Raw genomic sequence first — 144,179 nt, forward strand, 5'->3', positions numbered from 1 at the left:
CAGATGTATGTGGCAGGTCAATTAGAATTGCTTGCTAACAATAACACAAATACTTCCTCTTTGAGTGTGCTATAGTAATGAATATTTTCCCCCTTTTATCTCACAATACGAGTGATGAACAGGATGATTCTAATTAAACCAATGCCAAACATTCCATTCCCCAATCTTCATCTTTTTACGTTCCTTCACTGACTACTATTCCACACCTCCAAAAAATTTGCCTCATAAATCAGACTGCTACCTTCTTTCTCCCACACTTCACAGGCTGAGTATGGAAATATTACGTACACATAGTCCAACACAGTGTCTTGCAACAGAATGTAGTTAGCTGTCAAGATGCTCATGCAGGCTGTGTAAACTCTATGATTGTGACAGCTGGACCTCCCCTATCCACCCAAACACGTTCAGAGCTATGCAAAATGTGAGCAGTGGGCTGCCACAGCCCAGCACTGCCCAACATTCGACTACTGCTACTAATGTCATGTTGGAACAGAGTTTATATATAGAAAATTGTATTTGATGCTTTTCTTTTAGTTGTTTTCTGCATCACATATCACTGAAAAAAATGAAGTAAAATGCCCAACTCCATTTTTTGTTGTGAACAAATATTATGCTAGTCCATACTGAATGTGGTTCACAGAAGTAATGCTATCTACACAGACGTAAACCTAAAAAAAACCAACTCACATCAAAACGTGCCTGGGTTTGCCAAGTAACGTTACAAGACAAAGTCATCCATTTAATCACAGACAGTAGTAAGATCACCAGTTCAGTAAAAAAGGAAGACAAAGATCAGCTGTTAAGAAATTAAGATTACAAAACAAACAATAAAGGTCAAACATTTATAAACTTCTAGAGCAACAGCTACTCTACCTATCTTGAACATGCACTTGCAGTGACTGTCAATAACCTGTATACACAAAGCAGCATAAACACATCACTTCCCTTTATCCCATTCCTAACAGGAAAATTCTCTAAAATATTAGACTAGTCTTGTCTTACTCAAGTTTTCTGTCTCATCTTGGCTAACTGAGACTTGAAAATACATGATAATCTTGATTTTCCATTTTCCTCTTCTGCTTTGCTGTGAAGAAAACAATAAAAACTTAAGCTGAGGAATGAGAAGATTTACTGTGTCCCTGAAAGTTGTACATCTGAGTTTGTAGTACTGGACACAGACAAGCTGAGGAAAAAGAGACTTTAACATACTTAAACTAGCTGTTTTGTAAGCTGTCCTTACAGTGAATATGCATTTACCTACACTGTATAAATTTCTTCAAGGCCTAGATCACACTGATGCTCATCACCAGTAGTCAGTGGAGAGGATTTTACACTGCTATTTATCTCATTTACACACACATTCTTCTGAAGGGATGACCTCTTCTCCATCTCTGCTTGTCAGCATAAAATTGATGAAATCCTGAGACATTAGTTACAGGCAACCGAGACAGAGCATCTTCCATATACAGCACAGTTATTCTTTATCAGTTAATTTTGGTGAATTCCTGTTTTTATGTCCTTTGCATAATAAAAAGGTCACGTATCTTTTGGTATTTATGTTCACGTGCTGGGTGATATATAGTCAAGACTAGAGAATACACACCTATAAGGCATATACCACACACACTGCTAAAGAAGCAATGCAAGCACTAAGTTCCCTTCCACTGCAAAATCCTGGAGTCTTCCAGAGATGCGACCTACCACTCCACCACTCACCCTGGCAAGCATAAACACCCATCATCTCCAGATTAGCTAGTTAGTGGCAAATAAACATTCAAGACTCGTTACAAAGATTGTCACCCTGAAAGTGAAACAGATCAATATTCCACACAAAACAGCCTTTACTCAAAGTCCTGGAGTCTCAAGAGGGACAGAGATTAAAACACTATGCTTCAGCCAGCAATGCCGCAGTGAAAGGCATCAAGAATGGTATGTCTGGAGAAGGTGAGAGCTGACCTACTGAGGACAAGAGGACAGAGTTCAGATCTTACCAGAGAAACAGGGTCACTGGGGATACAAAAAAGATTACAACCAAGGCTTTAACTGATGTGATAAAGATGGGGTAGGAAAACCTTCTAGATCTAGAATAACCTAGGATGACAGCTAAGCAATGATTCAAAGGAGATACTTGCAGCATGGTACCCTGAAAATCTATTGTATTTTGTCAGTTATCCTTAGCAAAATACTTTATGTTGTTGATTAGCTGACCCTGCTTAGGTGTAGGAATGTTTACATGTAAAATGGAGTACAAATAGGAGGAAAAATGTCCCCACCATGTGGGTAACTGGAAAAGCCATGCAGCACTGGAGAAAGTCATCTGTAGGTATTGACCTGTAAGACATTCCTTGCCAACTTATCTGCTACTTGCCCTCAGCAGCGAAAGTCCAAAACTCCTGGAAGGCAACCACCAACATCACCACCACGTGGCAATGAAGAGAAATGAACTGCTTAAAGTCATTATGTAGCTTAAAGGCTATACTCACTGTGTGGTCCCAAGTTGGTCATCTTTTAAGTCCATGCTGCCACCTGCTTAAATGGATAGCTCAATCAAGAAACATAATGTGGTGCTTCATCAGCAGCCCAAACAGATCCTACAGCAGAGCAGCTATGTCTGAGAGCGTTCCAGTAAAACATATCTAATTAAAGATGACATTCACCCAAAGGCCCAGGGAAATGCTAAAGGCATGCTTCCAGGATCACAGTAAGCCAATCTGTATGCAAGCTTCCCTCACCACATAGGGGCCATCCTTTCCCACCACTTCTCTGCACTAACATTTGCACATGTGCCTGAAAAATAGCTGTGCTTTCAGCTGGACTAGTTTTCACTCAGATTACCTCCTTGATCTGCCTAGCCGTGCTGCTGCTGCATAAATGCTAGTTGACAGAACAGGGGACAGGGTAGGGGCAGCAAAAAGATGCCTGTGAAGAGCACGATTGCTTCTTAATGGCAATGACACTTTAGACCCTAACTGCAAAACGCTCTTCAGGACATTCAAAAACCCTTTCTGGAGAAATATCTTTCGGTCACAAGGATAACTAAACCTTTTACCCCCACTCATCAGACAAGCCATGAAAGAGACCCAATGAGACTGCGAGATGGATAAAAAGGACCTAGACTCCTCTTTTCTAGCTGCCCGACACAGAGAAAGAGTATCATGGTTTAACCCCAGCCAGCCAGCAACTAAGCACCGCGCAGCCACTTGCTCACTTCCCCCACACCCCATGGGATGGGGGAGAGAATCACAAAAAAAAAAGTAAACCTCATGATTGAGATAAGAACAGTTTAATAGGACAGAAAGGAAGACAATAATAATGATTATAACAATAATGAAATGACAATACTAATAAAGGATTGGAATACACAAAACAAGTGATGTACAATGCAATTGCTCACCGCTCACCGACCGATGCTTACTTAGCTCCTGAGCAGCAATCCGTCGCCCCCCAGCCAACTCCCCCCAGTTTATATACTGGGCACGATGTCACATGGTATGGAATACCCCTTTGGCCAGTTTGGGTCAGCTGTCCTGGCTGCGTCCCCCCCCAACTTCTTGTGCCCCTCCAGCCTTCCTGCTGCCTTGACATGAGAAGCAGAAAAATCCTTGACTTAGTATAAACACTACTTAGCAACAACTGAAAACATTGGCATTATCAACATTATTGTCATACTAAACCTAAAATGTAACACTGTACCAGCTACTAGGAAGAAAATTAACTCTATCCCAGCCAAAACCAGGACAAGGAGCAAACTGGCAAGACATACACATCTGACATGCTACACCTTTTCCCCCCGCTCCCCTCCCTGGTTGGGTTAATGGGAATTAATTTCACAACCTTTCTATATTTGAAGAACACCTCTGTAGAAAAGGATGGTTTTGGAGCAAGACATTTAAAATGGCATTGGTCTACCAGGCAGCAAAGTGAAAAACCTCCTCATATTCTCCCTCTTTAGCATGAAGAACTTGTTCCTACCAGTAAACAAGATCAGTTGTTGGTAGGGTAAAATTGTCAGATAACAGCAACAGCACCCACACCCACCTGCTCTTAAGATTTGAAGTGAAGGTTAATTGTACCACATGTATTCCCGTGCTTACGGCAAGACTACAGACACTTTCAGTTTCTTGTCTCCAGGACTGAAAAGTACCACTTCTCACTGCTGAGCCTCCTCTGCATGGAGATACTGAATCCCATTCAAGAAGCAGCCTTTGGATGCTCTACAACGCCACCAACAGTTTGACACATTGAAAACAAAGACTGGAATTTCTGGTACTCATTTCAGATTTAGCTGCTCATAACGGAGGTGAAGCAAAGTGTCCTTAACTGCTCCTGCCACTCTAGGCCTGTCTTGGATAAGCACCAGGGAGCACAAGTGCTTTGTAAAAATGGGGAGCTGAGAATGCCACTGAGAGATCTGGGGGGGGAAGAACTATCCCCCAAACTAGCAAAATCTTCCCTAAAGCAGCTAATTTTTTCTTTGGTAGGTCTAAATCTGGAGGCAGGCCCTCATACAACTCCAGCCTCTTGGTATAAAATGATTGATTTTTCCAGTTCTGGTATTGGAGGTACTTCTTGTGACCCTTTCTTGTTTGGGGCCTGACTCTGACTCAATTCATTATGCTGAAAGAGTTGTTCAGTCTGTATCCTCTCCAAGGCAATATAAACAACAGATATACTGGCCATATTTGGGGGCAGGAAACCCCAGCTCTAAAGACAAAACTTGTCATATGGACACGCTGTTGATGCAATAAGCAAAACAAAAGTAGACTCCAAGAAATAAAAGCAAGTCCAAGACAAATCTGAAACTAGAAACTAACTCCAAGATCTAGGGAAATTGCTTCAAGCTAAGCCACTAACTTGAGAGGAACTACAAGTATATGGTGTAGCCCATGCTTTTTTACCTCTGTACATGTATGTTTGAAAAGGAGTAGCGAGAAGCACACCTTGAATGAATGACAACCACCGAGTCAAAATATTATCTGTCTCACTATTATATGGTGTCTATACAGATCATTCAGGAGAATCATGCTATTTTGACAGGTCACCCATAAAATTATGTGATTTATACCCAATGTATCTTTATTTTAGCAATGAACCTTTGTAGCAGTTCAGACTATCTGAAACATCCGAATTCGGTACAATCCAGAGGACCAAGCTTGGGAACTTCAGTGGAGGGCAGTGGGTGTCACTGGGAAAACAAGGCTGAAAACATAGATTGGATGCTCAAGACAGTTCCACCTTCACATGCAACAGATGTCATCCACTCTACCTCCTCAGCATAAGTTCCTGTCATTGACTGTAAGCTTGTCTGCACAGTGACATCTCTGCCCCAATGCTACCTTAAAATTGTCATTCAGGTTTCATCTCTAGTAGAAGCTGTTGCTCCTTTCACTCTGAGCTCCAGACCTTTTACACTCCTGATTTATAGCCGGGATTGAACATACCATTTTCTCAATATTTCATTGACACAAAGGTAGCTATTGACCCCATTTCCCACACGCTCCCATATACAGCGCATCAAGCTGCACAAGCAAGCATGGTACTGAGCCCCACTGCAAGCCTGCTCCTGACTCTCAGGGGCCAATGCGTCAGTCTCTGTCTGACAGCCCTGACAGAGGCCAGCACCCAGAGCTCTGTGGTAGCAGCCCACAGGACCACCCCCCCCTCCATGCCTCCCTCCTCGCTAGTGACCTAACGATATAAAACTCGGTGCTTTTCCCATCAGCTGGCACCCCTCAGATGAAAGAGCTTCATACTCCCCCTCCCTCCCCTGAAAATACTCCCAAAAAATCCAGCAGGCAGGTGACATGTACGTATCTACCTGGTTATGAGATTTCTACCAGGAGAGCCGATAATGCTTTAAAATTCAGACACCATCCCTCCAGGACTTTTTTTCAGCAGTTATTTTTATTAAAAAAAATTAATGAGAACTGAAGTACCATTCAGGCTTCTAGAGAGGTTTTGTTAGGGCAGAATCGAAATTAACGTGTTAGATAAACATGTTGAAACAGTCATGTAAGCTTATAGGAAACAACACACATCTCCCCACCCCGAGGTCATTATTCTTTCTGCAGAAACCAGGTTGGTACAGCAACAGAAAACATCCCAGCCACAGACATTCACCCAGAAGGCAACCCACTAAAGTCAGCCAACATCAAGCTAGATTTCAGGAGACGTGGATTCCAGGTAAATGAAGTGGAGATTTAAGAGTCTTTTTCTGTAGAGTGGGAAGATTTAGCTGCATTAGGTGGGATGTAAAACACAACTAGGAAGAACTAAGGGTCAGAGAAATTGCAACAAAATGGCATTAGTATTTTTGAACTGCAGAGCAAGCAGGTTCAACCAGTTCTAGGTATTGCTAACTATTTCTGAAAGGCTCACTTCTTCCAAGCTTATGAGAAACAACCCTCTAGGTTTAAAGAATTTAAAGTCAGTAGTCCACACTGGGTCAGTCCCAAATCTTCAATGCAGTATTTTTAGTCCAGGGATATATTAACAGCTTATGAGATGGTTAGAAATAATAGGCAAAAGTCTTATGCTTCTGAAAGCAGTAATGTGACACTGTGGAGAAAGCCTTAGATAAGGACTCCTGTACCCTGGGTTCTATTCCTGGCCCTGTTAATAGCCTATAAATGCTCCTGGGCAAGTCCTTTCAGCCCTTTTTGCTTCACTTTCATCTGTAAGGAGAAGAAGAGACATGTGGCTCCTTTGCAAAGCCACTTGAAGCAATTAAAAAGCATGATAAAAACTGACTTGTATTTCTTGTTCAAATCCACAAGCTGTAGCTAAAGGCGCTGCAGTGAGCTTTGTGTACCAAACTGCAATAGTGCTCTCAAAATATTTCCTGTTCTCTCACAAATATTACAAAGCAAAAGCTAGTGAGAATACCGTGCATTTTCCACTTAATTGCAAGCCAGGAATTCAGTGTTTTTTCTTCAATTTGCAGCTTCTGAACAATTTTTAAACAGAGCTTTAGGCCATCATATACAAGTTGAAGGCTGTTCTTACTTATCTTTTGTGAACCCCTTAGAAGTAATCCACAGATCACCATTCACTGAAATCTACTATCCTAGGCTTGTTTTGATCAACTGTTAAAGCAATACTCACATCCTCAGGGCAAGTGAGGACTGTAGCGACTTACATGAATTTGTCCCACATTCAAAGCATTTCTAACAGTCTCTGAAGCAAGGTTTTTCAGGTTGCTAGTAGATGTGTACATTAAAGGGAATAAAATAGTGGTGATTCCTGCAGATCACCCTGGGCTGAATCAGCCTTGCTGACTTAACCAGTTTACACTGCCCCACACCCATTTCCCAATCCTGCTTATTCTGTGGCCCCACCATCTCTAGTCTCTCATCTATCCTCTACTGAGATTCTAGAAAAGAAATACTTAACTGTTCTATTATCTTGGTCAGATCTTCAAGTTGTTTTAACTGCCATGTTCACTTTTGAGCAAGTCAGCTGAATCAAAGTTGCTCTTCTGTCTCTGCACATCATCCTAACAAATAGGAAGCCCTTTATCAGTATTTCCTTCACTACAACTTGCACTACTTCTTTCTATTAAGCTGCCTCATTAGCTACAAAGCTCTAACTATTCTATGTTAACACATAATAAACAAGTTACTGTTATTATTACTAAGCACTCTGTGGCATGCCTTCCTCCATACAGGAAGGAAGGTGATCTCTTCAAAGCAGCAACCAACTCTTCATGTACATACAGAGAACCAAATATCATTAATGTTTAAATACATATACATTGGAAATTCAGTGCAGCTCAGACGATAGTCTCATATGATGAGCTAGCACTTGACAACTCTGCCCAAATTACTTATGCTGTAAACCGTCCAAGTAAACTCTTCACCCCGGTCCTATGCCTTTCTCTTCATAGTGTGAAGTTGTTCGTGGGTCACCAAAAGGTGATTTGTGGCCAACATAACCAGTCTAGCAAGCATTTATATCATAGACAATTATGAAAAAAATCACAGTATAGTTTAGTTCCACTTTTCATTCCCTCTCTTCCCAATTTAAATAAAGAAAGAGCTGCCTTGACAGAGGCAAAATTATCTTGCCAGTATAAATTGCACCCACATTCAGGAATGGTTTATTAGCACATCACACAGGATGGCTTAAAGCACCTCCACAGCGGTCAATACAATGAAGCCTTAATATTACTTTGGACTTTCAATGGCATTTTCATCTTTTATTGGCACAGAAGAGTGTTTTTTCTCTCAGAGGCTATACAGCAACAATGGAGACACAGGATGGCCAAGTATAACATTTCAAAGATTGACCTACAAAACCGAAGTTATCATGACCAAGTCCCAGTTGTCACCAATCAGACGCGATAGATTTAATTTTGTTATGAGAAGAGATACAGAGCTCTAGTCAAAACTGTTTTGATGAGTTCTCAGGTTTTCTAATGTCTGGTCTTCTAAAGCACAGCCTAGAGTATCAGACAGGAGCACTGTTAACTATTTCTCTACTCCATGCCTTGTAGGCTACCAATTAATGCTTACAAGTATCACTTTTTGCACCAGTAATTTATTTAGTAACTTCATCAAGTTTCTCTTACTCAGTACATGAGGTTCTCATTCTATCAACTCAGAGCATTTTTCATGAGCTTCTGCGTAACCTTCTATAGGCTGCTCTCAGTGCATTTTGGTTAAGTCAGTGAGACCACATATTGGAACTGCTTATACACAGACTCACATTCTTCCTATTTACACTAAGTTTTGCCAGACTCCCACCATCACATCCCTAACACAAGTTACCACCTTAAGAAGCCAATTACAAAAAGTGGGTTTTAAGCCAAGAGATCATTTGTTTTCAATCTAATTCAAGACTTTTTAAGAAAGTCTAAAGCCTGCTCTGATTCAAGTTTTTGATAAAGTTTTATTCTAATATCAGAAGCTTTAGATTCTTATATGCTTTAGGTGAAAACTAGTTTGTCGTCCATCTTGGCCCTTGAACAGGTTTTCAAAGATTTAGAGTACTAGAAGTTTGGAGTACACCAATATTGAGCCATTTCAGGTAACCCTGCAACACTAAAAATTCACTGGCTAGGTCTTGGTGAAGAGAGCACAACTAGAACAGTTGAACAGAAATGCAGTTAAACTACTACAATACTGCATTTTAAAGATTATAGGTTTTTAATGACGTGAAAATCTTTAATCATGTCACAGCAAGCTCGGCACAGTTCTTGGGTACAGCCATTCTTCCCATTCAAAAGTTAAAGCACATTTTCACAATGCTGCCATCAGAAGAAAAAATATTTTTTATGAAACGTACATGTAATTGTGTAGCTCTACTGAATGTTTAGTACACTAGCCTGGTAATAGTTATGACAGAAACATTTATTCTCTTTCCCTATTAAGTTCTTTCCACAAGAGCTTAACTTTATTATTTCTTCCCCTACTACTAGGGAAGGTGGCAAGAATTACTTTTTTCAGGCACGGAAAACAATCCTTCACTGCTTCTCCAGTCATTCCTCAAGGCAACAAAATGCTAAGTCTAAGAAATGCTCCTTAACAGCTACGGCAAGATTTCTGGTCTGATACGAACTTAAAAGTACAATTTTCACTTTACTTTAGAAGCACAAGTATAAATATTTTTAAAGCTTTTTTTTTTAAAGCTGTCATTTCCTAAAGTTACTTTATACCTTCATTTGTCAGCTTTGAACAAGCTCCTGCCTAATGAGGTTTTAATTACAACCATTTATTTACATTTTATACCAGATAACACACTTTTGTTTTTCAGGCACTGACAAGGGCCCTGGTTCCGCAGACTCCAAGTGCTTAGTTTAAGTAGGACTACACACAAACCCACCTTTGCAGCATTAGAAGCAGACTCCTGAGCGACCCTGCAAAGAGAAGATATCTTCCTTACTGCTTGGATTTTGCCATCCATTTTATTAAATGATTTCTGAAAAGAAAAAAAAAAAAGCACAACTAATTTCTTTTTTTTTTCTCCTCTCAGGCCACGGGCTGAGCACCAACATGACCAATATGATAAAGCAGGAGAAGCCTCACACGCTGTCTAAACTGCCAGCCCAAGATAAACAGCATACTGTTGTATTAGCAGAAGGCAATGCAAACGCGGGTGTCCACGCTGACCAAGGAACAGATCTATTCCCCCCCCGTGAAAAAGATGTTAACAACCAGTCAGGAAAGAAGCAAGCCGGTCCGTGGAAACCGAAACCAGACGGCACCCCCAGCCCAAGCCGCACCGCGGCTGAGCCCACACCCAAGGCAGGGTTACCAAGACACACAGCACACACAACAAGGCACACTCGGCGGCAGCCTCCCTCCCTCCCCTGTCACCCACGGCCTCAGCGGAGGGCGCTCCGGCCCCTCCGCACTCCCCCTCCCGCTGCCTCACCCGCGGGCAGGCTCCGCGGAGGGCCCGGCGGCCACCCGTGGGTGCGGGCCGGCCGGTGACAAGACACCCGGGGCTGCCCTCACGGCACGGGCTGCCCTCACAGCACGGCCCGCTCTCCCACCGGCCCGCCCGCCCACTCTACCCTGGCCCACCGGCCTTCAGGCGGATCCGGTAGGACGGAACGGGCCGGTCGGCGCAGACGCGGGCCTGCCAGGCCCCGCGCCTGCGGCCGGCTCCCGCACCCTCTACCTCAGGAAGACGGCGATGGCGGCGGCCGCCATTACCGCGCGGCCCGGCCCCCGCGCGGCCACCACACCCCCCCCGCGCGCGGGGCCCGGCCCCGACCCTTATATCCTGCTCCGCCACCCCACCCCACCCCGCGCCGCGCCGCTCGCTCGCCCGCCCCTCCCCACCCCGCTCCCCATAGAAGCGGCGCGGGGATTGGCCGCGCCGCCGCCGGCCGGCTGTGTGGGAAGCGTTGATTGGCCGGAGCGCGGCCGCCAGCGACTGCCTCCCCGCGAGTGTGTCTCTGGCAGTGTCAATGGCTCCTCCTGCCACGGAGCAGCGACGGGCTTGAGACGGGCAGGACCGCGGGGCTCCTTTAAGAGAGGGATTTTCGGGGGGGGCCGGGGAGGGGGGCCGCGGCGCGAACGTCCCCCACAGCCAGCGCTCGGGAAGAGCCTAGCGGCCGGCGGCTCCTCTGCCTCTCGAGCTGAGCCGGCGAGGAGGCGGCAGCGGCGGCGGGACCCCCGCCTGGAGAACTCCCCCCCCCCTCCCCTCTCCTTCCCTGCTGCCCGCTGCTGCGAGGCGGCCGCCCCGGGGCTCCCTCCTTTCCCCCCCCCTCCCCAACGAGGCACCGGTTGCCGGAGGATTCCCCCCCTCCCCTCCCGCCACCCACACGAGTCGGCAAATGAACTCGGTCCGAGCCGCCAACAGGAGACCCAGGCGAGTGTCCAGGCCGCGCCCGGTGCAGCAGCAGCAGGAGAGGAACAACGCCGCCGCCGCCGCCGCCGGGGATCGGGGTAAGCCAGGCGCCGCCGCGCCGAGCTTGGGGGGGGGGGAGTGTGTGTGTGTGGGGGGGGGGGGGGGACCGGCCTTGCGTGGGGTTCGCCGGCGGCGCCGGGCCCCGCCGCGCCCGGCCGGGCACCGGCAGGAAAAGCCCAGGCTGCTTCACCCTTGGCTCCCGCTCAGGCCGCGCTTTGTTTGGCTTGGGCTCTGCCCCGACTCGGGGCCGCTGGGCCCTGCCGCCGAGCGGGAGGGAGGCGGGGGCTCGGCCCCTTCCCCGGCCGCTCTCCCACGCCCGCTGGGGAGGGGGGGGGGGAGCCGATCGCCGCCGGCCCTAAGGGACGGAACGCGGCGAAGCCCCCCCGCCCCGTCCCCGGGGGCTGCGGGAAGGCGAGCCGGCGGAGCCGGTGCCTCCCCCCCCGGGGGAGCGGCGGGCTGGGCCCCCCGGGCCGGCGGAGGGGAGAGGTGACGCGGGTGGGGGGGGGAAGCGGCGCCCGGGGTGGGGAGGCGGGGGGCTGCGGGGCCGGGGGTGGGGGGGAGAGGCGGCAGGGGGGGGCTCTGGTGCCGGGCAACTTGCGCCGACACCTTCCCCGCCGCCGTCGGCGAAATGGTGTCGGGGAGGGGGGGGGCGGCGGCCCGGGTCTCGGCGGCGAGAGCCTCCGCGGCCCGCCGCGCCGCGCAATGTTTGCTGCGCAGTTCGGAGCCCGGGCTTCGGTTACAGCGCCCGGCGGGGGGGCGCGGGCCGCGGCCGATCGGCCATTTATTTACCTCAGCCACACCGCCCCCCCACCCCCCCCAGCCGCCGCGGCAGCCGTCGGCCCCGAACCGGCCGGAACGGAACGGGGGGCTCCGGCCAGCCCCCCCCCCACCTCAGCGCCTCAGCCCTGCCCGGCGGGTCCGCCCGCGCCGGTGGGGCCGGGGCCTAGCGTAAAAATGTTGACAATTTGGAGCTAATGGGGGAAAAGCACCATTGTCTGAGGGGGGATGAGGAAGCGGCGAGGTGGGATTCCTCCCCTTAATGGAGCCCGGAGCGGGGTGGCCAGTGCCGGGGTGCGGGGGCGAGGGGGGGTGGCGGTCCCTCAGCCCTGGCACTGTCGCCCCAGGGATGGCTCTTGGGGGTGCGAGTGTGCGTGTGCTCCGTATGTGCAGGGCTGGTGGTGGTGGTTTTTTTTTTTTTTTTTTTTTTTTTGAAGGCGAGATGGGGGTGGGATTGGAGGAGACATTTTGCATGTCTTATCTGGTGGATTGGATTTTAATTTTTTATGCATTGGCTGTCACAACTCTGGCATGATAAAGGAGGCTGATCGGTGGTGCAGTTTTAGATGTACAAATGTCTTTTTAAAAATAAAAAAAAAGCCTTCATTGTCATCTGAATGTCTTTTGTTTGAGTATCTAGGATATCACATCGAGAACGAGGTATTTTAACTACGGAGATGCATCGTGATAAATACTTTAGTGCGTTTTGTGCAATCAAAACGTTTTAAGCAAATGAAGTAAAGAAAATTTAATCTGAGGAAGTATTTTTAATTCTCCATTCCTCCCCCCTCCCCTCCCTCCCCTTCCTTCCCCCGCCCCCCCTCGCACACATTGGTCAGAGCAAAGAATGTTACCCAGACCAGATTGCTGTGTATATAACCAGAGGATGTGATGTCTTATGCCCAATTATGGGTCTTGTGTAAACCTTCCAAAATCTTCAGTAATTATATAATTAAAATGACTTCTCTGGTATACTGACATTTAAAGAAAAAAAAAAAACAACGCAAAACCCAAACCCAAAAAATAACGAGAACTTCCTCCTTTCAATGACATGCACTGAGGATTTTCATCATCGATGTTCCATATACAGAATATAGAATTTTTTCAACCCCACGGTTTACTTTTTCTTTTAAACAGATGAAAATGCAACTTCTAAAAGGCATCCGGAAAGGTGTGCTTATGGATTAAACGCTGTGATTATTCAGTTTTACATTGGACTGCCAGTCTCAAACTGTTCATATGTTATTAATTTGCTAAAGATACAGGCAGAAACTTTTTCTGTTAAAATATGAGGCTGCAATTTATTTGTATTACTCTGATGTTTTGTGGAACTCTACATTCACCTAATTTTGGTGGGGTTTTTTTACATTGTTCGTTGCCGTTTTCCACTCTGTGATGATAAAATTGTAATAAAATCAAGTTCCACAGTTTGCCGAAATTACTGTTCCATATGGATCACTGCTAGCTTTTTCCTTGCGTTTTTGAAGGTCAGTTGCGCTAGGTCTGACTTGCCCAAAAATGTATCAGCAGCATTAGGGTCTTTTGTTGTTAGTGTTATATCTACATTTGGGGTGTCTCTAGTGCAGTTCCTGTTCCTGTCTCAGAACTTGCAAGGTCTGATCCACTATCTCTGGAAGCTAATGCCAGTTTTACCTGTGACTTTGATCGCTTTGTGCAGAGCTGTTACTTTAAAGGATGATGAATAATGCTACTAAATTATAAGCCAATGTACTAGGGTTAGACCATACCGCACACAGCAGTGGTGACTTTTTTCACCTTTATTCCCAAGCAATGTAGGTCATCTTAAAAAAGGCTGTACAAAAGAAGCAGTGTAAGTTATTAGGAAAGGGTTTCTGTTAAACTCAGATTTAAATTCGTTTAAAAAAATTGGTAGTAGATAACGTGAGTGCAGCTGTGATTAAATGAAAATTATTATTTGTTATTATTAATTTCCTCCTTCATATTACAGCACAGTACTTAATACTACAAATATCATGGAACAGAGTTGATAACGTAGCACAGTTAATCTTTGGAACTTCTTGTTGCTTCATATCATTAAAGTAGATTGCTTAGTAAAACGTGTTTCAGGTCTTGAGCTTTATTTATTATTTAATGCTGCGTAAGTAGGCAGTGTTTTGCAACTGTGTAACAGCTGTTACATTTTCACCACTGAGTAAAAATCAAGTTATGACTCCTGTTATTAATAAATAGATCACTAGGAAAAAAATGGTTTTATAAAAACCCTCCATCAAAGGTTCCTTGTAAGGGTTTAAAAATCATACAAAGCTGTGTTTTATACTGTGAAGCAATTCTTGGTTTAATGTATTTTATAGATGTAGTATGAATAGATCTAATGAATGCATAATCATGCTATCTTTATTATACATTGATAAACAGTGTTTGTGTACCTGTATTGTGATTAGTGGGGAAGGGAGATCATAAATGGTTGCAGATAAAAAATTTTTCTCCCCAAACTCACTGTGTTGTACAGCCAAGATAAGATGTCATCAGGATATACTTCCCAAGATGTTTTCCCTTATGTTCTGCTGTTCACACCTCCCTCCATCTAAATTAGCCACTCTGGCTACACTATGCTACTTCTGTTTTACCTTCTCCCTCCTGATCTCTCCCCAGTCACCAGTGGGGTTGCCAGTGGCTTATTCTGTGGGTTTGGAATTCTGCATGATAGATACAGAATAGATGGGCCCTTTCATTTTCTTTAGGACAATGGTCTACCCCAAAGGAAATCTGGACTGGGTGATGTCTATGTTTAAATATTCCTGTGTTCGCTTATAGTGCTTTTTTTGTTCGTTTTTTTTTTTCCCCCCCCCTTCAGGGTATAGGTTTGGCTACAGTTTTAGGAAGAAGGCAAGGTTAGACACTTATTTTTATAAAAATAAAAAAATCTTCTCCAGTATGCAGCTAAAACTGTCAAGCTCAGAGCTATCACGTGAATATTTTTTTTTCTTGTTTCTGTTCTTCTCAAAATAATAACTATATTAGTCCATGTGTGCTTCATTATAACGTCAGCACAATACTGGATATGGTACTAATGAGGTTCTGAGCTTTATGTCCAGTATGAAGTGCTTTTAGGATTGGATCCTGTATACTGTTAAGGACCAAATGTGTAGCACCATGGCAGCTGCGTCTGCCACAATCCTGCGCGTTCCTTTTACGTGGTAGCGGTGTCCATGTGACAAGGCAGTGAGCTGGCTCTGGAGCTGCCTGCGCCAAACGCTAACTGCCTTTTTTTTTTTTTTTTTTTTTTCCCCAGGTTGATTTTTGGCACAAGTGCTGGTACAAGGGAAGGGATAGCACTGAATGCCTGTGGGTGTGGTGGGACTGTGGCAGCTCCGATTTAGATTGGGTTAAGCTGGATCAATACTTCTGGAGTTGGGGCATGTTTAATACATACAGCCTGTAAACCTACCTTGCAAGTTTGCTGCTCTCCCTCCCACCAGTCTATTTTCCAAAGAAAACAAGACTTATACACCCGTACAGTCTGTCTGTCTGTCACTCTGCAACTTCTGAACTCGTTAGCTCATTTCATCCAGATTTGTCAATGGGGTGTGAAGTTCTTAAGTTTTGTGGAAATTATTGGCTGGGCAGAGGAAGAAGACAATGAGGGAAAAACATTTATAACTTACCCTCTCTACCCTTGCCGAGAAGCAGCAACCAGCTGGCCTGTCAGCACACAAGGTAATTGAATTACTCATTTGTCTGTACAGGGGACATGAGGGCTTGAAGTACTACTGGGAGAAAGAGTAGGTTAGGCTGTGTAAGACACAAACATGTAGAAACTAAGCTCCAGTAGGTTTCTTGCTCACAAAGCTTGAATTTTGTAATGTTGAGATAAATATCTCAGGAAAGTTAAGGAGTCTTTATCTGGCCCTATTTCAAGTGCATGTGTGTAAGCATGCGCGTGATTTTTTTTTTTTACTTTTTTTTTAATATAATATATGCACCAAAAGGCTTATGTTGGTGTGTGCTGGGTTGTAACAGTAACTGAATTAAATGACTCTTATTCTGAAGCAAATGCCCAGACTTGCATCAAAATAACTAAATTGGTTTCAGTTTTTGTAGGATCATCCCTTATGGCAAGAAGTCAAGAAGTCAGGCATCAGTTGCTCCAGGTGGAGAGAAATCTAATTCGGGCTTTTCCATATTCCTTAGAAGAGAGTCCTAGGCCAGGAAAAGATACATTTGTATGTGGATATGTAATCCTTGTTTCTGCAATGAAAAGTTTCCAAGGTCTGCCTTACAGATAAAAGTTTAGAATCTATGAACTTGGTAATTCAAGTACAGCTTCTGTTTCCCAAAGCCTGATTCTGCACCATGCGTACAAAGGAGTGTCTGGGTACCTCTGTTGTCCTTTATGTAGGACAAGTGCCTAAATTTATGCTAAAGCTTTCTATCTGATTTGGAGAGATCAAAATCAAGTGCAGTTGTTCTTGGTATACACAGTAATGTTCGTTGCCCAGAGCTTTGGTATATTTTGGTCATTCATAATGCTATTAATATCTGTTATAGTTTCCCAGAAATACCAAATCTTTTTCTATTTAGTTTCTGTCTTGCCTAAACCATTGAGCTCAAAGTTTTTGTAAAGAAGTAATGAAATCTCCTACGTCAGTCTGGTTGATATGTTTCTGCTTTGGGGGAAGGTTATGGCCTGTGCCCGACTCCTGCTCTGGTGCTTCCTGGGAGAATCACAGTTATGGAGTAGACCAAAGCTGTCCAACGTGTGTCAGGCTTTTACTGCAGGTGTGCAGGGCATTAAGCATAATAAACATTATGTGGACTGAACATGGAGGATTTAACGTATATGCATACAACTGGAGCACTGTGAGTGCTTTGTCAGCCCAGCAGCTGCCTGGGAATGTCAGGCTTGCAGCTTGCTCTACATCGGCAGTTTCCTCACCAGCGTGGTAAATCTGGTGTGCCTAGCAAGTGCTGAATTTGCAGTGCCTGTGCAGACTGTCTGCTGTGCGTGTGTGTTTATTCGGCACGTTAAGCACACTTTGCACATGCACAGTGGTATCATTGGGGAGGCCAGGTGGCAGCCAGAGGGGGCTGCCACTGCAGGGAAGACAACTTGTTTGACCCCCCCGCCCCCCTCCGGTCTAGGGTCACTTCTGTAAAGGGAGTGAGTATGCACCAGGTGTATTGTAACGTGGGTCACCTGTGGCAGTGCTGAAACTTCCCCTTACAGCTCGTGGCTGTAAACTGTTTGGTCTGCTAGGAAGAGGAGGTAGGGTGCTTCTCTAAAATTTCCACATTAAATTAGATTAAATATATTTAGCCTTATATATTATAACAGATGGTGTGGGAAAAGTAAATCAGAACTGTGTAATGTGTGGACAATAAAAGCAAAGAGAGGAAAACATGACTGAACTAACAGGAATTGAGAAAATTAAAGGTTTGTTCAGTTGACTTTGTCATTACCTAATCCTCTCATGTTTTCTGGTTGTTAAGTACTTCTGTTTGTTTCTTGCTTATGTGGTGTTTCTCTGTTCAGCACTTGAATAGGGGGGGAAGCGTACTTGGTGATTTTTGTTATTGTTCGTGGTACTAAAATGTAGTATCTGAATATAGCCTAGGATTTTAGTCTGAGTTCTTCAGTTCTTGATGAAATGGCAGGGGGGAAGAAAGCAAACTAAAACATACAGTGCAATTACAGAACACCTATCAAAATTCTGCTTTTTATAATATAATGCTACTTTAAAAAAAGACTTCTAAATTCTTGTAAAAGAGGGAGAGCAAGTTCTAGATGTAGAGTCTTAAGTGAAGAAGACAGTTTAGAGGAATCTCCTATCATTTAAAGTGTACTTCCTCCTAGAAAGTTTAGTGAACTTTTTTTGAGGTGATTAAAATCTCTGAATCTGGAATACTTCTTAAAAGTTAACTTGCATAGTGGTTATTGTGGTTTTTCTCAATAACTAAGTTTTGCTGGTTATACTGCTGCCTGTTCTTAAAATGTTGTTGTTCGTCCATACATAGAAGCTGGGAGGACACAGACAAGCAACAAATGAACACTTGTAAAACATACAGTTCTTCTAGCAGGCTTCTAGGAACTACTTTTTATGCTCTTCTCTGAGATACTTCCTGTAGTTGCGTTTTGACAAGATAATTAACTATTCAGGGTGTTTTGGGGGCAGGAGATAAGAACACAGGGCTAGAAGCAGGAATAACGGGATGACCCCTTCTCCTCTAGCAACCAGGCTCTAAAATTAGTTATCTGCTGGTTTAGCTCTTTGAACTAACTGCAGAGTTTGGTGAGTGTGTAAGAGAAGCGGTCCTCAGGTTTGTGGTTGGGAGTGGGAGGAATGAAGTGGGACTGCCCCTCGTCCTCACGGCTAACCCTCCGATCAGTTTAGCTGTCGTGTGAGACCAGAGCCTTGCACAGTGACTGGCGATGGTCCTGTCCATTTGAGAGGAGCTGTCAAAATGCTGCTGTGGCTCTGTTCTACCATACGTGCTACGATACACACAATGAGATCTACTGTTCGTTGTAATGGAAACCTGCAGTTTTCACTCCATTGCCAGGTTTGTCGGGTCCCTCCTGATGTCTTAAATGTGAGAGTTCAGGCACTGCTTTGTTCTAGGAGGTTGAACTGCTGCATAGTTGTTTTCTGCTCAGAAGCATTGGTGCTGAGGCTCCTAGGTTTGTTTCTGATAAACAGCTGTATTTTCTTGATTCTACTTAGTTTATTCAGCAAAAGTATATAGCAATATCATTCCAATACATACCATATATTACTGGTATTCCAATATTGAAATAATAGTGATGTTTATCTTCTTGGGCAACTGGTTCTGTGTTCCAAAAAAATTGATTCAGCTATATAGCTCTACCATGTGAGTGCCAGTCTAGTGTTGATACAGTATATAGAGAGTTTTTCCTCAGTTTTTCTGTCCTGCTTGATTTGGTAGGTGTTTAGATTAGGGTTAGTTGTTTGGTGATGGTTTTTGCAATTATGAGTGAAAACTGATTTAAAAAATGAACTAAACCTCTTAGCAGACATTGCTCTTGGCTTGGGAAAGTACTGGGGGTGAACAGTAAGAGTACACATGGGTTATTCCAGCTGTAGGCCACTGGAAGGGTAGTCCTTCGTATGTTTCAGAGAACTCTTCAGTTCCTAGCTCCTGAACACAGCATAGAGAAACAAGCAGTCCTGAGAATGAGGTTGGGAAGCAAAAGCTTGGGGTTTGTGCTACTGTGAATTGCCATTACAAGGCAAAATTAACAACTATACTTGGAATTATTACACTTGTTTTAAATAACCACTGTCCAGACCAGCAGAAGAGCTGAATTTGCAGTCTCATGGTCATCATGCTGTGTGCATGCTTTTATACCAAAGGGCTGGTTAGCATGAATAGGTCATGTTACAGTAACTATTTCCTTTTGGTAATCCCAGTTTGTAGTGTTTGGAAACAGCCTGTTTGCCTTAAGGGCTCTGATTTGTGGGTTCTCTTCTGTTGCTTGTTTTCAGCTTGCACATCTAGAAGCAAAGGTTCAAGGGTTTAGCCTCTTGCTTTCTGAATAGGGGTGAGTTGTAGCTCTATAGCCAGTCTGAATTTCAAGCTATCTTTGTATTTGGGCAGGTTATTGTGGGATGACAGGTTACCATATGTCAGCTGATCTGTGGTATCTGATTCACAGTAATTGTTCATGTGTATGCTCTTAGCCTGTGGCAAATGGAAGGTAATTTGAGTTAGCTTGACCCTCTTTCATTACACTCTTTCAAGGCACTCCCTTCTCCACGTGGATTGTTAGACCTGCTGGAGTGCCTTGGCTAAAACAATAATGCAGTTTCTGTCCCCAAGCTAATTTGGGTGTATCTATACAACAGTAAGATGAGGACTTCACCACAGTTTCCTGTATTGCTGTTTTGAGACCATACCTTGCTGAAGGAGTGAATACTACAAAGATGCTACCCTGAAAATCAGTCAGATGCTGTAATTACCAGGTGCGTTTTTCTTTAGCAAAACTTATGAAAGCTTTATTAGTGCATTTTAAAACACCACAAATAAGTCATTTATTTTGCAGTATCTTGGTATACTTACTTCTTGTTTTTGAAGAAGTAGGTTTTACTTCGAGTTCTTTCAGAAGGTGCTTGGTAATTGAAATAATTCTAACACTGCAGTAATGGTTTTGGATGTTCTGATTCCAAAGCCCACTGAAATCCTGGCTAGCTGAAAGGTTCCCATTGACCACAAATGGTGCTTGAATTTGATCTGAAACGACATGAAAGGTAAAACAACTGATTTTCTTTTTAGTGCTTAGTTTTTAGTTGAAATTTGATTTTGCAACAGTAAATACATAGCTATCCAATCTGGTTCATCAATAATTATTAAAAATCTAAAATACTACTTAAATGCATGTGGCAAAATACTTTTCAGTAGTCAGATCTTGCCATCCTGTCTTGCTGCCTTACTGAATTTCTAAGGCTCCCAAAGAGAAACTCGGAACTGCCTCTTGAATCTAACTCATTTCCCCCCTTTCCTGCAGATAAATCTGGTTAGTTAATTAGTGCACTACTGCTCCTATGTGTATATGACAAATAAATAAAGCTTCCTCCCAATTTTTCATTCTTATTTGGCCAATGAGAGGGGTTTTTTTAGGAGGTATTTGGTAAAATTTACAGTTCCCAAGCTGCTTGTACTTGGGAAAGTGGGTGGAAAAGTGTGACTTTTTTACTTTACTTGGAATTCAGTCTCCTTAAGACATAGGTCTTGGTGCAGACTTGCTGTAGTCCTCTGATAAATAAATAGTTGTGAAAGTTTGTCAGCATACCTTTAGAGAAGACTTTACCGTGCAGAAACACAGGAAAACTTCCCATTGTAATCATTTTTCTAAGAGCTGAGGACAAAATGGATGCTTTTTGGCTAAATAAGCCTTTCCTGGCTGTTGGGAAAGCAAGAGACCAGAAAGATGACCCAAATACTGTTGGGTCATTAATTTAAATTGTGTGTAGTAGCTGTTCAAATTAATGTTTGCTATTTCCTTAAGTTGTTGCTGTCTTGAAGGAGGAAGGATGGCAACTTTGTTTAGATGGTTGTTATGTTAGTCTTCGGCAAGATGTCACACTTCACCTTTCTCTGAAGATGGTAGGATCTGTGACCATCTTTTTTTGGAAGAAAGGTTCTGCCCCTTCACCTTCTTCAACAGTCATTGAAGACCAGTTACTCAAAATAAACTAGAGTTTACTCTGGAATTTCACTTGCTCTGTTTTGACCTGTATTGACTGCAACTGCCCAAGTCGAGATCATGCACAGGGACAGGAGGTAGCTGAGCATCCCATCATTTATGACCTTGGAAGTTGCAAGACTGAAGGTCTAGGGTGGTTGCAGTATATGAAAATGAGTAGCGGGTTTTCCATCGCAGAAGAACCATTTTATTCAGATCCATTTGGAGCTTCCTCTCTGGCTCCATTTTTAACTATCTGCAAAGCTACCTCGTAATTGAGCCTCTAAGGCATATGCTTCAGATCTTTGTTGGGAGAACCTCCTTCAACACAAGTTGTGCAGTTGTCTGTCTAGCCAAGCCTCAGTGGAAAGGCAGGAGATAAATGCTTTGGGCTACTGTTGCTGTCTGGATGATTAGAAGAAGAATGTGTGTGATTGTGATAATGGGTGGTATCTGAATGACTTCAGGTGGCCTTTGATAATGAGTTTAGACCCTTTTGTATCTTGCCAAATTTCTCAGCTGCAGCTGCTCATTGATCAGCAGCTTGTGATCAATAATCTGCTGATACACTTGACAGTATCAGTATGGATGCTTGCCATTGTCAAGTTTTATCATAATGTAAAAGGTTTAAGTAACTGAAAAAGGCGTACCTGAGTAGGTTCAGTGGGTATCTAATGAAGCTCTGTTCTGAAGATAAAGTTGTCATAGTACATGTGATGTGATGCTGGCTTTCCCATTTTGTCTAAGTAACATTTGAACGTCTGAGCTTGTTAATGTTAAAAAGTGTTAACAGGAAACAATGCTTTCTGAGAGCTCTGTCTCATCTACATCTATTTTTTTAAATGCCAAAAAAGAAGGGGAGGTGAAATTATTCTGATTTTCAGTTATAGACAAAATAATATGTAATTTTAAAGTAAAATATGTTGGTCATGCTAATGTTGAAATAAGCACTTTATCTTTTAGGGGCTGCTTGCATTAGTATAGCTGTTAGCTATAGTTGCCATAATTGGGCTGAAAATAAAAAGTGAGGATAAGGGAAGTGTTAACTTATTTGTAAAAATGTGGATAATGTGGCGAAAAAGAAGAATGGAAAACTAATTTTAAACAAAATTTTAATTGAAATTTTCAATATTGATACTATGTGGTAGTCCAGTTTAAGATCAGTTTTCACATTTACTTCATGAATTTTTCAGCCTATGTTTTTCTGGATAACTTTTTCAAGAAACTGAAGATCTGAGCGTGCAGTCTGCTGTGGGTTGCTCTTATGCTGATTAATACAGTGGAAGTTAAAAATAGGTAGTGTATGGAAAAATCATGATTTTTAACTTCTCTATTTGAAAGGCCTACCAAGCAATACCTGCCATCTACTGGTGCTCTAAGTGGATTCATTATCAAGTTCTTGGGTAAATCCCAGCAGACTGACTGCATAGTTTGTTTCATTTATTTCACTTGTCTTAATGACAAAGAGTGCTATGAGCTGCCAGTGTATTTTTTGTGTGTGTGTGTAAGATTTCTAGATGTTATACAATCATGTGAAAACAAGAACTGTAGCTGAAACACTGAGCATGCTGAAATCCTAGTGAGTTGGGCACAGTGATTTTCTGACTAAATATACTTTGGGTGCCACACCAACGTTTCTTCCTTAACAGCAAGGTCGGACCTCCAGCATTCCTCTGGACTACCACTGTTGGCAAACAGGTAGAGTCTGTTGAGTAGTACTGTAATGGCTAGGGAAGGCAAAAATTTTCAACTGTTTCTGTCACTTGAGTGGTGGAAATAATTACCACTTTCACAATGAGTAAGTTTAATGAGCAAGTTTTAAATAGTAAGAAAAACTGAAGAAGTGGGCTGTTTTAGTATCTTTGTGTTGTTTTGATGCCGATCTAGTCACTAAAATTGTGTGTATATGCTGTGTGTTAAACATTCGCTATGATTTTTCTCAATATTTACGTGTAGGGTCCTGTTGGCAGAAAGGTGATATTTTTCAGTAATATAAATACTGTGTGCGCATTATGGTGGCTGGGGGAACTGCTTGAGCCTGGTTAAGGTTTCTTTTGTAAGATTTCTGGGATATATATTTTGTATTTCCCACAAATTCTTTAGTACTGCAGAAGTGGCCAAATGTATTACAGAAAATGAATTTTAATTCCTCTAGTTTGTGAAATTAAAATATGGTTTGAGAAAGGGGCAAAGAGGTATAGATCAGAATAGCAAGGTTTGAGAACTTGGTATCCACAAATCCTGCTTGTGTTGGTTTTGTAGATTAGTTTAAAAAAAAATAAAAATCAACCTGCTCCTTTTTTATTAATACAGATAAGGGCCTCTTTCCCCCCCTCCGCCCCCGATATTTTTCATGTATGTGGAGACAAAATTCTTAAGTGTCCCTTTCTCCAAACTTAGCTGGCAAAGTCTCCCCACCTTTTATTTTAGCAGATAAAATTTCTGCTAGTGAGAGTCTCTGTAAAAGTTTAAATGATCTTGGGGGTTTAAATTAAATAAGAAACCACTTCTTCAGTGACTTTTTTTTAAGAATAGACTCATACATATGTGTGCATATTTAACTTTTTTTCTTTAAAGTGAGAGGAGTAATTCAGTGGTTCTTTGTTTCCTCCTTCAGTATTTCTAGTAACAGTAACATAGTGGGTGGAGTGACGCTAAGGAGCAGTTTCTAGTCCAGAAGGTTACTGACTTACTGATCTCTTCACAAAAATCCTTATTTTTGTATATGCTAAGAGTTTACTTGGGAAAGAGCTGTTCAAGCATGCAGTGATATAAAAAGATACTAATCAGTGCACTCAACTTCAATCCTTCCCTTCTGCCTGAAGGTCTTGCGTCAGGGTTGCGCTAAACGTGGGGAAATGTCTCTTAATCCCACTATTTCTTGCAGTGATTCTAGCAATGGCCTAGTTTCAGGTACTGGTAAAGGATCCCCTTTATTTTACTAATTTGGATATTTGTCTTGCAGTACTCTTGTCATGTAGGCTTTCAGTCATGTCTGTAGCTATCCTCATAGCACAGCTGGGATGTAGTGAAGTACCATTGTTCTGACTTCAGCAGTGGGAAATGAAAGCGTAAAGAAATGACGTAACTTGCCCAAAGTCACCAGGGAAGTTTGTAGGCATGGTTTCACCATTGGTTTAAGCAGTGGAATTGCAGGTGGCCACCAAAAGGGATTTTCTTGGTGGTGCTTTACTTCTTCCTTCTGTTGGTTTTAGTGACAGTGCACCTGTACAGTCACTGGCCATTGTGTGAGGTAGCTGGTGGAAAAAGGTCTGTACTCTCCTTTCTGGCAGTATTACACTCTTAAATTGGTTTAACTTTATCATGGAACCACATCTGTGGCAAAGCATAGAATTGAACATGATGCTCTTGGGTTCCTGTGGTTGGTAGTCTAGTTTTAAACTATACAGTCTCTCTTGGTACAATACCTGTCATCTTTCTGGACTTACTTTAGTGCTCAGCTTGTCCCAGGATAAAAACTGGATGGTTGAACTGGGAGTTGTTGCTCTCGGTTGTCATTTGTCCGGTGCTCCCAGCTGGTCCCTGTTCAAGGCAAGGATCACCGAATGGCTCAAAATATGGTTGCGATGGTGCTTTAATCTTTCAGGGCAACATACTAAGGTAAACGAGAATTGCAGTTGGCTGGCTTAATTATGCTAGGCTGAAAACTGGAGCCGCTTTTGAATTGCCACGTGAGCTGTACAGCCATCTGTCATTGGGGCAACAACTTGTATTCTAAGGGGCAGCTGGCAGGGTTGAGACTTGCTTCAGCTGGCAATTTTTTTTTTTTAATTTGCCACTGTGTGTCTGTCAGAACCCTTATTTGTGGATAAGGAAGAGAGTAGGGGTTGCCTTAATTGTTTGTGCAATTAACTTAAAAAATCCCAAGAGGAACAGTGGGCATTTCTGTGAGAATAAATTATGTTCGTATAACTTGCGTTCTGTGTCCTTATAGACTATTTCTTGCGGGTTTGAGATATAACAATAATGTGACAGTTGTGAAGCCATAGGTGTACCTGTGGGTGCACTGAACCGTACATACAGCACAAGAAAATCATACATTCTTACTAAAATGCAATGTTATATTGTGAAAGCACAAATACTGAAGGAATTATGCTGAGAGACAACCTACAGAAAGGATTGTGTGGAAGATTCAAACATTTAGATTTTGCACTAGTTCTCCAGAAACTTTATCTTACAGGCTCCTGAGTAAGGATGTGGGAACTCTTAATGGTATTGATCATATGGACACATTGCTGTGAACAGATAGAGAAAAAAAACCTAATAACATCATTTTATCTGAGGAAGGCTACATGGGTTTATGAAAGGTAATTGTTGGGAAAACAAGTAGTTGGAGAAAACACTGCAGTTGGCAGTCAAACAATATATGGCTTTTAATTTGAAATGCTTTGAGTATTTTTATCGGAAGAGGGGGTGCTGTTCCCTCTCTTTTTGTTTGGTTGGTTGGCTTTTTGGGGTTTGTTTCTTCAAAACCAGGAATGAGTTGATAGCTTACTCATTTGGGGAAGTCTCAGGGAGCCCAGGATAGCATTTTACATTGGCTCTTGCATAAGTCTTAACTACTATTACTTGTTCATCTGGGGGTAGAGGGTAGGAAACAGTATAACTTTAGTAATGGATTCTTAGTCCTCAGTCATAATCTGGACTGGTGCAGATGATACTCTGCTCTAATTTAAACCAGCTGCTGGCTGCTCTAAAAGGACCTGTATAAAGATGACGATAGCTGGCATGTATGTGCTCTGTCCACTTCTCCCCACTTTTCTAGCACATCCAGTAGACCAGAGACCATTAAAGGGAGTATGTGCAACATGCATTTATTGACTTTGTGCTGGTAAGGGACACTGGTTTGGTCCCAGAATCTGTCTCAGTGTTGATTGTCCCTTTCCAATGTCCAGAAAGAATTGGCCAGGCCCCCAGGCTGTTAAGGTTGGAGTCTTATGAACATGCAGTAGGACATGTCTGAAGTATCTCCTTGTTGCTACATGTAGCTCAGAGAACAGTCTGGAATTAAAATTTTCTGTAGAGCTGTCCTACTAAATTATGTCACTGGTTAGATGAAAGTAAATTTTTGATGGGAAACTTTTTTTCTTTCCGATGTGGTGGAAGCATTTGTCTTTAATAATTGCTTCAGATTTCCAGGAAATTTTATTTAGTTCTCTGTACTTCTCAATCTGAAAAATATAGTTGATTTAAAAAAAAAATAAATAATGACTTGGAATAAAAAGTTACAATTTTAAGTACCAGAAAGGGCACTGACAAACTATTGAACTTATTTCTGATAAAGGATTTGCCTGATATCATCTGAATTTTGAGATGTTCAAGTCCATGACTTAGTTGCCTTGATTTTGGTCTTTACTTTGGCACCATGCTTCCTAATAGATACATTAGAGACAGCTTTATGTTGGCAACCATGCTGTCTTGTCTGAGACTGTCCCATTGTGGGGGGGAGAGACTGTGGAGTCCTGGTATTATTTATTTTTTTTAATGGTTTTTAACTTTGGTTTTAATACACATTGGTCTTCTGTCTCCAGTGTCATTTGTGGTGATGAGTTGGGAGAATGTGGTGGTGGTATGACTTTCTCCTCCTCTTCTTTTTTTCTCAAGTCTCTTTGGAAATCCAGAACTCTTCTGTATTTACAGTGAGCAACTAGTTCACAGTGAGGTTTGGCTTTATAGAAGAAGAAAATTCATTTTGAACTTTGGTTTACTCAAGATGTCTGCAGCTCTGTATTTGTCCACTAAGGGCACCAAACCGGATCTTTTTTGGTCTTGGGAGTTTTCCCTCTGTGTGATGTTCTTCCATTCCCAACACTGTCATAGCTGAAGGTTTGCGGATCTTCGGGCACAATCCATTACTTTTCATTAAAGGAAAGCTTCTGTCCTTTCCCATGTGTTTTCTGAAGAACACAAAAGATATTTTAATAAGGCTTTTTTCTTTTGCCTAAAAATCTAAGCTGAAGTAGCCAAACTGGATTTTGTCTTTTGAAATGCATGTGACTACTTTTATTTTACTTCTTGAGTTTCAGGGCACTAGCTCTCAAGTGTGAAACATGGTTAACAAATTTTTCAAAACCTGTTACGTTATCTCAGAGCTCTTCACTTTCCAGGAATGCTGACATTTTCTGACTAATAGATGGCACCATGTATAGCGTAAATGGTTCTTACCCTTGGAATGTAGAAGAGTGTTGCAGTGAAAGATGGTTTTACTCTTTTACCTAACTGCTGCTCTTAAAGTCTTGTTAGCATAATACTGTTTTGTGTATGCTTAATTATATGTATTCAACAGTTTACTGCCTGGCAGTAAATCTAGTCTGAGTTCCAAATATGACTTTTACTCTCCCAGTCTAGGTTGTTATAAATGTTTAATGTTTAATTTTTTTCATTCTGGTAACTGCATTTGACTAGTGCACTTGATCCAGAAAGTATTTAATATGTTATTGCTGTACACTTTGCTTATTACCAGATGGGAGCCCCAATATATGTGACTTGCTTCTCTATATGTTTAATTAAGTAAAAGGAGCTGTCAGCCTCTTGCCTGTATGCCAGGCCTAGAGCTGCTTGCGGACTGTTTCTCATACATGGTGCCTACATATGTACTTTTTCTTATTGAATAGTATGGGCTGCTGTATTGCCCACTTCTCAGTTAAGATACCGGTATGACATACAGCTGTTAGCTAGCATGAGCAGAACTCTTCTCTGAGGTTAGGAGGGTTGGTGTGGGGATGAAGGTATGAATAGTAGTTTCTTCAGCTGAAACTACAGGAGAAGTTACTAGAAAATAGGAATTTATAAGTTTGTCTTGAGTAATTCTTCTTCCACCTCCCATTCAGGAGAATTGGAGGGAGTACTGAACAAAGAAAAGTGACTATTTTTTTTTCTTCCTTACAGAACTTTATTTTTAATTGCAATAGGTGTAGAGGCCCAACGTAATTCTTTATTATAACTTAAACTCCAAATGGTTACTGTTAGGTTTTCTTTCTTTTCCATTTCCAACTTATGTCTGTTATTAGTCTTGCACAAGAATTTAGGTCTCACTTCCTCCTCTGTAGGAGAAGAAATGCCATAGCACTTGTATTGATGCTGGATTCCCTTGACTGTGTTGGGTTGCTTACTTGGTTGGTGTCCCTCCTGTTTCATATTTCCCCCCATGCTATTGTATTTGGTTTTGTTGTCTTTATTGTTATAGCTCTCTTATTTTTAATGTACCATATGTGTACACTCAGATGATAAAAAGTAGGTGGATGAGGATATTTGGAAACTCAAAACTTTGAATGGTGCATGCAAGCGAGGCAGGTGATTTTTTTGCTGAAAAAAGACTTATGGTATCTATTTCCAGTTGTGTCTACAGAGACAAGTCAGTGACTGCAAGGAGGGAGAGGTGTATAATTTTGCAGTTAAGTTTTGTAGGAGTAGAGGAGAACTAAGTACAGGTAGGTGTCCTGACTCAGGGCAGTTGTCTTGTCCTGCAGCCTCTTTTAGTCCTTAAAACTAAACGACCAAATGTAGGAATCTCAGCTTCACTTGGAGAAGTCTGGTTTGTGGTCAAAAAGTAGAGGTAACTCAGTGGTTGGGTGCATCCTAGTGGGGGACAGAGATGCAAACAAAATTGATGAAAAGGCAGAGAAGATCTTAGCAGTGTTTTATATTGTTGTTACTGATACGTGGGTGAAGGCTAAATGTATCAAGCTTCCATGAGAAGGAATTGAACGGAGAGAATCTTAGAAATGGGTGGATGTATTCTGGAGTGTGTTTTCTTCACTTGTTTTTATAATCATTTAGTCAATGTTTAAAGAGGTAGCATATACTGGAGAATTGTGCTGTGAAGGCTTCATCTCTTATTCATGCTTTATGCCTTAAACTTCCTGAAATATTTGGGAACCAGCCACAGCCACTGTGGCTGGTCACTTTGTGTACGGATTCATAGGTTTGGAATCCGCCTTTGCTGCTTTCTGTGGCTTTTTCTGCAACTGAAATTTGTAGTGCAAAACACTGAAATCTCAAATTTTACAAAAGCTTTGCATTACCTTATCTTATCTATATTAATAAATTTGTACTGGTACATTATTTAAAGATCAGATGGAAAAAATATTTCAGATTTCTGAAACAAAAGACAGGTTGCTTCTCCCAGCTTTCTGTTAGGGTATGTGAGCAAAAGTAAGCAAAAGATGAAGAGGTGAGATGGTGGTGGAATTCTTTGTTTTTCATGTTGCAAAAAAAGAAGAGCCTTCTGGTAAGGGATTTATGGTTCTCAGTAAATTAATACTAGCCTTCCCTCCTTAACAGAGGTAGAAAGTTCTTAGAAGAAATACTTGTTCTTACCAATATACTAGTTTTTGAAGTCGGGAACAAAAATCCAGTAATCAGCTAAGCCCCAGAAAGCTAACACAAGTGGTATATTTATAGCATCTAGATATAGGATGGATATTGATACATGTAGAGGTAAAAGAGCAAAGGTTGCTGTAGAAAACTTATGGATTATCTTCAGAATGGTGAGACATGATGCATGCTAAAAGTTAATATTTTAAAGAATTATTCTTAAAATCTGTATTCTGTGTAAAGTAGTCGTAGATACGAGGTGTGAACAAATTACTTCAATAAATATACTGGTATTTTTAATATAAAGTGTTAATTTGTTCAGTCTATAGAATATGAACAGTTTGGTTTTTAAATTGGCCATAGTTTGAGAATAAGCATTTCAAGAATTCAATCTGACAGATGTTTAGAATACATCTTAAGACAATTCTTGTGGCTGTGTTGAGCATGAATGTAACAAAGATGGCTAATATTCCATGTGGTTAACCAAGGTACAGGGGGAAACGCAGCAAAGCTCAATGCACTTGTAAAATATCCTTGATACATATTAGAGCACTTAGAATATCTCAGTTTTGCCAGTGGTAAAGCAAACAATGAACAGAGAGCTAAGGATGCTGTTCTGGATGGAGCATAATTAATAGTTGACAAGTATTGTATATTTTAGTTCAGTGGAGTAAAACATCCACTTGTTCAGTAGGCTGGATTTAACTGTATTCATGACCCGTGGCATACTTTGAGTGCACAAATTATATTTTACTTGCTAAAAATGTTTTGAATGTTCATGATTTAAGAACAATTCATGAAGGATTTTCTTTTGAGTATTTAGTGATACTGAATCAGCTTGCGGGTATGCTTGTACTTCAGATATAACAGACTGGATGAATGTAGTTGTGTAATGGGTGCTTTTTATGCTTCCAAAAGGACAGTGTCCTATACATTCTGCATGCATAGGACTTGAAACTTACTGTGATCCATTGTACTGAGGTTGCGCTCTATAGTCTCACTATCCTATGATAGGCGTTGGTCTGCCAAGAAGGTGGATGTGGCATATGGAGTGGCTGTGTAGAAGATAATACCATCAGTCTGTAGATGCTTTGCATGCAAGGTTTTCTTCTAGAAGTCTTAGACACTCTAGAGAAGCTCTCTTTGAGGTAAAGATGTTAGGTGGTCAATACAAACCTGTTGTCTCTAGAAAAGATGGTTAATACTGGATTGGGGCTGAATTGTTGGCATTGACCAGTGTTCCCTGAAGCACTGCAGTTCTCCAGGTTCCAATTATGCAGGAAAGGTGAAAGGACAGGAGCAGAATGAAGCAGGCTCTGACTCTTCTCAGTATTTAAGATTCTGTTTTATTATCTAGTGTCAAGGTGAAAGGACAGGAGCAGAATGAAGCAGGCTTGACTCCTCTCAGTATTTAAGATTCTTTCTTTTTTATTATCTAGTATCTGTATGCACACATGCGTAGCTCTTATTTTGTGACAGAGGTCTTGAACTCTCCTCCACCAAAGACAGAATCTCCTGTAAATCCTTTGAGAATCTGAGATACAAAGTGGAATGTTTTTTCTCTGGAAATGTTTCTGGAAATATTTTTTTAAACTTTGAAAACATATCTGAGAGGTGTCTGTTAATGGAAATAAATCTCTATGGTGATGTCTCAGTTTTGTTTACTTGTTCATTTCTGGTTATAACTGGACACTTCCAACTACCATAATGCTTTCCCATAGTACCACTGCAGATAGTGCAGTGCATCTGTCTGCTACTAGTGTCCACTGTGCCTATCAACTGGAAATAAAGATTAATTCCATCGTAGTTCAGGCTCTGGCCTGTTTCTCTTCTTGTGCCAGTATCAGAAATCCACACAGCACTGACATGAAATAATTCACTGACTGTTAAGTATTACACTTAAAAGATAGCAGCCTGATTTCATGTCAGGCTTCATAGTTTTTCAATCATGGTTTGACTGATGCACGAAAATTTCTTTGTGCTCCTTACTTGTTAGTCATCAATGGTGGCGTATGCTATGACATCTAGGGGAAGAAAAAGTCAGTCAGTTACTGTACAATGACAGGGTTCTTCAAGGTGTAATCTGTATTTCAAGGTAGCCTGCCTTCTAGCCTTGCTGGCTGGAAACCTCAGGTTTCACAGGGTTTGAATAATGCCCACTTGTCCAGCCCTTACTTGGGAGCATAGAGAAGCCACGGGCTGTATGTTTTCTTCACAAGTTTAACTGCTACCCAAAGACCTGTTGTGGGTGGTAGGTTTCTGAAACATATGCATGCTTGTATGGCATCAGGATGCTTTTGTTATCTTTGGGGTGAAGGTGGCCATTCTATGAAAATTTCAATTGCACAGTAATGTGCATGACTGTATAGTTTGCAAGTTCAGTAAAGAAAAATGCAGGATAAATGTGGTTAATGAAATTAAGGACTTTTGGTACTGAATATTTCTCCTAAACATTAGCACAAGGTAAAGTAATTCAGATCAAACATTGGAAACTGTAGTTCACTAGATACTCCTTTATTGTCACCAGTCAGTGACATTTAAATTCAAAGGAATTCATAGAAAATACTTATTCTACCCCTGCTGTATAGCAGTGATGACTGAAAGAAGCAGCAGCTGAAAGCGTATAAGCAGCAATGTCTTTTAAACCCTCCCCGCCTACTTTTAGAAGACATTAATCATTTATGTGCTCATGAATTGGGTAGAGTATCTTGAGATGGCAGCAGCCAGTTCTGAATTGGCTCCATCAGTTTCAAGCAAGTCTTTGAGGGCAGAGCTCTTAAACGATGTGGCCATCATCCCAGATGATCAAGTAGAAGAGGTGGCCATAAGCAAGCCCCAGGGACAGAGAGATCTGAACATTGTTCACATAACCCCAAAACACTGCACAGTCAATATGGAAGTATAAACCTGTGTGAAAACAAACTTAACGTGATTACTTTTCGTGTCTTACTTTCTCCTGTTCTAGTCTTGCTTGCAGCCATGTTCACAAGCTCTTCAGAGTAAGTTTGGGTTTTTCCCCCCTGCTTTAAGTGTTTGAAGTGACTAACTTGGCTGTGTCTCCAGGTGCTACTGTAAATTAATAACAGTGGAACAACTGAGTAGTTTACAGGTGTGTCAGATTGGTAAGTTCAGAACAGGTGAAACTGTGACAGGATGACTTGATGAAGGAAACTGAAACTAAGATGATGATTACAAAGACTGACAGAAAATAGGGCCAGGAAAATAAATTCAATTTGCTGATGTTATATAACCATCTTAGTGCAGCCTGTAGATTCATTAGTTTGAGAACATACTTTGTAAGGGAGAGTGATTGCGTATGGCTTCACATTTAGCAAATTGACTGTAATTTAGAGTGAAGGTGTGGGAGGTTGAATATATTATTACTTTGGTTTTCTAGCTGGTGTGATCTTGTCTAGCAGGTGAGTTTTTCAGTGTGTTCAGCCAACATGTGTTCTAGCATACTTCAATTTACAGTTGTGAAGATCCTTGAAACCATGAATTGGCACAGCAGCACTTCTTGAATTTATTTTTTTTTAACACTGAGAGCCTAAAACAATAATATGGAAAAAGAATGAATCACCTCTTTTTGTACCAGGAGGATATTTACAGATTTGTACAAAGATGGTGTACACTAGTGGTGTTAAGTATTTCATTCTAGATGAAGGATACAAGGGGGAGAAAAAGACACTACTTTGAAGATCACCCTTAAGTAGGTGGTACTTGTAAGTCAAGTATGTCATCCATCCTGGTGCAAGTTTCCCACCTCAGTGCTTAATTTTGAAAACTTAATTCTCTTAAGGAGGATCTGTTGGATGTCTTGGACTTTGTCTCTCTTTCTTTCTCAACTCTAGCGGTGTGGGATACATCTTTTCCTATACCTCTGTAATCAAAGCTTTTATTTTTGTTATAATCAAGTTTGAGCAGTGTAAATGAGATCACCTGGTCAGGCAGCAGTTTGTTTATTTCTGCATGGCACTCTTCATGCTCACCTTCCAGGGTAAACAGAAATATCTCCTTACCTTTTGGAAAGTCTTTAGTGTGGAAAGATGAGGGAAGCAGCTTGAGGCCTCCTGTTTAAAACTTCTGCAGATCACCTTTGAGATTGACCTCTTCTATTATTTTTTTTTCTGTAGATGCACTTAAAGAAATTGAAAGTGATGTTTTGATCAGTTACTCATCAGCATTCAGTTTTGTACAAAGGTTGCTATTACTCTAAAATAGCTATTTGTTACAAATACCTAATCAGTTGCTAGCCCTTTAGCTGTTCCTTATAAAGGTAGCCTGTTTGGAAAGGCTTGGTGATGGTTCACTTGCCTGGTCAAGTGTGTAGAAGTACCCTATGATGTTTTACAATGTAACTCCTGGTCAAAATGCTTGGTAATGCTGTTTTTTCCCCTCAAACCTCTGGACTAGGAAGATGATGAAATGAAACAGAGTCTAACAGTTGGGAAGGAATGAGGTAATGTATGTGTTATGGAAATCTAAGAGAAGAAGGGAGTTTCTCTAACTGCAGAACGCTTTAACAACTTACATTTTAGTACTTTTAATCAGATCTTTAAAAGGCTATGCTGAGATGTTTTGTTTTAACCTAAAATATTCTTTTTATGCCTTCATAATAGGTTTCTTGTTGACAAAATGTATTTTGATGCAGATTCTTTGATTGCTTAACATAGTGTTAACATAAGTGTTAACACTTGCCAGTGTAGAAAATATCCATGTTTACGTAGCAGTGTAAGCTATGTAAAACTGTGTAGTTTTACGTATGTATGGTTGAAAATACTATGGTCTGTCTTCCTATTCTAATGTCATGATGTCTGGGATTTTTGGATGTGTGGAGTACTCAGAAGAGTGAAAATAAGCTCAGGTTTTTCCGATGCTAACGTACTAAAAATTTATGTTTTATAACAAAGCATTCCTTGGGTAAAAGCAGTTGGGTTGGAGCTTTGGTGTCGTAGTGAGGCCATGTAATAGGAAATCTAGAGGGTAAATACTTAAAGTCTTGACATGTTCAGCAGGAGTGGGAGAGCTGTTACCTGCCTGATGAGAATGCCGGAGTGAAGCAATAAATGAATTGTTCTCTGTTGGCACCTTCTGCCTTTGCTGACTATGTGAGGAGTCTGGGCTCCTAACTTAGGTCATCCTTCAAAAAAGGATGGAACAGCCTTTTGAGCTGATCTTTTGCTTATTATGTTGTTTTAGCTAAAATAAACCATATTAGCAAAGCCATGGCTGCCTTGGAAAAGGCTCACAGAATTTGGGGACTCTGCAAACTCTCCAGGCAACCTGTGCCAGTGCTCAGTCACCCCCACAGTGAAGAAAAAAAGAAAAAAAAAGTCTCCTTATGTTCAGATGGATTTTTTTTTTATAATGTCCCTCCAGTGCTTAAATGCTTTCTCACCTTATTTGTGTAGAGCTGTAAGCTAAGTGAACTTTCACAGTTCTTTGGGCCAAAGAAGTCTTTGTTTTTATTTTAAGTAATATTTGAGCAGTTTGTCCTCCAGAAGAGATAATTATCTATAAGATTATTTGTCATACAGAACTTATTTGAAGGTTTGTTAGCCATCTGTCTTGTTTGTAATATGATGTTCCTTCTTAATGTTAATACTCTTTATTCCTGCAGCCTTTTAAGGATATAGTCAGATGACCTAAAAACCACAATAAATTAATACTATGAAGTGGCAGACCTCCCCAACCGAGGTATTGCGACTGACCTAGTCTGTTGATGTACTAAGTAAAATTAGTTTGGCTGGATGAGAGGTGTTTATCTTTTCTGGTGGATCAGTGTGTTTGGAACTGTTCCAGGGCTGCACACCTGTGACTCCTCTCTTACTACCTATTTTTGTATATATATCAAAATTGTCTGCAGAAGAATGCCTCAACAGCTATTCATATGCAAACAGCTGCATTTCTATTCTGTATGTATTTGTTTTGCTTTTCATCAACTCTAAGAAGTACTAAAAGGGACCAGATCAAACTGCATAGGCTTGTTGAGAGTATGGGGATAGAGGGGGAGTCAGCACTAGTCATGGGATGGAGGGGAACTTCCCTATGGGGCAGCTGCCATGGGAAATCTTGTAGGAAGTGTGGTGGGTCAGGACTTCAAAATGGTTATGGAATAAATGACAAAGAGCCATTCTATCTGGTCTTAAAATGGGTGAGTATCCAGAACTACAGAAACTAAACAAAATGGGAGTTTAGGTGTGTGAGAAGGAGGACCTGTTTAAGAAAAGGAGAAGTTCCAGATTCCTGCTGTAGGTGTACAGAAAGACTGGACATAAAAGGCAGCGGAGGGAAGAAAAACAACCCTGCTGAGAACTTTCAGCACTTCTGGATATTTTAAACAATATGAAAAAATAGTAGTTCATCTCTGTTTTGTGCCTTATGCTTGCTCTCAGGTAACCAAGCTTACACTGCCTGCTTGAACTTTATTGTCTCTTAATGTTGTTAAGAGTAAACTTGAAATGCAAAGAGGAAGCATCTTTATTTGGAAAAAAAAAAAATCTAAGACTTTTTTTTTTAGATAATGTTTCTGTATTTAGTGTAACAGAGCTTTAGCCAAATTGGGACCATGAGAAAAACTGTTGAGAGATGCTGAGAAAAGAAGCTAGTTGGGTGGTTTGGTTTTTTTTTTCTTTTCTTTTTTTTTTTTTTTCTTTTTTGGGGTTTTTTTTATGAAATTGTCAGTAGTTGAAAATAGTTCATCAAGATACAGGGCATCATCTGCAGAGTTTTAAACTTGAGAGCATTCACTGCAAACACATCTCAATTTGGAAACTCTTAAATTAAGCTGTCATTACATTTTACTTCACAATTTCTCAGGAAAAAAAAAGTATCTGCAATTAGTGTAATTAGTTGCCAAAAGACATAATTAACAGCCAAATACACTGATTTTTGCCCTCTACCCTCTTCCTCCCCCCCACCTTAGCAGTTGCAGCTGCTGGTGTTTTAGTCTCTCAAGTTTTACTGAAAACTGAGTTCCTGTATCAAAATTGGTTGTATTATGTATAAAGAAATGTATTTTTTTCTGATATTCAAATACACTTAAATATATACATAACCCATGTGTGAAGACCTACTCATGACGTGAGATGACGGTGTTAATAGAAAATACTAATGGAAATTTAATAGCTACTTAGAAAAAGCTTTTAGAAGTTCATTGATGCAGCATTTCATGCATGACACTGCTTTTCATGGTAAAAATACATGATCAGTCTGCATCTGACAGGATGTTTCCATTGCAGTTGAAAATGGGGGAAAGTTAAAACTAGGTGAGCGTTGTAGACTGGTTGGTTATGAAGTGCTGTGGAATGTGTTGGGTAAACTAATGTGTATAGATAGAATTTACACAGTGTTTAGGTTTAAAAAAAGAAGTATGTGTCTTTAAAAATAAACATGGTTTTAAAAAAGTTCTGTTCAGGAGAGAAAACAAACAACAAAGGTAGAAACTTGAATCAATGTATCAAAACTATGCCATTTGGTTTTCTAATAAAAATCAGGATGTAAATTTTTTTTTTCCCCCCTCCAGATGTCCAAGAGCAGTAACTGCTGGATTGGGGTGCTTAGGAGATCCTTACTCTACAGGGCAAGGAAGAACAGAGTGTCCTCCTTGTGCTGCAATTTCCTTGAACATATAATACAAAACAGTGTTTCCAGCTTTCCTGATGTTTGTTTTGCAACACATTTTGGCAATGGAAAACAGTCAGTCATGTTCTTCCAATTTGTATTTATATAATGTATTAATATTGTAAAACTTTGTAGAAAACCTATTCAGTCTTATCTCCCAGAGCAGAAGGTTTGAATGTGGATAGTTGTTCTTTGTATAGGGTTTACTTTCCTTTCAGGGCAGCTTGGGTTTAGGTAGGCTGTTGGCCCTTAGTACTATGGTATATGGGGTCGATAGCAGTTTTTTATTTTTACTGTAGCTCTTAACAAATTTTAGATTTGAATCAGAAGTTGCCTACTGCACTGGTGTTTTATAGTTGGATGAAGTTTTCTTAACCCATCTTAATAACATATATGCTGGCAAATAACTAATGAGTAACAAAGCATTTTCTTCCTGCACCCTGATGATGCTTGGTTTTACTATAGTTCCATACTCGGTTTTCTCACAGTCATTTCCCTGAAGCTAAACTGAGCCGTGCTTTCCTGCTCTTGTCAGGCACTTTTGAGTTTGTAATTCCAGTAATAGAATAATAGGAACAGTCCTTTAGAAAAGTTTTCAGAATAAGTAATGATCAGGTAAGTCTGACTTGGTGCATGCAAACCTTGCCACAGTTAGTCTTGTAAAATTCAGCCTTATTACAAAGTGCATTAGATACAACATACTTTTGGCTCATCCAAGGATAATAAATGCTTGCTCTCTTTTTTGTATGTGCTTGTTTCTGGCATAATTATCATTGAATAGCCTTGTTGAGAGGTTCAAAACAACTATGTACTGTAATAGGGGGTCTGTCTTTTTTGGTGAATAAAACAACGATTTGGAGGGATGTAATTTTTTTTTTTTTCCTCCCCAGTCTGTAGTGTATTTAAGTTTTCAGTATACTGTTGCGAGTCATATTGTTCATATGGTGGCATTTCATGAGGTTTTTTGGGTTTGGGGTTTTGTTTGTTTGTTTACATTTCGGCTGTAACATTTGAAATACTTGTGTAAGTGTTGGTTCTAATACTTGGGCAGGAGGAGAAAGTAGCATGTATGTTTAATATCATTGTAACAGTAAGTTAGGGGAAAGAGCCAAAATAGGTAGTTGAATTCATATTTTACCTTTTGCAGTTCACACAGTTATCTTTTTCTAGTGACATGCAAGGATATCCAAAATTGTGAGTATTATTAGCTCAAGGTGTTTTTTTCCTCCCAGCTGCCTGTCAAAAGTTACAAGGTCCAGGTTTTTGCCTCTGGACCGTTTGGTGTTCCTCTGCTTCTTTATGGACTGATGGCTGGTGTAAATTGCCACCGCAGCTGAACATGGCTTGGAAACTTTGCTTGGTATTGTGTTTGCCTATCTATACCAGTAGGGATTTTTGCAGAAAACTAAGCTTCGTAATCTGTTGGCTTGTATTGTTTCTGAAGGCTGTGTCAAAGTGTTATCTGGGATCTATAAAAACTCAAGAATCAAACTAGGATTTTCGTGGTGACCCTCTGTTTTCCTAGTTACATTAAATCATAAAGTGCTTAAGTTGATGGTTCCTGGTTCTTGATTATTATTTTTTTTCTTCCTCTGATGTAACATAATAGTAAGATACAGAAAGGGAAGAATGACAGCCAAGCCCAGCAAGCTTTAAAGTACTATTAAAGTACTATTAATGTACTACTTCCTCCTCTTGCTTCTTTCTTGGAGGAAATAATACTCGCTGTACCCCCCTCACCACCCAGCACAGAGAAAGGACTGTCTGGCCTTTCATCTTGGTTGCCTTTTTTTGCTTAGTTTTTTTGCCACTGCAAGACAGATCCATGACTGCCTTTCCTTGTTGTGATAGGCATTTCAGAAACTCTTTCTAATTCTGAAGAACCGTAGGAAATCCTAGTTTAGTATATCAAAACTGCTCCCTGACATAACTAGGTTCCAGCTGGGCCAATGTATTGATAGATGTCAGTCACTTCTGATGTAGAGTCCATGTAAGGCAGATGGCTTTGCATGGCAAGTATCTCCAAATCTGCTACTACTCTTACTACTAGCAGGAGATACCTTTTTTTTTTTTTTTTTTTTTTGCCTGTCTTAGCCACATCTGCAGAGCACTGTTGTTATGGCAGAGAAATCTGTGGGAGGCTTTCATTTCCTGAAAATTTGGTGAAGTGATTGTGCCCCGAGATTGTTTTATGGGACTTATGCTTGAATAGTTGCGATAGTGTTTAGTCATAATGAGACTTGTAGCATGTGGATTGTTTTATTACACATAAACTTTCCTGTCCTTTCAAGGGGAGCTATGTTTCTCTGAGCAAGGTTTTTCTTAGCTTCCCATGCATCACAGAAAATCTCTGCACATGGATCAGTTATGGGCCATAGAAAATACAAAGTGTAAACTGTAGATGCATTTAGTGAAACCTCTGCATTCTCACTGACTTTACTCATTCCTATACTGTGGGTTTCCCCCCACTTTTTTTTCGAAGATACCTGAAACTCAAAGGGAGAAAAAAATTAATAGTGTCATGCTCATTCTTTAGTTCCAGCACTGCTAAAGGCAGTTACTCATGCAGGATGAGATTAGGCTGGAAATAATTGCCACCAGAAGTTAATAAAACCAGGAATTTACAAACTTCTGATTCATTCTGTTTGGAGTTTATGGGTATCAAGAATATCCTGACTTACTCCAATTAGAGAACGTAAGGTTGCTGCTTCATAGCTCAGCTGCTCTGAGCTTATTAGAAATAATCTATCCTCACAAATATATTGTACTTATTTTACATATGCTAGCTATGACATGTTTCTCAAAAAAAAATTATCTAGCCTGAGCTAGGCTGTCAGACAAGATGTAAATACTAGTTTGCCTTAATGGCCATTCCATAAAACTAATTTCCTTAATTGTCCCAGCTGACCCCAGCCAGAGTCTGCCCTCTTCCCAATACATAAATTTTGGAGCCTGGTTTTCATCCTATCAATGTCCAGCCATTTTACTAACAGCAAAGTTGAGGGAAGCGAGTTCTCTGTGTGTGGTGTTTGTTGTTTTTTGTTTTTTGTTGTTTATTTTTTTTTTGAAGTGCCAGTGACTACTTAGTTCAACTATTCCTCTGTGCCACCAAAGTACACGTGTTCTGGTCACTTTGGTGTTGCTATTGGAGAATATTCATTTCTTCCTGTCTAAGATACCGTCTCCTGGTAAGGTGGGATTTTTGTAGGGAGGAAGAGGAAGAAGGGGTTTGTGTGTGTTTGGGGTTTTTTTTGTTTGGTGATATTTCCCATCACAGTAGCTCCAAGGGTGTGGTCACAAAGTTGCATTCTTGCCTCTGTTCAGGCACCTTGAAGTACTGCCTGATGTTGAAGTATGGTGGTTGATCAGACATATCTTTCTGGTCAATTGTGTTGCAGAATAAAATGGGAGTACTTGAATGTCTTTTAGTGTGTTTTTATTGTTGTCACTGGCTATGCTTTTCTAATGAGATGAAAGTGGCTGTATTTCAGCCAAAGAGGGGGATGACCTTCGAGACTGGTAACTTGACTGCTCTAACAAATGAAGTGGTATGACCACGTAGAAATTTTAATTAAATTGGTCCTAGTTGGAAACTTGAGTCAGTAGTCGGAATAGACAGAAGGAAAAAATAAGCTTGTAGTAATAAAGTCTATTTTCCTTAGTATCACTCAGAAATGTAATGAGGAAAGGCTCTTAAGGACTACATAAGAAAGGCTCTTAAACACTGTATATTCCTGAAGCTTTAAAATCTACTTGGTCAGCATTTTCACTGTAGCATCAAGGAACCATGCAGCAAGGCTACAGCTTTGAAAGTATTGCTTTATTAATGAGGAATGCACCCAAAAAGGGATCCTTGTCCCTTCTCAATGAAAGCTTGTCAGAGCAGGAGTCAAGCTGCCTATTAAGCAGGAAGGGAAGTTGTCTTAATAAAATACTTGCAAAGCAGCCACCTGGAGATTTGTTTATTAGTTTGCTAAATGTTATAGACGATGCTGTAATATGGTTATCAGTGTGGGAAAACAGGATAATTTAAAGAAAAATACCAAAGGAAAAATCTTATCTCTTTATTCTGGTTTGTTGGTACTATTGTTTGAAACATGCTAGTGCTGATTATTAGAGCTGCTTGTTCTAAGAAAAAGATTTTTTTTTCTTCCCTCTCTAAAATGAGTTATCTAACAAGTAGCCCAAGAATGCAGGTACTTGCACAATTATTCTGTATGTCTAATAAAAATGTCCATGTTAATGTAAAAATTTATTTATTAAAGAAATTCAGTCTTTAACCTGGAGTTAAATACCTCTTTTGGGGGTGTGGTGCTTGTGGAAAGAAACTAGAATTTTTCATCAAATCCTAGTTAGCACATTCTGCTCCTGGCTTTTTGAAAGGAAAATATTCTTCATAGCACCTGGAGGGGTTTTTAAACTAGTGTTCACACATGGGTTTTATGCTAGATGGTTTTAGACTACAAACTCCCTGGTGAATGAGGTTCAGAGATGTGAGTAACTGTTTATGATGGTTGATAATTTTTAACAAAATATAGTTGGGGACAAGTTTTGGGCTTGCAGCCAGTTTATCTTTCTCAGTTGTCTCCTTTCACTTTGTCTGCTTTGTGTGAGCTCTAAGAACTTATGTTTTTGCCTTGTGTATATAAGCTGTATTTTAATATGCAGCATTTTGAGGGTGCTAGTTACCTAACAGACCTCTGAGGGAGTGTTTTCTCTCCTGTCTGATTTGAGCGACCTATGTCAGGACTGCTGTATTGGGCCACACAATGCGTCGAGGAGAAAAGATCAGATTCTTAGATAAAAGTTAATTTCCATTAGATCTTAAGAATAACACCAGAAATAATGTGAGTGTTAAGAAACTCTCTATGTAGATAGAAGTAGGTAGTTACTTTTTCCTTGTAGAAGATACATTTAAATGTGTTATAAAACTAATGTGAGCTTTTGAGCAAATATGGGTAGAGTTGAGTCTGATCTATTCTTACTCTTTTTAGGCCATCATGACTGCACGACCTATTTCCAAAGAGTAATAAGCTGTCTCATTTGAGTATCGATGTTTAAAAGCTTAAAATGTAAAGTCCAAAAAGGTGCGGTTTGATTCCTGGGGTTGGGGGTGGTGTGATGCATGTTTTTATTTTGCTCTATACAAGTACCAAGACTTCTAGCTTAAAGCATAATTATTTTTTTTCCCTCCCCTCTCTCAATTTAAGAAATAATTTCTGTACAGGAAAAATTCTAGGTATTGCACATACTTTTTGTTTATCAAATAAACTGTTACAAATTACAATAAGCTTGTGTATTGTTACATAATGTGTCTTTTGTTTAGTATCAGTAAGAAATTGTATGTATATTTAAAATATTCTAGTAGTCAGTAATGGTTATTGTGTCTAGTTGTTGGTTCCCAGAAGGCAGAATCTCTTTATTCCGCATGGTGTTCAGTAAGTCTGATCTTTCTGTGGCCTTTAAGAAAGCATACATTTTTAATGTTAGGTCTGTCCCTTTTCCAAAACGAAAGCCTGCTACTCTGAGTGGAGATCTGTCTCAGAATCTTTTTTGTGCTGGGTCTCTTCCAGTTCCAAACAGCCTTGACTCTTGTCAGAGATTAATCCTTCTTGTTGACCTGTGCCATCGGAACCTTACAAAAATACCACCTTTTAGATTTTATCTTTATGTGAGTCAAGCTGCTTTGGATATTGTTTGGAAAATACTGCAGGGTTTCTTTCCATAATGATAATTAAAATATATTACAGTATTTATTAAAGTCTCTTTTGTGTTAGTGGATGAATTTGCAGCTAATTCCTACTTTAGTATCAATGTTTTTTTAACATTAAACATAAAATGAAGGGAGTTGCTGTATACATCCTCCTGTTTCTTTTGTGGGTTGTTCTTTGTTTTTTTGAAGTCCACTTTGGGGAAGTGGAACTTGACAGTGAAAGACCACCAAAATGCTCTTGCCTTTAGGACATGTTGGATCTGGGCTCAGTGTACTTTGCAGTTCATCTTAGTTTTTGAGTTGTTTTTTTCTTTGTTTTTTTTATGGGTGTTCTTTTTTGTTTGGTTTGGGGGGGGGTGTTTTTTGGTTTGGTTTGGTTTTTTTGTGGTGGTATTCCTAGCTAGTGGCTTTCTCTTCAGAGAGATATTCAGATAGCTCTCAAAAGAAAATGGTCTCCATTTCAAAAGCAACTGGCCAGCCATAATTTAAACTAATCCTTAAATGCTGCCTTGAATCAATGGAAAAGCTTCTACTGGTGTGAGAAAATTTTGCTCTGAGATAGAGTAGAATGTACCAGTTCTGTACTCGGTATCTTTCAGGTTTTAGTACTGTATCTGCTTTTAAGTGTCAGCCACTTGTTAGGAATGTTTGCAAGGACATAGGATGAGTGTCAGTCACACTGTTGATACATACATTTATTTAACAGCTAATTCCCAGAGATTTTGCTGCTTAAAGAAGAATGGTGGATGGGTGTGTTCTCCTTGGTTTTTGGGTTGACAATTTGTTACGGAGATGTTCATGTTTTTGCAGGTATTTTATGTGCAAATACAGAACTCCTGTCTTATATTTCTGTTCTGTAAGTTATTTTGTCTCTGTTGCTATCTCTTTTGCGTGTACTTTTATACTCCCTTGAACTTGTGTCGTCTTTTCTTCTCTGTTGCAATTTTAGCCTAATCCAGCAGTGAGGTAGTTGGAGCTGTCATCTCACAGGTTGGTAGTACGCATTACCCACATTTTGCTAAATATATGGCAAGATTCACTCTGCCCAAAGCAACTGAGCTGTATCAGTTCACGTTTTAGTTGCCTTTCTCAGATTTTCTTCTAATTATGAAGATGGACAGCATTGGGATTTTTTTGTCTTAATAGTTCATTATTTCATTCCAAAATTGCACCAGTTTTACATAAGACACTGTACGATGAATTCTTGTTACTGTTAAAATTTGCTTGATAGGCAAGATTGAATCATCACTTCATTCAAATAGGTTCAATATGGGTTAACTTTATTTTTCAGAAGTGTTCTTCTAGGACCTACTCCCAATTTGATATGGATTTCTGTTTAAAACTAATTGGTTACGTTTTTCTCACCATTTTCTTCCCCCACTCTGCAGGAACAATTTAAATGCTGTGTCTGTTGGGGAATACCTGCCACCCCCAGCATTTTGCCCCTCTTGACTACAAATCTGTTTTGTTCCCCCCCGCCCTGTTTTGGGAAGATACGGAAAAACAGCACAAAGAAGTGAATTTGCAGTGTTAAAACTAAATGATTAAACCCTACATATTGGTGCGTGAGCTTTCTCCCTTGAACCGCCCTCTTTTTTCTTTTTTTCTGATAAGAGTGTATTTGGGGGGGTTTAAATAATTTTTTTTTTAAAGCTTTTATCAGCCTTACTGTCTTCATGACACTTGTTAATATTTAAGATGACTCTTGGAAATATTATCTGACCACGTGTAAGGTAGAAGTAAAACCACATGCACATGTTTTTGTAAAGACGATGGCGTGGATATGATGAACTTTCTCAATAAGTGATCTGTATATTTTTATTTTTTTAAAAATTGTTTTGACAATGTTTTTTACAATGTCCTAATGAAACAAAAGTTAATTATGTACTCTTTAACGTACACACTTAAAAGTATACACCTCCATAGCATTTGTGGAAATGCAAGACAGTCTCGACTGATTATAGCAGTTGACAGAGTGGCAGATTAATTTTATTTTTCTTTCCCACTGGAAAGTATTTGTGCTTGCACTGGTCTTTTGTGGGTGTTAAAGCTTGTAGTGTTATGGTTCAGGTTTCATGAGCTCTTTTGAACTATCAGATAAGATACTTCTTAATTTAAATTCAGGTTTTGACTTGTCAGTGTCACTAAATTTTTAATTTTCAATAAACATGATTTTGTTTGAAATTATTTTCTTTTATATACAATATAATTGGTGCAAAATATTCAGGTAAATATTTATTTGAGAGCAGACTCAGCTTAATTTAACCTCATAAAAACTGCAAATGTATTGACTTGCTTAAAACTGTGACAGCATCTGGCAGTCATTTCAGCAGGTGTTTGTACTGAGGGTATTAATATTACACACTCCCCCAAATTTGTTTATTGACTTTTATACTTCAACCATCAACAAAGGTGATTATAGTGCCTTTTATTTACATTATTAGATGCAGTAGCTAATACTATTACGCTTTAAAATAGGGTTTTTCAAAATATTTTGGAGGCACTGAGGTTCTGTATTTTAAAATTGATTTTTCTGCTTTAAAGCAGGCATATGTCTGTTATGTGAGTGTGTTTCTTAGAGAAGGACTTTCAAAATACAGCTCTTGGAGTTCTCTAGTCTGCATTATGAGCGTTGTCATGTTGCTTGCTCAGGGAAGGGTAATGTGCAGTCTTCAGGAAATACTACTTTCTGAGAAGAATTAATCTGAAAGCTAGCACTGTAGCTGGTTTAGTCTGTTCAGAGCTTACCGTGGAGCATTTGGAAGGCTAAAAACAAGCACCGAGGCTACTTCTGTAACAGAACACTTAAGACTTTCAGGTTTCCTGATAGTGTTTCACTTGACGGTAACTACACAGGCTGCATTTTGAGAAGTATTATCAGTTGTTATTGTTCCTGAAATGTTAGAAATCTATGCAGAAGCTGGTCAGCCCCTCAGAAGTGTGACAAAAACTGCTGGCGAGAAAGAAGTCATCTAGCTCACCTGACTCTCGTTATCCTTCTATAGCCAGCAAATTACCTGCACGCAATTAGCAGGTTCACTGCAGGGCCAGGCCGGAGGCTCTCGGTCCCTGAAGCGTTCCTCCCCGTGAGCAGCTCTCGCAATACGTCCGTCGCCGGTGCTGTCACAATAGGTTCCATGTGTGCTGCCGGGTGGACTGGTGCCTCCAGGCCGGCGGTGCTCAGCAGTGACGGGCACCTTGGCGTGCGTGTGCCCTGGGCACCCCTCTGCTTCCCGCGGGTTCGTGCTTTCCCCTGGTGCCCTTCTCTCATCTTCCTTGCCGCTCGGATGGAAAAAAGGAAGGTTTTAATTCCTCCGATAACCTGCTGTGAATCTGAGTGAATGTGTGCATATCCCTTAATGTCATCTGTGCTAGGAAAGCGATCTTTGAGCAGGACTCCTGCCATCCTCCTAAATCCACTGCAAGAAAATGAATACATTTCTTTTCTGCTTAGCCAGTCCTTCAGTGTTTCAGCCAAACTGACCTTTACTTCCATTTTTCCCCACAGGCTTCTGCCTTCCCTTTCCAGCAGTAATATGTTTTGTCCTTAGTGGCCTCCACGGGTTTACTTCTAAGGACCTGATTGGGGTTTGTCTCTGCCCTTTTCGTCACCTACAGAGAGATCAAAATTCTGTGCTTTGATTTTTATTTTTATTTTTTCCCCCATTTTCTTTGCTTATTATGCTTTTGCTGTGTTTCATGTGGCAATTTTGTGCTATTGTACTGACCAACCAGAACAGGGGGAAAAATTTAGCCATTCTGACAGTCATTTTGTGTCTTCAGTGCAAAACAGGGGAACAGGCTTAAGGCAAGACACTCAAAATCCCTGAGTAGCATGCTTCTGGGGGATATTAGCAACAGATATTATGATTACTGTATCAGATCTTAAATAGAATCAAGGGGTGCAAAGTAGATGGGTGCTGCAGTGTTTGAGCACGTTTGGGTGTCTTCACTATGAGAGAGCCCGGCCGCTGGTGGTGGCTGCCCAAATCCTCCTGGCAGGGCCCGCTTCAGACCCACAGCTCCTCTTCTGCTCTGGGGTGCCAGGGAAGGCTGGGAACTCTCCTGTAGCAGCTTCTCTCTTTCGCTCGCTGATATCTTGTTAAATTGGTAGGGTATTTTTGATCAGAGAGGAAAAGAAACGGGTAAAATCAGGTGACTGAGTTGTGAGTAGGCAATGGGTCCGCTCTGGGGTCAGTAACCTGCCGCAGGTGCGCGATGCTAACACTGGGCCGGACGCTCCTTCCCAGGAAAATGCACTGCAGTTCATCTCTCAGTGTCCTTAAGTTTTTTGCATAATGCATAAATACTTAGCCTTTGCAGGTAGAGAAGTGCTCAGATGCTAGTGAGGTGTGTCATGTGAGTAGCAGACAAGGAGAGTGAGCTAGCTTCTAGCTGAGTTATGGAGGTTACCCTGTTGTTTTTGAAAGTGGTAGGGTTTTGGTAGAAGTTCGCTTCTGTCCTTAAAAACCTGTGCTGTTGCTGCAAAAGGGGTGGTGGTTCTTCCCAGTCGTGTGGTCTTGTCCCGTCTTTGGGGCTGGGCTGAGCTGGAGCAGCTTCTGGGCTGGCCTAAGGCTCATCCTGGAGGTGCTTCTTGCAGGGTTAGTTTTCAGGTGGGTTAATGAGCCGATGACACTCTCTTAGACTGCCCTGAGCTGACTGTGTGAAGTTGCACACGTACCACCAGCTAACTTCATCTTTTTACCAGCTTCTGTCCTCTATTTAGATGTCCTGGCAGTGCTGTGATCTGTTTATGATACGTGGCAAGGTTTGCAGTTTATAAATAATCTGCTACGGTAGAGGAAAAATCAGGACCAGAAAAGAGCAGGAGGACACTGAAATAGCTTTTTCTTCAGAATTTTATTGGTTAGCTGTCGCTGATGTAGCATCTTGGGCTATGATGGCATGCATAATCCTATATAAATTCAATGTTTTGTAATTTATGTCAAACCTTCCCCCCCAAAGCAAGTAACCCGTAGGAAAATCATGAGATTAAGATCTTGAAATATAAGGCAATTTTTAGAACTTTTAAAATTGGTTTTCTTTGTGTTTTAAACAGACTGGTTTAATATTTGAGGGGCGCGGGGGTGTTTATGGTGGGAGGGGGGGTTGACATCAGTCTCTCTTCACCCTAACGTATTCAGGAAAACTGCTTACTCTACAGTCTTGCTTTTCTGGCTATCACTTTTACATCATGTTTTACCCAGTTTAAAACAAAAAAGCAGTTAAAATGAAAAGGAAGTCCAAAATTCTTTTCTCACAGTTAAGCATCTGCAGAAAGTATACCTTTTACTTATGTGGAGCTGGGCTTTAATTTATTTTCTAGACAGTTTTTGTTCTGGCCTTTTTAAAATTCTTGTAACTTTATTAAATGATGCTACTTGTAGGGCATGCAGTGATAAGTAATTATTCCTTGCTTCTTTCGAGTATGTTCCATAAATATACGAACATGGAAAACTGAAACTAATGAATCAAAAACTTTAAAAATTGTACTCATGGCACTTTCTGCACTCTTTTTTAAAGGGCAGGGAGAAAATATACACTTACTTTTTAAAGTATAATTTAGGCAAACAGAATGTATGTATTTAAAACTACCTCCATTTTATAGAAAGATTTCTATGCTGGCCTGGGCTATTCCTGAAACATTTGGGGAAAATTCTGCCTTGAGTTTTGTACTAAATGCCATGTTTACTAAAGGATTTCTTGATAACATCTGGTTAATAATTGAAACTCCAATGTTCCTCATTATGCTGATAGTGTTAGGTGAAAAATTTGAGGTAATGAGGTGATGGAATTAGCACAGTGAATTATATGCTTGAAGAGAAAGCAAAAAACTAGGCTTTTTTTTTTTTGTGGTGGGTTTTGGGGGGTTTTGTTTTTGTTTTTTTTAAGCAGCTTTTGGTATAGCTGCTGTGTACATATGGAGAACATAAGTTAATTCTTTGTACTTTCTCATGTAATTTTATGTATGCTGCGTATATTCTGATTTTTTTCACTAAAAATTCTGTGTGCTCTAGCATTTCCTCCCCACCTTCCTGACTGGATGTATTTGAAAACTGCTGTAGTGTTTTTCTGGTATAAAACAAAACTACAATTCTAATTAGCAAATTTTCTTCTTTTCTTGACAGATGATGATGTACCTGCAGATATGGTTGCAGAAGAATCAGGTCCTGGTGCACAAAATAGTCCATACCAACTTCGCAGAAAAACTCTTCTACCTAAAAGAACAGCTTGCCCTACAAAGAGCAGTATGGAGGTAACTTCTGTTTGTTTTTAATTCTAAAGTAAATCTTACTGTTTCGAGAATAGGAAGCTAATTAGTACTTTTCATAAGTTACCTAATGACTGAACTAATTCTTGTTTATTTCATTAAAGGGTGCCTCCACTTCAGCTACTGAAAACTTTGGTCACCGAGCTAAACGTGCTAGAGTATCTGGAAAATCCCAGGATTTATCAGGTAATAACTTTTTGTACAAAAAAGGGGGTGGGGGAGAAGGGGTGGAGACATTTTGACTTCACACCCACACGCACACCCACACACACGCACACCCACACCACCACCACCTCTAAACTTACTTTTCCTGTCTGTTCTCCAACTAAGAAACTGCAGTGAAAAAACAGCTACAAACTTGTTCTGAACTTCAAATTTGGAAGCATGATTTTAATCTGATTTTCAGAATCTGGTCCTTCAGTCTGCCTGCTTCACTGCAGGCATGTTGGTTTGGGGTTTTTTTGTTTTGGTTTGTTTTTTATTCTCTTCAAAGTGCTGTGTAGCTGTATCCAAGCTACTGTTAGAAGCAGTAGTGCTGCAATGGTGCAGCACTCTGACTAGGTTTATTTACCATTTCTCATATTGATGTATTGTTCCAGTATATTATTTAAAGGTAGTTTGGGTATGTCATTATAGCATTTCATTGTGGAGAGAGGGAGAGAGTTTGCATGTGTTTATAAATAAAAATACACATATACCTACATACATATATGTACAGTATATGTACATATATTTCACATACTTATACAATATATGTACATTGTATAATAAACACATACATGTGAATGTAATAAATTGTGTGTGTATGTGTGTGTATTTTTTATTTGTTTGCACACACATATGTAGGCACATATATCCTACTTGTTCTTTTTTCTACGTCATTTTTCAGTCTCTCTCCTTCTACCCCTTTTTGTCTCCTGACACACTCTTTAGTTCCAGGAGATCTGCTGTCACTTTTCCCTGGAAAATCAACATCAGTGCTTGCCAACTCCCATTGATGTGGTTTCTGTTGCTTTTCTTGTTGTTTTTTTGTTTTGTTTTTGTTTTTGTTTTTTTTGTCCATGTCTCCCTTAACACTGTGAATTAAAACTGAGCAGCTGGCACAAGGCTTTGGTCCATTTTCATTGCTTCTGTTGAAGTCTGCTCTTTCTGGCTTCTCACCTTCTCCATGGTGTAGATTTTATCTTTCTCTGTCTCTTTCTGCCTCTGTATTATTGCTGCCACCCCTCCTCCCCCCTTAACTTTTAATTTCAGTAGCTGGTTAAGAATCATTTAACCTCAAGATTTATATCCTTGAAATAGCCAGAACCAACTGAACATCAACCTGTGTTATTCTACTTCAGTTTCATTTCCTGATTTGGTATCTGAAGCCTTGTACAAAGTCATCTTGTCATAGACTTGGTTTCTCTTGCCAGTTCTTAGTTTTTCCTCAAGCTCATTGACTTCTGATGTGTTCTTCATTATGCTTTTACTCATCTTCTTGCTTTAGTGAAGGTATGTAACTTTATTTGAGTCCTGTGGTACAAATTACAGCATGAATGACACTAATTTCCAAAGGAATTCTCCACACTTTTGCTGCACATTCCTTTTGTTACATTCTTGAGCTCATGTGGGGAAAGTACCAGGGTTGTGGAGGCTTCTCCAACATGGAATTACCAGAAGAATTGTAAACAATGATTTTTATAATTGTACTTTTAAGATTGTATTCAGACCAGTTACAATCTAACAAAGGAGTGTCCTTCTCAACCCGTTTTCTATTAATCTCTTTCCTAGTATGGATGATGGTTACTTTTTTATATTTTCCCCATTGAGTTTTTGAGATATTCCTCTAAATTTGTACAAGTATTGATTGCAGTGAGAATTGCTCCCCTTCCCCCCCCATTTTTTTGCTATCATAGGTAATGATAGCTGTTGTGACTGAGTTGTAAGCATGAGACTCTCTGGATTGCCATCAGTGGAGACTGTATATTGTCATCTGGAACATATAGCTGTTTATTTTAGAACTGTAGATGAACGCGTGGGACTAGAAATATAGGAAGATGTCTTGGTGGAGAACCATTCCTTCTTGTATGGACTCTGAGCTGAGGAAAATTTGGCAGAGATGAAAAGAGAAATGCCAGTCAATTAGAGCTTCCAACTGGAGTGGAGCCAGCAGTTGGAAAAACAGAAGACTATTCCTTATTTTAATACTAATTTCAGAATTAGTGCTGCTGAAAGACACTTGCTATTTCAAATTGTAAGGAGAGAAAAAAAAAAAGTCAGTCTCAGATACTGTCAAGAAGAACACATTAGAATTTTGAAATATTGACATGGGGGTTGTTTATTATTTGCAACCCTGTCCTCCAGTGGTCTCTGCAGCTGACAATGAGTTCTTCAATCCTGAGACAGAAAGATTAATGAATATACAAGAATCTTGAAGAGAAAGCAACACATTATAGAAAATATGTAAATAATTTTTCACTTAAACTCTTTAAGTAGAATACAAAAAATGAAGAAACCAAAAATTTAGATAAGAAAAAGGTATGGTGGAGCTGTGCTTCTTACATCACAAATGACTGGTGAACCTACAAATTCAGCATTTGTTTGACATCTGTAGAAAGCACTTACAGCTTTTAGATCTCATTGATCCAAATATTTGTATCATATGTGAATATAATATTTCTTGATTTACAGAAAGATTTAAATTCAGTGTATTCTGACTGTTTCTTTCTGTTACCTCAACTGTAAATGTATGCCTCTGCTTACTGGGATATTTCACAGTCTTCAGTATCACTTGTCTTGTCGTGTCATTTAAATCCAGGGTTTTAATCATTTGCCATACTCTTCCTTTCTGTTTATTACTGCGTAGGTTTTCTCCTCTCTTGCTTTAAGAGCATTTGCATATCCATTTTATACTGGGCAGTTCTTGCTGACTTTTAACCATCTTTGGAAGACTTCAATTCACAGACTAGTAATCTCTTTCTTTTCACTGAACTACAGAGTTGTAGTAGATATTGAGACTCTGGGTTACTGGAGCACTCATTGATTGTTCCATGCATTAGGTACACGTATAGCTCATAGTTTGCAGAACTTACTGCCTTTTAAAATGTATTTTTTATTTTTCCTATTTATTTATAAGAAATTTTTCCAAGAACACTGCATGCTGTGTTTTCTGCCATATTTCTTCTTAGCAAGAAAATATTTTTACTAAATGCCTCATTTTGGAATAAAAGCTATTTGTCTCCATCTTCTCCGCTAAAATGGACAAAGAAGGTATCCATACAAGACACACAATTTACAATTCAGGATTCATGGGATGGCATTCTTTGTCTTTGTACAAAGAAGGTAATTCACTTTCAGGCAGCTTTCCCTGTCTTTTGTCTTGGTATTACTGTACTAGTTTCTATCTACTAAATGATCAGAACTGAAACTGAAATAGCTTCATGCATATCCTGTGGAAACAGAATGACATAACCAGCTGTGTTTCTAATTTTCAGTTGTCTAATGTCTTATCACTTTATTAACACTTTATTAAAATCGTAAATAGTTCAACTGTCAACTTATGTTAGGGCAAAGATGAAGATTGGTGATGACCTCTTGTACTTTGTTTTTATTTTTCTTCTTGTGTACTTTTAACACTTATTTGGAAAACTATCTTTTTCTAAAATTTATTTTAAGAGTATGCATTTCGTACTTAACCTTCACTTTGTCAATAGGCATAAAACTGTCAGGAGTAGCAGCACATGAATGTTTCTGATTGGGTGGCCAGACAAATTTTTAAACTGTATTGGCTTATTTTTGTAAACTGGGAGGAAGAACATGTTGAATGCATCCTTGCTTTGACAGATTACTAAAAGATCCCCAAAATGTGAAGCATGAATTTATAAAACATAAGCATGGAGTTGTCTTTTGGACCCTGAGGATATTTAAGTCTTCACATCAAGAAGTAAATTAGCTTTTTTCAAATTGTACTGGAGAATTTCACCTAGTAATCAGTATATTAGTGATTTGAGTGAAGAAATCTTAGATCAACCCCTTCTTCTTAATTGAGCAGAAGGGCAATTTAAACTAAATCTCTCACTTTTACAGGATTTTGGATAAAGGTGGGTAAAATCATCATCTTCATTTTGCAGTCAGTGCCTAAGTTTCCAAGTAAATAAAACTTGAGAAATTGAGGGGGGGAGGGGGGTATTGTGGCTTTTTTATTGTTTGTTTGTTTGTTTTTATTGCAAGAAGCTTTTTTGACACTTTCAAAGTTGGTCCCTGCCCCTTGCAGTAAGGAAATGCATCTGGATTTCAATTTTCATTTTGAGATAGGGCCTAGGGAGGAAAATGGGAGTGTGAGCTGTTGAGCAATGGAGGGCACTACACTAGTGAACTTCCCTGTTTAGTAAAGAATTAATCAAGGTCCTAACATACATAAACTTAAAGGAAGAAAAAATTCTGCATGTTGTTTAGGGAAGTAACTGATTGTCTTGGGAAGAAGATTAAATTGTATGCCTTAGGGATTTGTGTGTTAAAAGGAGAACACAGGTCGTGGAAGGCATGTGAGGATTTACTGCCTTGCATTCACAACATTGCATTTCAGCTTGTAAGACAGCAGAAGACTCTATCTCCACATCTAACTGGAAACCTACCAGAAAAAGATGAATTCAGAAACAATGTCCTGTGATGCATTTCAAGGGTGATTAGGACCGTACAATGAATTGCTGCTGCCTGTTTGACACAGGAAAGAACCTTTATATCTCCAGTGGAAAAAGACCTCTTTAAAAACTAGCAGTGATTGTGCATGTAATGTTTTTTGGTGGTGCCCAACCTTATGGACTGCTGGTACGTGCTTCCCAGACTTTGGGCTCCTCAAGTGCCTCTTGAGCATAAGTCCTTTCCAGACTACTTGCTTTTTATTAGTTTTGCTAACTTACTGGCTTCAGCCTGGCTCTTAAGTTGGGGTTTTTTGTTTGTTTGTGGTTGGTTTTTTTGTTTTGTTTTTTTGAATAAAAAGAACTTTTTAATCTGGCATTAATAATACTGATGCTGAAGGGAACAGTCTTGGCCAGTTTCTGGACATGCATTCCTGTCTCCTTCCTTGTGGCCATGCTAGCACTTCTGTAGCTTGCAATGAACTATAACAAGGAGCTGATCCATAAAAAAATTAGTTTGGAGGAGGATGTGTAAAGGTGAGGAAAAAAATTCTGGTTTATTCTGTCCATGATCTGTAGTACCAACCTAAAGGATACTTTGGGAGCAAATAGCTATGGGCATGTGGAATGGTGAGACTTATCCCTTTTGTACAGCATAGATTTTTGTTGGATTAAAGTGGCATGTACCTATAGCTGATGACTGTATGCTGTGTTACTGTTGAGAGCAGCCATCAGTCGATTGGATAAGTGCCCTCGTAGCATCTTAGAGGAAATCGGTATTTGTGAATCACCAAGGTGACATTAATACAATGGTGCAACAAGGAACAGGTTCAGGGAAAGTCACTGCAAAGTCAGTAATAGTTCATAATTTCTACTAACTGGTCTGACCACAGATGTAAGCACGACACCTTGGAAAAACAGTTTTAATCAGTTCTCTCATAGTACACAAGTTCTGGTGATGTGGTCTGTAGACGACAGTTTAGCTTCTTTGTAAAAGGCACAGTTCTGGTCCTTGCAGTTCATGTCTTCTCTCTCTTCTAGCTGGAAATAATGTAATTATTTGTGCTGCTTTACCCAGGGAAGTCTTGGGGCTTATCTTTCTTTCTTTCTTTTTTTCTTTTTTTGTGTGTGTGTGTAATTTCACATGGAAACCATTTTTCAGAATGTTATTCCATCAAATTTAGCAGGTTGCGTTTCTGAGGGTCACTGTAGCGGTCTTCCTGTAGTAGCCAGAATCACGATCCTATTGCTCCCTAGGTTCAGATGCTCTAGAAAAAAATGAATAATGCAAGGGGCATTACATGGATGTAATTGCATTATGAATGTAGCAGGAGCTTTTAATGCCTTGCATACAAATCCTCTTGGAAGCTGCTGTGTACGGTTCTGCCTGAGAAGGGATCCTAAAGACAATAACCGAACAAGTGACCTGTGCAAACAGAACGCCCCTGCTATGAGGATACCTGCCACAGAAGGGTCTTGTGAGAAAGCAAACTACAGATGGGGCTTTCCTACATGAACTGTCGTATGTAGAGTGCACGCCTGCCCAAGAGCAGGGGTTTTAATGAAGTGCATTCACGTCTCCACAGAGATACAGGAATGCCACTTTCGCAAACCTCTGAAGAAATACAACATCTGGCAAGGGTAACACTTCTTCTGGCTTAGATTTTTCATTTTAAAAGAAAAAGCATATATGGGAGTAAGTGGAAGGAGGAGACTTTGGAATTATTGGTGGCTACTGGTTTCCTGCATCCCAGACGTTCTTTTTCCTAGTGTGATTGTTGTGGGAGAACATGGAAGTTTTACTAGTAGTTTTTCCAGACAGTGACTAATTCTGAGTAAATTCTTCTGTGTTTGAAAACATTTGCAGAGATTTTGACTTTGGGACCAGATTATTATTATTATATAGATAATGTGGGTTAATTGAACCTCAATGAAGCTAATAGCAGTGAGGAGCCAGTATATCTGGAACGTGCACAGTAGCCTACTTAATGCCTGCAATTGTATGCAGATTGATTCCTCCAATAGAAGAGGTGAACTAAAAAGTTTTGAAAGAGGTCTTGAAGTCTATAACTTCTACCTGATTCCAGAGTCAATCATTTACCTCTTTTTTTTGCCTTTAGATTTAGATGAAATGAACTTAAAACCCCAACCCAAAAAAACCCAAACTAATTTGAGATCATTGGCATTTTAAATGGGAATCTTTCAAATGGCAAATTGGTGATCTATTTTGGTCAGAATTTGGGCTGGTTAAATATGTCAATAATCTTATATAGATTACTGTTTAATAGCAGCACCTGCAGAACAGTATCTTCAGGAGAAGTTGCCAGATGAAGTGGTTCTAAAGATCTTCTCCTACCTGCTGGAGCAGGATCTCTGTAGAGCAGCTTGTGTGTGTAAACGCTTCAGTGAGCTGGCTAATGATCCAATTTTGTGGTAAGTGAAAAGCTATTCCTCATTATCTTGAGAAATATTAGATGTGCTGCACGAGATGCCAGTACAATAGAAAAATTGAAATGTTTGTTGCAATTAGTTGAATTAAAATGAATTTTATTTTAATATGTCTGGTTTACTTAAGCATTATTTGTTACTTATGAATATCTGATTATATGTGTTAAGCAGTAAAACTTGATTCGCTAGTAGTGTAGATACTAGTTAAATAATGGCTGTTTTAAAAAATCAGTGACATATTCCTTCAGTAGCCACTCCTTTCCTTCTTCCCCTCTTTAACCTTTTACAGGCTTCTGTGGGGATTGTGTTACTTGGCACAAAAGAAACAACACATTTCTTAATGTTAGATGCAAGTTTTGTCTAGTGTTACTCCAGGTTTTTTGGTTTTATTTCATTTGGTTTGATTTCTGTTCAGTGGTTGGATACTCAGGCTGTTTTTCCCTGTATGAATCCACCCTGCCCCTGGGTTATTGAGAGCTTGAATAAATGGGATCTAAATTTTTAATTGTTTTGTAAGGAAAAAAATTATATATGTTTCTTAATCTTTACATTAAAAAAACAGCTTAAGACTAAAAGAAAAATAATAAAGTTTGAGTGTAACATCACAAAAATGCTCTTCTTCCCTTCCTCCCCCACTTCTGTGCTAAAGACTGTTTTGGGGATGTCTTGTCAGATGAATTACAACTTCTGAGATTCAGTGTCATCCTGTAAGTCTGGGCTTAATATCAGCAGGCTCAGACGCTGCAATTATTTGTATTCTGGCACTAATCAAAAGAATCCAATTGTTGTGTGCTATTTTCTTCGTCTTAAGCCATTGTAATCTGTCTACTGATGAACTCTTTTTGAAATACAGTGCATCATTTGTTCTCTGTGAATGCATTTTTTTCAACTTTTTTTTTTTTTTTTGGCAAGGTGAGGAAGAGGTGGTGGCACACTTCATCTGAAGTTCCTGTTATTCTTGTGCTACTAGCTTTCATAAGTGTTAAAGCAATGGTGTAGTTAATATACAATTAGACTCTGATTCCACAAACAGTGTAACTAACTGCCTAAATTTCTTCATGGAAATTACATGTTGAGAACTGTTTCACTTGGATCATGAAATGCATGTCAAAATTCTTCTTAGAAAAACACAGAAGTCAGTCCAACAGAAAAATTGTTTTGGAAGTCTTTTAAAGGAGTTGATACTGATCTTGGTCAAATTCACTGTCACAGACTGGCAAATGCTGTTGGAAGAAAAACAGGTTTTAACATTTGGTGTGTTACATTAAAATGGAAGAGTAATCAGAAATACATTAATTTCCTTTTCTGCTTGACAATTCGCTCAGGAAAAGATTGTATATGGAAGTATTTGAGTACACTCGTCCAATGATGCATCCTGAACCTGGTAAATTTTATCAGATTAATCCAGAAGAATATGAACATCCAAATCCCTGGAAAGAAAGCTTTCAGCAACTGGTAACAGTAGTATTCATTTATATTCCAATTTAAAGATGGTTTATAAAAGTAAAAACCCCAACTTCTGAAATGTGGCTGACAATAGTAATTATTTTGGTTTTAGACTTTAAATGAGATGATGGGACTGAGCAGGTGGGGAGAGATCCTTGTATTGCATTATGCAGTAGGGGGATATCTGAAGTTATTTCCTCTTTTGAGGCACACTTTAGGGAGACACATCATGATAAAGTGGAGCGCTTGAGCATCCAGCTTTTCTATCTTGGGTTTTCCTCATGTTTTGTATCACTGAAATTCCGTGCAAGAGATTCTCATGGTCTGTGGCTTGCAATAAACTTCAAGTGTATTGTTGTCATATTAAACCAGCGTGCATGCTGGTTATCAGATTCACATGCATCTTTCTCTAGTAAACCAAACAGTATATTGATAATATCACTTGGGCTTTAATAGTGATTTACAGCTGACATGACTGGAGCTAAACAAGTTAACCTTTAAGCCATGTGATTGAACCTCTAATCCAAAGTGTCAAAGGTATTGTAAGAATGGCTGGGCATGATATTTGAAAAACATAAGTAAGGGAAATAAGTATCAAGGTGAGTGTATTATACAATGCTATGTGTAATTGGTGAATGAAACTCTGAAGCTTGTTGAGGACAAATACTTCACTGGGCTTCTTTTGTTCAGTACTCAATCAAAAGTGAAGGTATAGGATTCTTTTTTCCTCACCATATAAATGCAGTTTGTTTTGTGGCAAGCTGCTAGAAAGATCAAAAGATGGAAATAAGAACATCTGTTGTGGAGTGGATAAGGTACACAAAGATTTTTCAGTCACTTTAGAGGCTTTTGGCTGTGTAAGTAGGTTAGCTTCTTGGCTTAGTTGGTCACTTTCTTAGGCTCAGACTTTTTTGGGGTTGCCATTTCAAACTGGGTGCCTGTTATGGGAGGTCAGAATATGATCCTTAGTTCCCAGAACAAACTGATATCAGTAAATGGCTCGTTAATTAGGGGATTAGTAGATCTCTTGTCTGTGCATTCATATCCACCTATCTGCAAGCTTATTATAAGCTATTTTCCTTGTTTTAGTACAAAGGAGCACATGTAAAGCCGGGTTTTGCTGAACACTTCTACAGTAATCCTGCAAGATACAAGGGAAGAGAAAATATGTTGGTATGTTTCTAAAGCAGTTTTTAAGAATATTTATATATCTTTGCATGGATATTTCTCTCTAAACTTGTCCCTTTTCTTCTAGTATTATGATACCATTGAGGATGCTCTTGGTGGAGTTCAAGAAGCTCATTTTGATGGACTTATATTTGTTCACTCTGGTATATATACTGATGAATGGATATATATAGAATCTCCAATCACCATGATCGGTGCAGGTATTTAAACTGAGAGCATCTTTGTCTCAAAGTATGACTTGTGTTAATTACCACCTTAATTACAAAGATATTCTGGTGTATTAAATATCCACTATAAATGCCTGTCTTTCTTCATCAGCCCAGTAAATAAGTATTTTCTGTACAAGTGTCACTAACTAAAAAGTAGCTGATGCTTCAGACTGAAGTACCGTTGTCTGCTTGTTAGTTCTTGGAATAACTTATCTTTTTATTTCATTAGGATTAAAAAATTGAATTTTTCAGAAAGTATACTCAGTTATATTACTGTAGTTGAAATTTTCAGGTGGTTCTTATGAAATTTGTTTATATATAACTTATCTCCAGAGTAGAATCCAGCAGTGGGAGCAAGCCCAAATTAGTATCTGTCCCATTTTCTTCAGCATTGTAATTCCATCTCAAGGAAGGAAATGAGAGCATTCAAACAGAAAGATTCTGAGACTGGAGGTTCTTTCTCTGTTCGTCTCCCAACTGTACCTCTAAAAGAGAACTTCTATGGAGAAGGATATAAGACTTTCAGAATAGGATAGGTTTAGGTAGTTAATATAATACACCTAGCTGCAAAGTGTGGTGCTTGTGGAGCTATTTGCTTTTCCTGTCCCTACTGTGAGCGTGCTAATCCCCAGCAACATGATAGCGTAGTAAGAATTCAGACTGTCTTAATGGCTGGTAGAGATCTTGGTTAAGAGGTCTTGGGCCTCTTGCTCCTGTGGTGACACAGAAGTGAATTGCCTGCTTCTAAGATTCCATCTGTCTGGGTTGTTGTTTTTCTTGGTTGGTTGGGTTTTTTGGGGTAGTCTTTTGGGGGTGTGTGGGGGATTCTGGGGGTGGTGTCTGTTTGGGGGTTTTTGTTTGTTGCTATGGTGTTTATTGTTGTTGTATGGTTTTGTTTTGGGGGGTAGGGGGTGGGTGGTTGTTGTTTGGGTTTTGTTTGTTTTGAAAAGTCCCCTCTTTTCAGGGGGGGGGTTCTGCATACCAACCTTTTTGTTCTAGAGTGAGCCTATTCTGGCACTTCTTGCCTGAGTTTTGCAGCCCTGGCAGTGAGAACAGTTTCGAACAATGCAGTTAGATTGTTCCAGTGTTAGTCTTAAAACTTGTCCCTGCAGATCTGTGAGATGCAGCTGTGTTAGTATGTTAGTTTGTCAGTTCCTGAGTACACTTCTGAAGCTAATGTCCTGAACATCCCCTCTTACAGTGCTTTGGTTTGTGTTGTGGAGAGGTTTTGGAGTGCAAACTAGATTCCTTTTGGATGAGACTAATCTAAGAGACATGTTCCTGGAATACTGTTATTGCACTCTAGTAGTCAGTGTACATTCAGTCAGAGGGACCACGCTAGGACTAGTCCAAAGTCACAGTCTCTTCTGCACTCCCTGTCCTGCAACGCATGTGGTGTGGATGTCTGATCCTCAGCACTATTTCACTCTAGTGCCACTCTTATGCTGCAGTGCTTGTTAATGCAGACGTGGCCTTAGACAAATAACAAAATACCCCCGGCTTCTGTTTCAGATATGGGATGACAGTAATAAATGCCAGTACAAATAGGGCAAGTCATATTCGTGAAGTGTTTAAAATCCAGAAGAAACTGGATCAGCACTGTCCTAAGATATGAAATTTCTCAATTACTTCATGAAACTTGAAACGACATCTTTGATATCTGGTTAAACTTCTGCATGTTCTCTGGCTCCTTTTAAGTTTTGAAAGGCCCTCTGCGTTCCCTTCCACTGGAATGAACCCAAGTTATTCAGAAAAACAGTTATCTTAACTACAGTTCTTTAAAAGCAAGGGATCTGCATTGTGTATTTTTGTAACAGAATAGCTGTCTTGGGGAACAAAACCTCCAAGAGGAATCCAGAAATGCTAGATGTATTTATATTTCAGTTTCTGGCACTGCTGACTCTTCACTTCCTCAGACTTTCTCCACTGAATGGTGAGTGACATTGTAGAGGGAGTCAGTTTTCATTTGTCTGGAAAAGAAAACAAATTAAAGTGAACCACTAAGCCTTGGAGAACTACCTCTTCTCTGTTCAGTCTGGCATGCTTTTCAGAATGGTAGGATTAAGGCAGCACCAAATCTCTCCGCAGTTCTACTCAAATTTCTTTAATGGTTTCTTCTGCTGACTTCTGAAGAAGCACAACATTATTAGAAAGGCAGTTTTACATACCTCGAGCTTTCAAGAAGCTTCTGCTTTCTCATATAAGCAAAATGTTCTTACAGAATAATGCCTGGTATTCTAGATTTGTTGTTCTGTTTAATTTTGGGGTTATTTATTTCCTTAAATCTAGGGAAAGGAGTTGGGTTCAGAAGGAAGCTTTCGGAGGTATTACTAGTACTGTGGATTATCTGAACTGTCAAGTAAGAAGTAAGAGTAGAGGTCCTGTAAGGAGATTGATGCATCTGGTTCAGTGGACAGAAATACCTATGAATTTCTTAAAAGAATTCTATTTTCCAAGGGTTGGGGAGGAGGTGTCAGATGACTGCAGGAATGCAAGCCTTCCGTGGAGTGCTCATCTTACTCAAGACACAAAGTTTCTCATCTTAATAGCTGAGTTTCAGCAGTTGTACAGACATGTGTCCTGACCTGAGAATCTTCACTGAATATGTGTGTTTTCTGTATTTTAGGAGATACAGCTTTTGTTTTTTCCCTTTATTTTCCATTTGACTTAAATAATGTGCAAGAAAGTGAAAAAAGGATTATCAAAGGATTTTTCCAATCAAGAAGAAAATTAGTAAAAACAATAAGTAGAAAAATCTAAAATGGTTAAGACTGTCATAATAAGGTATTTTTTTTACTTTTGAGTGCAAGAGAACCTTCACATGCCTGAATTCTTCTTTAAATACCTGTTCTGCATCTTTGAATTGAAAATTATATTTTAGACTAGTTTAGAGCTGTTTTCTTTGCTGTAGATTTTACAGACTGCAAGATCTAAAAGGACCTCTGCATTTTTTGCCTGATACAGTTGAACAGGGTCACAGTTATTTCCTGCAGGATCTAGTTATTTTTCTAATAATGCACTGAAAAGTGAAATTGTTTTATTCCTTTTGAAGAATAAAAGAGTTCTGAGGCAACATTCAGTTAATTTTTAATTCTTTAGGCAGTCCCTTATCGTAGGCTTTCTGTTAAATTATTTCTCAATGGTTTCATCTTGGTCCTTACACTGAGTGTGAATTCTGATCCCCTGGAACATGACTCCCTTAGACTTCAGCAAATAGACTTCTTGGGAGTTAGGTTTTGCTTGATTATGAAATTAGTGGCCCTTTTCTTTCTTTTCCCTTTCTTATACTGGTTCCCCTCTTCTAAAGTGGTCTAAGCCAAAAGCTGCAATGTAGATATTTCTCTGAATAATTCTTTTGCAAAAATTCAGTAGAATGTTGCAGAGAATTTCTTTGATGCATTTAGAATTAAGCCAGTGCTTGAGCAAGTCCCCTTCCCTCTTCAGCCTTTTCCTGGGGGGGATCTAAATGCAGTGGTCTTACTAATTGGCATGTTCCATAATGGGCGTTCTGGGACCTCTGAAACTCAGAGACCTGTAAAGTAACTCGTGCTAAGAGGAAGGACTTGTCTGTAGAGAACATCATCCAGGTGCATGGCAAACGCCTCCAAGCACAGTTCCACAAATCTGTCGGCTTTGTTTGACAGTGTTTAAGAGCATCCAATGTAAAGTGCCATTTTTCCTTGCCCCCCTAAGAGGGAACACAATTCTGTTAATAATTTATGGCTCTCTTATTTTCTTTTAAGGGCTCCATTTATTTTCTGGCTTTGGTTCACCTGCAATACTTTTTCAGATGCTGCCATTCTTTCTCAGATGCTGAAGTATACTGATGTGTATATGCCAGTGCATTTGCACCATGGTGAACGTATAGAAATGTTACCAGGCCACAGAAAGATATTTTGTATGACAACACAAATCCTCATCAAAGCCTCTCTTACTTGTTATCTAGTACTAAGTGGATAATGGTATGAAGAAAAGCTAGACTACCTTAAAATATTTGCACCTCTGCAGTAATGAAAGCAGAGATCTAGCTTTTAGATAGTGAGAACAAGCTGGATAATGATGTAAATGTTGCTTCATTCTGCCTGGCACCTTTCTGCCTGAGTGATAAAGAACAAGACATACCACTTGTCTGTACTAGTGTCAACAGACAACAGAAAAAGATCCGCTCGTGAGAAATCCTGGGCGTAGGCTCTTCAATAAAATACAGAATTTAGGGCAAATATCTGGTCGCCTTTGTGTGTCTCAAATTGGGAATGGTTTGAAATTGCTATCAGATAAGTTACCTGCTATAATATGTGAAACTTCCACATTTACATTTTGTGTATTGAGGAAGGCTTCTTTTGGCTTGCATATTTAATGTGCAGTTTTGAATCAAACTATTTTGCTTGTGAATGAGTATCATTGAATTTATACCAGTGTAAGACTGTTGTTAACTTGTGCTCCCTCTGCTGGCTGTTGCCATACCCATGTAAACATTTCCTTCCTTTGGATTAAGGATAAAGAGTAGAGCTAGCCTTGCTGTTAACACAGGAAATCAAATTGCAGATTATCGGAACTTGCAAATGAACCATTTTGAAACCTTCTGTACATACTTTCAGAAGTATAGTTCAATCTAATTTTATAAAATTTTCTTCTAAAGAATGATGAAGGTAGCAATTCAAAACTGAATCTTACACTTGAGAAGTGTGGGGAGGTCACTCATAGGTCGTGAGCAGATTACTAAGTAGTCATTTAAATTGGTTCAAATTAGTGATGGAATGTATGTATTTACCTTTAATAAAAGGGTTTAGAATACCAAAATAAATGGTACTTAGTAACAGAATTACAGTGCCTCTGGACTGGTATCCATGTTTAAACTGTTAATTCAGTTCGTAATAAGTAGTAGTCAAAAACTAGCTCTGTACAAGAGAACATTTTTCTTATGGTACTAGATATTAAATTGGTGCAAGATTGTCTTGGTTAAAGACTAGCTTCTTTGTTGTCTTTGAAACTTTCTGTTTTAAGATTCTTCTGACATGAAGACTGTGTGCCAAGAATGGTGTTCCTTTTCCTTTGTTGCTTTGAATAGAATTCTGTAAGTTTTCTGAGGATGGTTTTTTTTTTCAGTAGCATAAACTAAGACTTAATAAATGTCTTCTTTACAGCACCTGGAAAAGTAGCAGATAAAGTTATAATAGAAAACACTAGAGATTCCACCTTCGTTTTTATGGAGGGTTCTGAAGATGCCTATGTTGGATATATGACAATCAGGGTAAGAATCTCAAACTTCAGCAGAGCTTTTAATAATTGCATTTTAATGCCTGAGCAATTAAATAAATACATTTCTGTGTTGTCTTCCTTTTTCAGTTCAACCCTGATGACAAATCTGCTCAGCACCACAATGCACACCACTGCTTAGAGATTACCGTGAACTGCAGTCCAATTATAGATCACTGTATTATTCGAAGTACTTGTACGGGTTAGTGGGCTTTTTATTGTTTGAAATTAAACCTGTGTTTAAAGTTACTAAACTAACCAGGGCACATGGAAGCAGCCAGCACACAAATTGATGATGATCGCTATTGGCATATTTCAATTTCTGATGCAGGTGTTTAATACAGGTCTGCAAGCCTTATTTACCTTGAAATGGCATTATTACAGGGACTTCTTTGTGTCCAAGACCTTTGTGATAATGTATACTTGGTCCTCCATTTGAATTAGTTTGAATTCTCGGGGCAGTTAGTTTAAAACCTGAAAAGTGGTACTTTATATAAACTTAACTGGGTTTGGTATATATAGTTGTAGCTGGCAGGAGATGGCATTTGAAGGGGGCACACGTGGGATTTTTACATTAGGTTCGTTGCAACATGCAGTATTGGGATTGGCATTAAAACAGTCACGAGCTGTAACTGCTAAGCTAAGTTCACTTTCCTGTCAAGAGTGGAATGATTTGACATACTCAATGTATGAGTTCCTAGCTATACAGGCAGGAGAAACACATAGTGTGGAAAGTTAGACTCATTTCACCATCAGAGTTAATGAGGAATTTATACTGCCTGATTTGGGAAACATTGGTAGTCTAGACTCAGGAAAGAAAGGGTCAGAGGCAGTGGAAGTGAGAGGCAGGCTGGATGGCAGTTCACAGTCATGGGCAGGAGGACATGGCAGTTTGCAATCACTAGACACAAGAAATGGCAAGTTTAATGTGTTCGAACACAGATGAATTAGAGTGTCAGAAATGGTACAGGAGAATTAAGATACAGAGTCTTTGCATGGAAATGGCAATATGAACTTTATATACCTAAGCTCAGCTAGTGAAATAGAATGGATCTACACAGCAGGCTGTGCATAAAGGTTGCCTAGCTCAAAATAAAGGCAAGGAAACAAGGAGATCTTCAACTAGATATAAAAACTACGTTTTTCTGGTACGAACTATGGAGGAGGGAATTCTGCAGGGAACTGTAATAAGAACAGTGGAAGGGTTCCTTGTCTGTGCCTTGTAAAGGAAGATATGCTCTTTCTTGGAGGTTTCAGGCTGTAAAACACTACCTCACTTTTGGTCAAGGCAGCTCAATGCTTCGCATCACCATCTGTTTTATTGGAGACATATCAGCTAATATGTGGAAGTGTTAAAAATGAAAAAAAGAGGAACAAAGGACAGCTAGCTGCTCTCAGTATCTTGATTTCTTTGTTTAATGCTAAATACTAGGAAATTGAAGTATACGAAGAAAATTTGTTCTGGACCCTTATAACAAATGAGAGGAATTAGATTTGTTTCTTGGACCACACTCAGCTTGGTTATAAAAGTAGTTTGAAGAGCTGCATGGCTTCATGTTGAAACCTGTGCTTATAGATAGGCTAGTAGGTCTTGATGTTGTTGTGAAAATTTGTGTATTAAAATTAAGCTTTGTTAATTTTTTTTCATGACCAGTTTTCATTATGGAAGACTATTTCTGAGAATTTTGGACTCTTGCCCTCTTCAATACCCTGGATTTCTGAATGTTTGCTGCATTGAATTGTCGCTTCTCTTCTCTAAAGTTAAAATTTCTGGTGAATTTTGGAGGCTGTGTGTAGGCTGTACTACCATCAGTTACTGATTATTAATTTTTTTATTCACTTTTTTAATCCTACCAAGCCTTGCTATAACTATAACCTACTCAGGAAGCACTGAGTGTGTGTAAAAAGGGAGGAAGAATGGCAGTCTGCCAGAAAAGGCATTTAGTGTTTCCAAGTCAGTGACATCTCTGAAATATTGATCCATAAGCATTCAAAATCTTTCCTAGCACATGCTTGATACCCTTTCTGTAGGTCTCCTAATTGCATTAAAGCATATTTCTACATTATGTCATGTGTAAAGTTCTTAATGTATGTAATATGTAAAGATGGGAGCTATGTAAGTGCGAGTGATTTAAGCTGGAGGTATTTTGCTGCCAGTCCAAAGCATCTTTGAAATATTTTTAAATAAAGCTTAAATGAGTGGCAAGATCCTGAGTCTAGAGGTTCTATTGCATTCATTGTAGAGGAAATCTGTATTAGTCCTCACCTTGATAGATAAAAGTAGTGGATGGCATTGTGCCTTTTTTTAAGTATTGCTTAAGTGTGTGTAATCATTATATTCTGAATAAACAAAATAAAGCCTAAACCAGTGATACATGGGCTTGGTACTCTAAAAGGACCAATTTCACACAATCAATAATGAAGTCCAGTGAAGTGAGTCAGAATAAAGACTGCTTTCATTTAAATAAGCAAAATGTGATAGAGGTATGCTTTTAGAACATCACGCTGGGTTCCCAAAAATCCACAGTTCCTCAGTGTCACCAAAAGAGGTAGAGGGAAGGGAAGTGAAAGCAATTATGAAATACAAGAACTGAGAAGTTATTGGCAATTAATATAAATAGGAAACTAGAAATTACAGGATACTGTGGGGGACCCCTTTCCAAAATACAAACACCCCAAGAAAATAGCCCCCTACCTCCCCAAAAGAACTTGATAAACAAGACAAGATACAACACCTGTCTGGAAGAGACAGTGCTTGTGTCTTAACTTGGGGAGCAAAAGGAGTTTTAGCAGTGATGCTGATCCATCATAGAATGGAAGAATTTGAATAGCAAAATGTTGTGTAATTTTTGTTCCATATTTAATGAGAATAGGCAAGAATGATAAATGTGCTCATACCCTAAAGGGATAATGAAATACATTCCACTCTTGACGGTAACTGTGGATGAGGTTAAACAGCTGTAAAAATAGACATTCTAAAATCATGTAGGAGTTTAAAAAGAACTGGCCAAGAAATCTTCTGGGCTCCTATTATGTATCAACAGTAACTTGAAACCTGGGTGAGATGGTATATGTCCCTGGGGGGGCGGGGGCGCAGCACTGGGGAGACTAAACAGGATGAAGTATAGCAAGTAGTAATGCCTATTGATCCTGGGTAGAATAATGAGATAGTAAATGCAGGGTCAATCAAGAATTTAAAATTTATGGTTGAAGCAAATTAATGTGTATTTACAGAAAGTTATAATGGTTGCATCACACTGTTAGCATTTTTGATGACTTTCTTTGACAAAAGGAAGGTAGCAGTCCCAGTATAATTACACAGATCCTTGAAAAATATTTGACTTCAACATGTAGTGCCTTAAAAGATTAGAATTTTACAGAATCACCAGTGCATACACTAAATAGATGAAAAATAACTTTCAGGGTAATTATAAATGGCTTTTTCTGTGGCTATTTCAAAGATGACTTCTTGACTTTAAGCCACTTTATCAATGACTTGCAGAGAAGAAATTAAATGCATATAGATGAGACTTGTAGATGACAGACTTAAGGTATTATAAATAACGAGGAGGATGGGTTGCTCTGTCCTTTTTGGAAGGTAGGCTTTCGAACAACATTCATATAGGGTGGACAAGTATGAATTTATACACACAACTTGTTTTTGTTCCTAGTTTGAAGTGATTAAACCTCTCTCCTGGGAAGCTTGATTGCTGGGAAAAGCTTAAAGAGTCATTGTAGGTAAACAGCTAAATATGAGCCCTCCTGTAGTTGAGTGGCCAAAAGAACTGATGTGATCCTTCGTTACACCTGTGGGAATATTGAGCAGAAGTAGAGAAACTGTATTATGCCTCTGCTTAGTCCTGCTTCAGAATAAAGTGCTCTTTCCTGGTGTCCATAGCAACGTGTTGAAAATTTAGAAACAGTTCAGTGAAAAGTCCTAAAAGATAAAGCAGAAAAATTCAGTTGTGGTGAAAAACATACTGACTGCAACTCGTTGCTTTATCAAGGAGAAGGCTGAAGGAATCAATTGCTTGCGCTAAATACGTGGATGCGTTGGGTATGGCATACACTGGTATAAAGAGCACCAGTAACTGGGTGCTAAAGCTGGAGGAATTCAGATGAGCAATTAAAGTGTAAATTAACAGGGTAACAACTCTGTAACCAGCTAACAAGCTGCCTGTGGCTTCTCAGTTGTTTGAAATATTCAAATCAAAATTAAATGTGTTTCTAAAAGATATGTGCTGAAGTTCCTGCTACTAGAATTGAAGCAGGAATTAATTCAGGGAATTATTATAGCCTGTATTATTCATAAGGTCAGACTAGACAATCAAAATAATTTCTTTAGGATTTTTTAAAAAAAAAAGGCTCTGTAAATGAGTCTGTGAATTATTAAAGTATAGCCTTTGTGGTACTCTGCTAGAAGCTAATATGAGTACTTGCAGAGCATGTACGGGCTTGCTTATTTAGTGGTGTTTAATTGCAGGGAAGGTGTGCATTACGTAGGCCAGATACCCTGAGATGAGGTCTTACCTTTCTGAAATCACTGTGAATCTGCCATTGATTTTTAGTGGCCGCAGAATTTCATGTTTTCATACTTTATGGAGTTCAGGGAATTGAGCTGATTTAACAAAGTCCTGAGCAGTTTGAGTCCTAGTTGCCTGAGAAGAGTTTGGGGTTTGGGTAATGGCATGGTAGCTGAAATCATCCAAGGAGCTGTGGCAGGGAGCTTTGTAATTCAGCTGGGAAGAGACCTGTTGGTTTCTGATGTGTAGTTCTGTACTTGAGATTGTGCTGTTTGTCTCCTGCTCATCTTTAGTTAGACGTGTGTCTTGGTATGCTACAAAATTATTATTTGTTTGGGCTCTTTGAAGTACTGGGTTATGAAAGTTTAAAGGGGAGTAAAATAAGGCAGTAATTAACATAGAATTTTATTATATTTCTGTTGTCCTTTGTTATAAACAGTCAATATACAGTCGGCCTAACATAGGAAAATAAATGAGTGAGAACTTTCATAAGCATGAATTATTATATAAACTATTGTCTATTCTGGCAATCATATGCAGCTGCGTAACCTTGGCAGAGTGATTTTTAAAGCAACTCCTACCTCAGTTTTTTGCATCTGCAAAATGATGACATTAGTGTTTTTCTGCCTGTGGCTTGCAGTGCTTTGGCACTGTGCACGCCAGATCTTTTTTAAATATCAGTTCATGCTAACTTTTCTTGCAAAAGCACTGCCAGACTATTTATAAATACTCTCTGCTTTGAAGCTATGGTAACTGTACTGTTTTCTTCCAGTTGGCTCTGCAGTATGTGTTAGTGGCCAGGGAGCTTGTCCTACTATTAAACACTGTAACATCAGCGACTGTGAAAATGTTGGACTTTATATTACAGACCATGCACAGGTATTTTTCGATATCAATTTCTTTACTTTGATAAAATTTTTTGCTGTTCTTGATTCCTGTCTTAATTTACATTTTTATTTACCAGGGAATATATGAGGACAATGAGATCTCCAATAATGCGTTAGCAGGGATTTGGGTTAAAAACCATGGAAATCCCATTATCAGACGGAATCACATTCACCATGGACGTGATGTTGGCGTTTTCACTTTTGACCATGGCATGGTAACGTATATGTTTTCTTTTGAAGAAAGAAAAATAGATGTTGTAAAGCTGAAGTCTTCAAATTTTGCCTACCATTGAAGAAATGTTTAAAAAAACCCATGCTTTTACATGTGAACAGGTATCTTAAAATATGCCTACTGTTCTTCTCTTGCCCTTTCGTGGGCAACTTCGCATTAGAGACAATTTTAGCTGAAAGAGGTTTAAGCAAGCTTTTTACAGTTGATTGGCAGCCTGTTATATTGAATTATGTTGCAGTGACAAAATACCTCTTGAAATAGGATGTAAATGGTAGGCTTACATTTACGCTATCACATCGTTCTTTTTCCTTTGAAACAGAACAAAAAAATAAGGTGCTGGAAGGTGTAAAAATGAAATAAAATGCTCTGTGGAGACCTAATCAGTCTTATTTTAATGTTAAAACTCTGAAACAGGGTACATCCAGCTTCTCTAGGAAGAGGACTTTTCTAGCATGGAGTTAGTTGTGGATTTTTAACACAGAATTTAATTTCAGAATTCAGGCCTTCTTTCATAAAAATGTTTGTTTCTTTGGATGAAGGTGGTAACTTCCATGTATGTGTAAAGTAGCAAGTAATGAGCTTGCATAGCCCTTGAAATAAACAGAATGGATTTTTGCCACTGAAATAAAAGATGATTATTTGCTGATTTGTTTTAGCAAAAATATTCTGCATGTCTTCCAAACAGTTCCACATCATTGTTTTTCCTGCTTGAATGACGAAGTCCCAATTCCCCCCACCCAGCTGGCAAAACGAGCACTTTTCTTCTAGTCACTTTTAAAATGGCAGGTCTTTAAGGATGCTTTCCACAGTGCAGGAGCTCTCAATCCCCAGGTGTAAGAAATCAGGAAAGGAAGCCAAGAGACCGGCATGGCTGAGTTGAGACCTGCTGGTCAAACTGAAGGGCAAGAAGGAAATGCACAGGCAGTGGAAGGAGGGACAGGTATCCTGGGAAGAGTGTCGGGACACTGCCTAGTTCTGTAGGGATGGGGTCAGGAAGGCCAAGGCGCAGATGGAGCTGAACTTGGCAAGGGATGCAAAGAATAGTAAGAAGGGCTTCTACAGGTATGTCAGCTGGAAAGGGAAGGTCAAAGAAAGTGTACTCCCCCAGTGAGCAAGACTGGCAAACTGCTAACAGCAGATGAGGAGAAGGCTGAGGTACTCCAGTTTTTTGCCTCAGTCTTCACTGGCAGTCAGTCTCTCTTCCCATACCTCTCGAGTGGATGGCTGGCAAGACAGGGACTGGAAGAGCAAAGTCCCTCCCACTGTAAGAGAAGATCGGGTTCATGACCACCTGAGGCACCTGTACATACAGAAGTCTATGGGACCTGACAAGGTGCATCCCAGAGCCCTGAGGGAATCGGCTGATGTAGTTGTCAAGCCGCTCTCCATGATACGTGAAAAGTCATGGCACTCGGGTGAAGTCCCTGGTGACTGGAGGAAGGGAGACATTGCACCCATTTTTAAAAAGGTAGAAAGGAGGACCCTGGGAGCCACCAACCTGTCAGCCTCACCTCTGTGCCTGGGAAGATCATGGAACGGATCCTCCTAGAAGCTATGCTAAGGCACGTGGAGGACGGGGAGGTGATTCGAGACAGCCAGCACGGCTTCACCAATGGCAAGTCCTGCCTGGCCAGCCTAGTGGCCTTCTATGTTGGAGTGACTATGTCAGTGGACAAGGGAAGAGCTATGGATGGCATGTGTCTGGACTTCTGTAATGCCTTTGACATGGTTCCCCACAACACCCTTCTCTCTAAACTGAAGAGATGCGGATTCAATGGGTGGACTGTTTGGTGGATAAGGAATTGGCTGGATGGTCGTATCCAGAGGGTAGTGGTTCATGGCTCAGTGTCCAGATGGAGGTTGCTGACATGTGGATTGCCTATAACTTTGGTGACAGGGATTAATAAACTATATAGTCAGTTGCTTTGGGGGTTGCATTTTTAAAGGTGCTGTAGATAAATAGGAACCTCTTCTGTGGTGCTGTGCTGCTGCTGTAATGAAAACCTCACTGTAACAGGCTTGATTTCAGAATGCTGCTGAAGAATGAGGTCAGCCAAACTAGTGCACGTTTCACATGCTCTGGGATACTAGTGCATATTCCCCTCCATACGTTTTGTTCCTAGCCTTACTACCTGGCACACTTCTTGCCTACCTATGGCTAAATATATGCTAGGCCTGTTCTTTGGCAAGAAACCATAATTAGACCTGGTATGTTATATCCACGATGTTCTTCATAAGTAAATGTCTTTTATTACCTAAGTAGTAGTTTTGCTGGTAGATCTTACTTAGTCCCAGAGAAAGACAAATAATACTTGTAAAAAAGACTTGTAAAAATGCAAGCGTTAGACACTAATGGCTTTGACTAGCTGAGAAAGATGAGTCCCAAGTCACACCTTTGCAGACATTGCTTGGGTGTAGACTGGACCTCTGTTATTTCATTTCAATTTTCTCACTTTATCTTCTGACCTTTGGATCCACTGTTCCTTCTGTATCCCTCATGTGTTTCACCTTGCTGTCACCTTCCCCCTTCCCCCCCCAATTGAGTATGTTCAGAGATCTAACTACAGTAGACGTTCATTTTTAACTTTGACTCATTCGATGCTTGCTTGAAGGAAACTATAGTCCACCATTTAAAAATAATCTTATTCCTAAATAAAATGTTTATCAATTCAGGTACTAAATTGCTTTAGCTTTGCTACTGAAGTTCTACGTGAGGATTTTCTTCACTGTGTGTTATGTGTTGGGGGACTGTTGGCTAGGTATCAGATGCCTATTGAATAAAATAATAATCTCTTGTAATATGACATTTCTTTGGGGAAATAAATTTCCATAATTTTGATGAATGATTAATGCAATTATAGCTAATACATAACATAGCAAGCTTTCAGAGAAAAAACCCATGTAGTTTTATCATGGGTAAGAGGAAGAAGAGAAGCAGCTGGTTTTTGAAAATTGATATTTTGATCTCTGACTGGGTGTTTTTAGGCTCACTGAATTGTGGATCTCTTTTCCCTTTGTTAGGGTATCTTCCTTCCCTTGTAAGTACTTATTGCTTATTGCTTTAGTTCTAACCCAGATCTGGTCAGGTTCTTGATGAGTGTTGGCAGTCTGGAAATAGTATTAGCAGAAAATACACTGTGGATAGAAATGAGGGAGGCCTTTCTCCTTTCCACCCGAGTTGCTGGGGAGGTAGGGGTAAAGGAGCAATGTAGTACTAGTTGTAGCTGTTTGAGTTGCAGCTTCCTGGTCTCAGTGGAAGGTAAACAGGTCACAGAGTGCTTTTATTTTTGCTGCTGGCATAAAATCTTCTTGCCAGTGGAAGGTCAAACGTGGTGGGATTCTGCTGTTAGGTGCCTCTTCTCCACTCTTAGTTACATCCTAAGGAGCATATTTGTTCTGTGTTGAGCAAGATTATACCAGCCCAGAAGAATGCCCTTCTGGCAGCCTTCTGACAGATTTCTTTACATCATTTTATATTCTCTAGAGATGTAGGTTTTTTGGCCATTTTGCAAAGAGTGGTGGCAAACTTAAGATGTTATGTCTTTGTTTTATATTATCTCATTGTTTGGATGCTGCCACTGCCTCCTTTAAGCTGTATTAACATGTTGTATAAGCACTCCTAATCCACCTCAGTGAATACATATATCCATATATCCCTTCACGACTTAAACAGGCTTGGAAACCCGTAATAAAGTGATTTCAGCTATAGAAAAGCTGGTAAAGGAGAGTGCTTCAGTAACTCCTGGAGGGGAGATGTCTGTATGTAGGCTTGAGGGTTAATTGGAAAGTCTGGCTAGGAGCTGCTTTTTGTTTAGGTACTGAAGTATAAATATTAAATATATTAGTATTGAAATATTTAAAAAATTAAAAAGCCAGACTGAATTCACTTGATTCATGTTAAATAAAAATGTATTTGATCTGTTTTCTTACCAGCAGAGTGCTTGTTCCAGTGCTGTGATCAGTGTGATATCACAAGCAAAATGGAATAGAAATAATTTGTTTGTTTGTTTAAAGGAAACACTAGCACATTAAAGAGAACTTGAATAATATTTATCTCAGCTGCAAATATTATTGAAATCTTTCTTAGTCATAAACTCCTTTTAAAGATGTCCCCCCCATCTCAAAGTCCTCTTTTCTGTATCATGCTAGTGATAGAGTTGATGAAATGACAGCATTGGCAATATTTACATATTCTTTTAGTGACATGGTATCTTTCAGATACAAATCCTACATATCTAAACAAATTAATGGATTTGCTATGTTAACTTCTTGCTTCCCTTCTGTTGTTTTTGGGTGTGGGGTTTTTTTTTGTTTGTTTGGTTGGGTTTTTTTTTCTTAATTGCTTGTGACTGAAGTGGGATAAGTACATTCCAGTCCTGAATTCCTACCCTACACATTCTTTTCCCGTGGGTTTCTGTGCTGGAGTACTGGCTCTGAAAGGTTCAAGAGTGCTTTGTTTTTTAGTTTCATGCTCTCAGACTGTTCTTTGTGTTTTGATACTTGTAGAAACTTAACCTCTTATTTTTAAACTGGCAATATTCAGATGCTTGCCTTAGTGCTTGTGCCAAATGTTTAACAAGCTGGCATTAAAAATGCAGCATGGCATTGGCAGCCCTCAGTGCCTTACGCTGACCTCTCTTGCCAGTTGCCTGAGATGAATTACCAGACATTTGTCATAAATTATATTTAGTAGTTGTATGCAAACAACAGAGAAGTTCTGATTTACTGTAAGAATAAGCATAATTTTATCATTTAAAGCTGAGATCTAGGCATAACAGTCTTCATTTTCATTGCTCCCAAATGAGAAACTTAGCACTATTGCTTGTTTTTTTCTTTTTGATGGAAGAAGAGCATAGTACTGTGTATCTAATTTGGGTGATTGTGACTAGTTGGCAGCTCAGTCTTTTAAATACACAAATTGGATAATTTTGAAGAAATGTGTATATAAAGTCCAAAAAAATATAAATTAAACTTATGCCAGTTTCTATACAGACTACATAAAAACTCAGTTGGCCTTTTGCTGCAATAGCAAATTTTTCCTATGCACTAAAAATAAAGGGTTTGTTTTGCATCTTGAATGTGGTTTTCTTTATGCTGCATTTGGATTTTTATAAAATCCACCAACTCTCAAATAAAGACCATTCCAGGCTTCGGGAGGCAAATTTTCATAAACGTATTTATTATGCCATCAGTCACACTTATTATTGCTATTTAATTAAGTTGATAGAGTCAGATACTCTTTAGCAGATTGTTTCTTTCTATCTTGGTCTCCTGGGTTGTTTGGGTTTGTTTTGGTTTGGTTTGGGTTTTTTTACCCTGTTGGGAATACAAGTGTCAGTAAATATTTAGGAAGTGTTAAAACTTGCACAGTTAAACAATAACATGAAATACCTCTGCGTTTCTGTAATATTGTGATCTTTGAGACAGAGAAAGAAAAAAGGCCATTTTAGAAATACCTGGGGAAAAAATTCCTCTGAGAAGAAAAGCAGTGAGCAAAATCCCCTCAGTTACAAGTTTTAACTCTAATGCATTTCAAAGCAGTATTTGTTAGACTACATAAAATGCAGAAAACAAAAACAATCCAAGTTCAATTACTGAGTTATTCTTGATGTAAAAAGTCATCTGAGCTTGTCCAGCTGCACAGGAACCCTTCTTTGTCATCACATCAACTTTTTCTGTACACTAAGTAGCATGTGGAAACATCAACGTTACCATTACTGTGGTGTCTGTCTGTCTGTGATAACCTTCTCTGCTCAGATCTTAACAGGCTGCAGCGGTGTGTTCTTGCCCATGCTTTCTGTCACTGTAGCTGTCATCTTGTGCCCACAGATAATGTTTTGCATGGTATTTTAAATAAATTTGGTGTACAGAGCTGCTTTTTAATAGTTAGGATTTTTCAAGCAGAAAGCTACTGCTAAGGTATTTTGAGTCTCCTTACACTTCGTATTTTTGTGTAAGATTTTAATATTTTTTTCCACATGCATCCTTTATTCCTTCTTCCTTACTAATCACAGGGGCCTCTTTCTTCCTAAGCAATCCTGGCACTGCCAGGTGCTGCATCCTCCAGGTTCTTCTACTGCTAGTCAATGAATTACAACCAGAAACCATCACAAAACACACATAAAATACTGAGCACACTTGAAAATCATTCTTAGAAGGAGGCGGAGGCAATATAATGCTTGCAATCCCTCTATGCGGAGGAGGAGTATTGACCTTCCTGACCTTAATAGCCGCCTGGCAGAGTCTCCGTAAAGGATCTGGGGCTTGAGCTGCCCGACAGCTGGACGGAGCTTAAGAGCTGCAGGTTGGGCAGCCCGTGTGTGCTGTTAGACAGAAGTGGTAAGAAAGGAGCAGGCTGTTTCTAATGGTATTACTGGTTATACACGGAGCTGGCAGTAAGCTTTGGGTTTGCAAACAGTGTTAGTGGGCCCTATGCATAATAGCATTTCTAAGTATGGAGTTAAATGATCTGTTTCCTTGTTAACAAAATATTTGTTAACTTCCCAAGAGGAAAATGTTGTCTGATCCCATATGTCATTTCTTGGGATCCAGAAGTTCATAAGTTTTAAAAAAAAAATTAAAAAAAAATAAAAGGGAAGGCGTCTTTGAGAGGATATAATTCAAAGGCACAACAATGCCTTTTGAAGGGGAGCGGCTGTGGTAGCTGGAAAAGATAGAAAGGATTGCCTGGGGCCATCTTAAAGACTTGAGAGGAGTTTAGCCCTTCTCCCTAGGGGGTGAATTTGGGCCAAAGAAGTTGTTGGTTTCAACAGAGAACCGCATAGAAAATGGGGAGTTTGGGAATGAGGTGGTTGCTCAGGACTGTGGAAGAACACGTGTTTCTGACAAACAGCAATTCTGTTGATTTAACTGAATTCAGTTTAATAATTGTGCACACAGGTGGTGTTCAGACACAGTCTCAACAAGTGCAGAAAATACACTGGGTTTAACTGCATTGGCTCAAAGTCAGCAGTTCAGCTTAAGCTAACTCTGCTTGAGGTATACTGGGCTTTTTAATACAGTTTCTCTTTATAAATATTGAATGATAGAGGATCTAACCTAGCAGAAAGTCTTGACTTTCTGACCTAGCAGTCATCCTTATAAAGGAATCTGAGATACAGATTTTTTTTTTCTTCTCCCCGTTTTGAGGGAGCACTTCCCTCACATTGGCTTACAGCAAAATCTTAGTTTCTTCTGAATCATCGGTCCTACTTTTTTCAAGAAGGTAGAAGAGCAATCATTTTGAAGGCTCCATTTTCTACTTTTTGAAGAAATTACACTTCTACTCTGCTGTCAAGTGATGTTATGGTATTCTAGGACATAGTAGGCACAGTACAATTAATCTACAGGTACCTCTTCTGTTCCTCTCTGAAGTTGCATATTATGTAGATACACTGGGACACGAGCAGAAGTGAAGGAGCCTTCTCTCACTTCATTTCCAAGCAAGTTTAAAAGTTACACAGTATATGGTACTGTTTTCAAGAATTAAAAGTATTTGTACCAGAATTGCCTTACTATTAAATAACAGTGCTTGCTGAAGCTCGCAAAGATATTGCTGACCACATAAAGGCTCTGCTTGTTTGCAACTTCTGAACTACTGGCATCTGAAATGGCTGCGATGAAGCGCCTCTGAAATACCTCTTTTCCTTCATCTTGCTGTAGTCGCAACATATTTGGCACTCAACGGGAAGATGATGTGTGAAGTAAATAAGATACCAAAACATGTATAGTAATATTTAAATTGAAATTATGTATTCCGTTAAGAGGATTAAGTTTTACTTTATACCAAATCATCATCTTATTTAAGTTTCTCTGAGGGCTTCATTTTAAGTGAAAATGAGGGAAAAAGGTGGTTCCTTTGGGGATAAGAAGTCCCAAAGACTGCCTGTTGGCATGAAAGTGTATTTCTGAGGAGATCTCCTTTAGATTTCCCTGTCTGTTAGTGTGTAGCTTCCTTGAGAACTCTGAAAACATCTTGGCTCACTCTGAAGAAATCCAATTCTAAATCCTTGAAAAAAATATATTCTGAATATTGTCAGAAAGTAGGATTTTTCCATTTGACTTAATTGTCACCCAGAGGGGCCTGGGGAGCCAAGCTGTGCACACTGATAGTACTTTTTTGGAGATGTTTAATCAATGCAGTGCCTTTCCTGGCTGCAGTCGTCAAACTAGGGAGAAGTGCATGCTGTCTTGAGTTCCTTGTTGAACCATATGTATTTCTACTTTTTTGTACTCAAAATATGTTTGATGAAGTCCCTTAGCAATTCATAGCACATAAGTAATACAACAGTGAAGCAGAGTGCTTTCTACATAGGTTGGCAGTAACTTGAGTAATTTCCATGTGGCAGGTAGTAGAAACTCTAGGACTGAGGTGCTCGTGGTAGTAGGTCATGTGAGTACAAACACTGGAATCCAGTTACACTGAGCAGTAGGAGGAATTGTGCTTTCTTGTCATTCACAAGTCAGACAAGTCTCACGGTTAGTGAGACTTAAATGGCTACAGGAAAAACAGTATTTGGATGAGGTGCCTGTGACAGTGACAAAGATCAGCGAAGGTCCGGCCTCTTTCCTTTTGGGTCAGATGTTTTACCTATATACATGTTATCGGTTCATTAAAGAGGTAAACATTTGCATGATGAGGACTGATACTGCTAAAACCATAGCTGGAATCATACAGATTGTTTATACTATTGATGGCTTTGCAGAGCAGAGGGACACAGACATCTAGGAGAAAAGACAGAACTAAGATTGGTTCACGTTATCTTTCGACCATGTGTTCTTGGCTGTAATGGACAGTGCAATTTTGGTTGTTTGTCAGCAGCAGAGTACTGCTCTGAATGTCATGTGCTCTGGTTTTAGTCTTGCCCTCCGCAGCTGCCCGCTGGAGATAGTCTTGAGCTTTCAAGAGCTTGCATCCAAGCCATCCACAAACAAATCACTGGGCGATTATCTACCATCTCCAATAAGAGATGCTTCCTCCGTTTCAGTTCTTTTGTTTCTGTTCTTTTAGTTGGGCAAAATGGGCATATAATACCATTAAAGTTCACCTCAAGGAATAGGTTGAATTTTAGTATCGAAATGTTCTAAAAAATGCTCTGAAAGTACTGACACAGTTACTTTGCATGGCCCTGGAATGAACTAGAATCAGAGAAGTCATTGGGCTGAAAACAACCATTTTGCCAGATGAATTTTCAGATGGACCAGTTCGTTGTGCTGCTACACGAGTGCTTGTTGGCACAGCAGGAGCATACCTGGGATGGCTTTGTGGAATGTCTGGTGTCTTTTTTTCTTCTTTTTTTTTTTTTTTTCCCATAGCTATGCTGCTTATAAAGCATTTGTTTAAATACAGTTTTGTTGTAGGCCTGCTACTACTATTGGTGTGTCTGAATGGAAGTGTACACCATTTAAAAAAAGGGGAGGGGGAAAAAGTTTACCACTTGGCCACTCAGACCAATCCAGCCCTGGAAAAATTACTCATCTCCCACATCCATATGTATTTATTCTGCCCACTTATTTCAAAGAAATTTAGGACGCTTCTTCCGAAATAAATCATATTCTTACCAAATATATATGGTTCTGGGTCTCAAAATAAGTAGGTAGTCTTCTCCATAGCGTTGTCCTTTTTATATTAGACCTGTCACCTTCATGGTTTTGAAAGGAGTCTGAGCCTTAGTTGCTGCTCAGGAAACCTGATTTTCAGTCCTCTTTGAGCTGCTATACCCAGAGTTGCCATTTTTTCTTGGCATTTCATGGGCAGTAATAAATTCTCAATGCAAACACAGTGTCTTTGAAACAGTATTTTATTTGGGGGAAAAAAATTATATAGTGGCAATAGCTGTTTTAATTTAACTATGTAAGTACTTACATATTGTCAATTTTGGTACCGTTTCCATTTAAATGAGGATTGTCTTTAGAGGGGTGGGAGGGTAAGGAATAGCCTTCATCTTAAAAAGGACTCTTACAGGAAACTGCATGTTTTGTGTCTTAAGGGTTACTTTGAAAGCTGCAACATACATAGAAACAGGATAGCAGGTTTTGAAGTGAAAGCATATGCCAATCCTACAGTAGTTCGGTGTGAAATCCATCACGGCCAGACTGGTGGAATCTATGTTCATGAAAAAGGAAGAGGACAATTCATAGAGAACAAAATCTATGCAAACAATTTTGCAGGTGTTTGGATTACCTCAAACAGCGACCCAACAATAAGGTATCGTTTTCCTCATTGATGTTTTACTACTTAGAAGAAGAGTTTTGAGGGGGATAGCAAAATTGCAATTTTATTTCATTTATTTATGATGAACTGTAAATACTCCTGTATATGTAAAAATGAAATTGCTGTCTGTGTTCGGTTGAACTGCATTTTTAACTTGCATGTATACTTGGAAGTATGTGTTTCTCAAAGTGACAGAACATAAATTCACTATTTTAAATCTAAATATTGTACAGTCCTAGACACTACATACATGTATAGTATTGTACAGTGTATTATAATAATTTCATAATGTGGATGGATATTTTTGTTTCTTAGGGGCAATGCAATTTTTAATGGGAATCAAGGTGGTGTTTATATCTTTGGTGATGGAAGAGGCCTTATTGAAGGAAATGACATTTATGGTAAGTTAATTTGCTTGTTGCATCTTGAATTCTGAGAAAAATGAGTATGTAGGTTGTATTAAATAACATTTTTTGTTAACAGGTAACGCATTAGCAGGAATACAGATTCGAACAAACAGCTGTCCCATAGTTCGACACAATAAGATCCATGATGGTCAACATGGTGGAATTTATGTAGTAAGTATTAGCTACAAACAGGCGTACAGACTTGTTTTCTGTTCTTACAAACGTTGGAAAAGGGTACTCTGCAAAATGTTTGATTGTACTTGAAATGACTGAATTTCTTATGTTATAAACTAGGTTAATTGTAATAGACTGAACCTGGTGCTGTTATTTGAAAGATAAGGGCTCTTACGAATGTCACTAAATTATTTCTATTACAGAATAAAAAATTTAAAATGGGATAGATGACAGAATTTCACCGTTTCTTGGTTAAAAGCTTTTTAAAGGCTTAGTTTTCATAGTAGTTTGTCATTATTTAAAAAAAAAAAAAACAAACTAGAAGTCTGTTCAGCTTTTTTTGAGTGTAATGTGTTTACCACTAACCTCAGAAAATATTTTTTTTTTTTTTGCCTTCAGGATGATATACATTGCAATTGCTGTACGGTCGTGTATTGTAAAAGTGAGGAATAAAGCGCAATTTCCAGCGTATGCAAGGGCTCTGCTAATTGAACTGAAAGAGCTGTCAGGTTCCCTTAAGCAATACCAGACTTTGAGAAATATTTGTGTATTTTTTCTGCCAAAAGTTACTTAAGGTTCAGCTAATGCTGCAAGTGTGCAGCTTCATCTACTTATTCTGTAAATGCAACCAGAACAGCTTACCTTGACCAAGAATACTGTTGCTTTACTTTCAAGCCCAAACACTTGGTAAAGATAGTTATCTTAAGAGACATGCCAATTTTTTGTCAGTCTGGTGGACAGGGCTGTGGGTGTAGGTTTAAGTGCCAGGTACCACAACTTTCATCTGATTGCATGGCACTGGGGAGGTACCTTTTCTACCTACAGCTAGCAGACATTTGCAAATACTACTGCAGAGCCTTGAAATATAACGATTTGCATGCAGAGTGTTCTTCATTTCCTGGCAAACATTCAGAATCATGATGTACTGTTATTTGGAGGAAAAAAAAAAGTGAAAACATGTACTCAAATAGAAAAGAATTACTTTGCTACAGTAAAGAAGCCATGTTGGGGAGGGATGGGTACAGCCAGAAGAACAGTATTGGCAGTTAGCAGGTTTTCTCAACTCTTAAATTGTCTTGCATTTAGCATGAAAAAGGACAAGGTGTGATTGAGGAAAATGAAGTTTACAGCAATACCTTGGCTGGAGTCTGGGTGACAACAGGGAGCACTCCAGTCTTGAGGAGAAACAGAATACACAGTGGGAAACAGGTGAGTTTTGCTCTGTAGTTACAAGAGGGCCGTAGAGTTAAAAGTTCTGTGGTTTTATACTTCATTACTTTGGAACTAATTATTTAATTCTTGATGTGTTAGGTTGGAGTTTATTTTTATGACAATGGACATGGCGTGTTAGAAGACAATGACATCTATAATCACATGTACTCAGGGGTTCAAATAAGGTAAAACATATTCTCATTTTATGTCAAAACAGAGGTAGCTTGGTTTGTGCTCTTTTGTGTCTTTTTAACTGCTCTTGTAAATTTTTTTCTAAAAATAACTTTTTTTGAAATCCAGTATGTCTGAATATCCTCTGCTTCAACTTACAAGAGTAAGTTATTACCAATATAGCCTGGATATTGACTAGAAGTCTGTAAAGCTAAAATATGTTTGCATGTTTGGAAATGTAAGATTCTTAAGCAGGGAGATCTGTGGGGTGCTTCTGCAGAGGTGTTTTAAGCGTTTGGCCTTGGGAGATAGTAAAATGTTTTAAATTACTTCTTTGCTTGCTTTTCTCTCTAGAACTGGAAGCAACCCCAAAATTAGACGCAACAAGATCTGGGGTGGTCAGAATGGTGGTATTCTTGTCTATAATTCTGGTAGGTTTGCTTTTAACATTTATCCAGAATTGTTTATATTCTGCAATATTATCTCTTCCCATTTATTATCCTTTTTGATTTTATTTTTTTCCACCCTTCCTTCAATTTTAGGGCTTGGATTTATAGAAGACAATGAAATTTTTGATAATGCAATGGCTGGTGTATGGATTAAAACAGACAGTAATCCTACACTAAGAAGAAATAAAATCCATGATGGAAGAGATGGAGGCATCTGTATATTTAATGGGGGAAGAGGTAGTTTTTTCCCTTACTGGCATATACTGAATATTCTGGATAAGAGTTTAATTTCAGATTAAGCAGTGTCCTTTTTAAAGTGCTCTTTAGAAACCTAGCTCTTGTCTTCTGAAGTAATAAAATAGTTATAACGAATGTACAGTGATGCTTTTTAGCCTTAATTACATCAGTAATACTGAAATCCGTGGGAGGCAGAGAGGTTATTAATCTCATCCAAGATGACTGTTAGATTGCTGCTTAAGACAGTCCTTTTATCCCATCGGCTTTTGTAAGCTTTGCCATTTGACTGAAAGATGGTATTGAATTCCAGTCATGGAGCCAAAATCATGCATCTAAACAGTTCAGGTTCTGCTTGTGTCAAAGGTTTAGGAGGAAAAAGTGACAGATCTTTAAGGAATCTCTGGTATACTTGTAAATTTAGAAGTGGTCCTCCTCTGAAATCCCCTGACTGTTCTGTGTCCCGGTATCAGCTTCTGATATTTTGTAGATAATCACTTGCAGTGAATGAGCTTTAATTTTAAGTTAAGCATTTTAAAGTAATCCTGTCCTGCAATAACAAAAATGCAAGTTAAGCTTTGCTTTGGCAGGCTGCTGGTTTTAGAAGACAAGAATATAAAGATGTTAGGAAAATTGAAGAAAAATTTGGAAAGTGAAAAGACTTAGCGTTTCCTCAAAAATAAAATGGAGTTTTCTGTAATGGTGTATGCGATCCCAAATTCTATTCTGTACACTGAAAAAAATACACTTACATGATTATATACTGAGAATTACTTTAAACTTTTATCACTAACTTAAATGCTATTGGTGGGTATTCCTCAAATGAAGGGTATTAGCAGGATGATGATACGTGAGATGTTTTGAAAATATTTCACAGAATGGTTACAGGTAAGGAAATGTTAACAAGCTCAAATGTCATGTTTGTTGGTCTGTCATAGGTCTTCTGGAAGAGAACGATATCTTCAGGAATGCTCAAGCCGGTGTTCTTATCAGCACCAATAGCCACCCTGTGCTAAGGAAAAATAGAATATTCGATGGATTTGCTGCAGGTTTGTGGTGTTTAAATCAAAACAAAAATCAAATTTTGAAGTGTTGGAGCTTAGAGTAAGCTCTTCACAAAGCTAACTCTTGAGCTTCTTTACCCCACGGTATTTAGACATTTTAACAGAGATTGGGATATCCTTCAGTATATTCTAGAAATCATTTGAGAATTCAGAATTGTAGCCAGAATTATCTTTACAGCAGTCTCTGGAATCAAAGATATGTATTGAGAAACAACACATTCTGCCTTCTCATTTTTCTGTGAAATACTTTTTCATTATTTTAGAAGTAATTGATAAAGTTGTGTAGGACATATTTATAGTTATCTGCTGGATGCTGGTTTGAATATTTTATCACTGCTTTAAAACCTAGAAAACAGAGCAAATGTATACTTTAAAGAGGTTTCTATTGCATCTCAAGTTGAACAAACTTGAAAAATTACTAAAATGAGCGTTTCCTACTCCAGAAGAGATGAAGAATGATTGCTAGTGATTTTTGTGCAACTTACTGTTTTAATGATCACAGTTCCATACGTCTTGCATTCCATTCCATTTCAACTAAAATTACATTCTTGAGTTTTCTCCCATCTTTCTTTCAGAAGAAGCAAGTTTTCTGAGAAGAGCCTCTAAAGGTGTTGTTTCAGTGTGGTGGGGGGGAAGGATAGGTTGCTGTCAAGAGCAGTCCTGGACAAATGACTTTGAAGACACGGGTTACTGATAAAAGCTAAGATTTAAAGAAATGAATTTTAGGTGCCCATCTTGAGAACTTTTTTAAAAAGCTATTTTAAAAAGGGTAAGGTATGTGCACAAGAACTTCCAAATATATGTGAAGATGACAGCTTTAAGCACCCAAAAATCATATCCCCCCTGAAAATATAGGATCATAGCACCATTTTATTACCAGATAAACTAGTAGTGTATTGTTACTACCAGAAGCCATGCATGTCAGCTGTAGCTCTTTGAAAGGATTCAACAGAAGTATTTGAACCTCAGTTTTATAGCAAATTACAGTGCAATTTCTAGCTGTGTCATTTTCCTTTTTTTCCCCGAGTTTATGATGGTTTAAAAAGAATGAACAAACTATGGATCGTGAGAGAGGTACAAATGCACAGTCACTAAGGCTTTAACTTTCCCACTTTCTTTTCTCTTCTTTGTTCCCCTGACCCAATAAAGGTATTGAAATAACAAATCATGCAACTGCAACATTAGAAGGCAATCAGATTTTCAACAACCGCTTTGGAGGTTTATTTCTAGCGTCTGGTGTCAACGTCACGATGAAAGGTGAGCCTGAGCCCTCGTTGGTTGTTTGTTCACTTTTGTGTTTTTTATTTGGTGCTGGCTTTTGGGTTTATCGTACCATTTTTTCCATTTTTGGCTCAGATTTGGTATTGCCTTAGGCTGAGTTGTAATGAAGAGTTTCAGCTGAAGGTAATAAGCCAAGCTAAGCTATCTTAGATTTTTAGACAGCCAGACACTTTCAAAGGTAACTTAAGGTTTTCCTATCATATTAAAACTCTGTTATTAGCTCTTCTGTGTCAAAATTGTTTCCAAACTGGTTACTGGTCTTTGGCCCACCTCAAATTCCAGTTCTAAGTTAGTATAGTGGAAAGTCTTCTGTCACATATCTGAAAACAAGTGTTCAGTAAAGAAACATGCCTCATGTGGCTTGGAGGATCTAAAAGTATGAATATTCATAATCCCAAATCACTTTTTTCAGAAATTAGGAACAGTTTACATATATAAAATTCCCATGTATAGTGGGGAAGTGCGCATGAGACAAGATCCTCTTGGAGGAGATTGGAGTGATGGTTTGAATGCCAGACAGCTCCACAGGAGGTTATTTTAGAAGAAAAAGGTTCAGTTTGCAGAGTTTTTACCTGCTTGGCTCTACTTGTTATGGCTTTTCCTGTATATTCTTTACACCACTTAAAACACAAGCTCTGGCTCCCTGCTTCACAGCTCCTGGGCTTACTGACTGCATCAGTCTGTGCTGTGATGCTACTGAGAACGGACAGGACTAGTTTGAGGTGCACTTTGGGACTTGACAGAAAATGTAGTAGCTGAGTAACAAGAGAGGATTATCAAATTCACTGTGCCTTGGACACATCTTTTAAATGCTGGAGGTGGGCAGACCTAATTCCCACTTCCATTGTGGTGGAAAGTGCCTTATTTGTAAACTCCCCTGGGGGAAAAGCCATGCTTTTCTGCTTTCTAAGGGCTGGGTAAAAGCCCTTGTGGTAGACAAGAGGCTTTCCAACATTTGGGTTTCAGACTTCTCAACAGAAAACTTAAGCCTGATACCAAGGCTTGTTTCTCTAACCATTTATTCACAAAGCAGTTCACAAAGAGTATTTAAATGAGGGTTTATCAGGTACGTGTGCACGCAAAGAGGAACAGTCTTTCTGGTCTGAGGAGTGCACTGCACTGTCTGGGCATCTGCCTTCATCATCTGGCATTGAGATTTGATAGGCGTGAATGCCAAGACTAAAATGCAGGCATAGAACTAACAGTTCCTAATGGATTTAGCTCTTAAGGGGGAGGGGGCTCTGATTTAACACCTCAAGAAAAAAAAAAGTCATTGATCCAGGTGTGATTAGTTCTCGGCTTTTTTGTCCCCCCCCACAACAGATAACAAAATAATGAACAATCAAGATGCCATAGAAAAAGCGGTCAGTAGAGGCCAGTGTCTATATAAGATTTCAAGTTACACCAGCTATCCGATGCATGACTTCTACAGGTAACGGGTTTTCTGTCACCTACAGTAAGGTTTTCAAATAAACGCAATTTCTCTTCTAGCGAGACCCCTAAAACAGTTGCCATCTGTTAACACACAAATGTGTACGCTTCCTCAACTGTAACAGAAGAGGATTAAACAAGTTCCCATTGTCTTGAATTTACTGCTACTGAATTTACTGTTGCTGTGAACCTGAGCCTAAGGGATTAAACAGCAGAACTGCTTTTTCAAAACAAGCAACAGAAGTATGCCACGAAATCCAAGCTCATGTAAAATTCTCAGGTTTTAGTCCAATGCACAACCTTTTAGTGCTGTTCTGCCCCTACGCCCTCCCCCAGCCCTTTACTCAGCTCATCAGTTTTTGGTTCCTGCCTAACATGATGTATTTTACTTCAGATGTCACACCTGTAACACCACAGACCGTAATGCCATATGTGTGAACTGCATTAAGAAGTGCCATCAAGGACATGACGTAGAATTCATTAGACATGATAGGTATGTTTCAAACAAGTATGTTGAGCAATTACGACAATGTGAGTAAAGTAGAAACTAAAGAGCTCTCTTTCTTTGTAGGTTTTTCTGTGACTGTGGTGCTGGAACACTGTCTAATCCCTGTACGCTTGCTGGAGAGCCTACACATGATACAGATACACTATATGACTCTGCTCCACCTATAGAATCTAATACATTGCAGCACAACTGAATTCCTTTCAGAAAGAAAGTCCTGCCATTCTAATATCATAACTGTTAAAACTTTTTTTTTGGAGGAAGTTATACTTGCCCATTTCTGCAGAAAGAGACTGTATTAAAGCGGATGTGTGAGGTGTTGACACTATGGAGCTCAACCTACCAAAAAAGAAAGTGGCAATATGTTGACTCAGGATAACAGAACTGGGCGTTTTAGCATTACTGTGTAAACAAAGACTTTGAAGGGACAGAAGTGAAGAAAAATAAGCTGCAATTTTGTACAGATACCAACTTCTGAAAGCTGGTGTTTTTACAAGTAGCATTGAAACGCAGTCCAATTTGCAGTAGTACTATTCTGTAGACAAGCAGCATTCTTTGTTGCTGCCTTTATGGACATGGGTACCAATTGCTTTTGTAACATGGTAAAAAATGTGAGCTAGCACTTCTGCATTTCTTTTGATTTTTTAACATTTATTCAGATTGAGAAATATGATTTTAATGCTTTAATCTCATGTAGTTTGTTTCTAATTTCAAGCAAAAAAATCTTATTGTACTTGAATGTGTCCTGTTTTGTTAGCACACCTAGACTTGCTGTAACTGTACTCATGTCCCAGTATGTACGTTCTTTCTATGAAAGAGAAAACACTAATCTTAAATTATATCCAGCAATTTTTCTGGTGTCCTCTGAAGTTAGAATAATCTCCTTCCCTGCCCCAGCAATAGTCTGTACTCAAACCACCCTAACAAAAAAAGCGAGTGTTTTAATGAGACTTCCTAGACTATAATGCACTATAAAACAAAGTACCCATGTAACTAAGTTTTGTGAAAGAAATTTTACTATGTTTTAAAGTACACAGTAGAAAGTCTCCTCAAAACAGTCTTGTACTTTACTCTGTTCATAGTTTTTTTTGAACAGTCTGGACATTACTTACATAACCTGCTGGAAGTCACAGTAATTTCCTGCTCTAATGAAGCTGAGACAAGTATATATACAGCCCTATACAGTTTCATAGCTTTTTTCCATTTATGTGTATTGGTGACAGTGGGTAATCAACAGCCTGAAAGTGTATGCATGTACCATAACATCTAGACTTAATATATTGTGGAGTACTCAATAACCATTATGTAGAGGGTAGGTAAGAATTAAAGGGTTTAATTTCCTAGGAAAGACAATGGAAAAATGGTCATTTTTAAAAAATAAAGTTTATTAGATCATAACGTTGTCTGATACCACCTTTTTGAGAAACCACCACTACCAAAAACACTTGTGTTCTTAAAGATGATTGATCATAGCGGTAAGTTTCTGAACAGCATTTGCATCGCTTGTTGCACCATCCACCACCAGGCAGAGATACCTAAGGGAAATAATGAAATCAGCTTTACCCAGCATGGACACAGAACCTCAGCTTCCTCTTACTTGCACAGTTTTAGAAGAGAGAGATGCCATTTCGTGCCTGGTATAAAGGCTGCCAGCAGCTCCCAGTACTACTGTAACAGCGCCCAGTGCGCCCCCCAGCACTGCGCAGCAGCCGTCAGTGCCGGGCTGGTTCAGGCATTCCTTCGGTTTGGCTCGGCTCACAGCCAGCCCTGCACCTCTATGGAAATTAAGCTCTTAGCCCTAGAGACTAGCAGGGTGACCCAAGGCTTAAAATACTGCATTACTCATTGTATCTGCCCTCTTGTAGTCAGGTTTTAGTACTTCCCTCCCTCACTGCTTGTGAGGTACAGTTGATAGTCACAAAAATAGTTTTAACTGCCCACACCCCACCCCCCCCTCGCTGTGAGACTATGAGCAAAAGCCACTGCCCAATTTTTAAAATGGATGCCTACCAAGCAATGTGCAACTTAGAAAGGGAAAACAAGGCCTTACCTAAATACTCTCAGTGAAAGGGTCATTTTTTCAAACTCTTTTGCTTTTCTATGCCCCTTCTGAATAACTTCCTCTGGAATATTAGCAAGTCTTGCTGCATTGAAGCCATAGCTCTTCGGACATGCTCCTTCGATGAACTTATACAGGAACGTAATTGTTTCCTGGCTTGGATCCTCACTCTCATTTTCAACCATACATGCCTAGAAAGAGTGTTACAAGTCAGTGTAATACTTACTTACCTACAGACTAATAAACACATGAGACATCACATCCTTTTCTCAGGACACATCTATGACTCTGGGTGGAAGAGTGCAGAAAAGCACACACAGCATGAGATCTATCAGCCAGAAGGAAAAATGCCATACTTCAGTGCTCACAACTTGTGCATTACACTTACACATACCATGTGGCCAAGCCGCACAGCCGTGTTGTGTGAATGATCCTCTACCAGCGAATGGTAGTGTGTGGAGAACAGCGTCCGACACTTGATTTTCTCTGCAAGTTCTTTCACAACTGCACTCGCTATAGCTGTTCCATCAAAAGTAGCTGTGCCTCTGCCTGGAGAAGAAATGGAAAAAAAGTGGCAAAGTAAATTCAATCCATAGTTTACTTGCTACTGAGGATAGACCACCCACCTTTAATTGCAAAGATGCTTTTCTAAAGGCAAATGCAATGCATTTTTTGCCATGTATCAATTCATATTGTTTGTTTTTCTCCCTCTTCACTGTGTGGAAGATTGACAAACAGCAGCAAGTAGTGACCCAAGTATTTGTCCCGTAACAATCCCACTCTCTTCTGCACTGCAGAAAAAGACACTTCTGCTCTCTTGAGCCTCGCTACCGGCTTGCTCAAGGTTTGCTGCAAGTAATCATGCAAAGGAAAGCAGGAAAACTCGGCTAGAAACAGGCTGGTAACGATTGGGGGGTGGGAGGTGTTGTATTAGTTCCCAGGGCACCTAAGAAGTACATGTTTTAAGTGAGACTTGCCTAGATGCTGACCAGTTAAAACATCAGGAGCATTATGATGAAACTGCCCATGTGTACTTGGTTGCGATTTAAACAGCCCAACAACCTTACAGCTAGTCTTCAATCTTAGATTTAATTTCCATCTATTACTAAGTAGACTAATTACCCAGTTCATCCACAAGGACAAGGGAGTGCTCTGTTGCATGCTGGAGAATGCTGGAAGTCTCACTCAATTCAACGAAGAAGGTACTTTCACCTTTAAAAGAATGACCAAAAAAAAAAGCCATGAAGTAGTCAAAGATCTGAAAACCACAACTAAACCCCCATTTAATCTGCACTAGAGTCTTGGTCAAGCTAAAATGAAACTTGACAGCAAACTGAAGATGAACAAAAACATAAAGCTTTTTTTCCAGCATGAAAATGGTAGATCTCCATTTGCCAGAAAAAGCAGGGTTTGGCTCCTTAAGAGTACAGGCATGGGCACAAGTACAGTTAATTGAGTAAGTTTTAGGCCACCTTATCTGTCTACTTTTAATAGCACGGGTCAGGTTTGCCAGCTGGACAAAAAGAGGGGCACAAAGGATACAAGATGGGGAGAATCTTTTGCCCCTTCTTGCTCTTAAATGCAAGAGGCAGGCCTAAGGTGTGTGGCTTTTCAGTGTAAAAAAAGCAAGCAGAAAATCTTAAAAAAGACTTAAGAGACTAGCCTTACTGGTTTGGTTGTTGATGTCATAAGGTAATGAATTATTCAGATAATTAAGGCTGTATTCATATGTACTCTACTTGAGTGAGATATGACAAAAGAAATACACTGCTGCTAAGGACTGAACATCTTACAGGAGTTCTAACAACCCAGATAATACAAGGCCTGAAATTTAGAGCTGAAGTTGTATTTTAGCAGATTACAAGCAGAAGTACACAATCATTCAGACCCTTGTACATGGTAAATCCACACGTATAAAGTCTCAGATTTACTAGTTCTTTGCAGGGTTCATTCCGAATAATCACATGCAGCAGCAATTAATGTAATTTCAGAGCAGGCAAGTATTTACTTCCTGTACTCATGCCGCATGAGCACTGCTGTGCTCCAACGTAAGTTTTTCAACATGAATTATTAAGCAGTGTCCAGCAATCCTTATATTCTCCATTTATTTAAAGAAATTTCCAGGATTTAATATGGTTTTAACAATGTTTAGGAAGAACCATTTATTTGCTGTAGAAAATAAAACCCTAAAATTACACAGGCAATTTTTAAATGATACTACTTAAAATTTACTTCATAAAAGTCCTGTTGACATCCATTACAAAATGACTGCCATGGGACAACTTTCACTGTGCTTTCATTTCTACACAGTGTGGAAACTAATGCGACAAGAACAGATTTCAAAGCTAGTTCCGCTGCACAGCATTCAGCCTCGTGATGTGAAAAAACATTTGTGCATGTATTTGGAAAAGAATTAGCTCTCAGTTGACAGAAAAATAAGTTGAAAATGTTACATTTTTCTAGACTACCTCTCTCTTGCAGAAGGGGCAGTTTTTATTTCTACCATAAGCCTTTAAGTTTTCTTCCATTCTTACAATTTCTTTTTGTACTGAAATTAAACAAAATGGAAAATAGCTGGGCAAAGAAACCCTTAATAAAATTCCCTAGCTGCAAGGAAAAGCCTTGATTTGGGGAAGGGTAAATATTTTTTTAATTAAGAACTCAGACTGATTCATTTCCAAATTCCTTATGTGCAACAAGTTCAGTAGGCTTAATTCCTTTCATATTCACTGACCCACATTTTTCAGCAGAAAGATCACAGAAAATCTGCACCCTTCTTAAATGAGTTGTGATACTACTCTTCTTACCACAAAAAATACTTTGTTCTTCCAGCCCCGTGACACTTTGCCTACCACCACAGGCAGACTTTCCCATTCCAGTTGTTGGGTCATCCTCCACTTCCGTCTTCCTCTCCACAGGAAGAAACAAAATATTCCCAAGAACTGTCAACTACCGCTTCCAGGAAGGAACCCTGCCTCTCTCTTCATTGTCTGAAGAAATCGGATTTCAGACATAAGGCAGGCATTCTGACTGAAACAAGGGACCTCTAGGTAGGCCTTGCAAGAAGGTAAAAAACAACTCCTCTGCCACAGCTACCTGAACATCACTGTCCTATGCCAGAACACTTAGAAAAAAAGATACCGATGTAAGTAGAACACAATCAGCTGTACCATATCCAAAAAGATATTCCTCAGACTTGCATCCAGCTGGAAGGCAGGCTTTTAATATTAAAATTCATTAAAAAGTGATTCTATGTGTCTGTCAAAAATAATGGAGGACAAGCATATCAACCAAATCAAGCATAACTACAATCCTGTTTCTACTCTGAATGACGAGAGACAACGAGTCACCCAGCTCTCCCCCCAAAATCAACAGACTATCCCTTTCCAACTTGCCACTCAAAGCAAAAGAAACTCACTCGGTGGCAAAAGCACTTTGGATTTCAGAAACTCACCTGCCATAATTCTGTCTGAGGCGCCAAGCCTCGTAAATACTCTGTCAATCGGTGTAAGCCTGCAGACTTCAGCAGGTACGTAGCATCCCAGCTGAGCCATTATAACCAGGAGACCAGCCTGCAGAACAAACATTAAAACATTTTAATTTTTACTATGTGCTTGGAGCTTCAGTTCCACACAGAGAACGAGGGAATGAAACTGTATTTCCCCTAAAACAAAGACTAAAGTGCATAAAGCTTCCCACTGTTTTAACAGCTCCAGGCTGCAGCATCATAATCTCAAGTAGGACTAAAGTACTCTGAAAGCCTTCAAAACATAAAAGTTATCACCGCAAGCAGTGTTAATAAAGCAACTCCCTGTTGCTTTCCCAGTGGCCGCTGAAGTCTATTTTCATCTTGTTTGACCTGCAGAAGCATCTTTTACCAGATGATGCCAAATACTGGATAAGGCCACCTGAAAAAGATTTTTCCCAACCATCTCTCATAAGAGAAAACTTATTCCTCACTAAAGTAAGCAAAAGTAGAAAATATACTATCTAAACATGGGCATTTTCTACCAGATTATATTTTGTCTTTACAGTGTAATTGCTGTACTGTGCTGCACACCCTGAAGACCACTCCTGGGACCTCCTTTGACATTTATAACAGTCATGTAATTATGCAAAACATAGAGGTACGCTGGAACATTCAGTCTTATGCAGATAGTCAATCACCTGTCTCATGAGCGTAGATTTGCCACCCATATTCGGGCCAGTTACTAACACACAGGAAGCTTCACTACTGCTATCTTCATCTTTGCTGCCTATCACAATGTCATTAGGAATAAAATCATCCCCAAAGAAAGTTTTTGTAATACACGGATGGCGTGAATTTTTAAGTTCCAGGAAGGGAGGAGCACTATCCACAGGCAGTAGAATTACAGGTCGGCACAGTGGTCCACCACCATCTTGACTGTAGTTAGCAAGGGACATCAAGACATCTATAAGATTAAGAGAAATTCCAGTAAGTCACGCTTTCAACCTTTCTTTATTCATTCACTGGAATGCATTTACTCACTGAATAGCATTTTTGTAAACACAATTTTCCATTTCCATTCCATTTTCCTGTTAAGGAAAACACCCAAGAAGTCCTCCAGAAGAACAAGTAAAAGATGGGAATGTTCACAATGTCTTCCCTCATTCCTTCCAGGTTTCTACCGATGCCAGATTAAAAATCCTCCCCTCTAGTTTTTAGTTTAAGTCTTTAAAATCCACATCATTTCACTTCAAAAGCTACTTTTTAAATGTACATGTATAAAATATTATTTTCTTGTATTGGTTTTTAATTTGGAACAGGGTAAGTAAAGAGGAAATCAGCTTCTGTGACAGTGAATTACTTTGTTAAGAATCATAATGCTGCTTGAAAGTTGCCAGAATAAATTTATATAAACACTAAAATTCTGTTGGCCTAGCAGAAAGCAGCAGCACAACCCCCCTCAATTAGCCTAGCTCTAAGGTTCTGAAAGCTGATTACCTACAAAATGAGACCATGTTACGTGATATTAGAGACTTTATGTACACATATTACAGCTGAGCCTGAAAGCTGTCTCCCTTTCTACTGATAATCAATTCAGTACTTGCCCTGGTACTGCAGCGTAGCTAATGTGACTGCTTCCCAGCTCTCTAGCCCGCTCAGAGAATCCGTTCCTAGACAACGCTCGCTGCCTGCCTGTCCTCCCCTTTCTGCCCCAGTGGCATTCAGAGAGTGCTTTCATTTTTTCCTGGAACAAAGACATCCCAGAGTGCCTCAAGCTAGCAGAAAATTCACAGTACAAGAGTACGCCAGTCCCAAGAAGGGAATGCAGGAGACTGTTCTACCCTAGAAATTTAAGGAAGATTTGGGGAAGTCTTCCTACTAGACTACCTTCTTCGAAGCAGTGACAATGACCACTTTTTTTATTTTTGAAGGCTGCTGAGAAAGCAGCCTGCTCAGGCGGAAAGATGACTAGCAGGTTAAATTTTTATACCTCCATCAGCATCACTGCCTTCATTTAATAAGAAGCAACTAATCCATACACGAGAATCCTAGAAGCAGCGAGAGACCCACCAGGCTATGCTGAACAGCGAGAAATACTCAGCTGCATACCTACAATCACACAACAGGAACGAAGAAAGAGCTTGCAAACATCAGGACCCAACAACTGTTCTGCCATATACTGACAGGAAGGAAATAGGCGATCACTGTTAATTATCAACCCTGTTATCACAATCAGAGTTTTTAAACTACAAATTAAGAGCTGGCAACAAGCCTTTTTTGCTTATCCAGATCAGATTTCACCATTTACTATAGAAGAGTATTTTTTCTATACGTAAAAATGAAGAAAATCTCTTACCTAACACAGCAATGCATTCCACAGCTGTCTGCCAGTCTTTGCTATTTTTATCAAAGTTGTAAAACAAACGCCTCATACAGTCTTTTAGTGCTGCATCTCTGCGCTCTTCAGCATTAACCATGGCAGCCAGCATCTTCTCTATCTCCTTGGTCCAGTAACGCTTATATCCCTTCCTGGTTGACTTCAACTCGTATTCCTCAGGTAAATTACGTGATACTACACTTTCCGGTATTTCCATTTGGTATCGGTTTTTGCCTGCCCCCCAGTAGAGCATGGATTTGAATCCAAGCAGTTTGCGTTGCTTATCCAGGTACTTGTGAAGATCTTCCTCGACAGCTTTAATATCCTGTAGTGCTTTATCGTAGTCAGGGTCAAAACCTGCCTTTGGAGTAATCACTCCTGTCTTTCGAGCTTGGTTATGATCAAAAGCAGTATCCCATCTTCTAAGCTCTGCACTCAAGTCTGGGAAGCGGCCATCTGGATTTTTGGCTTTGCGGGTGACCAGCTGCTTAAGGATTTTAGATTTGAAGTCGCTGGCAATTTCTTCCATGACATCAACAATTTCATTCATTACTTTAAACCCCTCCAGTGCAGACAAAAAGTCAGCAATTTTTTTTTTGCTGTATTTGATTTCTTCATAAAAGATGGCCCTGCTGTCAGGATGGTTCTGACTTTTAAGTGGCGATCCAATACTGTGAATTTTGCTGAGCAGCCTTTCAAGGTCAGGCAGTTTCTTCAGGTGCTCGCTAACTTCAGACATTTTATCTGGTACTGCCAGAAGGTCCTCAACAGCATCTAATCGATCATTGATGGATTTAGGATTACAAAGCGGAGCACAGAGCCACTGTTTCAGGAGTCGCTTCCCAAATGGCGTACAACAAGAATCAATCCTTTCCAACAAAGTACCTTCTGTGGTTCCGTTGGTTCCATTCTGCAGGACTTCCAAGTTCATCAGGGTGACTCCATCCAGCACCATCCGCTGGTCAGTTTTGGCAAAGAAACTACTTGGGCTCGTAGTTTTTGCAGTATCAATATCCACGGGGACGTACTCCTCAAAGTTTGCCAGCGATAACAGCTCCTGATCAATCAAGCATTTTTTGAGATAGAAGACACATCCCCCAAGAGCTGACAAAGCTAATTCACTGTTTTCACCAGGAGTCAATCCCAGCGAGTCGCTCTCTGAAGTCAAAGATTTGATTACAGGGGGCAGAGAACATCCATTTTCAGAGCTCTGTTTCTCCTTGAAATATCCTTCTTCAAGAAGGACTTTTAGTGTTTTAGAGGCATTCCAGAACTGGGAACCAGAAATCAGCCCTTCCTGAATGCAAGAAACAAGTGAGCCCTTCAGTATCTTTTGCGTGTCCACAGACAGGTTCCCCTTCTCATACAGTACCTGCACGGGAGTGTAATGCGCTACTAAAGTCCTAAACCTCGAACAGTGCCGGTCATCTGAGAACTGGCCTACATAAAACTTCCCCACCGACGTGTCAACAAAGCAGACCCCATAAACACGTTGTCCAGAGGAGTCTTCTTTTTCCTTAACGCACAGAAGATATTTGTTATGGTTCTCGGAGGGATCACAGTCCAGAACGCTGTAAGTCTGAGTTCCTTTAGTGATGATTCTGCATATTTCTCGGCGTACAACCTTGTCAAATTTTGTTGGGTGGGCCATTGACTTGTAGCGCGTTTCCATCATTTCAGGAGTTTCTGTTTGCTCAACACGGGCTACCTTGTAGCCTTTCTGCACTAGAACATCAGAGAATCTGCCAAATGCAGTTTCTGGAAAACCTGAATGGGCCCAAGTACCTTTCATAAAGATCAGGCCCAACTCATTTACACCAGTGACTGCATCCATATGATACAACTCATAGAATTTTCCAACTTTGTAGAAAATCACAGCATCGAAGTTTTGACTTTTCAGCTGCCACCACCTCCGCATTCCTGGCGTACACTTGTTGAGATAGTCCTCAGGTACATACAGAGTACATGGGTCATAACCAGGGTCACTCTGCCGTCTCCTGTGCGCATCTTTCTTTTTCCCTTCCTCCAGCCAATCAAGCTTTTCATGTTCCCATACTGCAAAGCCACTGGTGCCTCCACTGCAAGCATTTGCTTGAGATTCAAAAGTTTCAGGTGCTGCAAATGATGTCAGCTTAGACTTGGCTTCTAAAGAAACCGTTGCTGCTCTTTTGGGCGTTTCAGAACGTTCATTTTCTAAGCTACTCCTTTTAGCAGGCCTGTTTATCTCTCTTCTCTTTCGTTTAGAAGGGACTTTTATGGGGCTTTCTGCGACACTCTCTGCATCTGTCTCTGTGTCAGTAGATTCATTTTCATCCACCCCACTACTACCTTCCTCGCTGCTTGCCACTTCTTTCACATCAGGCTTGAACTCTACGTCAGAACCATCATGATCACTGTCAGAATCCAACACTCTTCTTCTTTTGGCTTTTATGGCACTTTCCCTGCTCATTACTCGCTTATTACTCTTCACATCCTCCTCACTATTGCAGTCATCACTGTTGCCTGATGCACTTTCACTCATCTGCTGGAAAAATAAATTATTTTACCTCCAGAAAATTCTGGCTACAAAGTAAAGTATCACTGCTGCAAAAAGAAGCACAAAAACGTGCAATAATGCAGTAGCTATACTACTTCAAGCAAGAAACAGCAGAGCCACAGCCAATTCCATTTACCTTCACAGAATTAAATTTTTTTCTGAATAACGAACTGCTACCGACCAGTGGCATAATTACTCCTCTTTGCATTCTTTACATCCTCATTCTTTGCATAAGTGATGCTGATGAACAAAATATTTAAACTGGACAGAAGGCATATGGTATATGAAATTCAGCACAAAGGAGAAATGCCTCCATAAGCTAACTCTGTGCTGTAATTTTTTCCTACCAACCTATGTCAGAAATGTCACTGGGTTTTGCAGCCTTTCAGTACTGGCCTATGTGACTTTTGCCCATGTGGTTTTGGGTTTTGGTTTTTTTGTGGTTTTTGTGTTTGTTTTGGGTTGGCGTTTTGTTTTCTTTTTTTTTTTTTTTTTTTTTGCGTTAACTACCTATTTCCACCTACAAACATACTACCTTATAGTAGTAACCTTCAAGAAGATTGTGCATGTCTAGGAGAAAGAAAAGAAGCTCCATTATTTGCCTTTTCAGCCTGAAACTTTAAGAACTCCAGCGCCAGTGCTGGAGAAAAACAGCAGTGGAGGGACTGTAATAAGTACCAAGTGCCAGCGCCCACCACACTGTTGCCACAATCATAACACAATGCTTGGAGTGGCATCTGTCCCTCGGGGCAATGTCACACAGGAAAAAGAGTAGATGGGCCATGCTGACAGAGGAGGTACAGAAAACCACTATCCCATTGACAGTTTCCTTGTACCATTCCTTTCCAAAGAGATTTATTCCAACACATATGGTGGTACTGAAATAATATTTGAATCATTCACAATACAACTTGAATACAATACAAGAAAAGATCTCTTTTTAGTTACCCCACCAACAGATTGGTGTTAACAGTACAAGAATTTGTACTTTAGCGCTACTCTACAACATGAGAGCAGGCTCCAAAAATCCAATTTAAGGCTTTACAATGAATACTCAAGAAGTTAGAAATTTCTACATTACGACAAATTAAAACTTCAGATCAAACTTAGGGGAACTTGGAACATGACTAGCAGATAGAGAAGATAAGAAGATGCATTAGAAAAAAGGTTCTTTACGAGTGAGAAAGTGGGTCACCTGCGTTACCCAGGGAGTGATCAATAAAGAGTTAGAGAAGTTAAGTAACTTCTGAGGTCAGTCTTTACCGTACAGAACACCAAGAAGAGGTATTAGACTTGTCTTTCCAACCACAAAAGGTGAGAGACCGGTGTATGGCCTGACAACACAGAAGCAGTGCAAAAAAAGACATATGGATATATATGCATGCATGATTAAAGAGCAGATTAAGCTGCTATTATGGTACTAGAGAATTGCAGGATAGTCCACGCTTAGTTCCAAGAGACAGCTTCTAAGTTCTAGCACTATTTCTGAAAACGACAGCAAGTAAGAAAAATTTTACCTCCATTTCCTCCTCTTCCTCCTCCTCCTCCTCTGTGTCTGAAGGTTCACTGCATACTGCCAGTTCAAGCCGCTTAGTTTTATCTTTACTCATTGCATCGTCCGCTAGCACCATTGCTCTCTTAATTTCAGGCTTTGTACTATAAAACATACCTCCCTTCTGTGTCTCCCCATCTGATGAACCTTTAAAACCACATATAATTAATCAGAAACTGAAGTTAGTCTAGCATTTAGCCAGTCATTTAGTTAGTGTTCACACTTCACTTTTAAATGTATTCAGACAACTAGTATAATTATCTAACATTGTTTTGTTACCAGTCATTCCCACCACATCTTAAATATAGCAACCTGTCACTCATTCAGCCTGATAAACTATCCCTAGAGAAAGTCTAAACACTCACAAATGAAATGCCTACCTAGTACATGAACACTTGAAGAATTGCTTCTATTTCTGTAACTCATTACCACATCTGAACACTTCTAAGCTAAGCTCTAAACACCCTCACGCTAACTATAGTTACTACTGAAAAGCAACACTTCATATTAGCAGTACAGCAGACCTGACTGAGACCACATGGCTACTTTAGCAACGATAGGTAAGTTCAATCATAAAGTTATTTTCAAGTTATGGGCATCAGTCATCTATGACATGGATTTCTTGGCTAAAGCTCTGCTGGTCGTTCAAACTGCTCCCATAAGTGCAGCAAGGCAGCCAGACCCAACACCAACGTATTAGCCAGATTAGCTGATCATCAATCATGGTGGCAATTCACCCTGACACTGCAGGGTATCAAGCAAAGCCTACTATTAATAACTGCACCATCCGTCTTCCTCTTTCATATCCCATGAGCACCACAGTTCCTCCTTTCACTATCTGTACATAAACACAAAGCCCAGCCAATCTACAGACTGATTTCTAGAAAGGGTCCCCAAAGATGCTGAGATTCATCTTGATGCCATGCTCAAGAAATGAATCATGTATGTAACATATTATGTATTCAACTTGCGGAAAGAAAGAAGGGGGACATAAGAGTACACTATAGATGGGAAAGGGCAATTCCAATTTCCTTCTGTTCCTAGAAGTTTAGATTCACCCACTCTTGTGAATCCCTTCATATGCTGCTATTAACTGAAGCTTCAGCTCTAAGTCAATGGTAGAAAAAAGGCAGCTGAGTTGTAGGAGGCCAACTATCTCAGAAATAAGACAAATGGAATTCTTTCTCACATTCATTTCTTTGAGCTTGCAGTAGCAAAGGATGGAGTTACAAGTAGCTGCTTCTACAGCACAACGCAACACATTAACAAACCAGATCTCCATTTTAATTTTGCAAATGCAGTGAGACAATCCAAAAATATTTTGCGTTTAATGTTGACAATTTAACAATGGCAGGAGAAAAATCTCATCACATAATTTAACTGCATACTCAAGTGTGCAACACCTGCATATTCACTTAACCAGCTTGTATGTAACTCCACTTCTTGCATGCCCAACTGTTAGAAGCCTAGCCCTGTCATGTCTGTATTTACAAGCAACACCACAACATAAGAAACTTCTCCATTTTCTTACCCAAAAATTCCAACACTCTTACTTTGTATACAGAGATGCTTTCTGTCTGAATTTAAAAGCAAAGCATGTATTTTAAATATTTTCACTCTGTTCTGTATTAACTACATTTCTTGTAGATAGACCAGTGTTTCTATGTTTAAACATTTTGAACACGTCTTACTTTCCTGCAGTTTTGGTACACAGATCAATTCTGCTTACCTGTATTTGCTTCTAAATGCAACTGCAAGCTGTTAAAATATATTTGATTTTTTAAAATATCTTCAGGAAAGATACATATAAAGGATCAACCAATTCACTTGCCTTAAATTATGCTAACATTTACAGTAATAACATTACCGTTGTAATTTAAAACTACCTATGGCTTAAATGTAGTACATTTAAGTATAAACAAGCCCCAAAAAATCACAGGAGATGGAACTCTGACTTGTAAAAAGTAAGAAACTGTTTAAATTCAGTTGTTTCACTGACATCATAAGTGAATTCTACAGTGTATCAAAAATACTGTATTATACCCAAAGTACTTGTTTGACTAACAACAGGACAGTTTACAGCAACATGATTTACACATGACTGTTTACAGCCAATGATTTACAGTTTTCGGCAACAGTAAAATTATAAAACCAGGGGAAAACAGATCATGATTACTAATGTGAGTTTTATTACACAAAATGTTGAAATAACACCACAGTAGAATTAATTTTAGTTCCCTAACATCCTGTGGCTAGTCTTTTGATGCTGGACAAACTGCAGTTCCCAAATAGCTAATAAAAACTGGGTTTGGCATTCGTAATATTTTAAGGATTTCAGGGCTAGAAATTGAAATAGTGGACTTATCTTTTAGATCTTCTTTTATATTGATGGGAGAAACAAAGGAAAAAACTTCAAAACATAAGCAAGCTGCAAGTTTGCATTCTAATCTAATAAACAAGAGGGCTTAGTGGTTTACATTTAAAGAACCATATAACCATAAACGCACCTGTAACCCTCAAAAACTTGCTATGTCTAACTTACAAAGTACAAAACATGCTTTCCCACTCAATACTGATCTTGGTTTTGCTGCTCTTTTCTCTATGGAGATTACCATACCCTACATTACATGCCTATTTTTCAAAAACAAAAAGTGGCATATTTCCATTTCAAAAAGTTTTATTTGCATCTCTTACCTTTATATGGCCTCAGATATTTAATACTGACCCAGCCCCTTGTAGGGCTGTCATCAAAAAACTGTACGTGGACACGAGTGGATTTCCCTTTTCCTCTGACTATTGTTCTTTCAGTCGGATGGTTGTATATGAGACACGGCCACCAAGGATAACCTTCCATCTTGGCCCAGACCAAGTCACCAGGTGAATACTCACAGGAGACACTGCAAAGACAACAGATGCGTAATTTAAGGAGCATAAACATTTAAAAGAGCTCCCTTCATAAACGTAACTGCACGCTGCTTCTGAGCAGCTTGCCCACTGAAGGTCTTGGGTGGCACCCAGGTGGTGCAACCCAGATTATACAGTCCTTCTACACTACCGCCAATACTTCTCTTCAACGACTTTTTGGATTTGCTCCTCCAAGTTCTACTGGATCCCTCCAGAGATAGAGCTTTATAGCTGCAGAAGATGGGCTGAGGTCGGGAGGGACCTCTGGAGCTCATCTTGTCCAACGCCCCTGCTCAAGCAGGGCCACGTAGAGCCATGTGTAACCAGACTCTTAGCGGATTTCTTAAGGGAGGGGGAGAGAGTAACTGGGTCCAACAGTCACAGTAGCTTAAAGAAAAAGGTTGCAGACTACCTATTATGAATTGCAACCTACGTAACCAAGATGAGTTTTCCTGTAGAGACTAATTCTCAACAGGGCACCTGAAGGAAACGAGTAAGACTTCAAAAAACCCTCAAGCTATAAAAACTAAAGCAATAAATAAAAACCCCGTCTCCACCGCAAAGCACCTGATGCGGCTTTCGTTCGCTCTCTCCTTCTCCCCCAAGATTTCAACCCAGCCGCTGATGACCGGGGGCCGGGGGGGCGGGGGGTATCCCCGCAGGCTATAGCCAAACCATCAGCCAGCCGAGACACTTAAACCACCAAGACGCGGAACAGAAAGGCAACTGAGGCACCAGGGAAAAAAACAAAAAATAAGATTCCCCTGCGGGTGGATGCCGGCGTTACCCCCAAACCCCGGCTGAGGCAGAAGGCCGCCGGCCTCCCAGCACCCCACGCCGCTGCCGGCAGCGCCTCCCCCGCCCCAAGGCGCCGCAGGCCCGCACCCCCCCACGCACACACACTCCCCACACACTCCCCACACGGCTCCCGCCACCCCCCACACCCTGAGGCGGCGGCCAAAAGCCCGGGGGGCTCGCTGAAAACCGCTCCCTCCCTCCCGTGCCGGGAAGGCCCCGGTGGGCCCAAGCAGCCGCCGTCTCCCGGGTGGGTGAAGGGGACGGACGGACACGGACACACAGACGGACACCGGCGCCTCCGCGCCCCGAGGGGTCCCGCTCCAACGGCCACCGGCGACAGCACGCGCCCCCCCCCGCAACGGTCCGCGCGCGCTGCATCCCCCCCCCCCCCCCCGCAGGCCGCCCTCCCGCGGCCTCCTCTCCCCGCCGCCGCTTACCTGGGGGCCTTGGCGGCGGCGCCGTCCCCTCCGCCCTTCTCCCCCGCCTCCTTACGCCGGGCCGCCGCTCCGCCCGGTGCACCGTTGCTCGCCGCGGCGGTGGGGCTGGTGGCGGTGGCCTGGCGGCCATTCTGCTCCCCTGAAACGCGGCGGCGGGTCCCGGCGCCGGCCTGCGGAGGGACGGGAGCGGGTGCGGGTGCCGGTGCGGGTGGCGGTGCAGCCGGCCGAGGCGGTGCCGGGGAGGCCTTGGGGAAGAAGCGGAGCAGGGTGCTCTGCCGAGACATGGTCGCCGGCGGGAAGCGCGGCCCGCCGCCAGCGCGCGCGCCAAACCCGCCGCCCGCCCCGCCCGGGGGTGTGGGGGGGGGCGTGGCCGATCCGCGCCCCGCCCCCTCCCCGCCCGCCGTGCGCGGGAACCGCTGTGGAGGCCTTGAGGTGATTCCGCCCGGCCGGGGTCTTCGGTCCGCTCCGCCGCCCGCGCCCGCCCTGGCAGCCTGAACCCCGGTTCCCGGAGGTGCTCCTCGGGCTCTCCCTGCCGGGGTCTCCGTGTTATGCCCCGCTTTCCCTCTCCCCGCCGCTGGCAGAGGGCCTGGGGCGCCTCGGGGCCTACCGCCTGCAGCGCCGTGGTCTCCCAGGCCGGCGTCGCCCGAGTTGAGCAGCTCACGGCAAGGTCTGTCCTTGTTAACTAACAGCCCTTCAAACCCTGCCTCTCGTCTGCAGGGAGGCCACAGCGGTTGTTACGATTAATGTTGGTAGGAGTAATGGGATGAGCTGGGGCCTTCCCACAAAAAAATCCTCCTCAGGGAAGGAGAAGCTGTGGCATCTGCAGTGGAGAACTTCTTTCCCGCCCCTGCAGTAGAGGGCAAGAGCAGCAGTGCGGTGGGAAGACGAGAAGCTGGTACGTGGCCAGAGGAGAAGCTTGCACAGCTGCCCGTCCCACTGCCAGGCTGCAAAGTGGTACTTCTCGGCTGGCTTTACCAGCAGATGCACAAGAGGCCTAAGAAATGGCAGCTAAAATAATACGATCTTTTTCTCTGCTCTTCCTACGTGTTTTTTTCATATTCACAGGTGAGGCTATGTCCTTAAAAAGCAACTTTCTGATGCATTAGAATACAGTCCATTTCACGGTTCTTAACTATTGTGCTTAAGCTACAGTATTACAGAGTGAAACCAAGAACTTATTTTTATCAGCATAAGTTCAGAGAAAAGTTATTTACTGTCACCAGATGTCTGTTAGCATAGGTTTTTCTGTCATTAAAATTGCCGTTTAATACTGCGAGCCAAAACTTCTCCTACTGCTCAGCACAATAGCCAGAAATGTCACAGGAGCGCTCCCACCGCGAGTAAAAAAGTGGAACTGCAAGGTAGGGATGTGACCACAAGAGGTCACGCAAACCCAAACGATACTGAAGGATTTTAAACGCGTGTTCCTTCTAAAAGAATTATTTCTGTTTAATTTCAAAACATAATTTCCGTTTCAACTAATTGCTTTCATAAACAATCTGATGTGTCCTCAACTACACACACCTCAAACTGAAATAGAAAAACAACTGCATTTAGTTTCCTGAGAATAGTCCAGGGGATTCCAAAGCACATGGACTGTGAAATGTTTGGAAGTGGAGCACGCTGCAGGACAAACCCCTCGGCAGATATTGCTGTTCCTATCAAAAACGCTCGCCAGGACTGGTACCTGCAGAGATGTTTAGGTAGCACATTTTTTGTCAATTGTTTACAGGAAATAGGCCACCCTATTTAAATTTGTTACTGTCTGGAAAATTACACTCCGATATCCACCTGGCAGGTAGAAGCAGGGAGATGGGCTGAGGCAGGGAGGGGAAAAACTTGGGAAAATGCTGAAAGCAAGTTTTTAAAGATGAAGCCTGTTTTGAGCAGACTCCTGATAGATCCTGGTAGCTTCTCCCTGGTGATGACTGTTGTCAGTTCATATGAGGAATGGAGATGACAGAAAAACATGAAAGGTCACCTGAATTTGGTGGCCTCCTGAGCCAGCATGGTATGAGCACCACAGAAGTCAGTGTGATGTTGGGGTCGGTTTTGGTAGCCCTGGGATTTCTCCAGAATGGCAGGAGCACGTGAGTCAGTCCTGCTGGTGGCTCTGCTAGAAGAGGGACAAGCTGCCAATTTGGTACAACTATGGAGGTCTCGAGAAGAGACCATGGTCCTTGGAATTTACAGACCACGTGGTCCAGAAGCTTGACCGAGGGGCCTGGAGTATGCACCTGTCCTGGTTTCAGCTGGGATAGAGTTAATTGTCTTCCTAGCAGCTGGTACAGTGCTATGTTTTGAGTTCAGTATGAGAAGAATGTTGATAACACTGATGTTTTCAGTTGTTGCTAAGTAGTGTTTAGTCTAAAGTCAAGGATTTTTCAGCTTCTCATGCCCAGACAGCGAGAAAGCTGGAGGGGCGCAAGAAGTTGGCACAGGACAGAGCCGGGGCACCTGACCCAAACTGGCCAACGGGGTATTCCATACCATGGGACATCACATCTAGTATAGGAACTGGGGGGAGTGGGGGCGGGGGATCACCGCTGGGGGACTAACTGGGTGTCGATCGGCAGGTGGTGAGCAATTGCACTGCACATCATTTGTACATTCCAATCCTTTTATTATTACTGTTGTCATTTTATTAGTGTTATCATTATCATTATTAGTTTCTTCTTCTCTGTTCTATTAAACCTTTGTTATCTCAACCCACGAGTTTTACTTCTTTTACCGATTTTCTCCCCCATCCCACTGGGTAGAGGGAGAGTGAGTGAGCGGCTGCGTAGTGCTTAGTTGCTGGCTGGGGTTAAACCACGACACACCTCTGAGAAGATTAACACTTTGTTTTGTGGCTTTTTAGTTTGTCCCTTGCAATGATACCAGTTCTCCTGGTCTGTGGTGTCCCCATGTCTGGGTCTGGGCATTCGTCCATTTAGGGTGACAGCCACTTAAGAAATGCCACATTGGAAACATACCTAAGTCTGTATTTTTGAAAGGCTGGATCCAATGTCAGGTGCCCTCCCCAAGGTGGGGTAGCTCCACACTTTGGTATCCACAAAAATGTAGGAGGTAAACTTTGCAGTACTGGATTATTGTACATCCCCTTTCCTCTGGTGGGATCAGGCTGGGGGAAACATAGATCACACCAGTACTTATCAGATAGTGTTTTATTATGCTGTTATTAATCACAAGGGACTCATCGTACACTGCATCCGCTTATTCCCTCACACAGTTCACAAACATGCACACTAACTGGTACCCAAGTGGAGCAAGAGTTGGGAGACCAACCCCAGCTGTGTACTTAAAAGCAGAGGCATGTCTTGATGTGCCAGGGGCTTTGAGGTGGGTGTTCAGGAAGTCCCTCCAGATGATTTGTTTCATCGTATATCTATGTGTGTGTGTTATATACACAGATAGATAGGTAATCTTGTCGTTTTGCAGATAGCAGCCTTCTTGGATGTAGCCTGGGTTGTATAACCTGTGGTTGATGCTAGTGGATTTGGACAGATTTGGCAGAGTCTCTGTTCAGAGTTTGTCAGGTTTTGTGGATTCAGCAGGACTGCTAGTCTCTGGAGTTTATCAGTGCTTGGCAGACTTTCGCATGCTACCGCTTGGCACATGCTTTCCCTCTCTTCAGCCTGCTGTTTTCTGGTACCTATTTCTCCATCCACACACACACCTGTAGAGCCATTCACACAAACTCACACAGAGGGGGCTTTTATGACATGGTTTTCAGTTTCTCTCTAGTAAAATACGTAATTCTACTTGTTTTTCTACCAGTCTTAGCAGGGTAGGCTATAGAATAATTAAAACAGGAAAGTCTTTGAAGTTGTTTCATAGGAGGCTGTAAAAGGTGACATTACTGAAAACGTTACAAACAACTCTGTCCTTCCCCCTTTTTTTTGAATATTCTGCTTTGAAGAGAAAACCATAGGGAATTGTTAAGTTGCTGTAGTGCAGACTTTACACCAAGCTCAGCGGAACACTGAAAAGTGCTGTATTTATCTTAATTCTTTTCCTCCCTCTCCCCCTGCCAATGCATACGCAAATACTCCCACACAGCCTTCAACTGTGCTTTTTAGCTCCCTAAGTGGTTCTGAACAATTTCCATTTTAGGAACATTGGAAATGGCAAGGATTTGGCTTTTTTCAAGATAATACCTCAACACTTTTGAAACTGAAACAACTTTGGATATACCTTGCTTTACTAGATTACACAGTACCTTCTCTACAGCTGATACAGAAAAGGATGATGGACTGTTGTTAATAGTGGGGCAGGATCCAAGACCTAGCTTGCAGTGCAGTGACCCTCTGCTATACCTTGGCTTTCCTCTGGAGTTAGGAATTAATCATTTCTATCTTGTTAGATGCTGGAATAAGGAAAATGCTAACCAGGTAATTTTGAGATCTTTCTGGAAAAATGAAGTAATGTAAATCAAGAAGGATACCTACAACAATAACCACAACAGAAAAGCAAAGTACACTTGAGGCCAGGTGCCTGGTTGTTTATCTTCTGTAGTGTTTGCTATCTCTGATATTCTTTGGAACAAACATTTGACAGGAAGGAAGGGTCATTCCTCAGGTGAGCGATCTTGTTCTTGAAGTTGCCAGGTACAGCCAAGAGCAAACTGCTGAGGCTTAGGATGCAGCAGGAGCAAGGGTGCTCCTGGAACAGGCAGTGCCCTCGCTGACCATGATGCAGACACACAGCATCTGAATCATAGAATCCTAGAATCACAGAATAGTTTGAGTTGGAAGGGACCTTTAAAGATCAGCTAGTCCAACCACCCTGCCGTGGGCAGGGACATGTTCCGCTAAATCAGGTTGCTCAAAGCCCCATCTAGCCTTGCATGCTTCCAATGATGGAGCATCCACAACTTCTCAGGGCAATCTGTTCCAGTGTCTCACCAGCACCATAGTAAAAAATTCCTTCCTTATGTCCAATCTAAATGTACCCTCTTTCAGTTTAAAACTGTTGCCCCTTGTCCTGTCACTACAGATCCTGGTAAAAAGTTTCTCTCCATCTTATAAGCCACCTAAATATATTGAAAGGCCTCAATAAGGTCTCCCCGTAGCCTTCTCTTCTCCAGGCTGAACAACCCCAACTCTCTCAGCCTTTCTTCACAGGAGGGGTGTTCCAGCCCTCTGATCGTTTTTGTGGCCCTCCTCTGGACCTGCTCCAACAGGTCCATGTCCTTCTTATGGTGGGGCCCCCAGAGCTGGACGTAGTACTGCAGGTGGGGTCTCAGCAGAGCAGAGTAGAGAAGGAGAATCACCTCGAGATGCTGGCCATGCTGCTTTTTCTGCAGCCCAGGATACAATTGGCTTTCCGGGCTGCAAACGCACATTGCTGGCTCATGCCCAATTTTTTGTCCGCCAGTACCCCCAGGTCCTTCTCCGCAGGGTTGCTCTCAATCCCTTCATCCCCCAGCCTGTATTGATACCGGGGGTTGCCCTGACCCAGATGCAGGACCTTGCTCTTGGCCTTGTTGAACCTCATGAGATTCTCATGGTCTCACTCATCAAGCCTGCCCAGGTCCCTCTGATGGCATCCCGTCCCTCAGGCGTGTCAGCCGCACCGCTCAGCTTGGTGGTGTCTGCAAATTTGCTGAGGGTGCACTCAATCCCACTGTCTGTGTCATTGATGAAGACATTAAACACTACTGGTCCCAGTCCAGACCCTTGAGGGACAGCGCTCATTACTGGTTTCCACTTGGATGTTGAATTGTGCGGGCAGAGCAGGGTACTGATAACACCAACAGCCCCAGACAAGGCAAGGGGGGGGATCAGATCCAGGGTCCGTGCAGAAGGCAGGGCTGCAGGCAGGCACACCTGCAGCCAGCATTGCTCAGGCAGGGGCCGGGTGCCCAGGGCAAACAAATTGTTGATAACAAACTTTTGAAAGGTCTTCAGGCAAAATTTGCTAAACCGTTAGCAAAAGAGCTGTATCTGCAATAGTTAATGTCAAGAGCAGGCTAGGAAAGTTTGCTTTGGTGGGTGTTTGAAGTACAAGGTATGTGCACTAGCCCTCTTTGTGTGCCTTCTGAGCAAAGCAACAAATTTGTCTACCAGAGCTAACAGAAAGCTCTTAAAGTGAGAAAAAAACCCCTGGCTATTATAGGTAGGATTTTTTCATTTTGAACAAAACTGTAAGATTTTCTCATTCCAATATTCTGCAGTTATCCCACTGGGACAAATGTAACAATTTTCACTTTTCCCCTTTAGTATGAACATTTTTCTGAAAATTTTTTTTAATATCTTTTATTTTCATTTTTTGGCACAAAACATGACTATGGAGGAAGATTGTGAGTCTTAACTGTTTTTTATAGGGCTGCTGCAAATACCCAGTAACTCTGTCAAAACCAAGTGAAATCAAATAGCTTAATGGGGAGTGGAAAGAAGAGTCCACTGCTTCATTCAATTAATGTGTGTCCTTTCTCTGAGATTGACTTGAGCTGCTTTTATACCCATAGAGGTGAGATGATCAGAAGTAACCTTAAAGCAGTGCTAAATGCTTTATGGGCCTTACCTTGGTGACAAAGGGTGCCAGACCAACCTTAGATTGTGAGGTGGAACGATTTACAGAAACATTTTCATCATGCTAATATAGACAGGACTGAAGACAATGTTGACCTTTCTCAGAAATTCCCCCGAAGGAGAATTTAAGCATGAGATAGGTGCTGTAAATAAGGTAACCAGTGAAAGGTTAAGTTTTAAGAAAAACACGATCATGACAAAATGTTAGTGAGTACTGAGGTCATTCTGACCTAAATATAATTGATCTGGTAGGCTGGTAAGTATCAGATATCCTAATATACTAATTTTGTGCAGGCTTGGAAAAATGAATATGTAAGGGTGTTGTAAAAGTGTGTTTAAAAGGCATTTTTTCCCCAGTGCAAAGTTTACTACTTCTCAGTTTCCTCCTCAGCATCCAGCATACTTAAAGGGCTAAGCATGAGTATGAAAATAAGTTAGAGGCTGTTTATTCAGTAGCTCATTGTTCTGTAATTGGGTTGAGAAACCACCTTTATTTTAGCAACAGAAGATAATTAATTTCCTTTTTGCTTGCTTTTTGCATGTCTGCAGACATGCAGCTTCCTTGTACCAGTTTTAGAGGAACTTGTATAGCAGCAAGAAATGAAGCAAGAAATGCATGTTTATTTAGGGTCCCTTTAATTACACAGTCTATGACTAAAACCTTTTTACTGTTTTTCTTACATGACAAAGCAGCAAAAAGAAGAAACTGTAAGATTTCTGAATAAATGACATTTTAGGATGTTTTGTTTACAATGTGCCTTCTTTTAGATGCAGGTCTGAAGTGAGATGAGAGCTGCTGGAATGGCATGTAGCAGAGCTACCAGAAACGAGAGTTCAAAAATCAAGAAAAGTCTAAACATAACCCATGAAATTGATTCGCAACCAAACCGCAGACAGACTGCATCTCCAATTCAGGTGTTTCTCATGTGATACAGTACAGATCCGTGCATAACAATAGTAAGTCTTAAAAAAAATAGAAATTAAAAAAAAGCATGAAACAAAAGAAAAATGGGCCAGGGCTGAAGACCATCAAACTCTTCTACATGGTTCCATCCGGCTCCCACAGAGCAGGAGTATTCATCTGCTGATTTTGTTGGGTTCAAGATGCTCCTGCTTTTTGAAAGTGTAGTAGCCACCCACAGTTATCCTGCTTCCTGCCTTCTGTTTTATTGTGCTTCTATTAATAGTATGAGCGCTTGTGGGTTTTTTGATGATACAGTTTAATAATTTCAATTTGCAAAGAAAAAATTACTCATAAATCCAGAATAAAACAACTGTAATCAAACAGTCTGACCTGCATAACGCAGGGCATTGGATTTCCCTGAATCAATCCCCGTTTAAATCAGATAATCTCTTGTGGAAAACAAGCAGATTTGATTTAAAGGTTTGCAAAGACAGACCATAATAATGGTCTGTTAATTAAGTACGATGAGATATTTGCAGCTGTTGAGGCACGGAACATAAATTTGAGCTGGATGGATAGGGTTAAGCAAGTTCCACATTTTTTTCCCAGCACTGAATTAGCAAATTGGTCTTGCAAAAAGAAAGTATTTGTATTTTGCATGACTGATGTTCTCTTACTTCAGAGATGTCACCTGTCAACATTGATGATAGGTGAGAGAGGCAAAGGGAAAGCAGCCTGGTGATGACGAACAAGTACGGTCACTGCTTGGAGAATTAAATGTTTCAGTTCTGCATCCCTGCCAGATACTGCTCGGAGAGCCAAAGGAAGATTGGTTCCTACTAATTAAAATGCAGGGGAAAAAAAGAAGAGGCTTCTTGATATCCTTCTTAAATCTATAACTTTGTTCCTTATGGGGAGCTAATCTCCTGCCAAGTGACATTGGCAGTAAATCTGGGAAATGTCTTCCAAAAGTTGTTTCTCTGATGAAAGTGCAGATTGGGACAAGGATGAGGTGACATGGGGCAAGGTGGTCTGTTCTGCTACGACAACGACACGATGCTTTGAGTTTCACACCGGAGGAGTGTTGTGCCCACTGAGCCCTGTCCACGCTGGATCCATCCCCTGACTCAGACCTCAGCTGCCAACTGGTTTTCATAGCAAGAGAGATGTAGTTTAACTATGAACCTTTGCTGACTGTGTATGCCTTTACTAGGAAATAATAACCAGTCAGCTTACTGGGAATTAATGGTTTATTAGAACTACTACTCTGAGCCCTTTTTTGCAGACTTCTTAATGCAGATGCTCTGAGAGGTCTCTTTCCTGAAGTTTCTGTTTTGTTAGCAGCTTTATATTTATGTGGATTTATTTTTAAAGTAAGTATACACTGAGTTTGTGACAGTCAACAGTTTATTGATTGAAGTGAGTCTAGAAATTAATTTTCCCCATGACAGCCAGGTTAGTGCTTGTAAAGTAGTACAAAGGGCAAAAGGTCTGAGGGACTCAGAACATGAATTCAAATGTTTAACAAAAGTTCATTTTCTTGAAAATCACTGCCTATGTGCTTCTGGCTGCACTAGAGAGCTGGTTCAATACACATTTCTCTAACCTCGTAGTTCCCGCTGTAAAATGCTTCAGTTTTAGAACGCTGCTTTTTTAATGTAGCTTGGTTTTCACTATCACTTTATATTTCAGCAGCCAGACTTGGGAGCCACATAACATGAAGCTTCCAGGGAGACAGGGGCTTGCGATCTCTGAGATGGCAGTAATGACCTCTCCTTAAACTCGGAGAAACAACTCGTGCTTGGCCCAGGGTAGAGCAGGGATCGCTCCCTGGCCTGTGTGGTGGAATATAAACCTGGGGAAACAGGGAGGTTGAGAGCTCTCGATGGAGTTACCAGGACTCTCACCCTGCTCACCCCCATGATGGCAAACACTCTCTGTGCCACGCTGTTCCCCTTCCCCGTACATGACAGTGGCTCTGTGTGTCACCTCACTTGCTCCTCTCCATACCATTTTTGCCATCCCTCACAAGCCCAGGACCCTCTCTGTTATCTCCTTTTTTTGCTGTGTGTGCCATATCTCTCTTCACATGCTGGGGACACAATGTTTCCCGTTCTTTTTTTTTTTTTTTTTTCCATAAGCCTTTCTTTTCTTTACAGGCATCTCCAATCCCTGCCAAGAGCTCCACTTGGTGCTGTTTTTCTTTTCTTTCTCTTTGAGAAGGAACCCATGCAGAGTGCTAATATTATATGCTCCACCAAGCTGCTGTTCAAAACTGACATACGTGAGGGCAATGTTATGCTGTAAGGTGTTGATCTGTAGGCGGTTATCAATCTGTCCTCATTCTCTTCCTAGTTTTTACAAAGTTTTGACCACCATGGCTGAACAGAAACAGCAGCAAACCCTGCAGACAAATACCACCATGTTTGGGTATAAAGTCCAGCTCATTATTTTTTTATACTGCTTTAAATTTAGGACAAAATATTGTCAAAGCATCAAATAATACAACTGGTACTGGTCTTCTAGTGGGTACCTAATAGTTATCATTGAGATCAGTTGCTAGTATAATTGTTTTGGTACACAGTTTATTTGCTGATAAGTTATATTATAACCTGCAATCAGTTTAGTAATCTATTGTAATTGTTAAAAGAAAATAAAAATACATTAAATGTATCTGGATGGCATGCTATTTCATGATACAGTATGGCAATTAAGCAGGCTGGGAAACCAGTGAGGCAAGGAGTGATATAGGGGCAATTTGCCTACAGTACAGAATTATCAGATATATTTGTGCAGCTGGCATTCATACCTTGGAGAGGCAGGGGCTTTAAAACTAAATGCATTTCAGGTAGGGACAAAGGTATATCTTCACAAATTAGAGATAGTGCCAAATACATTAATTCTTTCCATAGATCAGGGTCTAGAAATTATTTCCTTTCTCAAGTAAGTTTCTATTTTAATTTTTAAACCCCTAAGATTTATTGATATCTAAAATAGGCTACTATATAAAGATGTCCTTCTCCACCCCTTCCTTTAATTGCCTGCTAAAGCCAACCATTCAGTCATGATCCAGTGACAATCGTATTGCCATGGAACCACGCAGTCCTGCACCGCCGATTGCGGTGGGACTTGATGCAACCCTGGTGGTCTGCACTGACCAAGAACGTTATTTAAAGCTTCGTTTTTAGGATCACTGCAATTTTTCCTTCTCTGTTTTCCTGTGGAGAATTTGGAAGAGATGTGCGTAAGGCTTTTTGCCAGGACGGAGCGGGCAGCCTGCTGCACGGAGTTATGGGAAGGTTGTGCAGCCAGCCCTCGCGTGCTCGTCGTGAGGCTGACATTGTCACCCCCTTTGTGTGATCCAGAGCACACACAGGGGGGCCGTAGCTGGTCCCCCCCCTCAAATACTGGATGACCCTGGTGGTACTCTTCCTTATCCAAGGGCTTCTTATGTTGCCTATGGGCTTCCCACGTTGCTCTGCAGAACCAAATCCAACTAACCCTTACGTTAGAACATTGATGGGTCTTAAAAAATGATGGACACCACCTATATTCATTATACGTGTAACACAGGTGTCAAAAACATATGAAGTAAATGGTCCTGATTTTAAAAGGACACTGACAAAGTGCACAGTTTTAGAGGTTTTTGCCAAATTGTAGTGGGTTAATTACCCATCTCTGAGCAGAACTGCTGTAGCCATGAATGATAAGTATCTTGCCTATGTGACTCTATAACCTGCGAACAGCAATTTTCATCAGAAATGTGAGCTGATGTGCCTGTGCCAGACAGAAAATATCTGTATTGCTCATTCTGTAGGCACTGGCATTTTCACACATTTGACACTGAGCAGTTGAGGGGTTAGACTAGTTGCACGGCAAGTCTGCTATCAGTGCTGCCTGAACTTCAGAAGTCAAAGCCTCTAGCTGTGACATTCATTCATGCATAATTTAAGGTATAATCTCTATCACTAAATTTGACTTTTCCACAGGGTTACCAGGAGACAAGGTCTCCTTTTACGCACTACATTTTCATTACTGTTTTTTTGTTTCACATTTAATGGTCTTGTGTTTGACACGTTCTCTTTTCTTCATAGTTTCAGGAAGGTAACTTCAGCAGGAAGACTCCCACATCACAGCTTGACTTGTCTATTACCGTGTGTCTTGAATATCCTGCGTTCAAAGTAATAATACAGTGCAGCTTTTGTACTAATAGAAATACACCTAAATAATTTTCACTTGTCTTGGAGCATCTGCTATGTCCTCCCACATTCTTCCTTAAATCTTAACACAGGGTCTCTCAAAGAAAACCCTGCTTCATAGTTAAACTAGCTCATCGAATTGGTGCACTTTTTAAACATATTTATTTTTCTGTGAATGGAAAATGCACTTCATTAGTTTGAAACACTTTTGTATTGAAAAAAATTACTAGATAGTTGAAGTATAATTTGTTAATTAATTTTCTGGGTAAAGTTTCTGTTTGCTGTCTTTTCCTCTCCCCTCAGGTGGTGGCTTGCTTACCTCTCAGCCAATTACAGCTGGGCAGTACTTGCAACGGGGATTCATAATTTTAGAAGAAACTCTTGGAAACAGATGGCCCCATATTTTTTTGGTGAGGACTGCTGAACTCCTTTAGTATCTAATTTAAGTAAAATCTATGAGATGACAGCAGGATAGGACTTATGCTATATTGCCAGCTTCAAGCATTAAAAAATAACAAGTTTTTAGAATGTAATGAACTTTAAAATTTGTCTTGTGATTTTTCAAGTTCCAAGTGGTCTAATTTTCAAATATTTATCTGGAAGGATGAAAGCTAAGAACCTGTCTTCCTTTCAAATAAAAACTTAAATTCTCATGTAAACCTGGAGATTTGGAAATTGGCATTTCACAAAAGGTATTGCATGTTGTGGATTTCATGGAAAAAAACCCTGGGACCTGCAACTGTGCACCTGATGGTACTCAAGAGGGCAGTTCTGCACCCTCACTAGAGTGCATCTAGTGTGTGTGCCCATGGGTATGGGTATGCACATGCACGTAGACATGTGGTGCTAAATTCAGAAAATTGTCTTTCTTCAAGTGATCATCTTTCCAGTAGTGTAGGAAGGGTAGTTCATTTTCATGAACTGTCCACTGAGAAGGAGAAAGTACCTGTCAGTAGGCAGGGAGACTCTAAGAGGGTAGCCGTACATCTTTTAATAGACCTAGCTGGAGTGGTTGAAAATGGCACAAGGTACTCGCAGTCGTCTACCAGCTGGACATTACCTTCTGCATCTGCTTCAGATGGAGGCAACCATGTGGAAACTTCAGTGCCAATTAATTCCACTGCAAAATTAGACATGAGCTCAAAACACAGATGTTCACTGATATTGCAAAGATACAAAGGAGTAACATTTACAGATGTTACTCTGCTGCTGAGAGACCAGGTAGTGACCTCCTGCACAAGCACCACTGTCATTCCAGGTGTCTGCAAAGTAGATGTAAATTTACATCTTGATTTCAAATAAGTGATTTGCTTGATTTCTGCTTAGAATAAGTGCAAACCATTTTCCACATCAGTTCTAAATGATTCCCCAGTCCTCAGCAATTTGTTTCTACTTGATTAATTGAGAGCAGACCAGCTTTGTGTAGCACGGGGTTGACAGGTCACACTGTTGTCATACCACACTGAGACGGGGCACATGTAGAAATGTAGATGTGCCCCGTGGTCCCCAGCATACTTCCTCCGTGATTGCGTGGGTGGCGGAAGGTGGTTAACGCTTAGTTTTCGTGGTGTTGGTGCAGTGTAGTAACTGCAGCATCAGGACTCCGAACCAGTTGCTTTTTGGGCTGCCAGTGCATTTTATTTCACTTTAAGGATTTTGTGACAATGGCCAACGCTATTGTCAGAAAAGACAACAACTCTTTCCAAGTATTTTGCCTTATAAAGAAGTGGTGACACAAAGAAGATCAAAAAGGGAAAATAAGCCCAGAACAATAAGGGGGAAAAAAAGCAAAAGGGATAACAAGGATCGGGGCACAGGAAAGAAAAAGAAAAATACTTGAAAAAGGGGAATAGTAATCAATGGAAGCAGGAGGAAAAGGAACCTTAAGAGACATGAGACTGTATCTGGCCCCTTCTGGAGGAACACCCCACCTCCTTAAGGCACCTCCCTGCTTTAAAAGGAGCTATAAGGCTCCAGCTGCACCTGAATCTCTTTTGGTGTTTTGTCTTTCTGCCAGCTCTACTATCTGAAATGAGGTATATCTTCGTGACTTACTCTAGACAATCGTAAAGCTATTTCTTAGTGAGCCAAATTTATTAATGTGATCTTTGGGGTGAGTTGGTTGGTTGGTTTTTATTTAAAAGGACTGTTTCTTTTTTCTCATAGCCAAGCCAGAGAACCCTGACAGGGACTAGCAACACCATCTAGGATACTGCAGTAGAGGGAGCCACATCATCACCATCCATAATTGATAATATAAGTACATTGCACTTACCTTGCTCCTCAGTGAACATCTGTCAGCCAAGTGAACTCACACTTGCTTGGCTAGAAAATGATCTACAGAAAGAAACACGTGTATTGAACGCTCAGGCCTCCTCCATCACTACAAAGGACCGATATGTTTAACCAATACAAAATCAGAGCTGTCCCAGTAAGAAACATAATCAAAGAGGAAAGTCCGTACACAGAACCCCACCCAAAAGTGTTTCTTCTGCTAGATGGTTGTGGGTCACTTTGCCTCAACTGACAGGTTAGATACATTTTTCAACTACTTCCCAGCAATGTTGTGTTTACCTAAATATGCATGTCTGCTGCAATGACCAAAGCTCTAAAGAAAAAGGTGTAATTGCAAGAGTACATAACATGCTTTGTATTGGTTTTATGATAGCAATTTTTCTGTTAATCTCTTATATTCCAGTAATATGATGTTCTGCATGTTAGGACACTGGATACCTCCATGTGCTTCATGCAGTAAGATAAATTGAAAGAAATAACCTAATTAGAAAAATAATTCCTAACTCCAGGTGCTAAAGGTTTAGCATCATGACTGGGCATTATTGTCTTTGAATGCAACTGTGACAGGTTAATACAATATTAATCATGGTTTTGTTACAACAGACAGAGCAGATAAAGTTTAACATAGTTACCTGCTAAGATTTTCAGGGAAAAGGTTTGGTTTGGTTTTTGGGGTTTTTTTTTTAATGGTAAGGAGCCAGACTTCTAAAGGCATTTAAAGATTAAAGAATACAAACATGAAGATCAAATGGTGCTTTCTCCTATCTGTATATATGTTTCTTAAAGGACTTCTGTTAAGGCTACCCACTTGCTTCTGGAAGTCGGATTAGGCTTACATGTCACTCACATGTTTTTAAATTGTACTTGGAGTGGTTTTGCTAGAGTTTGTTTTTATTGCCTGGAAATAAGCATCTTTCAAAAACAGGTTGCAGAATGTTAGTGCTTCAAGACTTTCTAATTTTTCTATGTTGCTTTTATAATCTTTTATGTCATTGCTGTTTAATTTTCACTTTTGCTTAACGCATAGTATGGACTAATTTGTTTCAATATCAAAGGGATGGAGGAAGTATATTTTCCTAACATTAAAAGTATAATTGAGTTCAGATTACTTCAACTTTCTGGTTTTTATGCTTGAAAGTTAGATAAACTGGACCCAGGTTGCTTATTTTACTTTCAAAGGGAAGAGAAAATTATTGGTTTTTAAAATTTAAATGAAAACAACACATTGTAACTGTATCCTAGGTGGTATATCAGATATGTAAACAAAAAGCTTAAGTCACTGGGAGTCACACTGCAGATTCAGGATGTAGTGAGTTTGTTTATATTCTGATGACATTGTTATCATTTAGAAATAGTTACTAGCTATATGTTGAACATAACTTTTACAATAAATTACTGCTAGAAAGGTGTGAACAATTTTGAGATCCTTTACATGATTTTATAAATTGTACTTTGTTATACCCCTACATAATACACTGAGACTATGGAATCTGCTTAGCCTGATTGCCTGTTATTTCCCCTCTTCCAGAGCTTTTGTTAAGTTAAAAAAAACAAAAAATCCATTAATATTGCAGATTTTGTAACCTTTGGGGTCATTTGTAATATTGAACAAAGCTCTAATACGAGATCACTTTTTAGGAAAATTCGAAGTTTACGTAGTATTGTAAAGAAATATGTAGGGGGGGCATCTCTGTTGTAGTTGGTAGTGTTTTCAAATCCTGCCAGTAAGTACAGTCAGTAACGGGTTCTTATAAATGTTTTTCATTTTTGCTACGCTGAAATTGTCTTTTTCCCTGCTTACACTTTTTGACACCCTTAACCTTTTGTCCCCACTTTCCCTAGTCTTATTGCTCTTGCTAAAAGGCAGGCCCATTAATATTTGTACTGTTTAACATTATCTCCCAAATCCTGTGTGATAAACAAAAGCTCCCCTACCAACACCAAAGATCTTTTTAAAATACATTTTTATTAAGTAAAATGTTAGATGATTATTCATTTTGAATTGTAGAGCAAAGTAACAGGGAAAAAATGAAGCTAGGAGAAATTCTGCCTGACTGATAAATGATATTCCCTAGGTTTGCTAAGTAGCACATTAACAATGCATATGCATTATTAAATTCTGAAGACTACATCACCGGCATGTAAATTTCCCTGAGGCATGTGGTTAGATCACCAAGTACCTGCATTTGTCTTTTGAAAGAGTGATTCATACATAGTTGATCATGATTTCATACCAAATTTACACCCTGTGCAAACCCCCCTTCTGACTGACCTTTTGGTCTGCATGTTGACAATAACCTTTTGTAACTTAGACACCTCAGAGGTTATAAGTAAAAATTATCAAAAGATGGATGTAATATGAGGCATATTCAGAGGTGACACCTTAGGCATTTTCAGATGCAAGGACAGGAGAAAAGGTATGGCACAAAACAATTCTGCTTTTAAGAGGATTGATTCTCTAAACGAGAATTACCACAAATTACCAAGTTAGACTCTAGTTTAGTTCAGTTTAATAGTATGGAAACCATATGAGCGATATGTCAGTAAGCATGCAAGACAAGCAGTTTGAAAGTCTGACTTTATGCAGTTTAAAGAGGAAGACATGTGAGTTACTCTCAAATTAGACTTCTCTGTGCATTCATTACATTCTACTTTGATATTCAGTCAAGTAATAGAACATATGATACTGTAGTATATATTTTGTTTACAATTGCAAGTTGAGAGATTTGTATATAAAGGTAGCTGAAATTTTTAATACAAAAAATTCTTTTGCTGATAATGCTGTTTTGGATCAACTGGAACTACTTGCAAATTCATACCAGAATTTGGCTTGTAAGCTTCAGCCAACAAATACAGAAAACCCCCTAAAATGTGAAACAGTTTGTTTAATATAATATTTTATAATGAAGTGTGACACTTTTTCATTTTAAAATAATGTTTTATTTCAAAATTGAGCTAACTATTTAACATGGCGTGAAAGTATATTACAATCTAATGAAATAATAATATTGGATTTTAAAACTATTTAGTTTGACCTAGCAATCATTGTTACTTTCTATTTTGATCAGGATGAAACCCCAGACTTTTCTTTTGAGTAGACCTTAAACAACCAGCTTTTAAAAATCACATATGTGTTCAGCTTCTATATTTAAATAAAGAATATATTTCTTTCTTCAGATTTCATTTTAGAGAATGCTCTGAGCTACCAATATACAAAATGCAACTTGAATTAGGCTCTATCACTTACCTGCTGCTAGCACGTACATCACATAGGAGGGGAACCTTGACTATTCCTTGCACAATGCAATTGAGGAATAAAAGCATACGACTTAAAGGTGCTTCTAATTCTGAAGCCAAATGATAAGTGCACTTAGTTCTCATGTGGTAACTCTATATGTTGATGATTTACAAGGACAAGGAGGATTTTGTGAATTATGGAAAAGATTGCTAGTGGACATAATAACGCTTGGATTTTCAAAAAGCCTTTGACAAGACTCCTCATGAAAAGCTATTAAAGAAATTAAATTTCTATGGGATTGGAAGAAAGGTGCTTTCATAGTCTGAAATCTGATGACAGGCTAAGAAGCAAAAGGAAAGGCAAAACTGTCACTGTTCAGCGCAGAGAGGGGTCAACAGTAGTGTCTCTCAGGGACTGGACGTGAGGCTGGTTTCACTCAACATCTTCATCAGTGACCTGGAGAGGGCGGCAGACAGCAAAATCCCCAAGTTTATGGACACTAGCAGTCAAACGGTGCACTGACGATGGGGACCTGAGTGAGGAGTCAAAAAAGGCTTCGGTGCAGATAGAAGTATAGTTGGCATATCTAAGTCACACTTACACCATACTGAGCTCAAAACAGGCAGTTAGAGCACTCAAGAAAGGGCTCCTGCAGCCCTCACCGGCAGGTCACTGAAATCACCGGCTCAGTGCACAGGAGCAGCTGGAAAAGCAACAAAACACCATCGGGGCATCATCAGAAAGGGTCCTGGCAACGAGACAGACGGCATCTCGGGGCCACCGCTGCGGCAAAGCCACAGCTTGTGCCCTGCATGCAGGCAGATCTGGTCCTGTGCACCTCAACACGGGCAGGGAGACGTTAGACGTGGCAATGAAATTTTTAAAGGATGGAGCCGTCGCCTTGCATGGAAAGGCCAAAAAGACTGGGACTGTTTGGTGGGGAGAGGAGAAGGCGGAGCGGGATATAACTGAGATTTACAAAGTCACTGCAAGCTGAATGGGGAACTGTTGTTCACCAAGTCTTGCAGTGTGAGAGCTGAGGGTCACTCAATGAAACTAGTAGGAGATGAGTTTAAAAGAGATGAAAGCTGTACTGCTCTAGATAGCAAGGTCCGAACTTATGGAACTTGCTGCCCTAGGACATTGTGGTTCTGATGTTCTCAGAAAGCTCAAAAAAGGCACAGGCAAACTGTCTTCAGCTCCACCAGCAGACACTAAAGGGACATACCCTCTAACATCCCCAGTTCAACAGTTGTGGATACTGAGGGACCGCGCTGCAGAAAGTGCCCAGGCTCAGGTGCTCTCCTTACACAACCTCTGCTACTGCCAGTGCTGGAGACAAAGCATTTGGTCTGGATCGTCCAGCAGTTGGACCCAGCAGGGTTGTTTTTCTATTCTTATATGCCTAATTTTCAGAAAAGTATGGGCTGTTCAATTCCTACAGTACTAAAGGGAGCTTAGTAGGGCCACCACCCCAGCACAGAGTGGGTTCGGTTCCAGACTAAGAGGTTTTACAAGTAGGGAGGAGAATAGAGTTGGTAATTGCTTACCTTCACAGGGTTCCCATGTGGGAGCTGGGTACAGTCTAAAGTTTTTCTCATGTTGCCTTTATTTTATAGGGGTGAGAACAAGCTTTTTACTGAGATTGTATAAGTCGTGGAATGACAGTGAGTAGTCTGATCATGTTAATTTTCACTATAAAAGGTGAATCTTTCTGTCTCTTCTCAGAAGTCCCTGCTCGGAGACAGTGGCAGTCCTTTCTGTGGTACTTTTTTAAACACAGAATAAACAGAATTAGGGAAGACACACTCCTATCTGAGTCACCAGCCCTGTCCAAATGATAGCTCAAAGCTGTATTGTGCTGGAAAGGCTTATAACTGTGGAAGCCAATTTGAAAAGTACTGATTCCTTAATAAATAACGATGAGTAACTGCAGTGGAAAGGGATTGGGCTGGCACAAGACACCTGCCTTTTTGGTGTAAAAGTCATCCCACAACGTCAGATGCTTTGACTGCCTATAGGGTGCCAATACTGCCTGTAGGAGATAAAAGCAAGTATGCATTGAGGGCACAATAATATGGAAAACTAAGCTGCAGAGTCTTTATGTGAGTGAGACATCCAAAACTAATCCACAAGCCTGTAGAAAAGGACAAAAAATACCAGGGTTTATGATGAGAAATATGTGTCAAAGGCTTAGAGATCTAATATGCCTCGCTTTTTCACCATAAAGCTTTTTGTGAGATTTCTGGAACATGAAGCCAGACACTGCTGCCAAATCTGCAGCCACGGGGGGCTCCCAAGTCATAAAAAAAAGCTCTTTATTCCATTAACTTCTTTGGATTTATAGGATTACTGTGCTGAGGACTGGCTCGATGCTAAGCACCCTCCCACAATTCAACTGGCTGTTGAGAGAACAGTCACTGGTTGTTTTCCCCACCAAAACAGATATCTCTGAGAACATCACAACTGTAAGACTTCCTACTCAAGCGATATCTCAATGTCTCACCCCAGCACCTCCATTCACACTCCTCTGTGCTGAGTGAAATGAGGGATTTCACGGTTTATTGACAAAGCTGCGAGATCCACACTCAGGCAGACAAAAGCCAGGAATGCTTTGCAGAATCAAGCTACATCTTGGGGTGGAAGTATTGATCTGGCAAAAGGAGTAAAGTGCTTCTTATAGCTTTAAAAGTAAAAAAAAAAACAACAAAAAAACCAAAAAACAAAATCCTACACCTGAGTAGCACCTGGAGACTCACTAGCAGTCCACGCAGCACAGATCACTGCCAAAGACTCCTCTGGAACAGGTCCTTGGTTATAAGCAAACAACTGCATTTTGCAGTCTCTTCCCCTTACACATGGCCTCAAAGCTTGTATTGCTGTCGATCTTTGTTGCTCCACTGATACACAGTACAGATGGTTTATACATCTGAGCCAGATTCTACCTCATTTTTGGTTTTTTTTTTCTCTTAACTTCTTCATTTCCTATTCCTCCAAAGTGATGCACTTTCGCTCCCAACCTGTTTGCAGTTTTTATGCATCACATTCTGCTCTTAATTACAGTAGTAAAAATCTGGTGTTGTTGGATTGACACAAATTTAGCTGGTCAGAAGTGCTCTCCTGGCGGTTGAGCTGAGTTATTGGGGTTCCTATCACCAGGTAGACCCTTGGATGGATGCTACTGCCCCTGCAGAAGTAGTGACTTTGAAGCTGTTGGCAGGGTTGCACATTGAATGACTCCCAAAAGTCAGATAACACAGCTCAAATCTGCATGTTCAGTTACGCCTGCAGATCTTGGAGAGGCAGTAACATCGAGGGGGAGGTGGCGATGAGCAGCTTCAGCAGTAACCTCTTACCCAGCTGGAGCCACAGCAGCAAATCTGGCTATGGCCTACGCTGCTGTTTCCCTTCTTTCTGCTTTTATTGCTTGTCAATTTATATCCCTCGTTACTTAAAAAAACGTTCTGAACATCTTTCTCTTTCTTTCAGCTTATTTTCTTCAGAAATGTAGCCACAGAAATGGGGCTAATGAGAGAGAAGTAAAAATAAGTAGAAATACATATACATGCAGATATATTTCTGTTCCTATTTGTATGCCAGATGCTTTACCGTGACTTCTTTCTTCAGTCCTATTTTCTTTTAACTCGCTGTTAAGGTTGTCTTTATTCTGCAAGCCAATAGTATACCAAAGGTTATATTAAGTTCACTGTGGGATAGAGACCTCAGTCAGTTAAATGTTACAGTTACTTCTAGTAAATCAGAAATGTACATATTTTTAGTCTCTTGAGAATACACTGTCAGATCACAAATATTCAAACCAACTACTGTTAGCTGATTAGCAGCCAAGCAATTAAAATGGCTTTGCCCAAAGAAAAAAAAAAAACAAACACTTACAAGCCTTTATTAATTACAAAAATACTTAAATGATTTAATAGATGAAAATAGTAACAAATACCAAAAGGCCAGATGATGCCTCCAGTTATACCACATAAGTGAGTTTAAAAAAATGGAGATGAGCCAATTCTATAAACCGAGAGTAAAGCAGGCTGATAACATTATGGCTCAAAGGAAAGAATGGGCTTCATTAATTCTAGTTTTCTACAGAGTCCCAGCTTTTTTCTGCTTCTAGCCGTAACTGCATAATTGTTCAACACAGTTTCCTGACAGATTCAGCTCTTTCCCTTATCCCCATGTGTACTTCCAGGGCTCTTTACACAGAAAAATAATAGGTTACCAAGCTATGCAACATTCATGAACTTTCAACATTACTTCGCATTACATCCACATATTACATCCTCTTATTAAATGACATTCCCAATACGTGGTGGCTGGAATAAGATAATTCAGAGCCCGTATGTACTGCCAACAAGCCTTCCATGGCTCCATACTCTGTAGCCTTCTGCCATAGTCCTACTTAACTACTGAAAGTAGCAGTGAAAAATAGAAACCTTTTATTTTTGTAAGAGAGGAAGCAAGAGCAGCAGAGTAACCTATAATATCGACATTAATTTTCAGGGCACGTGACTTAGTTAGTAGGCAGGGCTTACCACAGATATCTGTTCTTGCCTTTTCACTGCTCTTTGCAAGGGTGGTTGTCACAATCTTCGCTGGGACCATGGATTCAGGGATAAATAGGAAATGAAGATGTGTAGTGGAGTTTTTGTTCTTTAGAGCACATTTCAGGCTCTCAAGCATTTCACATTGCATCAGTCTCTTTAGAGCTCTTGCGTTAGGCCCTCAGGCAGATGACATTGCATCAATTTCATGTTTTAAAGCTTTTCTTCTTCCTTTAAAGCTTTCTGTAAGGGCAAGAAGCTTGCCATTTCTTTTTTATGAAAATGAAGATGCTGATGTAATCGTATGGCACTGTGAGCTGAAGCCCAAAATAACTGTATTATACCGCCTTGGCCGTAAAATTACTGAAGGATTTACAGTATTCCCTAAATGTTCCTACACAGGAACAGCGCTACTAGCGCAAGAGCTAACATTATTGTAAGTCATTTAAACCATACAGGGATTACAAAACTGGCTAAATTCTCCCTTGTGCATCGCTCTGTGCCAGCTCGGATGCTTCTGAAGCATTTCAGTTGAAGGAACCCCAGGCTGGCAGCCATGGGATGGTCCCCTCTTCACAGGGGACGTTCCTTAGGACAATGGCCTACCAGGTTCCCTTCCCTGCTCTGTGAGAACACTGAGAAGAAAAAAAAGTCATGCCGTTATAGAAGACCCAAGCCTTTCTTTGCAGTTTACCTATGGAGACTTTGATTGCCTGGATGGCATTCGGCACATGCCCACCGGCGTCAGGAGTTCAAGCTGCCTGGCATGTTCGGTGAATAAAGATATCAAATGTTTCTAGGAATACAATATTCACTCTCCTTTGTTTTTGCATGATGATGACAAATGCTATCCCACATCAAGGAAGCACCCACCAAAAGTGTATTTTAATTTTTTTTAAGTGGAAGGACTCTCTAGTTCTTTCAGATTCAAACCTGGTATTAATGAGTGCTGACAGTTTGACTTCGCCAAAACTGGTGTTCAGATTCTTAAACTATTATCTTTACTTTACATTGCATTGCACAGAGTAATTTCAGGTTAATTATTTCTGGGATGTGGGTTAAAGAACTTGTAAGGGCTAATATATCAACCACAATGTAGACTATTCATCACCTAAAAAAAGAAATATCAATTATATGGGTGGGAAAAGTAATTTCGTTTAATATTTTACAGAACAGAACAGGTCTAATTCTCTTAATACTTTACATTTATAGAATCAGCCTTGAAATAATAATTTCCCTCTACAGTAAATCTCTGATACTTTTTTCTATTTTGTTATCTGCTAAGAAGGAATTACTGGCTAGGCCTTTTATTAGTTTAATTCATAATATGGTTCAAGCTATGCTTTTTGTAAGGGTGCTGCTCTACTTCTGCAAAAATAATTTAGAGACAGAGTTGGTAGCCAATCTGTGTGTCAGACAAAGCACATAAATGTAGTTAACACATAAAAATTACTCACCCAGTGAGTCCAAATATGTTCTTTCAGGATTGCGGTTTATACTCACAGGGAATTTTTGGAGGTAGTATTTGTAGTCTTCAGGTGGCTTCCACTGGACAGAGAACACCTCGGTGTTTGAATTTGCTAGGCCTGGCTCATATTCCCCAGACAGAATTTGAATATCATAATATAGCAGAATTTGCTGTTTGGATACACACACACACACACCAAATTTGAAAATGCTCTCTGAGAGTTATTAATATGAATTGCTAGATCAAGAGAAAATGATTGCAAGCATCTGATACCTCTTAGTCCTTAATTGCATTTAATTAAATCAGTTGTTTAGGAGCTCGCTATACCTTCTCAGATTCTCAGATAGCTGCCACATGAGTTCTAATAAGTCTGAGTTCTTAAGTAACTTATTAGGGTTAGTCTCGCTCTTGCCAAAACAGAAATATAATTTCTGGCAGTGGGAAGCTCTTCCCTCTCTGAAACCTGTGCAATGGTCAGGAATATCTATTGTAATTTCGTGATTATCAGTGCTACATTTGCTCGCCTTGCCCAGCTGGGTCTTTTTCCAATCTGTAAATAGACTGAGATTCAGGGGCAAATAAATTTCCAGAGGCACTGGGAAAAAAGCCCCCATTTTCTGAAGTATCAAGATCTACATTATGAAAACTGAGCAGGGAGCTATAACCATGATTTTCCTCCCTCAGCCTTTGTTTATAACATTTGCAGTGTTAGAGCTGGAACTTGTGCAAGCAGAGCAGGAGAAAATCAATTCTGAAATACAGTATGAGATGGTGCAAAGCCCTTTGGACATAGCACATAAAATAAAAGGATTTCATTCTTTCAGAAAACAGCAAAACTACTTAGATGTGCAAATCCTGCACATTCACCCAGCTTTCTGTTCTCAGGAGAATGGTGGATACCTGTGTCATGCCCTAGTGTGGAGTAGGGACATGGCTGGACCCAGGAGCTCTGCAGGATTCTGGGATCTCACAGTTGCACAATGTGCACCGGTAACGGTTACCATTCTTCCAAACAGTTTTTATCTTGTTACAATAAATCTTGTGATTTTCAGGGAAATATAGTTTCATTTCACCCAATTAATTTCTTTCCATGTAAACTGTCACAGAGTAAAGCTACATTTTTTTCCCTGATTTTCAATGTTCTTTCTTGCATTTCTCACTCTGATTATTTCAGTTTTTTTCAGCACCAAGTGTTTTAAAATACTACTAGTGGTACTGTTAGTCTAAGAGAAGCACCAAGGGTGATAAGGAGAAAAAATATGTTTTGTCAGATAGACATAGACTTTAGGTTTCCCCATTGAGAATTTACGATGACTTGAAACCAGCTATGGTTTTGGTCACTCATGAATTTAAACACCATGAGAGGCTTTGAGCAATCCTGACAAATTAGCCCGTGTCATCCCAAATGTTCATTTTTCACTGCAGGATGGTTATTATCCTTTTTACTCCTTAATGTTCACTCGCTTATTACCTGATATCATTTCCCCATGCTTCTGTCCTCTTTGCCTGATTTTCTTCCTCCTATAGACTAAAAATAAGCACACTCCTTATATATAACTTGCCTCTGTTTTTTAAAGTTAGCCTGATAAAAGCATACTTAATGTGTGCAATAAATTATTTTTACAAAACTTTATTTTACCTTTATATTTTTTAAATTATGTTCATAAATGTACCCATTTTGCTGCTTTATTTCTTTTGCCTTTATTCTCTCCTCGCCTCTGAGGCCGGTGTTTTTTCTTAGAATAGCTTGGTCTCTCTGCCTATACATAATGTACGACTGCACTTCAGTGGCTTCAAACCTTTACATTTAAAAATCATGAACTCTCCGAGATACAGAATGGCTTTCAGCAAGACAAGTATCACTGGAAACTGAAGATTTTTGTCTACAAAAGAGGTGCAACACCGATTTAAATATATCATGCACTCTCATATCCATTGTGCCTCAGCCCTGACCTTACAGATTGGAATTTGCAGCTAATGGACTGCATGATAACTTCTGATTTTCCCAGGGTATCTAGAGGAGACTATCTGATGGCCCATGCTAGGAACCATCAGTCTTTCAACCTTAACAAGGGTAATGGCTTGCAGACACCTGACTTTCAACTATAGGAATATGATGCCTTTTTTGTCCATTCAAATTTTTACCCCTGTCAATTGAATGTATGTCCATTAATCAACAAAACACACAGGATGAAAAATTATTATTTTTCCTTCTGCCTCTTTTCAAAATCAAGTCCATTTGTCTTACGCTTGCAGGCTCTGGACAGTTTAATGAAGCGTTGACGTGTACTAATGATAGGCAGAGAACTGCAGCACTTCTGTTTGCAGGGTTACTGTCTCATTTCAGATTGAGATCAGCGTACTGTAGCTAGGAATTTAAACTACTACAGGCAAAATACAGGACATTTTGAAGCAGACTATTCAGAATTTTTGAGCACTTGAGAAAAATGGAATTAATATACTACAGGGTTTTTACACATTTTTACAATGTAAAATTGACCATCTGTGATGAAAAGCAGCAATGAGTATATGAGGCAATAGGTGTCTGCGGTACCTTACAGAAGAGTTAAAAAACATCAGTTGAAGTCCTGAGGTTTTCTCAGTCCAATTCCACTATTCCAGTTTGAAGATCTTTGCCATCCATGGTGTCACAACAGCTACAATGAAAACATGTTATAAGAGGCATAATTATCAAAATAAATAGCTGGATGGGCTAAATTATGCTGCTTCTCGTATATGCAAATGCAGCATATACCAATCCCAAACTTGTGTAAACTCCTTGACACACAAGGTGAGGTACAGATTGGTTTTGGATGAAAATCTAGACTTTGATTGTACAAATTTTTTTTGACCAAGAAGTCATACAAGAATTTGCTTATCAGGTGCAATTTTATGCAAGACTTTCAGTTTGCTACAGTTTGCTACTAAATTTTGCTGAAGTGAAACATTGACTCCCAGGAATTATTTGGATGGCAGGTAACATGGGCTTATATTGAGAAGTAGAAGTTAGTGGGGGATCTCTTGTAGGAACCTTTTAGGAAACTCTCCAAGGAGATTTCCTCTGCACGGAACTGCCCATGGGAAGCAGCTTGCTTTTAGCAGAACTATGCAGTGCCAGCAAAGTGCTTCTGCTGCGATCACAACACTTGGCTTAAGCAAGAAGACAGATTTAAAGTTCTGAGTCATGTGAAGAGACTTACGTCCCTGCATGCTTCTTTCTTGCCACTTGTATTTGTGAAAAGTAAAACCCACATAGCCTAACCACAAAAAGGTTATGTGACACTTATTCAGGATTGCCAGGTACTTTGCTGTTTTTCATAAACTGGAGAGTGTCTTTGCCTCCAGCAGAGCATGTGGCTTGGAGACGATTATCAGCAGTCTCTTATGGACACCCCTGCACTTACAGAAACACTGTTGTACTTTGCAAGGCATGAGGCAGCACATCCTCTCCTCCTATTCTGCTGCCAGAAGCAAATTTTACTTACCTTCCCACTCTGGTTACCAGACCAAGGTGGAGGCCTGCAAGGTGGAGGACTTGGAACAACCAAGAGAAAAAGATACTACGATGCTGGGTTTGCTTTACCACGCCTACCACCTGAAGAGTCAAAAGTCACCTAGGTAGACACGGCAAATGATGCTTTAGAAAGGGTGAAAAGAGGTTCATCCACATGCGTTATTGCCACTGCAATGGTGTGACTCATCTTCCCCAAACCCCTACAGGAGCTCTGCCCTCATGGAAGCATCCAGGATGCAGAAATCTGGCAAGAAGTGTGATAATTTCTTAAAAGTGTTTGCAAGAAGCCCTGCTGTGCCTTCCAGACACTCTTCATTTACCATCGGATGATATTCACTAAAAGGGAATGTCAAAAGGAGGTCAAGTGGTTTACCATACCGCGGAGGTGACACACATTAGTTAGTAAGAGGCAGCGTACACAAACTTAGAGCAGCAGAAGCTCTGCAAGTATTGTGTGCTTTTCCTCTTCTAGGAGACAATATTGTCCCTGACAGTAAATACAAATGCCCTCCCCCTCAGCTCCTCCTCCATATCTGCTCTCCTATTCTGAGTTCTCTTCCTTTCTAGCTTTCCTGTTGATGATGATTTTTTTTTTTCCTTTCCTCATAAAACCCCAAAGCCCATGTCTTATATAAGCTGACCTACTTCAGTGCGTTCACAATGAAACTGAAGGCAATGAGGACAAAATTACACCTTTTAGGAAGTTTTGAAAAATAACTTTGACAGTTAAAATGCAATTGCAACATAGTACTCCATTGACTGATATCTTCCCCAGCGCTCCTCGACCAGGACATACTTGACTCAACCACTTCCCTGGGCAGCCTGTTCCAGTGCTTGACAACCCTTTCAGTGAAGAAATTTTTCCTAATATCCTAAAACCTGCCCTGGCGCAACTTGAGGCCATTTCCTCTTGTCCTGTTGCTTGTTGGGAGAAGAGACGGATCCCCACCTCCCTACAACCTCCTTTCGGGTACTTGTAGAGTAGTAAGGTCTCCCCTCAGCCTCCTTTTCTCCAGACTAACCAACCCCAGCTCCCTCAGCCGCTCCTCACAAGACTTGTGCTCTAGACCCTTCACCAACTTGGTTGCCCTCCTCTGAACATGCTCCAGCACCTCAATGTCTTTTTTGTAGTGAGGGCCCCAAAACTGAACACAGGACTCGAGGTGCGGCCTCACCAGTGCCCAGTACAGGGGGACGATCACCTCCCTGCTCCTGCTGGCCACACTATTTCTGATACAGGCCAGGATGCTGTTGGCCTTCTTGGCCACCTGGGCACACTGCTGGCTCATATTCAGCTGACTGTCGACCAACACCCCCAGGTCCTTTTCCACCAGGCAGCTTTCCAGCCACTCTTCCCCAAGCCTGTAGCATTCCATAGGGTTGTTGTGACCCAAGTGCAGGACCCGGCACTTAGCTAATAAATTCTCTTTCCCAAGAAACATTTCTTTCCAAAGAAACCTTATGCATCACAGGCACTGAGAAAATACTTTAAAAAAAGAAAGTGGAGTAAAAAGATAAAGTGGAGTTTCATTTCATCAGCTTTCTCCTTCTGATGAGTTTCTGGGATAGAAGCTGAGTTCAGTGTGATGCACCTACTAGTTGTCTCACTCCTAATCTGCATGTATTTGCTTTAACACTTGATCTTTTCCTTGGAAAGAATGGTTATACTTTCTCCTTCCCCATTTTTTTCCAGGACTGAACAGGATTCAGTATTGAATCCACTGATACAGGTTTACTATTTGGACCCACAGAGGATGATTTCAGCGAATGCCTGCTGTGGGACCTCCTGCTCTTTTAAGGATATGTGGCCAAAGAGCGCTGAGTGAAGCAGATTTTTGTCTTGCTTCTCTCCTGCTAACTGCCAAATGTATTTTTAGCAATATGTCCCTCTGGCCCTGCCAACTTCATTCTTAGTGAGATCCTAATATATGCTGGCTATTGGTCTGGGACCGTGGTTTCTGCTTTCAGGCTGATTCTGCTTGTCTGCTAAAGCCCTACTACAGGGAAATGCATCATGCTGTCTCAATGGCAGGTTGACAGTTTTTCAAGCACTTCTTGAACCTGAATCAGACAGAGCTTACCAGTGGGACAGCTTACACTGCTCCTGCCAGCAAGGGGAACCCGACGTGTTTCTTGCACCCTGGGCCAGATCCCTTCTGGGCGTTCATCTCCTGCGCAGGTATTCCTACTGCTTTCCCCTGGGCGGACAAATGGTCGGGTCATAGCCAGGGCAGAGCAAGAAACATATGCACCCTGCACCCAGGTGAGGGGTACTGAGAGGAGGCAAATACTCCAGAACTTCTGTAATTCCTGCTGCCGCTGCTGCCTACGCAGCAGGCTGAGCAGACAGTAATGGCAGCGAAAAGGTAGGAAGGCTGGGGGCAAGAAAGAGGGAGGGGAGGAAGAGAAGAAAGCGGGAGATGTCAAAGTGCCACATCTTCTTCCTCACACTCCGGTCCTGTGCCCAAATATCATCCATCCTCCCATGTTCCCACTGCAAAGAAAAGTAGGGTGAGTATGGTGCGTCCAGGCTGCACAGCCCAAACGTGGCTTTGATTTTTCCCTTCCTTCCACCACATACTCAAGCTCATTCCCAGGCTGGGCTGAGGGACACAACTGGCTGGGTCAGGCAGCCTGAGGCAAAGGGGCTCTCCTGGGGTAGTTCTGTTTTCATCCCAGCTCTTTCACGACACCTGGGTGTTGGATTGAGTTCAAGAAATGCAGGAGGTGTTTAATGATAGAATATAAGCATATAGTTTATTTATGGTGTAGTTTAGCTCATCTGTAGTTTAGCATATAGAAGTTACCATTATAGGCAGCTCAGGTCAATTTTAGTTAGGCCGGTTGGCAGATATGGGATCAGAAAATATCAGAGGAACAAGACAGAGAGCTGAGGCTTCCATGTGCAGAAGGGTAGAAAAAACAACCTGAGTGTCAACCAGCTGACAAGCATATATTTTACTTAAATTGAGATGTTACAATCCTAATCCAAATGCCTTCTACAGTTTGAGCTACTTCATAGCCTTGAGTTGGATAATGAAAGAGAGGCCTGGCACTCTGATTTTACCCCTCTGACCCTGAACGGTGCTAATGCAGAACTTTCTGCCCACAAATTTCCAAACTCTTCTTGAAATACAGTCATGGAACTTAGATAAGGCAAAACAGTGTCAAAATAGGTAGTATCCTTATTAGCATTTCTTTGACATAATCTCTGCTCTTGATTTTGTGTATCTGCCTTTCTTCTTTTACATTTGCCTTTATTTTCTTTCTGTATTCACAGAGTCATAATTTGCATACAGCAGTTCCGCACACAACTGCCAGTGTCACATCTGTATCGCATTGTTCTTTATTTACCCATTCTGCTGCATGATTAGACAGTGGAGTACGATTTTTTTACCTCTTGCATGAAAACCTCATATTTAGGGATAATTCCCTGAAATCTTGATTTTCCAGCTTGTACCTGGAATTCCACACTGAGACTGGCTGAGGGCTCTGATGGCTCCTGAGCTAGCACAGACAAAGAAGGCCAAGTGGGGAGAAACAGATGGGCTTCGGGGGGTGAGGAAGTACCCAGTCCCTCAGTCTATTTAGCACTTGCAGGCTTAGGACAGAGTTTGTTTCATTACTTTTTTTGTTCTGCTAGGCTTTCAGTGCATTAGTGTTGCTTTCCTGTGCCCAAGAGACTCTTTCTATTAGGATGCTTCATATCTTGAATTGTAAGACAAGTCATAAGTGCCTTACTGACCTTCCCCCAGCCAGGGCTGCAGTATGCTTCCCCCGTTTCTTCATCAAATCCATGCTAGAGGCAGCTTAAGAGTGTTTCAGAGCTGAATGAAATGTGTGTGTCCTTTGCAGTCCTTGGCTAATATCTAAACGATTAAACTATTAAGCTGTGACTTCCTACTGCTGAGTCAGTAGCTGCCATGAACCTTCCTGGGATTAAATCTCCCTGAGTGGATCTTCCTAATTTTAGATTTGCATATTAAACAAAGACCCAGAAGCAGGCTGCAATAAAGATGACCTGCAGAAAAAGCAATGAATCCTTTCTAATAATCTGTAATCCTTATATTTGTGGATTGGATTTTCCTTGCCAAAATTCCCATAGCTTTAGTGCTACAACATTGGCTCCTGGACTGCGTACAGAGATGTTAACTACATTTTCTGTAACATCCATCATGTGCTGCTGCTAGCATTGTTTTTGTCTACCAGTACAGATGTTCCCTGAGTTTATCAGGAAAGTACTTGCTACTTTTTCACTGTTCTCTGCTTGTTTGTATCAACCCCCACTTGTATTGTGTTCTTCCTTTAGTCTTTTATTAGTTGTACTGGGAAGACTGTTTTGACAACCTGCAAGATTTGGATTTGCTTCCATTTTACAATGTCATGTTTTCCTGGATGCCAATTCCTGCAAATCTGTGGACAGGTTACTAACGTGGAGAGGTAGGTTCAGGGAGGGTATTCCAGACATACCTTGCCTTGTGATGAAGCTATCTTTGTCAAAATGCAATGGTATGCAACACTTGTGCTCTACCCAAAACCCCTCCAGAAGGCATGTTTGTCCCTGGCTTATAGAAGCATACCCCTTTGCTGAAACTGTCTCAGCATGGGATCAAGTATCCCAAGTCTCCATTCAGATCTTACATCTTCTCCTTTATTGAGCTCAGTCTTAATGGGAGGCGATGTACCTCTTTCCCAATATTAACCTGCTTTTTTGCTGCAGAGCACAGATTGTTAAGAAATTGTGCTCTCTGCCTGCATGTGCCATCACCACTGGAACTGATCGTGGGCTTAGGAGGAGTGGAAATGTTATTTGCAAGCCAGTTAACGCACTGCTTACAGCCTCCCATTTGTCAAAGGTAGCTAACAGCAAGTCCACGCCATACAGCCGGAACAGGTGATGGGTGAAGGTGCCCTCAGATAATACTTCTTTCTCTATGCCCAAAGCTTTGGTGGAGTTCACTTCCTTCCTCAGCTTTCACTTTGATTGCTGTAATCTCACCTATTTCACAGTTTGATGTCGTATCTGGAGAAACAGGCAAATCAAAGAGAATCAGCGGAGCTCTGGAAAACGTCAGGCGGCAAAGTTGGAAGTTCGAGTCACGTAAGTGGTTAGGCAAAATAGGTCAGGGAATCACAGGATCATAGAATATCTCAAGTTGGAAGGCACCCATAAGGATCATCAAATCCAACTCCTGAAAAGGAGAGGGGGAAGAGGAAAAATGCGTATGGTTTGGTATCTCTGACAGATTTCCATATGCAAAAAGCAGGGTCCAGACTCACCCACCAGCAGGCTGCTGAGTGCCAGATATTTGTCCTTGAGCCCTGACTGAGCGCCCCAGGGCTGAAGGTTAAAGCTAGAGATGTTTATGGGTGGATGCAGGTCTTTCTGAGGCACTTGCTGGAACCAGACGAAGCTGCTGGTGTCAGCAAAGTCTCTGTGTTCCCATGCTTGAGGATGCCCTACAAGGTGCCGCTCGGCTCTTGGCTGAGTTGCAGGGAAGGGTCCTACTGCAATGACCATTCGCTTTGAAGAGTCCTATGCACTGTCCCTTCCTCGATGCCAAACTGTTATTTCTTCTCTGTTTCTTTCCCTTTGCCTCCAGTCGAGTCCTATCCTCGTTTTTTGGCAGAAACCTTGCAGCAACCAGGCATGTTTATTTTGGCAGTACCACGCAGAGTTTGCACGGAGCCCGCTTCCTGCCTGCCTACTTGGGGTTTTTTTAAATCAGGTCATGACAAACTGGCTAATCCAAAATCTTTCAAGGACAAAGTGGTGGGGCAGGAGGCTATGATGTGCTGCAATTATTCCACAGCTGAGTGTAGTTAGGCCACAAATAACTATAGCTTTTGTAACCGGGTTTCGTTTCCATGTTTTTAAACTGAAGTCCTGCGCTCTTCGTATTTTGAAGATAATGACCTTTAGGGTTTTATTAGAATTTTTTGCTTGGAGCAGGGAAGGGATTTATTTCGTTTCACTATTGCTCTGTAAATGTTGTAATGCACAGTATTTTATAAATACTTCAGTAGGAAAGCTTATAGAAAAAAGGGGTCATTTTTACAACCATTTTCCAGAACAGTAAAGATGTATTTTCAGGAACAAGTAACGAAAGCACCAAGTACAGACAACAGAGTTAGTTAAGAAGTCTCTCTTCATGTCACATAAAAAGTTGTTATTTTTCTAAAAGGTCTCTTGACTGCCAGTAGTGCTTATTTCAGCTTATTTCAGCTGACAGTAATAGCAGTTTTGTAAACGTAACTTAATTTTATCCAAATACTTGACTATGTAGGGCCAGGTCACAAGGAATGCTGAAAATTTTATGTGTTTCTATGACAATAAATAAAATTAAGAGGCATCTACCATCTTTCAGAAACAGGACCTTGAACTCTCCCACCTGCAAATTTGCTCCTGTTTTTCATTTCATCTTGAGGATGGGTCATCTAGCCAGTAACTCCATTGGCTTGAAAAGTGCCAGCAACAAAGCAGTATAATTTATCAATAATAAGACTTAAAAGGTTTCTTATAATGAGGCTAATCCTGGAAGCATCCTACTCTGATGGAAGCATGCTCCACTTATCTCCTGTAACAATTCGGGGATCAAAAGTGGTAGCCTAGGTGCACATGGCATAATGAGCGATGGCTTTGATTCCAGAAATGCAGAGCTTGGGGCACTTTTTTTCTTGCAGCTCTCTGACCATTAGTGCAGGATCTCCAGCATGAAGGCTGGCAGGAGACATCGCGCCCCGGTTCATGCTTACTGTGTTAGAAATGGATGTCTGTCAGCCAAGTTATTTTCTCTCATAGCAGCAGTGCTAAATGCATCTCTTTCCCAACAATTTCTCTTGGACAGAAGATTTCAGTCTGAGAAAGAGGGGTGCTGCTGCAGTACCCACTCATCTAATTGCTTCTAGGAGTCAGAAATGCTCTGTGTATCTTCTTCTTTATTTTCCAGCCCCCTCCTTTTACAGTGAGCTAATCCCTGTTCCAGGAGGCCATGTCATCTGCTTTAGTTACCTCTTGAGCAAAAGTTCTGCCCTGACTTCCTACAAGCCTCATGGCTTGGGCAAATCTCTTAAACTTCTTCTCCTGAGACGCCTCCTGTGAGATTCCAATTAGCTGTGCTCTGGATAGAGGGTGACTAGCTCTCACTTTATCCAGCTGTAAAATTTAAAACAACACATTCCAGAAGTGCATGGCTCAAGAAAAAAGAGTTGAGGCCTAAAAATGGATATGTAAAACAACAAATAAAAATAAAAGGGATTTGAACTGGAATTCTTCCCTGCATGGATTTTCAATTCAATTTTGCTGCAAGAGAAGCTGCCGGGACAGACATCTGTAATTAAGATAAATTGTCTGGGGAGAAAAAAAAAAAGTTTTCAGTAGTTTATGCCTGAATTTAAAAAGTGCTACTTGCCTAGGTGGCACTGATTCCAACACTTCCTGTCTCTGAGGTTTTGTAATCTGAATATTCTTCTAAATAGATAATTTAAGTTTATGTTCCTGGAATGCATATCCTTTTCTTAAAATGAGATATGCGAGATGCCACTGGTAATACCTTGAGCCACAATTAGAGTTCAATGGTTACTCCCCAGCGCAGATCTCTGTCCCTTGAAAAAAACAGATTAAATATCAGTGAGGGTGGGTGGCTGCTTAGAGGAGTAAGGGAAAAGGAGTAATACAGAGCAAAGGTGCGGGATAGAGTTGGCATCTTTTTCATTTAGTTTGTTGGTGGATTGCTCCAAACAGAAATCCTTCAGTGATACAGTTTTCTCTACACATTGCCTAGGGACTACATCTCAAAGCAGGAGTGATCTTTGACAGCACCCTGTGATACTGGTGAGCTGGAAAGGAGCCAGCTGGGAGAATGAGCTATTGATGCCTGCCTCTGAAGAACCTCCTGCTTTTTCACTTTGACCGCGGATGTCCTAAATTCCTTTGGGCCAAGTTGAGAATTAGGTACGTCACTTTGGGGAAAATGGCACTGACATATGAAACACAGAGCTCTGAAAAGACGCATGTGATATTTCAAGCATTTTTGGTTTGATTTCTTTGTTTCTTTGCTTGACTGCATTCCTCAGTAAATGAGACACTGCTATATCCAACCTTTTAGAAGTGGCTCTCAAAACTGTATTTTTTCCATACTGTAGGAGTTACATCATTGACTATAACTCTCATGCAGCTAAGAGGTGGAGACACACAAGGCAGGCAACTAAGACAAACACAGCTGTTGTGCAAACAAGTTTTCATCCAGCGCACACATTGTAGTGACTGTGTTTTCCCACAACTGCAATACACTAATCAGCAAACAATGCACCAAAGAAGCTGGTAGTTTAATTTTAGGGCCAAAATCAAATAGATATATATAGCCCCGGGTCCCATGAGGGATGGTAACAGAATTGGGCTCCTTTGTTTATTTTTTTAGGTTTGCTTATGAATTTGGCATTTACTGAACTCTTCTTCTGAGAGCAAACAGTTTTGCAATGCAGGTTCATGATCTTGTTTTGTAACAGACTTTCTGTGTGATGTGGTAAAGACAGACTATCTCATACTTAAAAGGGAAAGGTTACTGCTTTTCCCTACAGGTGTTGCCAAGACTGTTCATTTCTGAGTTGCTTAGACATTATTTTGAGGTAGTTTCTACCATACAGAAAAGATTATGAGTTCACTGAGATTAGCCTTTATGCAGAAGGAGATGCTTTTCAAGTTTTGCTAAGAGATGGTGACCAGAACAGTTTTAGCAGGACTACATTTACTGTATCAACTGATACTCAACTAAACAAAACCAATGCTGGGAAGACTTCACTGATTTCTCTGAATTGTGTGTATCAGTGAACTGACCTAGAAATTCCAGACATTATTCTTGTTTTGATGTCATGCTTTAGTTACAACTTTCACCATTTAAAAAGCAAAGTCAATTCATTAATCATCAAAAACAAAGCAAGAAGCGTGCACATGCTGTATCGAACTACAAATACTGAGATGCTCCTCACCATGAAGAGTTTAAAGGCAAAGGAGGTGGACGATACAGAAAATGGAAGATGCAAAATTATTTGAGCATGCATTACATCATAATGGCTTGTGTAATTATGGAGATTAGCAGTGTGCCTGCTGGGAATGACTGACAGCTCCCCCAGAAGACCATTACTAACTACATTTGCCAGATGTAACAAATGGCATACAAATCACCTATTCAAGCTGTTTGTTCCAATCCAACACCTGTTGGAGGAACATCCTGAAAACATCAAGCTTCCCGTGTGATAGAAACTAATTTTTATGTTTTCTTTGGTTTTATTCTTCCTTGTTTTATGAGTACATGAGTTGGGGAATAGACATTTTCAACAGCAATACCCTATCACAGAAGTAAGGTAAGATCGGAGTTCAATGCACTTAGTTCAGCGCAGTTCCTTTGCATGCGTCCTTGCTGCCATAGCTGCCTTCTCTTACAAACTCATTCCCTCTACATCCCTCCCCACCCCCAGACCTCGGCTTTATTCAGTGCTCATTTTAATATCAGTATTTCATTCATACTCAGATGAATAATCTCCTCTTGGTCTCCTCATAGTATTTACCGTAACTGTATCCAATGCTTTGTAAGGAGTCAACATGCCTTCATAAAACTCCTGTGAAGTCATAGGAACAGAGTTGCCCTTCCATTAACAGTGGGTTAATTCACAGTCCGAGGAAGGTAGGAAAGTAATGGGCAACCCATGCTGCAATCAAGAATTTTGCCATTTTGGATGTCCTGCCCAGCCTAGACAGTGCAGATAGACCATGCGGCAGTGATATCAGTGCTAGAGTTAATTAAAGAGAAGGCTCAACTTCTTTACTTTTGCACAACCAGTATCACCAGAAAGAGTACACACACATAAAACAATCAGCAAAATACAACCAGCACACTCCTTTCCTTGTTGGCATCCCTGACTAAAATGATTTAGACCAGTCATGAATTACATCACGCTTACACTGCTGTTGTGATACCCTTCGCACTACCAAGAAGCAAATTCAGACCGTGATTCCTTCCATCATTGCAAAACTTCCATGTGCTCCTGTTTCATCTAGTGTAGCGTTTATGCGAAGCCTTTGACCAGAACCAAATTTTTCCTTCTTGCACATAAAGGGAGAATAAACCAGTGAGACAGTTACAATCTTGAATTCCCTAGCTTCCTAAAAGCACCTTCTGGATAACTGCATTGTGTCAGTGGTGTGGAATACCAGCTGTCTGAGGCTGCCAAGACATTTTGGGAATTAGCCCACAAGGACATGCTAGGCAAACTGGCAGAAAATCTGGTGTTGGGGGGCATCCTCCACAGAGATTGAACTCCTGATGAATTAATGTGTCTTGCTTGATCTTTCAAGTTTCAATGCTGTGCTACTGGATTTCATCTTAAATATTTAAACAGAAATATTCTGATACAGTTTATTCTTTCAAAAAAGCCATTTCTGTCATAACATTTGTTTTAAACCAAGATGCTAACAAAGTCCCTTTGTAGCAATTAATATTGCAGTGATATAGACAAGAACTGACAATCGTTCTTTGTTCCTTTCTATGATGGCACAAATCTGGTGTCGGTTTTCCTTAATCAATTACTCAAGATTTATGGCAGTACAAGTGAAAGCAGGATCTAATGTTTTAATGGCTTTACATATTATGAAGCAGTCTTGTAAAAAGTAAAGATTTTGTGATAGAATTATTTGAAGTGAAAAACCAGGATCAGGCTTTTAGGCTCCAGAGTTGGCACGTGTATGTCCTGCAGTAAAGGAATAAAGTCACCTTGCTCTTACCTACTGCTTTTAATAAAAGATAGGAAATTCTGACTCCTTTGTTAAAAACCTTAAAATATAAGACTTCTGCTCTCCAAATCAGTATGTTCACTTAACATGCAGTGAGCTAGACTTGAAAGGTCACAAGGTAGCATTGAATCATTATCTATTTGAGAGAATTAAGGGGTAAGGGGAAAAAAAGTCAGCTCTATTTTTAGCTTTGAAATTTATGGCCATGATAGCATTTGGCCAAATGAAAGTGATCTGATCAAAAAGCTGAAAGACAAGGATTTCTATCCTTCATGCATCTTTAAAAACAGTACAAGCCAAGGTGTAGGAACCATGGGGAAGAATTTAGTTTTACCTTCAACTAAAAGATTTACTAAAGCCCGTGGCAAAGAATTTAAATGTTAACAGATTAATTTCTCTTGCAGAAATACAATTCTACCGATTCTCTTACATTTGTTATTAATTTACAGGCAAGGCTCCGTAGAACAGGCAATTTAGGATGGGAGCAAAGCAATTTATCTTTGTATAATAAGACCATGTGAAACTTTACAGCCATTAAGAGCTGCTGTGCGGCCTCAGAGTTGTAGAATTAGGCTGCTTTAAGTAGCTCAAGGTAGTCAAGTCACTGAGACTCTCCTATCCCACTTCCCCCAAAGTGCAGGGAAGAAACTGCTTAAGCACTTTTATAAAGAATTATGTCTGTGTATAAGGCTGTATATCAGGATGCATTTTTAAGGAAAAACTAATTCAAAGGAGGTTTGAGCATGGTGAGAACTGGGGTCACTTTGATATATTGTAAAATAAGTGCCATTATCCAAATTTATTTCCCAGGGCAATTCTGTCCCGTGCACTTTTGCTCCCTCCCCTGGGTAGACAGTTTCATTATTTTAGTGGAAGCTAATTTTCACTGGGAGCCATGGCCAGAAAAGTACGTTACCTTCCAGAAAGTTGGAAGATTAGGGTCAACACATGAATGCAAATTCTGATCTCAACTCTGCTCAAAGGGAATTTCTGTGGCTTGTTGATGGTACTGACTTGGACACCTGCATTATTAAGCAATAGCTGCCGCACTATCAACTAGACAGAGCTTTTGGAAAGCCTTAGAAAAGATGTTTTTTCCCATCGTTGGTGCTGACTGTGAATGCCACATTTGCTCAAAAAACAGATTTCAAAATAAAATCTCATGTGAAAACATCTTGTTTCCCTACCAGATGTCTCCATGTTGGCCTGCATCATGGAAATGCCACGAACAGGCAGCAGCAGTGTGCAAGGGTCACCAACCAGTTTCCTGCATTCTTCGTAGAAGCAGGGGAAGAAAGTCTTTAATGAACACGGTAAGAAATAGGATCTGTTGGTAAGAGGAATTAAATTTGCAGTGCTAGTAATCTTAAAGTTGTGGGAGAACAGGATCCATGGCTGTCTATTTTGGACCAAAATGATGCAGAAATTCTTTTTGTTTCTTCTGACATCCTTGCTATAATACCATGTTTAGTTTTTCAACGGTGAGCACTCCGGCAGTTGCAGACATTGATGATATTGTTTCTCTGACATCATAGCAATTTATCTTATGCCTGGCTTGTCTCATCAGATTTCCCTTGTATTGGAAGAATTTTTGCTGACTAGATCCCCAGCAAACTGAACCCTGGTGGACAAGTTTTCCATATCTATATTTCTTCTCATCATATACTAGACAAATCATTCCCTTACCTGACAGACACTTCAATTTGCTTCTTTTTTTGACATTATTTTCACATCCAGACAAACTTTCCCCAGTTAGTAGGTGTATTTTTATAGCACCACAGCAGTAACCAGTATTTTGCCAGATTATTTGAGACTTTTTTTTGTCCTCAGCATGGATCGCATGCTTCTTCCAGGGTTTATTGTGTTCAAAGCACAAGAAAAACAGGAACAAGGAGGCTAACATACAAGTTTAGCTGAGCAATTCCCATTTCTCGCTCCCGTTAGGGCTGATGTCGTTCCAGTCTCTGCATCTGAGACACACCTATAGAGATGTGCCTAAGTGCAGTGTGGATATTGTCTGGTGAGAACAGGCACAAATGGTCCCTCCATTGTACTTTTGTGCTCATTACATTTTGCGCTTAACTGTTTCTGCATTGTCCGCAATACACAATTGTAGAAATAATTTCTGGATACTCTGTTAAAGGAAGTTACAGTTAGGTTAACAAAAAAAATTATTGAAAGAGCCACCATTGTTAGAAAGTGCTCTCTCTACGGGCAAGTATATGTATAGAATGAAGATAAAGGCTTGCATGCAACACACTGAGTGCTCTTGTATCTCACACTTTTGCTATAGAAAAAGAAACTCATTCCAGATAAACGCATCTCTTTTTTCTGGAACTGTGCCAATGTGTCCACGTGACAATATCCTAACAAAAGAGAGAGCAGAAAGGCCACTTGTGAACAAGCTATATTGCCATAGCACAAGAACATTTGCTAGGTTAGCATATGTGGCTTTTTTTCCAGGTTATAATTATGGTATTAATCTGTGATGTAAATTTATATTACACCATTTTAAATCAGTTTCAGATGGAAATGGAAAATATTTAATTCCTGGTAGCATGGGCATCCAGAAGCCGTAAGGGTTTCTAGAGAACGTGAAGGCTGTGGATTTAACAGTGCAGAAAAAACAGGTGTAGCATACACCCAAAATAAGAAAAGTAACTTTCCCCTTTCAGTGTAATTGGTCAACAATAAAGCAAGTTAAACAATGTGATGGCAATAGGGTTTTGAAAAAGCTTCTTTGGAAGGTAAAATTTTTAAGTGAAATATCTCATCTTAGTGAACCCTTTAATTTAGCTCCTTTACACACATCCTGCCCCTGCACTCATACAATAGAAAATTATTTTTACAATTGGAAAGCTTGAAAGTGCCACTTCTACAACCGCTTTCAGGAACAAGAGGGATGCCAGTGTATTTTGAATACTGATTTAACTTTGGGAATCTGAAGGTTAGTGCTAAGTGGAAGCCATCTAATCCTTGCTTAGAGAAAGAGGTTTTTTCCCTCTCACATCTCTAGAAAATGAAACCTTGCCATGCTATTTATCCTTTCACCACTTCTTATCAGGTGCTGAACTGTACTCAATTCAGAGCTGCCGCACCCATTTCAAAGACACAGTCTGTTCAGAGCCCAGTTTTTCTTTCCATACACAAGACCACTGCAACTGTGCTACAGCTTTACTAATCCCATGAGTTTAAATCATTTCAGCTCATGATTCCCGAATTGCCTTTTTTTCTTTATTGCAAATTCAACACTGTTTTTTCATTACTGTTGCCATCGTCTTTCAGAGAAAACCTAGGCAAGAGCCGCTCCAGTGCTCCCTCCTTCCCTGTAACTTT

The 144,179-nt window shown here is 40.4% G+C and overlaps 2 protein-coding genes and 1 long non-coding RNA gene across 5 annotated transcripts; 1 reads left to right on the forward strand and 2 right to left on the reverse strand.

Moving 5' to 3' along the window:
• Window positions 1–5,751: 5,751 nt before the first annotated feature.
• On the reverse strand, window positions 5,752–10,734 carry LOC142037841 (uncharacterized). Its single transcript, XR_012652446.1, has 3 exons — window positions 10,375–10,734; window positions 9,823–9,918; window positions 5,752–9,247 (listed from the first exon to the last, which is right to left on the reverse strand). It is a non-coding gene; the product is annotated as an uncharacterized LOC142037841 (long non-coding RNA).
• Window positions 10,735–10,934: 200 nt separating this feature from the next.
• Window positions 10,935–88,430, forward strand: FBXO11 (F-box protein 11). Of its 2 annotated transcripts, none has more exons than XM_075042450.1 (23): window positions 10,935–11,396; window positions 49,121–49,248; window positions 49,368–49,449; window positions 56,174–56,315; window positions 57,656–57,785; window positions 58,866–58,949; window positions 59,032–59,164; window positions 64,318–64,424; window positions 64,520–64,631; window positions 69,725–69,831; window positions 69,917–70,054; window positions 80,061–80,278; window positions 80,600–80,685; window positions 80,768–80,862; window positions 81,952–82,074; window positions 82,177–82,262; window positions 82,603–82,679; window positions 82,791–82,934; window positions 83,870–83,980; window positions 85,145–85,252; window positions 86,600–86,708; window positions 87,102–87,200; window positions 87,279–88,430. In XM_075042450.1, exons 1-23 carry the CDS (start codon window positions 11,285–11,287, stop codon window positions 87,406–87,408), a joined length of 2,661 nt encoding a protein of 886 aa, XP_074898551.1. In that variant the 5' UTR covers window positions 10,935–11,284; the 3' UTR covers window positions 87,409–88,430. The 2 variants fall into 2 exon arrangements, with proteins under 2 accessions (XP_074898551.1, XP_074898550.1); XM_075042449.1 differs by having other exon boundaries at window positions 10,936–11,396; window positions 56,171–56,315.
• Window positions 88,431–88,576: 146 nt separating this feature from the next.
• Window positions 88,577–103,674, reverse strand: MSH6 (mutS homolog 6). Of its 2 annotated transcripts, none has more exons than XM_075042448.1 (10): window positions 103,345–103,674; window positions 101,900–102,102; window positions 99,171–99,352; window positions 95,097–97,638; window positions 93,439–93,704; window positions 92,726–92,843; window positions 90,394–90,483; window positions 89,666–89,820; window positions 89,263–89,462; window positions 88,577–88,747 (listed from the first exon to the last, which is right to left on the reverse strand). In XM_075042448.1, exons 1-10 carry the CDS (start codon window positions 103,626–103,628, stop codon window positions 88,666–88,668), a joined length of 4,122 nt encoding a protein of 1,373 aa, XP_074898549.1. In that variant the 5' UTR covers window positions 103,629–103,674; the 3' UTR covers window positions 88,577–88,665. The 2 variants fall into 2 exon arrangements, with proteins under 2 accessions (XP_074898549.1, XP_074898548.1); XM_075042447.1 differs by having other exon boundaries at window positions 95,097–97,641.
• Window positions 103,675–144,179: the final 40,505 nt, after the last annotated feature.

Source organism: Buteo buteo, chromosome 12, assembly GCF_964188355.1.
Source record: "Buteo buteo chromosome 12, bButBut1.hap1.1, whole genome shotgun sequence".
Lineage (NCBI taxonomy): Eukaryota > Metazoa > Chordata > Aves > Accipitriformes > Accipitridae > Buteo > Buteo buteo.

Bases quoted from the DNA above. Each gene is read 5' to 3' on its own strand.
- FBXO11 (XM_075042449.1), top strand. From the start codon at position 11,285: ATGAACTCGGTCCGAGCCGCCAACAGGAGACCCAGGCGAGTGTCCAGG. The intron at 49,450-56,170 runs GTAATAACTTTT...ACTGTTTAATAG, and splicing joins AAAATCCCAGGATTTATCAG to CAGCACCTGCAGAACAGTAT. The intron at 64,632-69,724 runs GTTAGTGGGCTT...GTTTTCTTCCAG, and splicing joins TATTCGAAGTACTTGTACGG to TTGGCTCTGCAGTATGTGTT.
- MSH6 (XM_075042447.1), bottom strand. From the start codon at position 103,628: ATGTCTCGGCAGAGCACCCTGCTCCGCTTCTTCCCCAAGGCCTCCCCG. The intron at 90,484-92,725 runs GTGAGTTTCTGA...ATTCTTTTAAAG, and splicing joins CTCAGACAGAATTATGGCAG to GTGAAAGTACCTTCTTCGTT. The intron at 89,463-89,665 runs GTATGTGTAAGT...CACTCTTTCTAG, and splicing joins CTGTGCGGCTTGGCCACATG to GCATGTATGGTTGAAAATGA.